This window comes from Phascolarctos cinereus, unplaced genomic scaffold, assembly GCF_003287225.1.
Source record: "Phascolarctos cinereus isolate Bilbo 61053 unplaced genomic scaffold, phaCin_HiC Scaffold_2;HRSCAF=192, whole genome shotgun sequence".
NCBI lineage: Eukaryota > Metazoa > Chordata > Mammalia > Diprotodontia > Phascolarctidae > Phascolarctos > Phascolarctos cinereus.
This window is the reverse complement of record NW_027555625.1, coordinates 82,157,377-82,300,245: the sequence shown is the minus strand read 5'-3', so window position 1 is coordinate 82,300,245 and position 142,869 is coordinate 82,157,377. Positions and strand designations below refer to the sequence as shown.

General features: G+C 38.8%; 1 protein-coding gene across 4 annotated transcripts; it reads left to right on the top strand.

Annotated features, from left to right (window-relative positions):
* Positions 1–21,825: 21,825 nt before the first annotated feature.
* ATL2 (atlastin GTPase 2) lies at positions 21,826–98,945 on the top strand. 4 transcript variants are annotated; one of them, XM_020976973.2, is made up of 14 exons: positions 21,826–22,108; positions 68,945–69,189; positions 77,738–77,872; positions 78,833–78,937; positions 83,672–83,722; positions 84,047–84,103; positions 85,740–85,832; positions 89,276–89,414; positions 90,402–90,529; positions 92,015–92,071; positions 93,333–93,404; positions 94,271–94,702; positions 96,377–96,391; positions 96,490–96,998. In XM_020976973.2, exons 1-14 carry the CDS (start codon positions 21,970–21,972, stop codon positions 96,595–96,597), a joined length of 1,776 nt encoding a protein of 591 aa, XP_020832632.1. In that variant the 5' UTR covers positions 21,826–21,969; the 3' UTR covers positions 96,598–96,998. The 4 variants fall into 4 exon arrangements, with proteins under 4 accessions (XP_020832632.1, XP_020832630.1, XP_078005602.1 ...); XM_020976971.2 differs by lacking the exons at positions 96,377–96,391; positions 96,490–96,998 and adding an exon at positions 97,006–98,945 and having other exon boundaries at positions 21,845–22,108; XM_078149476.1 differs by lacking the exons at positions 21,826–22,108; positions 96,377–96,391; positions 96,490–96,998 and adding exons at positions 36,638–36,655; positions 97,006–98,945.
* The last annotated feature ends 43,924 nt before the right edge of the window (positions 98,946–142,869 follow it).

Sequence of the window (142,869 nt, the reverse complement as noted above, 5' to 3'; positions counted from 1 at the left end):
CTAGGAGTCTGGCTAGACAACTTCAGTATGAATCAACAGGGTTATATGCCTCAATAGAGTTATGATTTCATGAATTTGAATAAACCCCCAATGATGGGATAGCAATCTATCCAGATTTGACCAGCCCATGGGAATCTCATTCCTGTCCTCCCCTGAGTTCACACAGAGACCAACTTAATGTGCTGGAGATCTTCTTTATATTTTCTTAATATAATTGATAATAATGTTGTTAACAGGGATGATGAGGAGGATGTGGCCTGCCCATTGCTTATCCCTTAATATCACTACAGGACCTTTTTTGACAACATCATTACCTTGCTTCTTCTTTTAACTCCTTGTTTGTAATGTGTTATGTCCCCGTTCCTCTTCTGATTAGCTGAAAGACTTCGGGGTGGGCAATTTGGCCTTTTCACGTTCGTTTGTATGTGCTCAGTCCAAGCTCAGCAGCCAGTTAAAAGACTTTTCTTCATCGTGCTGTAAGCAGACAGGAAAAAGGTAGAGAATACCCGATCATGTCCCGAATCAGAGACATGGCACCTCTATTACATGTCATCTCACATTTTTTAGAAACAGGCTGACTCAACCCCATCACCCCCAAAATGCATATACATACAGTCACAAGTTAATAGCTGGGAAGTCCTATTGGGCGTGCTCTAAAGATTGAGTCCTCATTGGCCAGTTTTCCCCCTTATACTTCAAAACCCTCAAAATTCTGTTGTTTCTAGAATGGACCTTCTCTGTTTCCGTGGTCTAGTCTAGCTGTTTTTCCTTTGTTTCCATCTTCAAGGCCGTTTCTATCTTTTCTTGTCAGAGTCCAAATTGAGGGCTCCACTGTCCTTGATGGTGAAAAGAATTTGTTATAAAAATCTTTATAGAAAGCTCATATTTTTTATTTACTCGCTCTTCTCTTTTCAATTCTATCCTTAAATGCCCTCGTGATGACTTTGCTTAGCTGCGTCTCTTACTAAGCTTTCCTCAGGCTTGTTTTCCCCTCCACTGCTTCTTGCTGTCTCATGAGGCGACACAGCTCATAATCTTTTACTGTCTTTTCCTCTAATGTTTTACAAACAAATTTTTATTCTGTAAAGGTATTGCCCTTGGCTGTCATTTCTCTTGGTTGTTTATTGTTGTGTTTTTTTAGTCTTTTTTTTTTTTGCTAGGCAATTGGGGTTAAGTAACTTGTCCAGGGTCACATAGCTAGTAAGTGTTGAGTGTCTTGTCTGAGACTGGATCTGAACTCAGGTCCTCCTGACTCCAGGGCCAGTGCTCTGTGCACCTCGCCACCTAGCTGCCCCTGCCATCTCTCTTGGCAAAAATTCTCTGCTAGGTGCAGAGGAAAGATTGCTGGACTGGGGGGAGGGGGTGCAGCAGGGTCATAGGACCAATTCAAAATCTGATTCTGCCAGCTACTAGTTGTGTGACCCTGGGCAAGTCTATTTCCCTGTTTGGGCCTCACTTGCCTCATCTATAAAAATGATTGGGTTGGACAAGTTGACCTCTGAATTCCCTTTCAGCTCTAAATATGTGATCTTATGGTATGATAGGTAGCTAGGTAGCATGGTGGGATAGAGTGCTGGACCTGGAGGCAGGAAGACTAAGTTCAAATTCCACCCCAGACTCTGGTCACGTCACTCAACCTCTGTCTGCCTCAATTTCCTCGTCTGTCAAATAGGGATAATAATAGTACCTATTTCCCAGGGTTGTTGTGAGGATCAAATGAGATGATATTGTAAAGTATTTAGTACAATGTCTGCTACATAGTGGGGTATATGTTTGTTCCCTTCCCTTAAATCTTAAAGTGCTATCTAGATGTTTTCACTGTAATTTTAATTACTAAATGTTTAATGACTAAGGTGATGATTAGGCTCTTTTGGTCTCTTCCTGATGGCAACTGATTGACATTTGTTAAACTTCTCCATGAAATTGTTATAATTAAGCTCAATGTCCTTCTCTTCATCTCTTTCAATAACTTTTTTCTATAAGTCAGGTTGGAGTTATGTAAATTGCACGTCTTTTCATTTTCTCATTTTAATTTTTCTAGCTTTGTATTAATTTTGATCATTGATTTAATAAGTTGGTTGTCTGATTGTACATAGATAGCCAATTCAGGAATGACTTCCATGTTAGTAATGAATTGTTTCCTCTCTCTTAACAAAAAGTTGATTCCATATTTGGGGGGCTTGGTGTTATTTGGTACACTCTTTGACTAATGCCTCCTAATTCATTTCTCAGATAAAGTATTCGTGATGTATAGGGATGTGGCTGTGTGTAGCCCACAAGTTTTTGGTCTCTCTCATTCCTTATTCCTGACCTATATTTTCTGACTTTTTTATTTTGCCCTCTTCACCTGTGTCCCCTTTGCACTGAATTCACCAAGTATCAAATTACATGTTAATTTAATTTGATTTTATTAAGTTCTTTATATACATTTCTTACTTCATGTTCTATGATAGGTGTTGATATATAAGCAGTAATTATTTTCATGGTGGTCTTTTAAGATATATTTGTCTTAAGCACTGGAATATGAGATGGTCAAATATCCCATGAAATGATGTTTCTTATTGCCTTTGGACACATGATAAAATCAACTCCATCTTTTATTTAACTTTCCAAGGAGAATGTGTGAACCATTTTTCAAATGATCTCCGACTTTCTTCTGTTTCTGGTTTTATTTATAGCAAAAAATATCAAGATGGTATAACTAGATTCTTTAGGGGTTTGCTGGTAAATGTTTAACAACTGATTCTCTGAAAACACAAAACATACTGTAAAATTTAATCTTCATTATTAACGTTTTCTCTATTACTTTCTTAAATCTAGAGACAATTAACAAAACAATAAATCAAGCCATGATTTGTAGTCTTTTGGATTTCTGAGGTATAAATACTCATACTGAAAATTTAAATAATCCCATACTAACTCCAGTGCACTCCTGGAGTTCTTTCAGTAGCAGGTTCACTTATGAAGGGTTAGTAGACAGTAGACAAAGTTAGTAGACATTTAGAGTGCTGATAGCTAAATTAGTGTTAATAGATTATCTAAAACTGTGTGATTCTTGGTACCTTCTATTGTCCTTCCTATCACCCACTGCAGATGCAGAAGAGTGTTGCAATGATTGAGGGATATTTTGTATTTTTCTTGGTTTTAACTCTTTGGCCGTGGCAGATCACTAGATTGCCAGACTATTGATCAAGAGTCTTTCCATGCTTAACTAGGCTGATCTTCAGAACACAGGCATTGTCTATTGCCAGGACCATCCATAGAGACTTTCCAGCATGGCAGAGCCTTCTAGAGCTTGCATTCTATTCCCTAGCCTTTGAACACCTAAGGTCCATTTGCCCCAGTGAAGCACCCCTGTAGGACTCTATGGAGGATGGTGAGAAAGCAATAAAAAATCTCCATTATTAGGCTGCATTAAGACAGGCACAATGTCTGGGTTCTCCTGTACTCTGCACTTGTCAGGCCACTTCTATGAGATTGTATTCTGTTCTGAGCACCACCTTTGAGGAAGGCTAGTGAGAAGTTGGAGGTCATTAAAAAGAGGACAAGCAGGGTGAAGTATCCTTGAGATTGGGCCATACTCACTTCACTTTGGTTCCTTCCAATTCAATTCAGCAATTGCTTATTAAGCACCTACCATGTACAAGGAACAGTGCTAGATACTGGGGATGCAAAAATAAAATCAAAAGTCTTCTACACTCTCAAGGAGCTCCCAACTGGAGAGAGGATGGGTTGAAGGACTTAGGGATGTTTAGCCTGAAGAAGAGATGACCTAAGTGTTTGAAGAGCTATTAATGGAAAATGAAATAGGCTTGTTTTGCTTAGCTCTAGAGGACAAGACTAGGTGCAATGGTGGAAGTTGCAAAGGGACAAATTTAGATTTTATCTAAGAAAAAACTTTGTCACACACAAAAAGTTCCAGAGACATAGCTTCTGGGTAATTAATCATTTTATTAGTCATGCCAGCAGATAATCAATAAAGGGGGTCAATGGAATTCCTGAATGCCAAAGACATGAGGGGTCTTCAGCATTTGAGAGTGCCAATGACCCCTAATAGAACCCATTCAATGCTTATGTGCCTTTGGAAGAGTGGGTGTTCCTGAGGATGGCAATTAACTCTGATTGGTTAACAATGAGAAGAATGAAATTATAATGAAAGGTAGTCTTATTCTAATGAATTCAAAAACTTTGGAGTGACCAGAAAATCCCTTTTGCCAAGTGGCATTGAGTGACCCATTAATTAACTTCATTTGAGATGGCCGGCTTGCTCCTAAGAATCAGCCTTTGCAGGCTACTGTCACTCTATGGGTTGCTTGGTCTAAGATCTTATCCAGCTTGAAGCTTGTAGTTAGAGATTCACCCAAAGAAAAACTTGATGTTTTTACTCAGAGAAGTCTCACCCTGTTTTTTCAGTTCTCCCTACCTAGGAAACATAGGCCATGTCTATTGAAAAGGGGAATGAGCTACCTCTGGAATGAGTCCTTCTTCCTTAAGGCCTTCAGCTAAAGCCTAGATGACCATCTGAATATATCATAGAGGAGATTCCTGTTTAGAACTAAATGGCCTCTGAGGCCAACTCTGGGTTCTAGGCCTCTGTGAGAGGGAAAGAGAGAGAGAAATTGTATAATTTTGAGACTTTTTCCCCCCAAGGGCTACTAAGAGGCTTTTTCTCTTACTCTGGAGAATCAGGTAAATAAACACATAAGTTGGTAAAAATCATAATAATTATCATTCAGATAAAATTTTTAAAAGATATTTAGTATCTAAAAAGCATGCCATAAGAGTCATTATTTTTGTAATGGTTTATAACACCTCAGACTAGGGTCATAATCTCTAGAAGTTTTTTTTTTTTGCTTTTTTTGGTGAGGCAATTCGGATTAAGTAACTTGCCCAGGGTCACACAGCTAGTAAGTGTCAAGTGTCTGAGGCCAGATTTGAACTCAGGTCCTCTTGACTCCAGGGCTAGAGTTCTATCCACTGAACCACCTAGCTGCCCCCAGTCTCTAGAATTTTAACCTTCCTTACTATCTTCCACCAGCTACCCTTTAACCAAGAAGGTCTTAGAAGCATAGATCTAGTACTAGAAGGGTTCTAAGAAGTCATCATTTACAGATGAGGAAACTGAGACTGAGAGAAGTCACATGAGTTCTACATGGTCACATAGGCAGTAAGTGGCAGAGTCAGAACCTCTAACTCCCAATTCAGCAATCTTTTCGCTTCTTCCTAATGCTTTCCTTCATCAACTTAAACTTGTTTATCTCAATAGTTTGTTTAAAATCTTAGGAGGTCCTAACTAGTTTCTCTTTCACTGTAAAATTAGGATGTTCAGTGATTTTCTAAGCTTAATCTTTTGAAAGGACTTAACAACAACTTTTAAAATGTTGACATCTTAAAATTTTTTATTTATTTTATTCTGATCTTAAGGAAATAAAACAAGTATTTTCATAGCATAGTACAAATGGAAAAAAAAAGATTTCACATGAAACTGAAAATCTATTATGTACAACTTACTATTTCTTTTAAATATATAATATAATTATCATGTATCATTATGTATGTATACGTAAAATCATTCCATACATACCTCTATTCATCAGTTCTTTCTGTAGCTACAGATAGCGTCTTGCTTCATAGGTCCTGTCAAGATATTAGGAGACACCCTGTTTTCCAGAGCTAAGGCCCAACGAGCAAGCTGTGCCCTGAGTTCAGTATAACAACAGTTCTTTGCTCACCCTCTGGATGTACTGATAGTTCCTAAGCTTGGGCAAGCACCAGCAGGTCCAGACGTGAAGCCCTGCTATGAATGGACTTCTTGTCACTAGACAACCTTGACATTGTGCCTCACTACTGTTTCTACACTATACTGTCTGACTCTTTGTCTGGCTACAAGTATATAAATTAAAGTTCAACCACATTAAACAGGTCCTCCTAGTAGGGGTGGGGCCCCAACAGATGTGTCTAATCTTCTTCCTTACTTGCAAGCCATCTTCCTCACTTTGAAATTAAACTTCTGTTTGATTTCTGACTCTCCTATCTCTAGCCTGCTCTGTTCAGCTCCAGCCATCCACAGTCTAGAGACTGGTTTGGTCTGGTTGACAGTTCTTTGTAGTTAATCTGAATATTTATAATAGTCAAAATGACTTAGCTGCTCAAAGTTGTTTTGGGTTTTTTTTGTTGTTGTTGAAATTTTTTTTTAAATAAGGCAATTGGGGTTAAGTGACTTGCCCAGAGTCATACAGCTAGGAAGTATTATGTGTCTGAGGCTGGATTTGAACTGACTCCAGGGCCAGTGCTCTATCTACTGTGCCACCTAGCTGCCCCTCAAAGTTGTTTTTAAAACAATATTGCTGTCACTGTATACAATGTTCTCTCTGGGGAGGCCAGAACCCTGTATATAAGGCTAAAACTTCTTGATGATAAAGGCTAGGTCTTTGCCTCTTCCAAGGGCCTTGTATATATTTTATTTCATATACTCATTCAGTAAATATTTATTGACTATGTGCTATATATGAGATACTACCCATGATACCTCTGTTAGGCATTAAGTGGAATAAAAAAGATTAATAAATCCTCTACTTATTCCTCTCCAGCCCCCCAACATACACTTATAGGAGATGGCCTAGCTTCCTGCTTCACTAACAAAACTGAGGAGGCCATTGGAGGTAAGCTCCCTTAACCTTGCCCCCTCTTTTCCTCAAAACTTCTCAGTAACATCGATCCTCTTCTTCTCCTCTGGTTACAAAAGACATATACCATTTATAAAGGCTAATCCCAGTATTAGGAACCTTCATCCTATTCCCTCCTGCCCCCTCCAGGACCTTTCTTTCATGCAATCTTCAATGTCTCTCTCACCACTGGGTTTCTTTCCATCTGCCTATAAATGCACTCAGGACTCCTCAGTCCTAACATTAGCCTTCACTTTACCCTTGTAAGCTGACTAACATTCCACTTTTTTATGATCTTCATTCTAAATGCGAAAAGGTTGAGAAGAAAGTGTTCTGAATTTGGAACTCGCAGAAGCCAGTGTTCAAATCCTACCTTTAGCCTTTCCTAGATATGTGAATATAGAATGAGTCAAAAAAACCCAAAACCTCTCTAAGCCTCAGTTTCTTTATTTGTAAAATGAAGATAATAATACCTGTGGTCAGGGATGGGCTGTAAAGGCTTAACAATTGGCCCTGGAAAGAGCTGGGGATAGTTAACGTACACATGACACACTTTTCAGTTTAACTTGCATTATTAACGTTTTCTCCATCACTTTCTTAAATCCAGACAATTATTAGAATAATGAATCAAGCTCTGATTTGTAGCATTTGCTGATTTCTGACATGCAAGTGCTCAACACTGAGAATTTAACAATTGGTTCTTGAGAATCAGGTCAAGCTGGCTCCAGCACACTCCTGCCTGTAGCATTTACTTCACGAGATTGCTGCGAAGAGCAAATGAGATAATATATTTACATATATATGTATATGAACATAAATAGAACATTAATATAGCATATTCATGGTATGTGAAGTGCTATATGCTATAAGTGGTAGCTATGAACTTTTTATATACCCTTACTAGGTCTCACTCCTACCTCTTGAGGTTAGGTTTCCCATTCAACCCTTGAAACTTCTCTAAGGTCACTAGTGACCATCACATTTAATGATTTTTTCCCCCCTACATCTCATCCTACTTGGTCCCTATAGCTTTTGATACTGTTGCCCATTTATTTATTTATTTTTATTTATTTAGTTTTAGGCAATTGGAGTTAAGTGACTTGCCCCAGGGTCACACAGCTAGTAAGTGTCAAGTGTTTGGTCTGAGGCTGGATTTGAACTCAGATCCTCCTGACTTCAGGGCCAGTGCTCTGTCCACTTTGCCACCTACCTGCCCCCTGTTGTCCATTTATCAATAGATACTTTTTCTCCTCAATCAGCTTCAGGCATCTTATTTTCCCCACTCTCTTGCTGACTCATCTCATCTTCTTTCCAAGCCCTTAATGAAATTTCCCCCAAGTGTCTGCTCTTGGTGCCATTCTCATCTCTCTCTATATACTTCCTTTGACAATCTTTTTTTTTTTAAACTTCTAAAAGGTAACTTTTATTTTAAAAATTTCAATTAACAAGCATTTATTCACCACCCTCTCTCCTCAACCGTCACCATTAAAAAGAAAAAGGAGACTCTTGTAACAAATATGCGTAATCAAGCAAAACAAATTCTCACGTTGGCCATATTTAAAAATATGTATCTCATTCTGCATCTTGCGTCTATGATCTCTCTGTCAGGAGGTAGGTGGCAGGTTTTGTCATGGGTCCTCTGCAATCATGGTTGTTTATTGCATTGATCTGAATGCGTAAGTCTTTCAGAGTTATTCATCTTTACAACACTGTTGTTGTTGCATAAAGTTTTCTCCTCAATCAGTTCACTTCACTCATATAAATTCAAATGTCATATAAGACTTCCCAGGTTTCTCTGAAATTGTCCCCTTCATCATTTCTTATGGCACAACAAAATATTCCATTACATTCATATACTATGATTTGTTTGCTATTTCCCAGTTGATAGGCACCCCTTTAGTTGTTTTTTTTTTTTGACATTACAAAAAGACCTCCTACAAATACTTTTGTATATATGGATCCTTCTCCTCTTTCTTTGATTTCTTTTGGGGGGAATGTAGGCCTGTTAGAGGTATCTTTGGATTAAAGGGCATGCACAGTTTAGTGACTTTTTTAGGCATAGTTCTGAACTACTTTCCAGAATGCTTCCTTGATAATTTCATTTATTTCTACAACGTCAACGATAACATTTATGCAGATGACTGTCAGATCTCTGTTTCTAATCCTGAACTCTCTCTCCTGTGCCCTAGGCCTACATTTCCAACTGCCATAGGATATCTCTACCTCAATTTCCCCCAGACATCTTAAATGTAACCCCTTCGACACTGAACACTTATCCCCTGACCCTGCTAAACCTGAAGTCCTTCTGTCTTTAGCTTTTGTGTCTGTGGCCTCCAGGTCTACCTCCTAGCTTTGACTCTTCCCTTTCCCTTAGCTTTAGCCAGTTACTAGGTCTTGTCAATTATGACACTATAACTTCTGTTTGTTCTGCCCCTGTTTTTTATTCCCATTGCCAACCCCTTAGTTTGGGCCCTCTTTACCACTTGGGAACCCTTGACATATCCTTCATACCTTCACTTTCTCCCCACTCCAACCCATTCTTCATGCCACCACTAGAACAATCTTCCTTATCTATAGATTTGGACATATGACCCTTTTGCTCAAAAATCTTCAATGCTTCTCTATTGTTGTTGTTTAGTTGATTAGTCATGTCTGACTCTTCGTGATCCATTTGGGGTTTTCTTGGCAAAGCCACGGCAGTGGTTTGCCATTTTCTTCTCAATGGCTCTCTTCTAAGGGCTGTAGCCAGAGAATTTATAACACTGGGAAAGATTAATGAACTTTCATAGTTGAAGCATTTGTCCCAGTAAGCAGGACTAACTCCCACTTCAGGCTTTCCAAGGGAGATTAGGTTATAAGAAAAGAAAAAAAGAAACCTGAAAGACACCTTTCCCCCCCCTGTCATTTCAGCTTTGGCTATGTTGGAATTACAGAAATAAAATCAGATAGTCAAAGTTTATAGAACCACTAAAAACATCTTAGCAGATTCTGGTGGTTTGAAGATTAATCATTAAGGAGTTTGAAGATTTATAATTTTTAAGATTGCACAGGAGAACTCCTGAGACTTTGGGTAATTCCAGGAACTCACTCCCTTCTGAAATATCTTAGTAAGTTTTGGGGTAGTACTCTGTAGAATTTGTTTTAAGGAAAAATAAGGATTAAATTTTATAAAAGTTTTAAAAGTAAATGGCAAGATCAATAGCTTTATTGTTCTAGGGAAATGAAGGAAGGCAGATGGTTTGGAAGTAATCCCAGAGTGAAGAAAGAAAAAAAAAGAGGTAAACAATTTGCACCTTATAGCAACTTCTTGTTAATCCTTCTTTGATGTTTCTGATCAGGAAAAGAGAAAAGATTGTTTAAACCAAATAAAGTCCTGTGACTCCACCAGGTCAGAGACTCTCTCTCTGTTAACCCCTCTCATTCCAGATCAGATTCTCAAACACAGGTGCTGTAAAAAAAATGCTGGAAAAATATAGGGAAACTTGAATTATGTTTTGGTTGCAGAAATTTGTTAGTTGTGTAATCTTAGGCAACTTATCTTATCTCTGTTTCCCCAGTTTCCTGATCTGTAAAGAAAGAAATAATAATGGTACCTACCTCTCTGGGTTGTTGTAAGGATCAAAATGATATAACGATTGTAAAGTGCTTAACCCAGTGACTGGCATATGCTAAGTACTACATTATTATTATTATTCCTTTAACTGAATGTAATTGTTCCATACCTGATAACTCAAAAGTGGTTTTAAAATGTCAAAGGTAATAAAATATATGATTTTAAATGCGATAATTTAGAAATGCAATTGATATCATCTGAAGTTTGTTGTGTTATTATTGTATTTCTAAATTCTCTTATATTGTGAAATTTGAGAGACCATTGTAACAGAAATGCTGTTAGACAAAACAGCTTTTTAATCTGGATGCTGTTACACATGAATTGGGCTTTTTAAAGGGTGTAAAAAAATCTATATTTGAAAACTACTAAATATTTAATGAGGTATATTTTGTTATAAAGCAGATAAGAATAATAATGTTTACTATGACAGTGAATTTTCATTTGAAATTCTTGGCTGTTATGAAAATATGTAGGGTGGTTTAAAGATGTAGCTTCAACATATTAATGATGAGTCAACTATCAGATATTTGCTGCATGTCTGAAGGCCCAGAATATGAGTAGTTTTAATTTATAAGTAAAGGATAAATGAAATGTTAACTGTTAGTAAAATATCAGAAAAGTTGTGGTTAGTCAAATTTTGCTATTTAGGGTAAAAATTCCTGGGACTGTAATTTATTATTGTTTTGAGTTTTGATTACTAGGATAGTTGTCTGAATTGTCATGAAGCCAATAGTAGAAAATGGCATGTGCTACAGTCTGAGAACTGCTAAAAGTGGATTCTGTGCCTGGGAAAAGTTTTGGGGATGACTGTAGCATGGCCGAGGTAGGATCCTCTTGACTCTGATTCCTCATTGTGCTATTTCCTTTCTGAAAAGGAAATTTCTCCACTTGGTTAATCCTGAGCCTTGCTCTTAACACTCTGTGATTACGTGATTGGATATCAGATATGACACATGCCTACAATCAAATAGAGCTAAGAGAGTTTTTCCCTCTGTGATGATACATGGCATTTCTATAATTATGTCCCTCCTTCTCCTTTTGCAGCAAATTTCTATAATGAAGAAGTTTTGTAAGTACAGTACTAAATCTATTAAATGACACATTGATACTGGAACATCTCTAAGTTACTATAATAGGATGCAAGTATGAACATCTTGCAATTTTAACCTATATTTGTGATCAAATTATAATATAGGGATGATATCCTCCTAAGAGGGAAATGATTAGACAAAGATGTAATTTAAGAAGTTTTATAAATAAATGGAATAGTAAATTTTGAGGAAGAGATGGGATTAGACTGTTTTCTCTAAGTTATACACATATCTATATGATCGGCTTCCAAATTTTTCTATCAGGGGAATTCAAGTTTTAGTAATAAGTTCTCAAAATTGGGTTAAGGATTTTGCACATAAATTGTGTTGATAATGATAAAGAAAATGAAATTATTTTCCCATTTTTAAGCTATCAGTCTGATAATCTTGAAGGGCAGAAGAATTCATTTTGCAGTTGGACCCTCATAAAGTTTTAAAAGATTCTTATATCAGGTACAAGATTTAGGTAAGATAGAAACAGCAAATGGTATATAAACTGAAATTCTCTGAGTTTCAAAATTGGAGAACCAAATTTAAGTGATTGTATTAAATTATACTAACTCAGAATTATCTAGGAACCTCTAGATCTGGAACAAGAAAGATAGAACCCCCTTTAGCATTGTCCTGAGAATAAAGCCTATTGTCCAAGAAAAGATATCTAGGGACCATATGACTACGTGAGACATCTGGGACTCAAGAAGTACTGATTAAATGGACATTGAGAATAGGTTACTAGGATACAAGGAGACTTGATGTTAACATTGGTGATAATTATTGTATTGCTTTGCATGGTTTATGTTTAAGTTTTCTTGGTTACCTTAGTGACATGTAAATCTTCCTTCTCAGACCATTCTAGTCCATTGTGATCCTTCCAAGTAGTTTGATGTGACCTGACAATGTAATTATGATAACGAATTTATGAAAAACTTTATTGCATTGTTTGAACCTAGCCCTGCATGGCTGGGAAACTGGACAATCTCTGTGTGCTATTTAGAGATCCTTAACCAAAGACTTATGTTATACTGACCAGAAACTCAGATCCAAAGACTGATACAAGGAGTTTCCTCACATTTGTACAGCTCAAGCAAGCCATACGTCTTATCCAAAAACTGGCAATGAATCACTGTTTTGAAGGGCCTCTACCAGGTCCCTCTGACTACTCCCACAGCTGTCAAACTTGTGGGTGTGTGTACTCCTGGATCATCTGAAGAAAGCCCCTGCTCCTGAGTGGACAGCAGAACCCTCCAGGGACCTCAAAGTTTGTCTGATATGGACTCAGAAGCAGCTGACATCCAGATGAGGCAGGTGTTCCAAGATTGCGGATGAGGGCTGGGTATATGCCTGTTTTTTTCTCCTCTTCTCATTTGTTATGTGCCCAACCACTAAGGCCCCAATTCAAGCTGTGTTGCCATTTTCTCCCTCTACATTCTTGACCTCCCTTTCTTTTCTGCTTGCAAGCACACAATAAACAGCAACGATACCTGAGACATACTTCCCCCATAGGTACCCTCAAGGAATTAACCCCCCCTGGACAACATCTTGTCCCAGCCCAACTGGCCTCTCCTGGCATCTTGGCTTATACTTGTCTCTCCTTTATTGGCCAGAAGGGTAGGGGTTCTTTCCCTTTGGCCAAAAGAGGGAAATGTCAAGGTATTAGGAGACAACCAGTTTTCAACAGCTAAGGCCCAGCAAACAAGCTGTGCCCTGAGCTTGGCATAACAACAATCCTTGTGCTCACCCTCTGGATGATCTCGCCCTCTGGCAAAATCATATAATTATTGTATTGCTTTGACCAGCACCAAGTGTTCTCTGAGCTTGGACAGGTACCTGCTGGATCCATGTTCTGGTCATGAAGTACTGCTATGAATCAAACCTGTCTCGTTGTTGTTGTCCCTCATTGTGAGGGTTACAGCTCACTGGGTAGCCATTGGTATTAGTATTGAGATTTCCCCACTCTGCTTTGGGTCCCCCTCAACTAGGGGCAGGGCCCTGACACCTGTGTGTAGATCCCCTCCTTGCTTGCAAGCCACTTTCCTCACTTTGAAGCTAAACTTCTGTTTGGCTCCTTACTCTCGTGTCTCTAGCCTGCTCTGTTTGGCTTCAACCATCCACAGGTTAGAGGCTGATTCAGTTCAGTTGACAGAGGGTAATGAGGGACTATACCAGAATGGTAGTGAAAGTGAAAAGGGAGGGACAGAAGTGATAGGACTTGACTATTGATTTTTTTGTGAAGACCAAAGGCAAAGGAGGAGTCAAAGATTGAGGGCCTGAGTGACTGGGAATATGGCAGTGCTATTAACAGAAATAATGAATTCAGAAAGAGGAACTCATTTAGAGAGGTTTGGTGCTAAGGACATTGAACATGAAATGCCAAAGGGATATCACAGTGGAAAAATTCAGTAGAGTTGAAAATGTAGAACTGGAGCTTGGAAGAGAAGGGGGACTTTCAGAAATGGATTGGGGAGACATCTGCATTAAGATGATAGTAGAAGACACAGAAGTAGATGAGATAGTAAAAAGAAAAAGTACATGTGAGAGACAAGGAAAGAAAGCCAAGTCAGAACTTTGGGGAACATCTATGTTTAGGGGTAAGGAGGAAGAATCCTCAAGGGAGATTGATTAGAGTGGTCAGAGAGGTAGGAGAAGAACCTCAACATTGAAATTTCATGAAATCTGAGTTTTCAAGAGGATATATTAAATGCTACAGAGAAGTGAAGGAAACTAAGGTCTGTGAAAAGACCATTGAATTTGGTGATTAGATTACTGTTGGTACCTGAGTACAGGCAACAACCCAGCTGAATTTGCCCAACATTCCCCTCTAAACAACTTTAAAATAAAGCCTCAAATCAAATTTTGGAGTGGCAGAGCTAACAAAAGGTCAGAGTGAGACATTTTTTCCAGCCTAAGACAACTTAGGAGATTGGCAGGTGGATGTCTGCTCAGACTGTACAGAGGCCTTTATAGCACTAGCAGTGGACCTTGGAGGCTGTGGTAGCAGCAGCTTCAGGAGCTCTGAGCTCATAGACAGGGAGCCAGAAAACTGGTTACAGAGGACCCTTTGTGGGCGCTGGGTGCAGCAAGCACTGAATGGCAACTTTATTTGCCTGGAAGCAATTCTGGGTTACAGTAACAGGGTCAAGCAGCATGCTTGCGGTCAGTCACAAAGGAGCTTGGGGCATTGGTGTAATTCCATGGCAGAGAGGAGTGCTAGCACTTGTAGCCAGAGTAGGGCAGGGTAAAGACCAGAGTGCAGACCAGGAGAGCAGTGACCACCTATCTCCCCAGATTATACCACCTTGGAAGCACTAAAAACTTGCCAACCCCAGAACTAGCCTTGAAAAGAGTAGCACGAAAAAGCCTGAAGCTTGGGACAGTGCCTCCGCACTCCCAGGTGAACAGAATGTAACTTTAACAAAAAGTTCAAAGACTAGAAATAAGCTGGAGAAAGAAGCAAACAGCAAAAACAAACAAACAAACAAACAAAAAAAGCCCTTGATTATAAAAAGCTACTACAGTAGCAGGAAAGACCAAGACATAAATTCAGAAGACAACAACGTGAAAACAGCTACAACAAAGCCTCAAAGAAAAATGTTAATTGGATCCAAGCCCAACAAAAATTCCTAGAAGGGCTGAAAATGACTTTAAAAATCAAATAAGAGTGATAAAGGAAAAATTGGGAAGAAAAATGAGAATAATGCAAGAAAATTATGAAAAGACGATAGTTTGGTAAAAGAGGCACAAAAAATACTGAAGACAATAACACTTTAAAAAACAGAATTGGCCTAATGAAGAGGAACAAAAATTCACTGAAGAAAAGAATTTATTAAAAGCAGAATTGGCCAAATGGAAAAAAGAAGTACAAAAACTCACTAAAGAAAATAATTCCTTAAAAATTAGGATTGGGCAACTGGAAGCTAATAATTTCATCAAGAGACATCAAGAAAAGTCAAAAGTGAAAAGAATGCAAAATTGAAGAAAATGTGAAAAATATCACCAGAAAAACAACTGGAAAATGGATGAAGGAGAAATAATTAAAGAATTACTGGACTACTTGAAAACCATGATTTAAAAAAAAAAGAGCCTAGGTATTACAATTTAACAAATTATAAAGGAAAACCACCCTGATATCTTGGATCCAGAGGGTAAGAAAAGAAATTGAAAGAATCCAGTAATCACCTCCTGAGATTCCAAATTGAAAACTCCCAGGATTATTAGAGCCAAATTCCAGAGCTCCCAGGTCAAGGAGAAAATATTGCAAGCAGCCAGAAAGAAATCATTCAAATATTGTGGAGCCACAATTAGGATCACACAAGATTTAGCAGCTTCCACATTAAAGGAGCTGAGGCCTTAGCTAGGTTTACAGCCATCCCTACCCATCAAAACAGAGCATAATCCTTCGGGGGGGGGGGGAAATGGATATTTAATGAAATAGAAGACTTTCAAGCATTCCTGGGGAAAAAGCCAGAGCTGAATAGAAAATGAGACATTCAAACACAAGACTCAAGAGAAGCATAAAAAGGGAAACATGAAAGAGTAATCAAAAAAGTTAAACTGTTTACATTCCTATATGAGAAAATGATATTTGTAACTCCTAAGAACTTTCTTATTATTTGGGCAGTTTGAAGGAATACACATAGAGAGAAAACATGGGGGTAAGTTAATTATATTGGGATCATTCCCCCACCCCAAAAATGAGAAAGGGGGATACGTTGAGAGAAGGGGGAAGGAAGAGGTAGAATAGGAAGATTATTCTCATATAAAAGAGGAATGCTAGTAAGAGCTTTTAGAGTGGAGAGGAGGATGGAGAAGTGGTGGTCAGAGCATGAACCTCGATCATCAGAATTGGTTCAAATAAGGAAGAATATATATATATATATACACACACACACACACACACACACACACACACACACACACACGCATATATGTTTACACACACACACTCAGTTGGGTATAGAAATCTGACTCAATACTGAAATAGGAGAGGAAGGAGATAAGAGATATGGGGAGGGGTGATAAAAGGGAGGGCAGATTAAGAGAGGCAATGGTAAGAAGCAAAACAGACTTTTGAGGAGGGACAGGATAAAAAGAGAGGAGGATAAATGGAAGAAAATAGGATAGAAGGAAATACACAGTTAGTAATCATAACTGTGAATGTGAATGGCATGAGCTCACCCATAAAATGGAAGCAGAAAGCAGAACGGATTAGAAACAGAATCCAGCAATATGTTGTTTACAAGAGAAACACTTGAAACAGCTAAAGTAAAAATGGCAGGGGTGGCAATCATGATCTCAGACAAAGCAAAAGCAAAGATAGGCTTAATTAAAAGAGATAATCAGGCAAACTACATTTTGGTAAAAGTTATAATAACGAAATAATATAAAATTTTTACAGTAAGTTTCTTTGATAAAGGCCTCATTTCTCAAATAGATAGGGAACTGAGTAAAATTTATAAAATTAAGAAGTATCCCCCAATGGGATGAATGGTCAAAGGATATGAATAGGCAGTTTTCAGAAGAAGAAATCAAAGCTACCAATAGTCATATGAAAAAAATGCTCTAAATCACTATTGATTAGAGAAATGCATATTAAAACAATTCTGGAGTACCACCTCACACCTATCAGAAATGACAAATATTGGAGGGGTTGAGGGAAAATAGGTACATTAATAAACTGTTGGAGGAGTTATGACCTATTCCAATCATTCTGGAGAACATTCTGAAACTGCCCAAATGCCTAAAAAACTCTGCATACCCTTTGATCCAACAATACTAATTCTAGGTCTATATCCCAAAGACATCAAAGAAAAAGGAAAAGGACCTATATGCACAGAAATATTTATAGCAGTTCTTTTTGTAGGGATAAAGAATTGGGCATTGAGGAAGTGTTTATCAATTGGGGAAATGGCTGAACAAGTTGTGGCATATGGTTGTGATGGAATACTACTATTGTGCTAGAAGAAATGATGAGGGGGAGTTTTCATAAAAACAAACGAACATATATGAACAGATATAAAGTAAAATGAGAAGAATGGGGAGATCACTATGCACAGTAACAGCAGTATTGTAATAATGATCAACTATGAAAGACTTGGCTGGCTGTTTTGATCAATACAATGATCCAAAACAGTTCCAAAGTACTTAGGTTGAAAAAGTGCTATCTACCTCCAGAGAGAGAACTGATGAACTCTGAGTACAAACTGAAATATAACTTTCTCACTTTATTTTATTTTTTTTGCTGTGTGGCTAATATGGAAATAGGTTTTGCATTATTTCACACGTATGACTGATGCCATTTTGCTTAGGGAGGGAGAGAATTTGGAGCTCAAAATTTAAAAAGAAGGCTAAAAATTAATAAATAAATCTATTAAAAAATTGTTGATGACCTTTAAGAAAACGATTCTGTTTACTAATGCTAATAGAAGTCATACTACAAGGTCTGTGAGTAAATAGAAGCATTATAAATAAATACCTAGAAGCCTTAGTTTATAGGGGTGTAAACTAAGCATAAATAATGGTGTAAGGTTAAAAGGAGAGCGAGCGAGCAAGAGAGAGCGAGCAAGAGAGAGCGAGCAAGAGCGAGCGAGCAGCTTCAAGGCAAAGAAAGTCAAGGCAATGTTTTATCCCTCTAGTAGCTCCAATGGAGCACTTTGCTGTCTCCTGCATAGTAGGGAGTCAATACATATCTGTTGAATGGCAGAATATTGAGTATTCACCATATGCTAGGCCCTGGGGGAGATACATAGACATAGAAGACATGGTTTTTGACCTCAAGAAGTCTATAATCTAATTGACTTAAACACACGGTGTTCCCACACTACTGTTGACTGATCAGCAATGAGGGTGGAGAGCCCAAATATAAATTAGTTACTGTCTTGTGGAAGTTTACTTGCCTTGATATTAATATCTCCTCAAGCCTGTAGAAGGAAGGAAGGGAAAAAAAGGAAAACAAGGAGGGACAGAAGGAAGAAGGGAAAGAAAAAGGGAGGGAGGGAAGGAAGGAAAGAAGAGAAAGAGGAAAAAAGGGAAGGGGAAAAGGGAGAGAAGGAGGGAAGGAAGGAAAAGAAGAAAGCAAGCGAAGAAGGAAAGGAGGAGGTAGAGAGGGAAAGGAAGGAAAAATGAGACAGCAAAAAAGAAATCTTGACATAAGCAGGTTGTGGTTTGGATAGCCTAACAGGGGTGAGGAAACTTTGGCCTCGAGGCCACATGTAGCCCTCTAGGTCCTCAAGTGTGGCCCTTTGAATCCAAACTTCCATTCTGTGAAGTTTAGATTCGGTCAAAGGGCCGCCCTTGAGGGCCTAGAGGGCCACATGTGGCCTGGAGGCTGCAGGTTCCCCACCCCTGGGAGGATAACTATCTTCAAAGTCTTGACCAAGGGAGAGGAATTAGACTTATCCCACTTGGCCCTTGGTGGAAATTACAAAGAGGTCAACCGAGGCTTGATGTAGGGAAACACTTAATAGCAATAATAAGAACTGTTTAAGAGTGGACTGGGCTATGGCAGTGGCCTCCCTTTCACTGGAGGTCTTGAAGCGAAGGCTGGTATCTGCTTTCCACGCATTTTGTAGACGTAATCCTTGTGCAGCTATAGGTTGGACTTTATGACCACAAGGTCCCTTCCAACTCCGAAATTCTGTGATTCTATGAAAATATATACAGGACCTCTGGAGATACAAGAGTTCACAGAGAGGAAGGTGGAAATGACAGAAAAAAAAAACCCAACCCACAATGACAACCAAAAACCAAAACCACACCAAACCAGTGCTCCCAGATTCTTTAACCAAAAGGCTATAGGACTGTTTCCTCTTCTTTAACTTAAAGTATGGATTTTTTTCTATAGAGACAGACTCCAATTCCTATAATCAATCAATCAATCAATTAGTATTTATTAAATACCTACTGTGCCAGGCACTGTGCTAAGCACTGGAGATACAAAAAGAGGCAAAAGACAGGTCCTGTCCTCAAGGGGCTTACAATCTAATAGGGGAGGCCACATGCAAACAAATATATACAAAGGAAGCTATATAAAGGAAAAACTAACATGTACATACAAATATGTAGAAAGTTATGTATTAATACAATATATTTATATACAAATATTTATATAAAAATTAATAGACACAAATGTATACAAAGGGAGCTATATACAAGAAATAATTAATAGAGGGAAGGCATTAGAATTAGGAGGGGTCAGGAAAGTCTTCCTGTAAAAGAAGGGATTTTAGTTGGTACTGAAGAAATCCAAGGAAGTCAGTAAGGCAGAGTTGAGGACAGAGAGTTTTCTAGGTATGGGGGTGGGGCAACCAGAGCCTTAACCCAGTTAAAAATTAAGGAAGAGACCAAGGGAAAGAAGGAAAGAAGAGACATGATATACCTAAGGTATATAACAACAACAGTTAACATACCTGAGAAATGTACCTCCCTGAGGCAACTTACTATGGATGAATCAGCCTTTTTGAACTTAACTAGGTTGGTCCTTCCAAGACAAATATAGAGATGGTGCATCTAGTGGAGACTGGCCTTATAACCACTTGGATTTTGAACCCATATGCAAAAAAGGACTATATGGGAACACTGGTGGTATTTTTGTTCCTAGAGGGTGGGGAACCCTGCCCTTAGAATGAGAATTCTAGTTTAATTACTGATGTGGCAAAAGCCAGAAGCATTGTAATTTAATTTCAAAAAATGAGAAAAGGACACAGAAGTCCCTCACATTAAGGTCAACAAGCATAGTCTTCCTTAAGAAAGGTCTGAATCTAGAGGAGGTTACTCCACCCAAAGACTGCTAGGATTCACAAGTAGCCCAAGTATGCCCAAGAATGGGAGCTGGTCAGTAGGAGGCGGGGGAAAGCTGGGGTAGGGGTCAGGGGAGGGAAACAGCAAGGGCAGAAAATGCCACAGGGAGATGAAAAATGCTGCTGCAAGGGAGTATAAAGGAAACAGTGTGAGTCTCATCAATGAGAGAAAAAAAAGTAAAGGAAGGAGAGAGAGGAGGAAGAATGGAAAGAAAATGGAAAAGGCAGTGAAGCAAGGAAAGAACAGAGAGAGGGAAGGTGAAGGTGAAGGTGAGAAGTGAAGAATCACCTTGAGGTGGAAGGTATGAATCAGCTGGTCAACAAGCATTTATTAAGCACCTACTATATGCAAGGTGCTGTGCTGATCTGTGAGGATACAAAGAAAGGCAAAAGACAATCTTCCTGGTCTCAAGGGGTTCACAGTTTGATGCTGAAGTCAACGTGTACATAACTAGGCAGAAAAATGCTATTTACAAGATATAGTGGAAATAATCAACAGAGGGAAAACATTAAAATCAAGAGGATTGGTTGTAAATTTAAAATTAGTAAAATTAAGAAGAATCAGGAAGCTTTCTTGTAGAAGGTGGACTTTTAGCAGACTTGAGGGAAGATGAAATGAATAAACTAGATTGAAGAAGAGATAGGTGGCACAGTGAATAGAGCATTGGACCTGGAGTCAAATCCAGCCTGAGATACTAGTTGTGTGAGCCTGGGCAAGTGACTTCGTCCCTGTTCACCTCAACTTCCCCATCTGTGAAATGGGAATAATAATAGCACTCCCGTCCCCAGGTTGTTGTGAGGATCAAATGAAATAATTATAATGCGCCCCGCACGTAGTAGGTGTTATATATATAAGCGGTAGCTATTATAATATGATGCATTTAATGAAAACTGTCACGTGCCAGGCATTGTGCTTAGCACTGAGGAAAGAAGGGTAAAAATCACGGACCTTTTTATACAGCACTGCCTTGATGCTCTTTCTCCAACCTGTTAGGGGCAGGTGATATAAGCACTATCACCCCCATTTTACAGATGCTAAAACTTAAGTGACTTGTCATGGTTTCCAAGCTAGTGTCAGAGCCAGTGCAGCTATCCCGATTCCAGGTCCTTGAATCTTTCCACTAAGAGACTCGGGTGGGGGTGGAGAGGCACAGGGCGAGAAAAGAGGCTTCTATCCAGGAGTGTGCTGGTAAATGTTTAACCACCCGCTTTCCAGGTAAAAAACGCATCCACCACGCACTTTTAAGTTTAACATGCATTATTAATGTGTTCTCCACCATTTTTAAAAATAGTCTAGACAATCGACGAAACAACAAACTAAGCCTAGATCCGTCACGTTCGCCGGATTTCCGAGGGGTAAAGGCTCCCCCGGGGATTTAACGACCGGCTCGGCACACACTCGGTCTTGCATCTCTCAGGCAGGGCACCTCCGCAACAGCAACAGCAGCGGCAGCCGCAGCAGCAGCAGCCCGAAATTTGTTTACAAAGTGCGCCCGCGTCCTTGAGCTCACGTGGCCGGGGGATCCAGCCGCCATTGGCCGGCGCCCGAACCCCGGGAGGGAAGGCGCAGGTCGCCGAGCCGCATCCCCGCGGGCCCACCCTACGCAGGGATGACCACGAGGCGGGGCGGCTGGAGGCCGGTGCGGGTGCGGACCCGCGGCGGGCGGGGGGCGGAGGCCGCGAGAGGCGGGGCGAGGCGCGGGCGGCGCTAGGACCCGCCGCCCGCCCCCTCCGGCTCCCGGGAGGTTGATAAAGCGGCAGCGGCGTTTGACGTCAGCGGGGAGTTAATTTTAAATCGGTACAAGATGGCGGAGGGGGACGCGGCAGCGCGGAGGCAGCAGCAGCAGCGCCCGCCCCAGGAGCTGCGGCGGCGGCGGCGGGGGCGGCCTCGGAGCGGAGACGCGGCGGTCCAGGACAACCACGTCTCATCCCCGTCCTCGCTAGGTAGGGGCCGGGCCGCGCCGCGCCGGGTCCTCGTCCTCTGGGGCTCCCCGCGGCCGTGCCCTCCCGCCCGCCTGCCCGTTCGCCCGCGCCTAGGCCGCTGCCGGAGCGAGGGTAACGGGCGCGCGCGCGCGTGGGTCCGGCCTGGCCTGCGCCGAGGGGGGAGGGAGGCGGGGGGGGCTGTCCTTGACCGTCCCCACCCCGGAGCGGGGCGCCGCGGGGGGCCGCCTTTCCTGCGTGGACGCGCCCCGGGGAAGGGGGCAAGCCGGGGGCACCCGGGGCCGGGCTCGGAGGCCCCTCCCTCAGAATCCCCCCTCGGGGGCTTCCAGCCCGGGGGGGGGGGGAAGTTCAAGCCTACCCGTCCGACTCCGCCCTCGCGTGCTGGCCGGGGTGGGGGGGTGGGGGGGCCGGGGGTGGGGAGGGGGCGCCGTTGGCACGAGCCCCCCGGCTCCTTTGCACGAACGTAAGCGCATCGGGTGTATGCCCACGGCCCGGCTCCTTCCTTCGCTCACCTTCCTCCTCCTCCGGAGCCCGCTGGCGGGGGCAGCCGAGTGTTAGGTGTGCCTTGGGCCACTGACACCCCTATTTTTAGGAGAACGGTGTTTGGCCTGTCGGGGTGGCGGCCAGGGCATAGACGCCGAAAACTCCCTCTGTCACCCAAAGTTACCCAGCTCCTTTGCAACAATGAGTTTCCCACTCGCTAATTGGGTTTGGACCTGACCGAAGCCGAAAATCTCTGTGAACCGACCGAGTTGACAGATAACTTTCTCCTGTTTGTCCTGCCATTTCTGTTTGAAACTTCGTTTCACTTCGTGTGGCTTCAATTTGTGTTAGAAGTTGGTGGAAGTTACTTTATATAATCCCAAGTAGCCCTGAAATTAAATTATTTTCCCCCTCATTGTAAAAACGACCCCATTTAGCCCTGTACGCGTTGCTAGAGAAATTAAACTTTTCTCCTGATTGTTTAAAAAAAAAAAGAGAATTAATTAAAATACCTACCAATAAAAATACCTAAGACAGATTGTAACTAATACTTCCAGTATTACATGCATTAGGAAAACTTTTTTTTTTTACTAAAGCATACTAGAATGCAAACATTTTTAGCTATTAGCTATTATTTTTAGCTACCAGCTATTATTAATCTCATTCCCAGTATTAGGAAACTTCTCCGTGCTGAGGTATACTAGAATGTTAAGAATTTTTAGCTATTAGCTATTATTTTGAGCAGTTAGCTATTATTACCTTGGCATCAGGAAAGCTTATACAGTATTTGCTAAGGTATACTACAGTGTAAGAATCTTTAGGAGTAATGTCTTTTACCGAGATTATTTGAGACCTTCAGAAAATGAGTCATCCTAAATATTAAAGTATTAAACTTTTATTTTTAAAATCATTCATTTAAAATAATTTCTTTATATATATTTTAAGGTGTTAGAAATCTTCCCACCTTACAGTATACTTAAGATAATTTAACTTCTGAACTACCTGCTGAAGTTAATTGCCTGAATTCCTGCTTTGATGCCTCAGTTTGGCATGAAAGTGTGTGAAAGTAGATTTTTGGAGGGTGTGCCAGCAGGCCTACCAAACCCGAAAAGTTTCCAGTTTGTGGCTTGGTTGTCATTGGAGAGCTAGGCTAGGTGAGTCTTAAGGAGTAGCTAGAAAGTTGGCTCCTAGGTAAAACCTTTTTTTTTCCCCAAGGTTTAGCAGTGCATGAAGAGTTGGCTAATTCGTAGAAGGGGTGTGATCTACATAGGAGGGAACACTCACAGAGATGAAGTCATAGATCTCTGTGGATTAGAAGTGTATGTTCATTGCCAGTTATGAAAAAAGAGAAAGAAAAATATCTGATGGTGTGCCTTCAGAGTAAGTCACCTCCTATTGCTGTGCTTTTAAAATTCTGTCTGCATTCGTTCAGTAAGCAAAGCTTACCAGTGCTAGTCACTGCATGAAATCTTAGGGAGACAAAAGTGAATCCAAGTAACATACTTTGTATTGGAAGGAGGCATCGTGAACTCAGTTAAGTAGTTAAAAAGATATAGTTATTTTGGGGGACTGGAAGAGTACTAGCAAATAGGGTTATCAGGATATGCCTCCTGTTGGAGGTGACAATTTGAGCTAAGCCTTGAAGGAAGTTGTGGATTCTAAGAGGCCCACGTGAGGAGGGAGGCGTGAAGGACACAAGGTACAGTAGAGTAAGCCAGCCATTTGGACAGGAAGGTAGTGAATAAATGAACAAGTAGCCTGAAAAGATAGACCAGAGCCGTTCTGAAGGGTTTTAAATGCGCTAGAGGGTTTGTTTTTTAAAAAATGTATCCTGGAAGTGAAAGTGAGACAATAGAGCATATTGAGCTAGGGTTTATGATTTTTTTTTTGAGGCATTTTTGGTGGTGCAGTAGATAAGAGCTCTGGCCTTGACATCAGGAAGACCTGAGTTCAGATGTGCCCTTAGACATTTACTAGTTATGGGACTGAAGACAAGTCACTTAACCTCGGTCTGCCTCAGTTTCCTCAACTTTAAAATGGAGATAACACCTACCTGGAAGGGTTGTTTAGGAGGACACAATGAAGTAATATTTGTAAAAATTATTTAGCACAGTGCTTGGCACACAGTAGGCACATAGTAGTAACTGCTTATTTCTTTATCTTTTCCTTTCTGCTTATCAGTTGTTTTCAGTATGCATAGAGCAATAGCTATCATTTTTCAGGTTTTGCTTAGTTATGGACTTGAAACCAGTTAATTGAGGTTATTGAAGTCTATATAAAGTAGTATATAAGGTAAGACTTGTTGAATTGTTTCAGGTTATGCCCAACTCTCTGTGACCCCATTTGGGGTTTTCTTGTCAGATACTGGAGTGGTTTGCCATTTCCTGCTCCAACTCATTTTACAGATGAGGAAACTGAGGCAAACAGGGTTAAGTGACTTGACCAGGGTCACACAGTTAGTAAATGTCTCAGGTGGGATTGGAACTCAGGTTCTCCTGTTTCCTGGGCTGATACTCTATCCACTGAGCCACCTAGCTGCCCCAGAACAAGACTAAATTAATAACTATTCCTCACACACCATGCTCCCATCTTTCTCCATACCTTTATATTTGTAATCTCTTGACTGGAATTAACTTCCTTCTTACCTGTACCTGTCCTTCATACCTGATCCCTATTATAATTCCTAACTTTCTTGAAGTCTTAGCTCAGACACCTGCCTTCTACATGAAATCTTTCCTGATTCCATGTTCTTCCCCACTAGTCCCTTCCCTCATTGTCTGTTTTCTGTATATTCATGTGTATTTGCCTTCTGGAATAGTTGTAAGTTCGTAGTTTTTGTATCCTCAGTACCTAGGACATTGCTTGTTGATTAATAAGACCATAGTGAAGGGGCCCAAGAGGGCTTTGTATTTGAGATTGAGTTGTAGCTGTGCCTTGTCCGAATTTTTTTTCTTAACCTCTAAAGCTTGATAGAGTTTTCTGCACTCCTATTAAATTCTCATTAGGTTTACTGAATGAATCAAGTGCATGAACTTAGGTGTATATTTTGGCTGCTTATAAGTTTTTTAAAAAGAAATTTTATGGTTTCTTGGCTGTGTTCCTCAAAGGTGAGGTGCTATGTGGAAGTTATCATTAGAAGTCTGTTTTGGTAAGTGTCAAAGAAAAACCTTAATCACCCTAGAAATATATTTTATTAAATGTACTTTTGTACTTTTAAACTTAAGTTTCAGAGTGTGACCAAAACAATATGTAATATTTAAAAATAAATTTATTGCAGAGTATATTTTTGGCCTTCTGTGGAATGCAATGTTTGGGGCTGGGGAGAAAAGGAAAGTAGAGTACTGCCTAGTAAATAGACACTACCGTTTTCAATGAAATTATATTAGTGGTGAAAACAACTCTGGTTCCAAGGTTAGAACATTTACGTCTATTTTTGGAATTCTATTTAGTTGAATTCAGTATTAAAGGGCCATGGAGAATACCTGTGTTTAAGCCCGCTTCTGAGGCTTAGTACTTGTACCACCCGTGGCATGTCAGTTAACCTCTTCGTGCCTCAGGCAATGAACTTTCTAAGTCAGAAAGCATTTTAAGGGCCTGCTGTGTGCCAGTCACATAAGATGGAGATACAGAGAAAGGCAAACATCACTACAGCTGTCAATGGACTCAGTCTAATGGTGGAGACAACCTGCAAACAACTGTGTACAGACAAGCTACATACGGATAAATTAGAAACAATCTCAGAAGGAATGCACTAAGATTAAGGAGAACTGGGAAAGTTTTCTTGCAGAAGGCAGGACTCTGGCTGAGACTGCAAATGACAGAGGCATTGTCCGTGCATCTGCATTGGTGGGGAGGGAGTTTTCACATGCAGAGATCCTACACCAGTGGAATCAAAGCCCTAGGCCAAAAAAAAAAAAATTGGACATGTATGTTGCATCCTAATGTGTAGGTGACTTTCTTCACAGCAGACCTGAGGTCATAGAAATAGGGAATAGAAGTGTTACAAATTCCAGTGTTACAGATGAGGAGACTTAAGTGTGGAGAGGAATTGATATGTTGAGGTTTACATAGCTGTCTGCATCAGTTAAGTGTTGGAACTAGGACTCAAACCCAGGGAACTTATTTTGAGGTTTTTTTTTTTAAGAGGCTGCATTATGGGTTTTTTTTTTAACATAGTTTAATACATTTTTCAAAATATTTCCATGTGTCTGATACCACTTGGGCTAAGATAGCATTTAAAAGTAACTAGAAAATGGCTAACTAGTTGAGTGCTCTTGGAATTCAAGGTCCCATTTCTTTTAAAAGCATTAGAGCAAGCAAGTAGGAATGAAAATGAATGAAAAGGCAGTTAAGCACCTGCTATGTGGCAGCCACTGTGGTAGATCTTGGAAATACAAGTACTAAAGTGATGTTACTGGCCGTCCAGAAGCTTAAATTCTAATTGGGGTTGGGAATGAAACCCATAGGGGAATAGGGACCACAAATGAGAGTTTTTTTCTGGGGAGTCACCATGATTCTTAGTGCAGCCACCTGGCAATTGATTATCTCACTTTTTCTAGTAGCAGTGGTAGCTGCATTGATCACTGTTTCCAGAGTAAGCGGGGTAGGGGAGGTAGGAGGAGAGGAGTGTTGGAATAGATCCATTAGAGATAGAACAGATGGCAGGATGACTCCTAGAAGATGGTCTGGGGCCAACCAGATATGATGGGTTAGAGTTTTCATTCACTCACCCACTAATCAGGATAGCGCTCCCTCAGGGCACAGATCCAAAGTTTAGTGGATCAACTCCATCAGAATGGGTAGGGAGCTTGGTCTCTGGAGATCTGGGTCTAGAAGGCCACCATATTTGGTGGTAAAATGGTAAAATTTAAAGAGGCAGACAATATCTTTTTGCATCTGAACCCTAATCATCTTCCAGAGGTTTTCTCTTTTCCTGTTGTCAGTTCCTGCTTAGCCTCTAAAGTTAGTTAAATTCTTTATCCGCCCGCCCCCATCGGCTTCAGACTTTGGAGTGAGTGTGAGTACATCCTCCTTGCAGTGAAACTGAGATTGATTCAAGTGGGATTAAAAAAGTACAAGAGCATAGAATTGTGGACCAGTCTTCCCTCTCTGACTCAATCAGCCTTCTATACTGGTTTCATCTCTCATCTTGTTTAGTTGTACCCTGTCAACAAGTGGAATCAGGGGTTGTGCTAATGAATTCCCAGTTTCTGAAGCCTCTTTTCCTCCTTAGGAATGCACTAGCATATAATTCTTTATGATGGCATTCTTTTTCTTCCATTTCTTTGGGTGAGAGCAATATTTAACACTCAGAAGAAAGAAAAGAAGAGAAAAGTTAGAGAAAAGGAAGGAAATGCAACGTCATTTGATCTCTGGGATCCAAAGGCCCAGATTTAGGATGTGAAAAAGAAATTTAATTGCTATAAATTTAGTTTCTTCTCTGTGTCATGGGTTGTGATATTGCATTCTTAGACTAAGCCATAGAATGAAAAAGCATTTATTAAGCACCTTTGTGCCAGGCACTGGACTAGATCCTTTCCAGTTAATGTTTTGGACTGCTAGCATATTCCTGAGGAGGAAGAGGTTTCAGAAATTAGAAAATTTCACTCTTTAGTACAACCACTTTTCCCACTAGATTGATAAGGTTTTAGTTAATCCAGAGAGAAACAATGAGATTGGATGAGGATGGAGGTGAAAGCAAGTGCTGGTAGAGATCATTGATTTATTTTTTGAATTTCTGTGAGTAGAATAATATGTCTGATTTTGCACTTTTTGGCTTTTCAAATTTAGTCTAGGGTTTCTTTTGTTGTAAAATGCAGATCCTATTTAACTTAATTTTTAAGGAAGTATGTAAAATTAGAATGTCTGCTCTGATCTCGTGTAGAAGAGGTAGACTTACATTTAATTAGTCTTCACTACCGTAGCCATGTTCATAACATCTAGGTGCTTAGAAATTGAATTTGAATTTGTGCAGGCAAATGCTAATCCTATGATAAATTTGGACCTTCACTACTACTACAGTGGAGGGCCACACCACCCTCCCAGTTCCTCAGACTCACAGACCTAGGAGTCATCCTGGACTCCTTTATCTCTTCATTCCCTCCACCCCCATTCCCTGATTTGTTGCCAAGGCCTGTAGATTTCAACTTTACAACCTCTCTCCAATATGCCTCCTTCTCTCTTCTGGCACTGCTACCATTCTAGTGTAGACTCATGTCACCTCATGCCTGGATTATTGCAGTAGCCAGCTGGTAGGTCTGCCTGCTGCAAGGCTCTTCCCCATTCCACTCCATTTTCCATTCAGCCACTAAAATGATTTTCCTAGCACATATCATGGTGTTCTCCCTTACCAAGTTCTTCCCCTCCCCCCATCCAGTGGCTCCCTGTAGCCTCCAGAAACAAAAACAAAATGCTGTGTTTGGCATTCAAAGCCCTTCCTAACCAAGCCCTCTCCTACCTTTCCAGTCTTCTCACACCTTACTCCCCAACCTGTCCTCTTCGAAGCAGTGACCGTCCTCTTTGAAGTAGTGACCGTGGCTTATTGGGCTGTTCCATGAACAAAATACTCCATCTCTCAGCTCTGGGCATTTTCTCTGGCTGTCTCATGCTTGGAATGCTTTCCCTCCTTTCCTTTGATTACTGCCCTCTCTTACTTCCTTTGAGTTCCAACTTAAATCTCACCTTCTACAGTAAGCCTTTCCTAACCCTTCTTAATTCTAATGCCTTCCTTTTGAATATTATTTCCTATTTAGCCTGTAGGTAGCTTGCTTTGTATATATTTGTTTGCATGTTGTTTCCCCTTGGAATTGTAAGTTCCTTGAGGGCAGGTACTGTCTTGCCTCTTTTTGTGTCCCCAGTGCTTAGCCCAGTGAGTAGTGTATAGTAGGCATCTAATAAATATTTATTGAATGAATGAATGAATAAATAAGTGAAACAGAAGGTGGAGAAGTTAGAAATGTAGAATAAAGAGTAAAAAATAGGAATAACAGGAGAGAACAAGGATGGAAAGGAAACAGGTCACATTGTTTAGTCCTTTGAATTTTATCATCATATTATCTTTGTTTTTTGTTTTGTATTTTTTGGCAAGGCAATGCGGTAAAGTGACTTGCCCAAGATCAACAACTAGTAAGTGTCAAGTGTCTGAGTCTCAATTTGAACTCAGGTCTTCCTGAATCTAGGGCTGGCGTTCTATCCACTGCATCATCTAGCTGCCCCCATCGTATTATCTTTAAATGACTTCTTTCTTCTCTGAAAATAGGCAGTAAGGGCAGCTTTCTTAACTCTGTATCCTGAGCAGGTAGCTGTTTGCAAGACTGACCTATAAATTAAGTGGTAGTAACATAATTTATAAAGGACAATTTATGTTCTAGTTCTCAAAATTTATACTCCCATTAAGGAGAGTTTTGAGTAAGGATTGTTTACATACGTCTAATGGATTTCAGGTTTGTTCTGAAAATACTTAGCTTACTTTGTGTACAGCTGCTTTCTAAGCACACAGAATAACATGAAATTAGTCTAGAACTCATTTCTGTGAACTGAAACAAAATTACTAGGTTTCAGAAGCAAAAATTATGTAAAGCTGTTGCATTTGAATCTAGATAGTAAAATTTCATTAATGGGTTCTGAATTTTGCCAGTAAATCTAGTTAGCTGACCTGGAATTGATGTCAGCATCCACTTAGAAATCTAGCACTTCATTTTTAATTGTATGGGTGTAGGTTTATTTGTTATCCTCATCCGACTTTTACAACAACCCTGTGAAGTAGATACTGTAAGTAATAATATTCTCATTTTACGAATGAGGAAACTGAGATTCAGAGATAGTAACCAATATTTTTATGCTCACATAGATGCTAAATGGCAGAAGAAGTATTTGAATCCCCTGTTTTCTGGCATATAAGTCCAGCACTTCATCCACTGTCCCTAGTGCTTCTCAAGGACAACTTACACTCAAGTTCTTAGAATGTACTTATTAGTGGAAGAAACGAGAATGAGTATCAGTGTTCTGAATTAGTGCCTTCTTGGGTGTGTAATACATTTCTGCTACCAAAAAAGTGTCATCTTATGTTTCTGACATGGATAGTTAGTTTGGGATTGGTAGAGTATGATCCACTTATGTGTAGAAGCAGCAGCTTGCTTTGGGCAATGGAGATAGCTCAGGATGCTGAGCTCAAGAACCTGGGCAGAGCACTGTTTCCCTCCTCTTCCCCCACAAACCACTAGACCTGCTTCTAGCCCAGTCCCACCAGCTTTTATCCGGGAAGCAAACAACAGGAGATGCAACCTGACAGCCACTTCTGAAGGGCCTGCAGGCCCTGGCTGTTCAACAGCCACAGTCACTGGAGACTGGAAAAGAAAGTTCTCATGACCAGAGCCTTTGGCATTGTCCAGTGGTTCAAAGCAGAGTTGGGTATATTTGATCCATGGAACTGACATTAAAGAAGGTGCATTACCAGCTTTTCAGCCATAGACTAAAGACCATGAGTTCTTTCCATATGACTTGGTGTTAAAACCTTCATATGTGTTGTCTCATCCATTTGAATGTGAACTCCTTGAGAGTAAGGATTATTTTTACTATTTGTATCACCAGTGTTTTGCACAATGCTTTGCACATAGTAAGTGCTTAATAAATGCCTATTTATTAATCCTTAATCTTTCCTTAAGCCTTGTAACCCTTAACCTTCTTCATCTTTATCCTGATCTGTGGTCCTTTCATATCTTAGTTCTTTTCCAAGCTGTCATGCCCACACTGGGTACACTCTTCTCCCTTCCCTATCTCGATCTCTTGGTGAACTCACTCAAGTCCGCATTATCCTATAATCTGAAATCCTTTGCTCCCTAGCAGCTTCCACAGATTTCACCTCTTATTCTCTTTCCATTCCTCTGCAGTCTGGCTGTTCACCTCATTCTGTTGAAACTGTCCCCCTTCAAAGTTAATAGTGATATTTTAATTGTAAAATCTAAAGCCTTCTTATCAGTTCTCCTTGACCTCTCTACAGCATGTAACATTGTTTATTACACTCTCCTGGATACTTGTTCTTCTCTAGGTTTTCATGACACTGCTTCCTCCAGATTCTCCTCCTACCGGTCTGACTTCTCAGTCTTCTTTTGCTGCCTCTCCATCCGTGTCACTCTCACCCTGAGGGTCCTCCAGGGCTTTATCCTACATCCTCTTCTCTTCACTTTATACTATCTCACTTTGTGATCTCAGCTCCCATGGATTCAGTTATCTTTCCATGCATATGATTCTCAGAAAGTCAGTCCCCTAGTCTTTCTTGGATATTTTGAACTGGATGATGAAAAAGTGTCTCAAAGTGAGTATGTCTAAAATGGAACTCACATTTCCCTTCAAACCTTCCCATATTCCTTAGTAATCTATTATAGTTGAAGGTATACCATCCTTGAAGTCACAGGCCAGTAACTTTAGTTTCATTTTCAATTCCGTACTCTGCCTTAACCCATTCAGTCTATTGTCTGATCTTAGTTCTATTTTCACAACATCTCTCTTGTGTACCATATCTTCCATTCACATGGCCATCATTCTAGTTCACACCCTCATTACTTCTGGTTTGGGTTGTTGCAGCAGCCTTCTAACTAGTCTTCCTGCTTCAGGTTTTTTCACTCAATCCATTTCCCGCATAAGCTGCCAAGGTGATTTTTTTTTTAAAGATTTGCTGTGACCATGTGAGCTGCAGGACTCCTTTTGATATTTAAAGCTCTTCAAAACTTGGTCCATTCCCACCTTTCCAGACTTATTAGACTTTTTTCCCTTCCTTTCACTTTGTGATCTTTTTCCACTTACTAACTTAAACTTTCTCCTCCTCCTCCTCACCCTCTCTGTCTCCTGTCTCTGTGCCTTTGCATTGACTGTCCACTAGACTGGAATACTTTGTCCCCCTTTACCACCATTTCTTGGCTTCTTTCAAGACTGAGCTCAGATTCTACGTTTTCCTTCCCTTTCTCTCTCTCTGCCTTTCTTCTTCATCTCCCAACTGCTAGTCCCTTCCCCTCTCATATTATCTTTCACATACTCTATGTATCTCTTGTATTGCATATTATTTACCTATTATCTCTCCCATTAGAATTGTGAGCTCCTTGAGAAGCTCATAGCAGAAACTTTTTGCCTTTTCTTATATCCAGTGCTTGGCACAGTGCCTAGCACATAGTAAACACTTATAAATACTTTTTGTTATTTAAATTTTTTTTTTTTAGTTTTTAGGCAATTGGGGTTAAGTGACTTGCCCAGGGTCACACAGCTAGTAAGTGTCAAGTGTTTGGTCTGAGTCTGGATTTGAACTCAAGTCCTCCTGACTTCAGGGCCAGTGCTCTATCCACTGCACCACCTAGCTGCCCCTATAAATACTTTTTGACTGACTGATTCTAGGCCTTAGTTCCATATGGGAGGTTGTACTAAAAGATTCCAGGGGACCCTTCTATCTAAAATCTTACTAAACTTTTTTTTGTTTGTTGATGATGGCTTAAACTGTGGTTAAACCTGTCTACCTTGAAGAGATAAAGCCTAAGATTTAAAAGAAACTGCGGAAACCATTTTGTTCAACTCATATTACATAAGGATTCATTTTGCAATATTGTGTGGCATGGTGGATAGAAAGCCAGCCTTAGAGCTAGGAAGACCTGCGTACCGGTCCTGCTTCTGGCACATATGCTTTATAATCCTGGTCTTAGCCTCTTGGGGCCCTGAGGACCCATTGGTAGTTGGAGTTTTTTCAGCTAGGAGTTCCCTATATCAATGAAATGTTGGTTTCATACCTATCTGTATATAGTATATGGATCAAGCTTTTGCTTGATCATTCTGGTGAAGTGGGAGTCTTCTGCCTCCTTCTGTGTAACTAGTTTTACTGGGAGGTAGCTCTATTAAGAAGTAAATTGTCTGCCTGTTTTCATTGCTCCTAGTTAAGCTCTCTGGGGCCAGCAGAACAAGGTCAATCTCTCTTTCACACAACAGTCCTTAAAATACTTGAACGTGGCCTCATGTCTCTTCATTTTCCAATGAATTCCAGCGTAGCTCATCCGCTCCCCCCGCCAGGTGCCCAAGTGATTTTCCCAAAGGGAGGGTCTGACTATGGCACTCCTAGAAGTCACAGGGAGAGATGACTTCTAGGAGCAAACATTTGGCTCAAACCTATCTTTCTAGCTGTGTCCATCACTTCCTTTCACACACCCCATAGTCTAAGGCCCATTTTGTGGCCTTGGAACTGCCTTGAGGGAATCTTAAGAGTCCCTAACCTCCTTTAAGGCTCAGGCCAAGTCTCATCTTTTATATGAAGCTTTTCTTGATGTCTTCAGTTGCTAATGCCTTCTCCACAAAAAATTTCAGGTATTTATTTTGTATATACTTAGATATACATATGTCTCTTCATCTCTCCCATCCCTACCTCCCTTTAACGGTCTTTGAGGGCAAGAATGCTTTCATTTTTCTTTGCGTCATGTTACCTGCTACATAGGCTTAACAGATATTTGTTGCCTGACAGCTGTCTTGTGCTTCCTAAGTCTACTCTTTTCTAGGCTAAATGTAGGATCATTGGTTTAAAGCTGGCATCCCCAGCTCCTTCAGTAGCTTCTCTTATGGAATGATCTTGAGGTCTTTCAGGATCCTAGTTGCTTTCTTTAGGATGCTTCCAGCTTATTAATGGCTATTTTGGACTTAAGGGGCTAATTTTAGGAGAGGTGATGTCTCTTGTCCATTTCTCACCATTGGTAGCAAATACTTTCTAAATAGGTGGCTATGTGGTGAGTTGGCCAGCCAGCCACAGAAGCAAAACGAAAGCCCAATGAGCAAGACTTAAATATACAGAAGGTTAATTGAGAAATATAGTACCACCGAGCAGATCCTGTGATGATAGAGAAGGGTGCTGGAATACAGCTTCCTTGACGTTACACTTAGGCCTGTGATAGGGCTTTGTACAGGTGAACATTGATGCTCATGTAGGGCAGGTACATGAGCTGACCTAGCTTCTAGGTTTTTATATCTCAAGCTTAAATTTTGCAGTTATCTGCTTCTTTGCTCCTCAATCTGAGTCATAATATTAAACTCTTAACATAATTGGCTAAAAGGGCATCTGGACCCAGGATTAGAAATGTTGCTCAATGGTCTTGAGTTGGGAGGCTCTACTCTTAGAGATGGTGGTTATCTATAGAGCTGTTATTCTTAGGAGGGGGAGTAAGCTTTTCCACATGGCCATTATCAATACAGTTGTTCCTCTCTTAAGAATTTGGACTGGAGACTTCAGCTCAGGAATATAGCTCAGGAAAGACAGAAGCTCTCTTAAAGCATTTTAAGAAGAAGGGTATTAAAAAAATATATGCTATTCTAATATAACATATATATATATATAATATCTATTCTAATATAAATTGTTTTGTATTTGAAATAATTTCATACAAAAGACACAGGAGTGTGTTTATACAATAACTTTTAGGGTTGTCCTTTATCTTAGTTTCTGGATGGCAAAGTTGCATATTTTTGTTCTGTACCTCCTATTGATGAAGACACATGACAGGGAGCCATTATACTACCCTTCCTAAAATGTGGTGCCTAGAACTAAATAAGGTTCTCCACATAACATGACTAGGGTAGAAGTAGGCCCTTTCCACTTAAAAAATTTAATGTCATACTTGTAAGACAAAAAAAAAAATTAAGAATATGCTGTTGCTGCTATGAATATAAATCTGTGTAATAATTTAAGAAGTAAATACATAAAAGCGTTGATTTGAAAGGCTTTAAAATATACGCTAAATAGGGACAATAATAGAATATTTGATCTAAGTGCTTAGTTTAAGTAATTGGTCATTTGATTGTAATATAAGGGAAATAGCATTCTAGAACGTCTACTTATTTGATTGGGTAAGGATTTGATAATAGTTGATTTGAGATCATAGTAGTTTACAGAAATAATTGCTTATATAATTCTTCATTGGCTTTTCAAAAATACCTTTTAGAACCTGCACATATATACTCAGTGTTGACTGGAAATGTGGTTGTTGTGTCCTTCATTTTTGAAGAGGACCAGTGACATCACAGGATGATGTCTTGACTCATGAATGTACTCTGTTTAAGTGAGGCAGAATTGCACAAAGATGTCAGCCTCACTCTTTCAGAGTCATCGAGGTCCAGTGGTAAGACAAAAGTCAGGATGACTGGTGATGGCCTGGGATATAGTGGATGACCCTGGTGTCTTCAGTGTCTGACCAAGCTCTAAGTGCTCCTCAGTGCCTGCTTCAGCTGCCTACAGGGCTGTTGAACAAATTGTTCTCATCTGACCATTCCACTGGGGGGCAGTTTTCACATGCTTGAGTAGACATCACCCTACCTCACAGATGGTTTTGTGGCCTGTTTATTATACCCCTCAATCTGCCGAGACAGTTTACTGGATGTGGCTGCTGAGCATACTGTATGGCTTTTTAGAGCCACAGGTAAGAGTTGAATGCCAGATGGACACCAAAGGTACGTGAGTAGCCCTGAAAAGGGCTCAGCAAGCCCTCACAGTAGAGGTGCCAGTCCTTCTTGAACACCCCATACACCCTCAAAACTGACTGGAAATATACTTGTAGTGAAGGGGATAAAAGGTCTTGGTCATTTAATCATCTGTAGTGTTTACTGCCATGTGATGGCTGGAATTCTAAATTGCTCAAGGCAACTAAAATCAGTCTTCAAACTTCTGAAGTTGACTTTCCATGTCTTTTTAGAGCTGAATCTCCTTTACTTTAACTCTCCTGCAGAGAAAATTGTGGAAGAGAAACTACTTACATACTATTTTGCATAACCAGGTTTATATGAGGTCTATACAGCTGATGTTTGTTTTGCTTTTTTCCTCTGAGTGAAATATGTAGTCTTGAGCCATGGAGAGAAATTACAACACCCTTGTAAAGGAAATAGTTCTTTGAAAACAGTTATTAGTCAAAGATTTTCAGAAAAATCTTTGCCTTTTATTGACATTTCTTTGATTTTTAAATAGATGTGGCAATATGAACCATGCCGTGGAAAACTTTTTATTGGAAGCTGAGAAGCTGTTAGCACAAAAAAACTGCAGTCACATCTCATAAAATGGTAGGTAGTTCAGTAGAAAAATATACAGTACAACCAGAAAATGACACCTACTTTTTATGTTTCAGTTCGTTTCATCCTACAGTCCTTGTTCATATATTCATTATTTATATTGATGTCTGTGGTCTTTGAAGGGTTAGTATAGCTTCCTGTCATGTTGTTTATTACTCTAATAACTATACATACTTGATGGTTTATAAAGTATTTTACATAAATTGTCATTTGAGCCTCCCACCAACCCTGTGAAGTAGAATCTTCATTTTAAACAAAGAAATGGAGATTCAGATGAGACTTGCTTAAAGGCGCACGAGTTGTAAGTTACAGAACCGTGGCAGGGATCCAGGTCTCTTCATTCTGTATTCCTTGGGCTTACTGTTACATCATAGCAGAACTTCTTGGGACTGTGGCTCATATCTAGACTTCATAAACTGGAGTACGTTAGGGGAAGAGTCAGAGGGTCATTGGTTGAGTTAGAATATAATTTTTTCAGTTAAAGTGTTTTATTGTTGCCTTTTGTTTTTACGTCAGTCATTTCACTGTATTTTAATACCCCCTCCTCTCTGGAGCCTTCCTTGTAACAAAGAGAAACAGTTAAGCAAAAACAAGTGATTGGGTCTGACAGTAAGCATTTTGTATCCATGGTCTTCCATTTCTTTATTAGAAGGAGGGTATGTGTTTCCTTATGTTTTCTAGGACCATTGTATAGTCTTTTCTGGATCATTTTACATGGCCTCTCAGAAGCTCAGCTTTCATTTAGTGTTGTAGTCATTAATATTTTATGTGTTTGGGCATATTCTCTTGGTCCTCCTTACTTTAAGAATTAAGTCATGTGAGCCTTATGTTTCTTTGAACTCGTCATTTCTCATCAATTGCATTCATGTACCATACCTTGTTCAGCCATTCCTCAGTAGATGGACACCCACTTGGTGTCTTAATTTTTAGCTACCTCAAAAATTTAATGCTGTAAGTATTTTGGTATGCATAGGGACCCATTTTCTTTCTTTGACCTCTTTGGGGAATAAGTCCAATTGTGGAATTGCTGAGTCAAAGGATATAAAACAGCTTATTCACTTTGGTCATGTAATTGCAAATCGATTCCTAGAATGGTTAGACTGATTTGCAACTCATCCAGTAGTTTCAGTGTGCCTGCCTTTTCCGTACAAACCCTTTTTCCTTTTTCCTTTTTTTTCTATCTTTGCCAGTTTGATGGCTATGAGGTGAAAACTTTCAGAATTATTTTAACTTTCAGTAGTGATTTGGAACTTTTCCCTTCATGTTTCTTGATAGCTTGCAATTATGTTGAAAACTGTTCATATCCATTTGCAGTTTATCTCTTTGGAATACTTTTAATATTCCCTGCAACCTCACTTCTTTCCTGAAACCTTTACTATTCTCTCTCTCTGGTCCACTATTCCCTTTCTTTGTGATCTAACTAGTGTTATCTAACTTTGTTGGACTTACTTTCATCAAGGGATATATGGGTGTCAGATTGTTGTTGTTGAGGTTGTTTTTGTAGGACAGCTGGATGGTAGCATAGAACATGATTAGAAATTGTCTTCTCCTTTCTCTTAGGAGTACTTGCAATGTACAGGGCTGTGTTAGTTGACTGTGAAAGGTATAAGACTGGTCCTCATCCTCAAGGATCTTGAACTTTGAGATACATGAGGATAACATTGTTTTAGTATTATATGCCAAATACATACTGTATTATATGCAGTAACTAGTGCAATGAGGAACCAGAGGAAGGTACCAAAGTCTTTGAGATTTGGAGAGGGGATGCAGCAACTTTAAATTGTCAGCTGTGGAGGATTCGAAGAATTGGGAAGATGTAGATGTTCTTGGGAGGGTGGGGAAGTATATGTACCCTTATTACACATATAGTACCATGCAAGGCTTTTATAAGAGACAAATAGTGATCTCTGCTTTCTGTTTTTCTCTATAGAGATTGTGCTTTGATACCTTTTTATGGTGTGGAGGTAGACATGGCTTTTTGAAATCTATATTGGCATAGTGTAAACTCTGGCTTACAAAGCTGGAAAGTATGAGCAAAATGACAAAGACTGTCTCCCCCCTTTGGAGAAACCTAGCTAAGTTGGAGAGACTCCATTCCAGAGAGGCTTCAGTGTAATGAGTGTTTTAGCTGCAAACTCTCTGAGAGAAGGCTAGAAAGGTTTCAATCTGGACTCACACAGATGAATAAATCACAGATTGAAGGTGTACTCTTTTTACTTAAACTTTTTGTCTTAAGGTCCTTGTGAAGGACTCTGCATAAAGTAGGTTTAATGAATGTTTGTTAAGTATGCTTATTATGATACAGTATAGTGATGTAATTCTCTACCCAGGGAACTGAGAAATATAATAGAGTGTTGTTTTTTAAAATGAAGTCAGGATATGTTTCTGGATAATTTAGGGAAAATTCTCATCTGAATAATCTAGAGCTCTGCCTCAATTTTCAGCTTCACTGTGATTGAAGATCTGACCTTTCTTTGTGTTACTGCCTTGGCATGTGTTAACACTTGAAAATTAGGTGCATACTCCCAAATTTCTAAGTCAGTATAGAGAAGAATGAAGGGCAGGCAGGATATATGGAAGAGCTAGCTGTTGCTTTCTTCTGCTGCTTTTCAAAACTGGAATGACTTTTTGTCTTCATCTTTGGCATTACTCCTTTCTTTTTAAAGCTTGCTACTGTCCTAGTGGGAATTTTGTCTGACGTTTTAAGCGGAGCCTGGGGGATGAGCATATGATTTCTTTAACTGCTGCTATATCAGGTTATCTGGGGGTGGGAAAATGTGGCAAAGTGGAAAATTGGCATCTTCTTCCAGAGTCTTGGCAGATACATTTTTAAGATTTGCTCTGGAAACCCTAATCTAACTTGACCTTGGGTCTTTACTTTCATTTCTGTTAATTTCATTTATGTATATTTGTTAATATGACATCGTCTATAGAGCAGACACATAAATCTGAAAGTGTTGTTATTCAACAAACATTTATTTCCTTAAAGAATACTGTACTACCCATTGAGGGGCTAGTCTTAGCCCAGCACATTGACATGACATAATAGTTATTCACATGTAAGTCTTAAGTATTGAAAGTGCTTTAGGAGTAAAGGGGAAGAAGATACTTCTTTCATATTGGGGAAAGTGAGATGACCTTAGAATAAAGGAAGATTTTGGGGTACAAGTAGCATTTGAGCCGAGATCTCTAAGAAGGATAGAATTATCTATAGGTAGAAGTGCACCAATTCCAGGAAGAGGGAAGCACAGAGGCAGACAAGAGGTAGAAGCAGGTCTGGAGTAGATGTTTTCCTATAGTTGCAAATAACTCTGGAAGTAGAGGCTGTGGAAACTATAGGCAAATATGAGAAATGAATATAGATGCAAAAATGTTGAATAAAATATTAACAAAACAGCCTCAGCAATATGTTCAAAAGAGTATTATTCATTTTGACCAGGTAGGAATTACAAACAAATGTAGAGATTGTCTGACATTAGGATATCTATAAACATAAGGTGATATCAATAACAAAAACAATATAATTATATGATTATGTCAGTGGATATGGAGGTTTTTGACAAAATATAGTATTATTCTTTGGGACAGCAGAGAATAAGCAGGTAGATTGCAGCTCTTTCAGAAGTTCCAAAGAGCAAATACTTTTCCTGTAGTCATGGTGGTTCGCAGAGGATGGCCTTTATTAGTTGTTATAATATCACCAGGGGCCGCTAGGTGGCGCAGTGGATAGAGCACCGGCCCTGACGTCAGGAGGACCCGAGTTCAAATGCGGCCTCAGACACATAACACTTACTAGCTGTGTGACCCTGGGCAAGTCATTTAACCTCATTGCCTTGCAAAAAATTAAAAAAAAATTAAATTAAATAATATCACCCCCAAAAAAAGTCATTTTAAGGTGACGAACTATTGGGACCTGTTGGGATGATCAAAGGATCTTAATAAGAGGCGTTCTAGTCAACATCTTCACTTTTTAGTGGACAGAAACTGAGGCCCAAAGAAGTTAAATTACTTCTTCAGGGTTACACAAGTAGTAAAGTAGAGCCAGGATTGAAACCCAGCCTCTGATGCCACATCCAGTGTTATTACACATCTTATCATTAGCTTGTGGCCAAAAAACGATGGGATTTCTTCTCTGTCACTCCTCACGTTGCCCAGAAAAACCTTTGGTTTCCTTGAATTCTTATTACAACAAGTTTCTTGGAATTATTTTTAAACATTTGCAACTTTAACTAATCCTGATTGCACATGTAGTATTTTTTGCTTGGTCTGTTTTGAGCATGAGTAGGTAAAGGCATAATGGAAGGTAAAGTACAGAAGTCCTTTCTTCATTTGGGGATTCTCTCTTCTAGGTTTCACATATTCAGGCTTTCTCATTACCAATCCATATTTGTTTTTTTCTGAATTCCTTGGGGTTCAAGCCCTTTCCAGAGGGTGGGTGGTATAGTATAGCATGCTCGTAGTTAACAGTGCTTCTTATCTTGCATGATTACTTGGAAGAGAACTAATAGTGTGGGTAAGGTAGGCAAAGTGTCCCTATTTAAAACTATATATCTCCAAAAATGTTTAACAGTTTGATTTTCTTTGGGTTAATGATCTCTTTTTGGGTACTGCAGGTAGTCATTGGGAACGTTAAACCTATGGGTCAATTCACACCTCAGTCAAGAAGTCTTTATTACAAAGACAAAAGTGACAGACCCTACTTTTAAGGAGCTTACATTCCAGTTAGAGGGAGAATATATAAATATAAACATGTACAGAACGTAGTAAAATAGAGTGGTTTAGGGAGGATGCTTCGTAGAAGGAGGAGTTAGGAAAGGCTTCATGAAGAGGGTAGGGCTTGAACTGAGTCTTGAAGAAAACCACTACATCTTGGCTGAGGAAGAAATGTGTTCAAGTATAAGAAACAGCCATTGCAAAGACACAGAGACAGGTGATAGGGTATTGTGTGAGAATAGTAAGTAGGTATAGAGTACTTTGGGAGTGGGGATGGAGGGAAGGCTTAAGTTAAAAGATTAGAAAGCTTGAAGGGGCTAGGTTGTGAGGAGGTTTCCTGGCCAAAGAAATTTACACTTGACCCTAGAGGTAATAAGGAAGCACTGGGGTTTGAGTTGGGAGGAGGGGGCATGCTTTAAAGTGCTCAAACTTGTGCTTTAAGAAACTCAGTTCGGTTGATGTGTAAAGAATGATGTGTAAAGAATGCATTGGAATGGAGAGGGACATGAAGCAGGAAGAGTAATTTGGAGGCTATTGCAATAGTTTAGGTAAGAGGTATTAAAAGCTTGAACCATAGTGTTGTCCATGTCAATGCAGAAAAAAAGAGTCATATTCAAGAGATGTTTTGGAGACAGACAAGACAAGATTTGGCAACTAATTGGATGCTGTGAGGTGAGAGAGAGAGACATTGAGTGTAACATGGAAGTTGAGAACTAGTATGAATAGAAGGGTGGTGGTGCTCTTGAGAGTAATAGGGAAGTTTGTGGGGAGAAGGTTTAGAGGAAAGGATGAGTTATGTTTTGGACATGTGGATTTTGAACTCTGGTAGCTGTTGATGTTGGATTGGCACTCATGAGAGAGATGAAATGGATATATAGATCTGGAAGTAATCTGCATAGAGATATTTGAACCTTTAGGAGCTAATGGCATAACCAAAAGGGAAACTGTAGAGAGAAATAAAAAATACAGATTAGGATAAGATCCCTGGGGTACACCCATTGTGGGGGATGATTACGGATGATGATTCAGTAAAGGGAATTGAGAAGGAGTGATCGGGTAGGTCAGAGGAGATCCAGGAGAGAGTAATGTTAGGATGTTAGAATAATGTTAGTAATGTTAGGATAGCCCAAAGAGGAAATCTTTGTCACATGCTTCATAGCACTCAAGAAGAATGAGCATTGACATGATGCCACCACCAGATTTAGCAATTAAGAAAGAGATGGTTGGTAACTTTGGAGAGAGCAGTTTGTGGTTAGTTGTGAGGTTGGTTGCCAGATTGCAGAGAGTTCTGAGGAGAGGAAGTGGAAGCACCAAGAATTCATTCCCTCTTCTTTCTGTCTTTATTGTGAGTAACAGTGGATCCTTATACTTACGGGATTTCTCCTTTCTTCCTGACAGCCTTCTTAGGTATGGCCTACTGATTATGCTTCTTAATACTATTGTCCTTTTATATGCTAATGGTTTTTTCCTGCTTTTCAGTCATAATCTCTCCTGAGTCTTTTCTCCTAATAGAATAGCTACTTCAGCCTACTGGGAAGGAAATTTTCTTTGGGTTAAAAAAGCTATGGTTAGTGTGAGGGAAATTCCTTAGGTGTTTGAGAAAAAGCCATTAGATTTGGCCTTAAATTAAAAGATGGTTGGTATCTTTGGAGACAGTGATTTCAATTGATTGACAAGGTCAGAAAGCAGGTTGCAGAGGGTTTAAAAGAGAGGAAAGGAAATGGAGGCATTGATTGTAGATGTCTCCTTAAGGAGTTTAGCCACACAAGGGGGAAAATAATAAGACCATAGCTAGTAGAGATGGTTGGATCTAGGAAGTGGTTTTTTTTTTTTTTTTTAGGGTGAGAAGACATGGGCATATTAGCAGGAAGCAGCATAGATTGTAGGGATTAAGGAGAGATTGGAAATTAGTGAGAGAATGGAAGGTGGAGGGGGGAGAGGAGAAGACTCCTTCCAAGGCTGATAACTCCCGGTGAAGGGGCACTTGACTCCAGGATAAAGAGATACAAAAGGGAACTGCTGGGGAGAAGCAGACTATTTGACAGCTTCCTGTCTTAACTAATTATCCTAGTTAACCAGGTACTAGTTTCCTAGAGGTGGCCTGACATATGAGCTTGAGAGCCTGCCCAGAAGCCAGAAAGACGCAGGGTCAAGGTCCCACTTGTGATGTACTGGCTCTGTGACCTTGGCAAGTCATCTAACATCTAAGACTATAAAGGGCAGATGCGTGCTGACCTGTGTTGATAGAGAGAGTTTCCTCACCCGGGAGTTTTCTGTGTCTATAAATTACCGATCCAGTCTGTCCTTATTCCTAACTAGATGCTTAAAGTCGTTTTTTGTTTCACAGTTGGCAACTGGGGAGCCGGGGCAAAGTAGCATTGACTCCTGTGACAAAGAGAGCTTTTGGGAAGTGTTTGAAGAAGGACTTGAGTCCATAATATTTCCACCCTCCAAAAAATAAGCAATAACCCTCAAACGTAGGTCTGGGATACAAAGAAAGGCAAAAACATATCTCCTGCTCTCAAGGATCTTATATTCTCATGGGACCAGGGGGAGGAGAAAACACATAAGCAGTTAGGTATATAGGACACATATGCAGAGTTAATGGATAACTGATAACTGAGGAAGACATCCTGGACCAGTAGGATTTTAGCTGAGTCTTGAAGGAAGGCTGGGATCCCCAGATGTAGGTGAAGGGGGGGAGAGGAAGGGGGGGGGGAACCTGTGGCCTTGAGGCCACATGTGGCCCTCTACATCAAGTGCAGCCCTTTGACTGAATCCAAACTTCACGGAACAGATCCCCTTAATAAAAGGATCTGTTCTGTAAAACTTGTACTCAGTCAAAAGGCCGCATCCTAGGAAGGACTTAGAAGGCCACTTGGTTACAGGTTTCCTACCCCTGAGCATTCCAGGAATAGGGGATAGCTAGTGGAAAGGCATGGAAATGGAGACTTGCTCAGTGTCAGCTTCATTCAGCTTGTACTGAAGCTCAGGCTAAGCTGGAGGGGAGTCCTGTGGAATATGAATCTCAGAAGTACAGAGGCTGTGGGAAGGGGCCCTTCAATTTAAGTGTCAGAGAAGGGGCTGGAACCCAGTTCTCCAAATCTCAGGGTTTTCATCTAAGTTTGTTAAAATTTGACATTCTGAGACAGGGTCAAGGCTTACTCCCTTGTACAACACTAGGTCCTCTGGCCTTGTGATTTCTGATAAGCAACTGAGGGAGAGGGCTGACAGTGAGATGTTTGTATTCTTTATACTTTGTAGTCAGGTACGTGATTTGCTGGGGCACATAACTTGTAAAAAGTGTGTTTGGCCACTTGTGATATCCCCTTCAAAGATACCTTGACAAGGATATTTGCACAAATTATTTCTTTTTCTTTCTTTCTTTCTTTCTTTTTTTTTTTAGATTATTTCTTTTTCTTTTTTCTTTTCTTTTTTTTTTTTGGGGGGGGATGAGGCAGTTGAGGTTAAGGGACTTGCCTAGGGTCACACACCTAATGTCAAGTGTCTGAGGCCATATTTGAACTCAGGTCCTCCTGATTCCGGGCTGGAGCTCTTTCTACTGCACCACCTAGCTGCCCCTAGATTATTTCTTTTAAAAAAACCCAACACATGTTTTTAAAAATTTTATTTGTGCTTTTTCAATTAAAATTTCAAATTAACAAAAATATATTTTCCCGTTCTGTCCTTCCCATTTAAAAAAAAGAAGAAATAACAAATATTCATAAATGTTATAATGTAAATGATACAAATTAGTAACATGAAACCAATTCCCACAGTGGCCGTGTCCAAAAATACATGTCTCATTTTACACCTTGAGTCTGTCACCTCTGTGTCAGAAGTGAGGTAGTGTGCTTTGTCATCGATATTTTGGAATCATGGCTGATTTTTATGCTGATCAGAATTCTTAAGTTTTTTCAAAGTTATTTTTTATGGTGTTGTTAATTGTATGAATTACGCTCCTGGTTCTGCTTATGTTTCCCTCAAATGAATGAATAAATGAATGTCTTTCATTTTTACATCAGCAATTTCAACCCTCCTCCCCAAAAGTTGTCACAAGGGAAAAACAACAAAAACATATGATACAATGGCCATATCTGGTAGTGTAGACCAGGGTGGGAAACGTTCAGGCTTGAGGCCCCATGTGGGCCTTTTAGGTCCTCAGGTGCAGCATTTTGACTGAGTCCAAGTTTTACAGAACAAATCCTTAAACAAAATTAAGGGGATTTGTTCTGTGGAGTTTGGATTCATAGGGCTTCACCTGAGGACCTAGAGGACCACATGTGGTCTCAAGACTTCGGGTTCCCTGCCCTGGTGTAGACAATATTTTGACTTCATAGTTGTTATTCTGTCTGCTGTGAGGGGAGAGATGTATTTCATTATCTCTTCTCTATCTTGGACCTGCATTGGTTTTTTTTTAGTTACTCAGTTTTATTTCTTTTGACTGAACTTTGACTTTGCATTGTCGACTGTGTATATGGTTTTGGGTCTGCTTGTTTTGTTTTGCATTAGTTGTTGATTATTATAAAAAATTTGTTATAGATGGAAAAAGGCATATGGCTTGATAGGTTTGATATTCTTCCAGTTGCCCTTTTTTCATTGGCAATGATGTATGTGTTCCCTTCCTCTCCCCAATGTCTTTTGATATTCTCCTTTTTGGATATTTTGAGAATGAATCTTCTGATGCCCTCATGGTTGTCTTACCCTCTAGCATGTATAATTGGTCCAATCCAGTCGCTTTTCTCATCTTTGTTTTCTTTAGTGCTGTTTCCAGTTTCTCTCGCAGTACATCCAGGATGTTGATGTTATATAGTGGCTTGTTCTTGATGGTCAAAAAAGTTTGCTTTAAAATTGTTTGCAGATATTTTTCTCATTTTTCTTTTGTTTGTTGTTCCAATTTCATCCTTACCTGTTTTCAGTTTAATACAACAGGCATTTATTAGGTGCCTACTCAGAGTATACCAAAACCCTCACAAATTAAGCCCTGAAAAAGCTTACATTCTACTAGGTAGAACAGCAAGTATACAGAGAGGTATGTGCAATGCATTTTGGTGGGGTTTGGAATTGGGATCAGCCTCTTGGAAGAGGTGCTTAAGTTGAGCTTTGATGGGTAGTAGGAATTTGAAGAGGACAGGAAGAACATTTCATGCAGAGTTACAGTGAGTGAGAGGCAGTAGGTAAGGGGGTTGTTTTTAGCGAATAGTAAGTTGAGCCATTTGGCCTGGAATCTAGAACATACAAAAGGGAGTAATGTGAAATCAGTCTGGATGGCTCATTTTTGAAGGGCGTTGAATGCCAAACAAGAGTTAGTATTATGTGCTAGGTGCAGTAGGGAGCCACTGCAGCTTTTTGAGCTGAGAGATGACAGACCTGTACTTTAGGAAAATCAGTTTGGCAGCTACTGGGAGGGTCTGGAAGAAAGGACATCACCTAAGAGGCCATTAAGGTACATCATGGTGACATGTGGTACGGACCTGAATTAGTATGGTGTCTGATGCTAGAGATAGATGTAGAAATAGAATTGATACAAATTGGCAATTAACATTATGGAGATGGGAAGAGAGTGAAGAATTGGGAATGACTTCAAGGTTGCAAACCTGAGTATTTGGAACAATGATGGGATGACTTTACTTAAATTGGGTTCCTTGTGTCAACCGGACCAAACTGACCTCTAACCTGTGGATGGCTGGAGCCAAACAGAGCAGACTGCAGACAGAAGAGTCAGTAATCAAACAGAAGTTTAATTTCAAAGTGAGGGAAACAGCTTGCAAGCAAGAAGGGAATCCAGGCAGGTGTGCCAGGCTCCTGATCCTAGACCTGAGGCAGTGTGAGGAGATGGCAGTACTTATACCAATGGTTGCACAGTAAGCTGTAGCCCTGACTATGAGGGGTAACAGCAACAATGTGGCAAGTTTGATTCATAGCAGGGCTTCATGACCAGAACTTGTCTGAGCTCAGAGAATACCTAGTGCTGGTTAAAGCAATACAATAACTAGGTGATTTTTTTTGCCAGAGGGAGAGATCATCCAGAGGGTGAGTGCAAAGGATTGTTGTTATGCCAAACTCAGGGTGCAGCTTGCTTGCTGGGCCTTAGCTCTAGAAAATAGGGTATCTCCTAACATCTTGACACTTGCCAAGCTTTTTTAAAATTTATTTTTCCCTCTTCTTTTACTCACTGTTTTATGAGGCTGTATATAGTTCATAATCTTCTTTCCTTATATATGAGATTTTACAATTTATTTTATATTCTATGCAGGTATTGCCCTTAGCTGCTGTATCTTAGCAGTTGGCAAGGGGATCGAATGTTTGCTGACTATACTGATTTGTAGCCTTTTTGGTGTCTGTTATGGCCACTGATGTACATGGACTGAATTTCTCTAGGAACAATTGTAGTTGTTTTTCTCATTCTTTCTCATTCTATCCTTTTCTCATCCATTTGCCATTTTTCATTGTTAATGATTTAAGTCAGATTAGGGCGCTTGCTTGACAGATCATTTTCATTTTCTTTTTTTTTACTCAATTTTGGCATTGATTCTATGTCAAGTGATGTTTGACCGAACTCATCTGATTCATAAATGACTTCTACATTAGTAATCAAGCATTTTTTGTCAATATAGATTGTTTTTTTCTTCTTTCTTTTCTTCTCCTTTATTATTTATTTATTTTTGGTAATGGTATCTAGTGCTCACTATATCTAGTGTTTCCCAGATTTTTCCTTGAAATATTTGTGAATTGTGAGAAATGTCTATGGAATCTACAGACTGTCAGCATCTTATTTTGTACTCCTGAATGGCATTTTCCAGCAGTTTCTGCTGTCTTCTTTTATGCTCACTTTTGCATGGAAATCACCAAGTATCAGATTAAGTACCTACTGTATGCCTGTCACCGTAGTGAGTACTGATGATAGAAAGAAAGGCAAAAAAACCCAGTCTCTGTTCTTAAGGAGTGCACAGTGTAATGGGGGTGGGGGGGTGGGGAGGAAGATATCATGCAGGCAACTACATTTTAAAGAAGGGATATACAGGACACATTGGAACTAATCAACAGAGGAAAGGCATTAGCATTAATGGGGATATGGAAAAGCTTCTTGCAGAAGGTTGGATTTGAGCTGGGACCTGAAGGAAGCTAAGGAAATCAGGAGATGGAGATGAGGAAGGAGAAAATTCCAGGCATGGAATTCACCTCCAGTGAAAATACTCAATCAGGAGATGGAGTAGCATGTTCCAGGAAGGGTGAGAAGACCTGGATCACTGAGTGATAGAATATGTGGAAGAGAGTGAGGTGCAAGAAGACTGGAAAGGTAGGAAGGGGCCAGATTATGAAGGATTTTAAAAGCTAAACAGGTTTATATTTGATTCTGAAGGTAATTAGAAGCCTCTGGAGTTAATTGAATTGATGGGTGGGGAGGGTCTTGCACTTTAGGAGGATCAGTGACAGCTGTGAGAGGAGGATAGATTTCAGAGGCTTGGGCCATAAAAAACCAACTAGAAGGCTTCTTCAGTAGTCCAGGAGTGAGGTGATGGAGGGTCCACACCAATGTGATGGCAGCGTCGGGAGAGAAGGGGGCATGTATGAGAGAGATTAGCAGCACTGAAATGACAGAACTTGGCAGGTGATTAGATACTAGGGTGAGAAAGTGAAGACATGTGGGTTGAAAGCCTGGGTGACTGGGAGGATGGTGTGGTGTCCTTGACTGAAATAATAGGAAAGTTAGGAAAGACGAGGGGAGGGTTTGGGGAAAGATGAGTTTAGTTTTAGACATGTTGGACTTAAAATGTATCTGTCGGTTTATTAATTTAATTGAGAGAAGTTCTTATTAAGTTTGTAGTTTTTTTTTTTTACTCCCACCTTTTCTACAGCTGATGTCATGTAAAGGTATTTAAAAAAAATGCTTATCTTAAGCCCTGCGGTATAAGATGAGCATTGTGTGAAATGTTTGTCATTGACTTTTGATGCAGAACTATAGGATGACAGTAGATTTAAAGCTGGAAAGGATCTTAGAGGTCATCTAGTCCAGTCCTCTTATTTTACAGGTGAAGAAACAGGCCCAGATAAAGGATAACTTTCTTAAGGTCACACAGGTAACTAATGACTGGATCTGGATTTGAAAAAAGGTCCTTTGACTCCAAGCCCTGCGGCCTTTCCATTGTATCACTCTGCTCTCTGATAAAACCAACTTAGCCAACTCCTTTAAATGCCTTTCTTGAGGAGAAGCTTGTGAATCATTCTCTTACTGATTTGAAACTTCTTTTTGTCTTCTGGTTTAAGTTTTAAAGCAAAGATATCCACATGGATTTTTATCTTGTTGAATTTCTTCAATTTCTTCTAGTATTTGTTAGTCACCATACGAGGATCTTGTGTTTAAAATATCAGTAGTCAGTGTTTTGAGAATGTCTAAAAACTCATGGTTTTTACCCTCCTTTGTCCCTCTTTTTTTGCTATTGAAGGCCTTCACGTAGAACATTAGACTTGTTTTGATGAACTATCTGTTTTCATTACTTCTTGCTCCCTGGTTAGCCCACCTTCTTTTCTAGGTGTATATCTCATAGATAACTCTTAGGGTTCCCTGTATAATTGTTTGTTGGTATCACATTCTAGCTTTTCCACCTGTACTATACCTGTCTATGTTGCTCTTTGGGTCATCTCCTTTCATTTCTTAGGATTCTCTTATCCACAGGTTGTGATTTTTGGAACTTTTTTTTCCCCAGGTGAGAAAAATATGATCACTACTTTTAAAGCCTCATTTGTATTTGATGACAAACCAAAGATTTTATTGGTTATAGTTAATGTTTGGGTTTTTTTTATTCCCTAAACTTTATAAACATAATTTTTGTTCCTCATTATTTTGTAAGTCAGAACAGCCAAATTCACTTCTGTGACATCAAGGCCAGTTACTATGGTAACAAAATTGACTTCAAATGGGAAGAAGCAGAATAGTATAGTAGGAGTCTTCCACTCTTCCACTCCTCCCTGTCCCCCAAAAAAGACTTTTGGGGAAAAATTTCATGACTCCATACTTAGGAAGGATGAAGAGTATTCAAGTTACATAGTGTTTAAATAAGACATTTTCAGAATCCTTAATGACACGTGGCGTGCTTCTGTGCATGGGGCAAGATTGTAATGAACATTTTACAGTTCATTTATTACTATTCTGCCCCATGCTAAGTTCTGTTTGGGACAAAAAGCCTTAAAAATTCATATGGTGTTTTCACACTAAAACCAGATATTGTCTGCTTACTAATCTCTCCATTTTTTTTTTCAAACTTACTGATATGTTGCCACCAAGGCCAAAAATTGGTAGGATTTATTGATTGATTGTATATTACATACAGAGTGCTTTGAGCTAAGTCTTAGAAAAAAACAACCTACCTTCGAAAGTTTAACTTGCTGCCGGTAGCTAGAATCCTTTACCCACCTTCTTTCTTTCCTTTTTGTTTTTTCTCGGCATTTAACCAAAGATATCTAGAAAACCCCCAGGTCTAGCACTTTGCCATGGGGAAAAGTAGAAAAATGGTCCAGAACATTTTGAAATGCTATTGTCTATGAGGAGGTAGCTAGGTGGCTTAGTGGATAGAGCACTGGGCCAGAGGCACGAAGGCCTGAATCCAAATATGGCCTCATCCACTTATTGGTTGTGTGACCCTAGGCAAATTGATTGACCCCTTTTGGCCTTAATCCCCTGGGTAAGGAAATGGCAAATCACTCCACTCTCCTTGCCAAGAAGACCACATGAACTGTATTAGGATGCTATGGTTCATGGGATTATGAAGAGTTGGACATGACCAAACAATAGCAACATTTTCTATAAACTCTGCCTGTGGGATCACATTCTAGAGTAAATTAAAAATAAGAAATCTGAGTCAGGAATTATCAGATGTTGAGAGTTTTTAAGCTGTTGCATATTCAGTGTTAAAATTCTTTTAAATTGGGGCAGCTAGGTGGCACAGTGGATAGAGCACTGGCCCTGACGTCTGGAGGACCTGAGTTCAAATGTGATCTCAGAACAAACACTTCACACTTAACTAGCTATGTGACCCAGGGCAAGTCACTTAACTCCAACTGCCTAACCAAGGAAAAAAAATTCTTTTAAATTGTTATTCTGGGGTACCTTAAGGTTTTTATTTGTTTGTTGTTTTTGCTATTTCTGTAGTTTTAAATTCTGCCACTTGTGGAAATTGCTAAAAACTTGTTTAGCTATGACATTCATGTTAGCAGTTGTATGGACACTGGGCAAGTCCCTAAAGTTTGGTATAGAATCTTAGAATCATAGAATTTGGATTTAGGAGGGGCCTCATCTAGGTCAAACCACACATAGCTATTGTTCAGTCATTTTCAGTCATGTTTGACTCTTCCTGACCCCATTTAGGGTTTTCTTGGCAAAGATAGTGGAGTAGTTTGCCATTTCCTTTTCCAGCTCATTTTCCAGATTAGGAAACTGAGATAAACAGGGTTAAATAGAATTGCCTAGGATCACACAGCTAGTAAGTCAGATTTGGACTGTCCACTGAGCCACATAGCTGCCCTACCTGTAATAAATAACATATTTGACAGGCTTTTATTTATTCTACCTTTATTTGAAGACCTCTTAGGAGGAGGAGCTCACTACTTCTTAAGACAAGCAGCTTTTGGCCAACTTAATTGTTGCAAGTTTTTTCTTGCATTAAGCTTAAAATTTGCCTCTTTGCAACGTTTTTCTACCACTTCTGATTCTTTCCTTTGGGGTCAAGTGAGCAAGTCTTACTCATCCCCATGATAGCCCTTTAAATATGAACACAGCTCACCTGTCCCCTCAGAGTCTTCTTTTCTCAAGACTATCCATGTCCAGTTCCTCCTGTTTTAGGAGCTAATGATGAAGGCCCTTTGCTATTCTGGTTGCTTCCTTCTGGACACCCTCCAGCCTACACTGTCCTTCTTGGTAGACCAGAACTAAAAATGCATCTTTGCATGTGAGATCTAACAAGGGCAAAGTATAGTGGTCTATCACTTCCCTCCTGGATGTTGTGTCCTTCTTAATGTAGTCCAAGACAACATTAACTCCTTGTTTGCCACATCACACCATGGACTCATTTTGCACTTGCAGTTCACTAAAATCCCCGAATCTGTTTCAGAACTGCTTACTATCTGTGCTTCCTCCATCTTCATGTTAGTCATTTCTATTTTATCATTTTCAATGTAACAGTTATTCTCCTTTATAGAGAAAACAGAAACAAAATAAAAATTGAAAAGGTCTGCCTTTATTTTATTTATTTTGAAGCTAATTTATTTTTGAAGCTGTTTTATTTATTTTGAATCTAATTTAAGTGTAAGACTTTGCATTTATCTCTGTTTAATTTCATCTTACTGGATTCAGCCCAGTGCTTTACATTATCAGGGTCCTTTTGGATCCTGAGTGCCATATACTGTGTTAGCTATTATACCCAGCAGTGTGTCATCTGCAAATTTGGTGAGCATATCTTTTGTGCCTTTTGGATGTCCAGGTCATCAATAGCCAAATATAGGTTCTTCTGCTGCAGACCCCCTGCCATATTGCCATTGAATCGTTAACAGCTACTTTTTTGAGTCTGGCTTGTCCAGCTGGTTTTGAGTTGATCTGGTTACATTATTATCTAGTCCCTGTTAGTCATTTCTATTTTATCATTTTCAGTGTAACAGTTATTCTCATTTACAGAGAAAACAGAAACAAAATAAAAATTGAAAAGCTCTGTCTTCTTTATTTTGCCAGTTATCATTGTCCCATTCACCCCCTGAGCAAAGGTCCTGTCCCTTTATGGGTCCTTCCTTTTTTCCCAGCATAACTAAAAAAAGGCCCTGTTGTTGACTTTAGCTTTTCTCACCAGACTCAGCTCATTCTGACCTTTAGCATTCCTAACACTTTTTAATAGGGCTGAGCCATGTTCTTAATGTTCATCTTCTGTTACTTGGCCTTGCTTCTGTTTTCTGTACATTTATTTGAGAACATCTAAGGTGATCTAGGAGTTCTCTCTGTTAATTTACATTGGTTTCTTCAAATCATTTTTTCTTCCTTCTCGCAATTGTTTTCTTTTTGCATCCTCTGAATTTCATTCTTAAGCATCTCATGTTCCTTTTGGGCTAACTAGTCCTGAAGCATTTTAATCCATAGGGTCATAACAAACTTTCCTCAATTCATTGAAATTTATTTTCCCAAAATTTAAGGTGAATGTTAAACTATGCCTAATTTTCCTATTAGTGGATAGAGGCTTAGACTTCAAACAGGTAAATCACTTAATTTCTCTCAGTCTCAGTTTTCTCATCTGTCAGATTGGGATAATCACAGCCCGAATCTCACAGGGTTACCATGAGGATCAGATGAGGCAATAAATGTAATGTGCTTCGCCAGCCTTAATGTGTTAGGAGGCAGTTGTTCGTTTTTATTGTAAAATGTAGGGTAGAGTGATCAATTCACAGTGGCCAGATCTTCCTTATTAGTAAGAATCAGATCCACTATATTGCTTTCTTATTGCTTTTCCCTTCTTTTGAAGGATGAAATTATCATTAAGGTGAGTTATAATAGCAACAATAATGGTAGTAGTATTAGTAATAACAATAGTCATAGCTAACATTTCAACAGCGCTTACTGCTTGCCTTGCCTTGTGTTAAGCGCTTAACAGTTATCTGATCCTCACAACAGCTGTTATTATCCTCATTTTACAGATGAGAAAACTGTGGCAAACAGAGGTTGAAGTCACTTGCCCAGTGTCACACAATTAGTAAGAGTCTGAGGTTGGATTTGCACTTGGATCTTCCTGGCTCAGTACTATATCCATTGGGCCCGCTAGCTGCCTCTAGGAAAGTCAGGAGATTATTATCCATTCTGTTTTTGGCAGAACAAGAGTTTCAGCAGATGTGGGGCTAATAGAAGTTTTCATAGTACTACTTCATACCTCTGTGCCAGGCTTGTGATTTCTTTCCCAAGCTCATCTCTTTCTCTGTCCGGGGGTTCTGTATTATACTACAATGATAAGATAATTTCTTTTTGACCTTCCTTTGACTTTTACCCAAATATTCCATCATCCTTCCTCCCTTGTTCCTGGATTTCCTCTCATGAATGTATTTCTTAAGGTCCATTGCTATCCTGCTCCTCTTTTTACCTGTTCTGTTTCTTTTCAGTAAACAAGATATACCCATCCAGAGCCATGGTCCAGTCATGGTTTGTCATGGTTTTCATACCACCAAATCTCATACCTATGAGATCAATTTCCCCGTCCTTGCATTAGAATCTCGAGTTCCTTTTGTTAGTTATCTAAACCTTGGGCTCTGTGTTTAGAGATACTTGAGGTTACAGGTTCCTTTCTTGGGTTTTGGCTTCTGTGAATTTCTGGATATCTCAGCTGCTCTTTTCCCTAGTTTGAGATTTTTTCCTGTAGTATCTAATATTGGAGATTTTACAAAGGCAGTCTTCTACCTCCTCATCTTTTAAAATTTATACCTCTTTTGACTATATTTACAAATACATTGCTACCAACCTTTGTTGGTTGTAATCTTTCTCTGGCCAGAAATGTGTTAACCCTGAATTATAACTCTTAAAATTAAAAAACAATTTAAAATCCCATTCTCATACCACCTTGTTAGCAGATATTCATTTGTTAATTTTTTCTTCTTCATTTCTTGCTTGGTCTTCTTGACTTTCTTGCCCAACATCTCATAAAGTATTTTTTAGATTGGGAAGTTTGGCGTTTTGTCTTATAAATATGCCTCGGAATGACTAAAGACCTCTATTATTATATCAGGTCTACAAATAGCTTAATATCCCTTAGTGGATCATCTCTCACCTGATAACTTATGTGGCTCACTTATAGGAAGACAACCAACTTAACTTCTTCAGAGCATCCAGTTTTCTTCTCTTAGGCTCTATGTAGGTCAGGGACAGCCTATATTAAGTCTGCAAAGTCTTGTGTCAGCTGCTAAGGTAAATTTTATTTTTTGGTAGTGACATTTTTTTCTTTGCTTACCTACTCTGTATTATCTATATAAACTAGATATTTTGTTAGCCATGTATAGGATTCATGTATATCAGCTTTTCAGAGATAGGCTTGTAATATTATTAGAAAATTTGGCCCATGTGGGTCAAAGCATCCACATATACACGCTGTATATATGGTATTTAAGAATTGATCTCGGCCATATCTTTTCAATACGTCACACACATTTCATATTTTTAGAATCTTTTCTATAAATTTATATTCATTTTTAGCCTGCTACAGTTAATTTTAAAATGACTAATTGACCATTATTTAAGAAGACCAAGCTCTCTTGGTATAACTTTTCATACTGTGTCCAGGCATTTGTGCTTAACTCTGATTCTGTGCTTCGTACTCAATTAATAGAAATTGAGAAGGATGATAATGCAGTAAAAATTTTGCCCAGTTTGGAGACAAAAGGCCTGATTTTGATCTTGGCTTTTTCACTTTTTACTAGGGTGATAATAGCCAAATAAATCACTTGATCTTTCTGTGCCTTAATTCCCTCTGTAAAATGAAGGAGTGTTTGTGTGTGGACTAGATGATCTGTAAAGTCCCTTTCAGCATAAAATCTATGAACCTGTGATCTATACCAATATAACACTTAACAGAAATAAATAATAAAGACAGCTAGGTGGTGTAATGGATAAGAGCACTGGGCTCAGATGCCTCAGACACTTAGGGACCCTGGGCAGGTCCCTTATCTCTCTTTGCCTCAGTATCTTCACTTGTAAAAAAAGGAGATAATATAATAGCACCTACCTAGTCAGGGTTGTTGTGAGTATGAAATGAGATGATATTTGTAAAGCACTTACCATGGTGTCTGGCACCTAGCAGATGCTATAAAAATGCTTCTTCCCTTCCTTTCTCTTAGCTACACACAAAAATAGGGATATCACGAGGTACTATATCACTAATTACTAAAGACTATGTAGATAGTGATAGAAAGTCAGAGAAAGGAACACTAATTACTAAAGACTATGTAGATAGTGATAGAAAGTCAGAGAAAGGAACAATCATTGTCAGCTAGAATAGTCTAGGAAGATTTCATAGAGGAATAGGGAGACTCTAGAGATGCTGACCTTGTACAGGTAGGATTTTAATAGAGAAGGAGATGGATTTCCTTACAGGGAAGGGGGAAAAAGTATAAAGAAATGTTAGAAGGAGGAGAAAGTCGGTGTGTAGGCATATGTGTCTGTTTGGAGAAAGGGAAGTTTGAATCTACCAATTTGAATACAGTCAAAGGAAAGTAGTGTGAGAGAATGTTGAAAAGTGGATTTGGGAAGAGGAGGGTCATGAGATAGTGGGAGCCACTGAATTTTTTACAACAAGGAAATGATAATTAGTAGCATTGTGTAGGGGTGACTGGAATCTAGGGATCTGCTTGTTGAGCATTTGTAGAGGAGTCATCTATCTAGCCTTTGCTTGAGGAGTTTAAGTAGGGAGAAAATTGGCTTTCTAAGATAACCTATTTTACTTGTGGGTATGCAGTGATTTTGGAAGCTTTTCCTTACATAGATCCTAAATTGTCATTTCTGCACACTATCTTATCAACATGTTTTCAAAAATGTGTTGTTCAGAACTGAACGCAATACTCCCTTTGAGATGCAGTTAGGGCAGAATGTAGCTGGACTACCACCTGCCTTTTCTGGATGCTCTGCCTCTCGCAATGTAGCCTAAGATTGCATTAGCTTTTTTGCTTACCATGTTATAAAATAAATTCATTGAGTTCGCATTTTATCTAAACTCTTGAGATTTTTGCCATATGACCTGCCATTTAGCCACACTTCTTTTTTTCTTATACTTGTAAAATCCAAATGTAGTACTTTACATTTATTCCTATTCTATTTCATCTTATTAGATTGCAGTCAAGTGTTTGTCTCTTACTCTTTTTAGCTTTTAAGTCATTGATCCAGTGTGTGTAGCTGCTGTCCCTGATCACAGATTTGATGAGCATATGAAGATAATGCCTTTAGCCAGATAATTAAAAAAAAACAAAAAGAAGTTAAATAGCACAGAGCCAAACATCCGATCTTTGGAACGTACCATTAGATATCAACCTATAAATGACCACTCCTTTTGGCCTAGCTATTTGAGTAGTTCCAAATCCACCTTTATGGTTTCAGTCTTTCTCACAAAAATAATGTGGGACTTTACCATATGCTTTGCAGAAATCTAGGTAAATTGTATCTATAAGCATTCTCCTGATCTTCCAGTCTAGTAACCCTGTCAAAAACAGTAAAGGAGATTGGTAGTCTTGATCTGTTCTTTATAAAGCCATGTTGGTTTTGTCATTACTCTTTCCTTTTCTAGGAATTTACTCATATGTTTTAGGATTTTGCCTGCGGTCAGGGTTAAGCTCACTTGCTTGTGCTTTGCTAGCTCCATTTTCTTCCTATTTTTGAAAGTCAGGACAGTATTTTTCCTTCTCCAGTCTGCTTCACCTCTCTCATTCTTCATAGTCTTTCATAGATCACTGACAGGAGCCCACTAATCACATCCATCATGTCTTAGTGTACTCTAGGGTATAGTTCATCAGGGCCTGGTGAATTAAATTCATTGAACTCAATGAAGGCAGCTATGAGCTCTTCTTATCTCCTTACTTATCTTGAATTTCAACTCCCTGTTAGTTATTTTTGTTCTGTCCTTTTCTGTCCAGAGGTCATTTTTTCTTGGCAGATAAAACAAGCTAAATAAGCATTGGGCGCCGCTTTCTCTCTGTCGTCTCTTATCCTTATCTAACAACCCTGGGCAGCAGGCCTGCCCCTTGAGTCTACTCTTTTCTTTAATATGACTTTAGAAACATCTTTGTGTTATACTGAGCTTATCTCCCCCTCAACTACTTATTGTGAACTTTGGCATCACTATGTAGTGAAATTGCTATGGTTTGGTATTTGTCCTCTGTTACTTGTCCCTGAATTCTCCTACTGCATCCAGAGCCATCTCTGGTTGTCCTTATCTGGCTACTGGACCTAGATGGCTCCGGAGGAGAAAGTGAGGCTGATGACTTTGCACAGCCCTCCCTCACTTAAATCTAGTTCACTTGCAAGTCATGGCATCGTCTTCCTGATGTCGTAGTCCTCTTTGAGAATGAAGGACAAACAATAATCCTCTGTATATGCCTTTTATAAACCAAAGCTGGTTGGAGGATTCTCTGTGTCATCCACATCAGTGTCTTCAAGTAACTGCTATCTTTCCTCCTCATTATACTTGTTTTTCTTTGTGTCTTTAGAATCTCTCTGCACCATACCTGACTTTCCTGTAGAATTTTAACCTGTGGGATCTTTCCTTTCCCTGGACCTCTGGAGACATCTTTCTATCAAGGTTCCCTTCTACTTGGGGGGTATAAAGAACTACCTGATGACTTTTTCAGAAAAAAAAAAGTGAGGTGGCACCATCTTGAGTAGATAGATGGAATTCAGGCTTACTTTAAGTGGATGAATCTCTTCATAATACAGATTGTCCCAAAAGACTTAGTGCTGTTTTAAGTGATTGAAGCTTATTATAAAGATGATGATTTTTATTGTTTAAAGTGTAACCACTCTTGTGTTTAGTAGTATTTTTACAACCCTAGGGCCTCTTAAACACAAAGGCTTGTCTCTAAAGAGATCTCTTAAAATGCCAGAGCTTACAAATGAGTATTGTCTTTCACAGTAATCACCTTGAGAATGTATATATTGATTCTCAAAACAGATTTGGAATGTTTTTGTTTAGAATTGTCCTGAAGTCTCTTTCAAATTTAGCTCTTCTGAGAGAACCCATTTTGTTACTTCCCCCTCCCCCCCTTTACCATTACTCCTTGATCATTAGTCTTATTCCGTGAACTTCTCTTTGGCTTTTAACTGCTTCCAAAGCATGATCTCCATTAAAAGAGCAAATTTTTTTACCGAGAGACTGCTGAGAGAATGAAATTCAATAAATATTGAAGTACCTGTAGGAGGTACCATGCTTGGTATTGGAGATACAAAGGTGAAAAAATTGTATTCCTTGCTTTGAAAGAACTTAGAGTTTAATGGAAATAAGAACATGAACATAAGCATAATGTAAAATACAATGTACAAAGGGAAAAAATAAATTTAGACAAAGCTAGATAAGAAAATTTCTTTTACTTGGAGTTACTATAAGAAGACTTCTTAGAAGAGGTGGTACGTTAACTGGGTCTTGAAGGGAAGAAGGCAGTATTTTGATGTGATAAGTACAGAGTATGTTCCCATCCAAGTGCGTACACATAGGCTATGACCCCATGCCTGTAGAGCACAGAAGGAGATTGGAGAACAGTTAATCATCCAGCTTGAATAATGAAGAATTAATGCTAGTTGTGCATTAGAATAATTTTCCTTAGAGCTCACAGGACTCTTGAGGAGAATATATGGTGATAGGTGAAAGATCACTGGCTCTGGAGTTAGAGAACATAAGTTCAGGTATTGATTCTGTTGGCTATTGGTTTGAACTTTTCAAAATCACCTCACCTCCCTAAAATTTTGTTTTCTTGTTTCTATTTTAGATGTGGATTGAGCTCCATGTGGTCATTGAGGTCCCTTCTTACTTGAACCTTGTGTTGTTCTATGACTGGATGGCCTCTTAAATCCTAGTTCTAGAGCTATGATCCTAGGCATTTAGTCCAGCCTCTCTCATTGTGTAACTATGAGGAAACTTAGGATAAGAGAGCTTATATGGCTTACCCAGGTAGAGCACAGATAGGCTACCAGAGTTGAAATTTTAGCCCAAATTCTCAGATTACAAATCCTATACTCTTTCCATAGAAACTCTGTCATGCACCTTTTCCACCCTTGGGAAAAAGAGAAGTTTTGGATTCTGACCCAGTCAAGTGTTGGAGTTTCTGGAGTAGAAGTATTCAAGGGACCACATTTTCATGGTAACCATCTGTGGTAGTTTCTTAAGGTATATCGTCTCTAGGGAAGAGCTAAGGTCTGTGGGAAACATGGTATAAAGGGAAGAAAGTACTAGAATTGGATGCTAGCCCTAGCTTCATCACTCATTAGTCATTTGCTCTTGAGCAAACTGTTGGACATTTTTGTGCCTTATCTTTTATCTTTGAAATGAGTTGTTGCTAAGATATTTGTTAATTTTAACATGGCAACCTATTACTATTAGTATTTTTTTTAAAGCAATCGGGGTTATGTGACTTGCCTAGGGTCACACAGCTAGAGTCAAGTGTTTGGTCTGAGGCCGGATTTGAACGCAAGTCCTCCCGACTTCCGGGCCGATGCTCTGCCCCATGACCTATTATTTTCTACAGTCATTTATTTGGCTCAGAACCTCAGTTAATATTGACCCCTTTACCTCACCCTTCAAGTTTAATCAGCTGCCATTTCCCATTGATTCTGTTTATATCACGTTGCTCACTTCCATCTTTCTTTTCATTCCTACCACCTTTGGCTAAATTAGAGGAGTATGGTGTGATATTCCTTATTTCTCACCTGACTGCACTACTTTGGGACTCTGTGACTGACTTCTCTACCATGCCCCCGTTTGGGTACTTTTTTCTTCTCCTCCCCCACCCCCTTTCCTTTTTGTAAGTGCCTTTAAGGCAAGGACTGTGGTTTTTTTTTTCCATATTGTATCCCTAGAGCTTAGCATGGTACCTGTCACAAAATAGGCACTTAATAAATGTTTATTGATTGATTGATAATGCAGACCTCTGTCTGTGGTGTTCCATACCACAAACACACAGCCTATGTGCAAAACAAAATACTTACCAAAATTTGGTATTTAAAATATTCAAAAATAAGGAACATATTTGATATTTAAAACTTAACAAAGTAAAAATAAAATAAAACATAGATAATGTTAATATGTTGTTTTCTGAGGGATCCTTATTTATGGTTAAGTGGCCCCATTTCTACTTGAGTTTGACGTTATTGGTGTAGTAGACAGAACACCAGATCTGAATTCAGGAAAACCTGGGTTTCAAAAATCTACTCAGACACTTAATAGCTGAGTGACACTGGGCAAGTCACGTAATCTTTCACAAGGTGAGTTGTCCCACTTGTAAAATGTAGACAATAGCACCTACCTCTCAGGATTGTTCTGAGGATCAAATAAAAAGAGTGAAGTGCTTTGTAAATATTAAAGGGTGATATAAATGTGAACTGCTGTTAATAATATCAATAATAGTAATGATGATGATGATAAAGAGTCTTAATTACTGTTTGCCTAGTATTAATAATAATAATAATAATAATAATAATAATAATAATAGATTTCCTTTCTAGACCACCATGTCATGTATACTGTCATGCCCCTTCCAAAGGAATCTTCTTAACGTATATATCTGATCACCCCTCTTGGCTCAAAACCTTCATGTAGGTCCCCGTTGCCTATGAAATAACAACCTCCATGGTCTGGTCCATCTCCCAAACTAACATTTCAGCCCAGTTTTATGGTATTTTTCTTTATGTGTTTGGCATTCCAGCCAAACTGGATTGCTAATTGTTCCCCAGTTTTGTTCTATCCTCATTCATTTTGTGCATTTTCTTCTTAATATCATTTTGTTTCTGCTTGCTGGAACCCTTCTTTTAAAACTTAACTCAGGTGCTGCCTTTTACCAGAATACTTTTCCCAATCTCCCTTAATTAGGAGTGTTACATATGTTCTTGAGTTTTTAGGTATTCTGATCTCATTTATATACTTATTTCTAAATCACTTCTTTACTTCCTAATTATGGCATGGAAATGACTCTTAATTCTCAATGTCTTGGCCAGTGGATACAAGCTGTACTAGATTTTACCATGGTAGAAAGGCCTAAGCCTAGAGTATGTTTCCGTTGATAGACCACTTAGCTAAATACAGAGAGATTCATCTCCAATAGGGTGACCCCTAAGTGAGGAAATCTTGGGCTGTGTCAAGCCATGAAACAAACGAAAATAGAAAAATTGCCCTCAATCCTGTACAGAAATTAGGTGGGCTGCAGTGATAACAGCAAGAATAGAAGGCAGAGGGTACTAGAAATTATGGTTTTTCATCTATACGCATTAATTTAATGGTTGGTACTTTAATATGAAATTCTAATCCAGTAACCCACATTGACATAGTACTTGAGGAACGGAATGAAATCAATCCTGTTTTATAGATGTGAAATCAGAAAATATAAAGAATTTGCAATTAAATGGGAAGAGTGACTCATGGATCCTCCCTGGAGAGGGAAAAAAGAAGAGTTAAATTTTATCATGTCTTCAAAGATGATAACCATCTTATTTTGTGCTACCCATGAGCCGAAGTAAAAAAGACTTTCATGGAAAGCATTGCAGCCAATGTGCCAATCTGCTGCAAACGTGATGCAGAAAAATGGGACACGGATAAAAGAACAGACTTATTATTCCTATAGAAATTTAACCCAATTTAAAGCACTCACTACAACAAGGAGACCAAAAGAGCCTAGAAACTATCGCAGTCAGCAAATGTCTTTATCTCCTTGCCAATAAGAGAGAAATGGTAGCCCAAGGGTAACAAACTTTGTAAAAAATTTATAAAGACATATGAAAGAAGATAACTATCAGCAATATAAGCCCATCAAATAGAAATTTAAAATATTAGCTCATAATCTGAAATGGAACAACCAGTTTCTGTCAGTTCTTTGTTGTTGTTATTCACTCGTTTTCAGTCAAGTCATACTCCTTTTGACCCTATTTGGGGTTTTCTTGACAAAGATACTGCCATTTCCTTCTCCAGTTCATTTTACAGTTGAGGAAACAGGCAAACAGGGTCACACAGCTAGTAAGTTTCTGAGGCCAGATTTGAATTTGGGAAAATGAATCTTCCAGACACTAGGCTCAGCACTCTTATCTACTCTGGCATTCCTATAGTGCTTTAAAGTTTGCAAAGCACTTCTCTCAGTAATCTTGGGAGTTAGGTAATGCAAATTTTATATCCATTTTATAGGTGATAAAAGTTAGGCTTGGAGCTAAGGAAGTGACTTCTCAACAATCAACAGTCTCAACTTTAGGAAACAGATTTGGAACTGGATCTCTTGGTTATCAAGTTTATAGCTCTTTGTGCTAGAGAATCACACACCATTTGGACTTTACAATCTCAGTATCTGATGTGCTATATTTAAGAAGTAGAAACAGCTTTCAGAAGAGTAAATCTGATTACAAGTGGCTGAACATGACCAAATCGATAGAGATAAAATCTGTGCTGTATTTGACAAAATTTAAAGGCACTCAGGGATTGCTTTTCAAGACCATTCGGAGAGGAAGATGCTAAAACACTGTAAAGATCCAGTAGGTCTTTCTTTTAGTTTAAATTGTTAAAAAAATCTTCTATAGATATTGTGGAACTAAGTCGGTTAGTGACCATTCCTTTTCTTTCTTTCCCCTAAATACAACTTTTCTTCTCTCCTCTCTCCTTCCCTCTTACCCTTCAAGTCTAAATATGAAGCCACATTTTCCTCTTTGTAATTTCTACCCATTGTTCCTTATTCCTTCCTTTCTGGACCAAGCGAATAAATCTAATCCTTGCTTTTAAGATATTTTTAAAAACCCCTATCATGTTTTCCAAGCTAAATATCCCAGCTCCTTCAACAGTTCTATGACTTTTTGTAAGCGCTTCATCATTCTGGCTGCTCTCTTCTGGAGTAGTGGTATCAAAAGAAGGAACTGAGGATCTACAGTGGGCAAGGGCCTTCACTCTGAGTAAGGGCCAACAAATCAGAAGATAGAGAAATCGCTTGTATCCTCTCCTCCCCGAGTAGCCATTCATGGGACTTGTCTCCAACACAACAACCTATTGTTCAGTACCTGCCAAATCCTGGATTTGCAGCCAGGCATCATCTCTTTAGGGAAGAGAGAGTTCTTAAGCTCTTTATCTTGACGATATGGTTGTCATATACATTTACTCCTGAATCAGTTTACTTCACTCAGCATCAGTTTCATTTTTTCTCAGGTTTCTATGACACTGTTCTTTTCACCATTTCTTTTAGCAAAAAAGGAGTCCATTCCCATAATATTTCATAATTTGTTTATACCATCCCAGTGGATGGGCCCTTACTCAATTTCCAGTTCTTGGCCACCACCAGATACAGTGATAGGTATCTGCACACTTAAACCTGGAAACAGAATTTTCTAACCATTTAAAAAATATTCCAAATGGAGAGTTTCAGTGGATTTGAACCCATTTGCTAAAAATATAAAAATGCAAAGACTTCTGATTAGATTGCAAGAACAATTGATGTGATATCAGTGAAGGCAGAAATTTACTGGCTAAATTTCAAACGCAAGTGTGGTTTACTAAGTTGTAGCCAGTGATGTACTGCTTCCATTTTGATCTACTTATCTTTATGAGGAGACTTTTCCAGTTAAGAGAGCTATTGAAATCAAGTATCTAAATAAAATGAATGTAGAACTAGACCATCAGATCACTGTATCACACTGTTAAACCATGATTTTTTAAAAAAAAGAGACATATATAGTTGTGGTTTTTTCTAAAAATATTAATATTTTGTACTGTTAAACTAAAGCATAATTCTAAAATATTTTCCATCTTTTCATATATTTTTATGTATTTTATTGTATAATATATTAGAATATCTTCATATTTTATAAAAAATATGCCTTTATATTGAGAAAATGTGCTTAAATTTTTTCATGTATACTTTCATAAAGATTTGTATTATTGTGTGTATGTTTCATATGTATGTTTGGAGCCACACTGCTGTAGAAGGTCCCCAGCTTATCAATACCTCCCTCCTCTGTGTGATTATCATTGATAGAGTAGCAGTGAAGAGATCTAGGATGCTTAATTTAAAAAAAGTCTTATTTTTATGATAGCTTCTGTTACTTTCCCTCCTTAGGGGATCCCTCCTTTTAACAGACTAAAAAAGAGTAGTTCTCGAAACCCAATCAAAACATCTATCTGTTTCTCTCCTACAGTATGTACAATACTTGATTACTTCTTGTTTCTCACCTCTGTAAATGTTCTTTTTCTTTTCTGGGTCTGAGGTTGTTCTTTTTGAGAAATGGGTACAAAGCCTGGTGTACAAATCTTGATTTCTGCATGTAAAATTTACTATGGGAGTAATATTTTACATATTCATATATTTACACATATGTAGAATTACTTTTAATCTACTTTCTCATGATTTAAGTCATTTATTTTACCACTTTTGCCTTGGCAATTTTTATGGAGTAAGTTCCCTTTTAACCTGTATGGGGGGCTATTCTGTCTCATAGGTGTTTCTAGCTTACTGATTTAGAAATTCAGATAAAGCAAAAGGACTAATTCTGTAAAGATTTGTTATAAAATATAGCCTGTGAGTTAACTTAAGTCAGGTTAAGAAATAGAACTCCAAGTTTAGCAAATATTGAGTATTTGATTTTGCTGAATCAGTATCAGGACATGGATCAGGTAACAGTTTTCTGACAGCTATTTATATATTTATTTATTCACATATTCATTTATCCATCCATCCATTTACTTATTTTTGTGCTTGAGCAGGTTACCATTTTTGCCTGTTCTTTAAAAGTAAGTAAATAAAAATTAAAATTAGAAATGTCCGTGAAAAAAAATCAAGTGTTTATAAAATTAAATTTGAAGCAGATGGTACTAGAAACACAGGTACTAAATCTGAGAGCTCCTGGCAGGAATGCTAGTGGTGTCCCAGTTTTACAAAGAAGATACCTGGATTGAGGTGTGATTGACTATAGTCAAGAAGTATAGTTGATCTGCGTTGTGTATTTAAGTTCTTTCCTTCAGTAAGTCTTTAAAATAAGTTAAATAGCCTTAGTCATTACCATCCCTTTACTCTCCATTATGTTTTATCTATTTTTCTAAGTGAATCCTTATAATATTTTGCAATCTGTAAAATATTCTTTTCACAAACCATAACATAACCTCTTTCAGGATATTCTTATTTTTTCCAAGTTCGTTTTGCTGAAATCTAAAAATTAATTTTTTTTATGTTCACTAAAGAGAAAAACATCTGGCTGCTGTATTCACATAGTGTTCCTTATACTTCTTGTTTTTAGTCTCATTTTTGAAGGAAGGTATTTTTTGCTTGGCTCAGGTTTAAATTCAGTTCATATCTCTAAATATTAACTTCCATTTAAAAAAATCTGTGATTTTTAAATTTTAGTTTAGAAATTCATTCAGGTCTATTGCAGTACTTTCAGAAGCTGGCTCCTTTAGTTGAATGTGCTGTTCTGTTATTACTAACCTTAAATTTCCCTGATCATTTTTGATGGTTGGAACTGGCCCAGCAGATTTACGCACCTTGGATTTATAAAAGATAACAATAGAAAAATAAAACACCAGACCTCTTCTGTTTAATCACATAGCTCTGTAGCTACAAGTTTTCATGGTGCCTGTATACCTTAACTGTGTACCTCTCTGAGTAGTCCTGTCTCCTCTTCCTTTTGTGCTGATATTTGACTTGTTGTGGAAAGCCTCAGAGTCATGAAAACTTAACATTATTTTTGTAAGAATATTATATGCTGCATATATTGTGTTTTATAAATATAGTCTGATGATGCTTTTAAAATATCAATAGTAATTAAATTATTTATTATCTCATCTTACTCATGATGAAATAAAATTGGGCCTCACTTTCCTCTTTTGTAAAATTTTGAGGTCATTATTAGTTACTGTTATTATAGTGTTGAAATCTTTCCTGTTGTTTTCTTTTACATGACCAAGATCATCGTGGCAATTTTTTCACTGGTCCTATTACCTTTCTTCTGCTTTAGCTTCAACAAGCCATCCCTGGCTCCTCTAAATCTCTCTCCCTCTCACAATTTCGCACAGTGTGATATTACTCTCTTATGTTTACGTCACATGTCTTGAATGCATGTCTTCCTTATTTTCATCTCAGTCTTCTTCCTTTAATATGAAACCCATAGGCCACTGATAAAAGCCTTTTCCTGTTTTATCAGCCGTTATTAACACTTTCTCTCTCACACTACTTGCGTTGCTTTGTGCTTATTAAGTCTAAACATATATTGTATTTGTTTCCCAATAGAATATAAGCTTATTGTGAGCAGGGATTCTTCATTTTACTTGTTTCCTGGGACAGAGTAAGCACTTTGTGAGCACTTGCTGAGTTATGTTCCATAATTTGTCCAGAACTTAGCACACTGTCTGGCACATAATAAGCGCTTAGCAAATGTTTATTGGTTGATTGTTTAACTCTGCTTTGTGCACTTACTTTGTATATGGTTCTTTTCTTATAACAAAAAGTGTTGCTGTAAATATGTTTTACATATGGGGCATGTGTCGTAGTGGTTTGGGATGATATGAGTTATATTAGATTTTGAAACACTTCGTTATAAGTATAGTTCAGTGTTTCCCTATGTAGAGATCTAATTATTAAATATTAATAAAAATTTAAATGTATTTTTATTAAACCTCTACATTATTCTCTTAATGCCAGTACTTACTCACATTTTCAATAAATGAAATTACTTATTTATTCTGTCTTCTGAATGTGGTAGGAAACCGTGATGATAGATCAACTGAGTTGATCTCAGGTAATACTATCCTTATAAGCTCTGTCATGGCCTTGAAACCTACACCCCCCTCAGGTTTAATCTGTTAGTTGACTTGTGATTTTACCCCCACAGCATTTCTCACATCTTTATGCTTCTCTATATGGGCACAGTCACCACTCTTTTTCAAGCCTTGACCATCTTTTGTCTGGGCCATTTAAATAGTCTCCTAGTTGGTATCCCTGCCTTAAGTGAGTCTTTCTCTCTCCAGCCCATATTCCACACAGCTGCCAAAGCAGTACTTCTAAAACACAGTCTGATCATGTTACTCTTGCTCAAGAAGCTTTAAGGATTCTCTTTTGTCCCTAGAATAAAAATGTATGTTCTTCATCTTTGTTATGGATCCGCTTTGGTTGTTTTATGAAGACTGTGGAACGTTTTGCAGAATATTTTTAAGTTATTGAAGGAAATGCTAAATTTCATTTAGAGATTAATGAAAATAAAGAAGTAAATTTTTTTTCCCCATCCAAGTTCACAGATGCCCTGAAATCTGTATCTGTGGATTCTTCTCTTGGCAGTAAGAACCTCTGTTCTAGAATAGAAATGTCTTCTGGCTATAATTTGTCTTTTGTATAGATTTTAGATTATTGTACATTACTCTTCCTTATGCATTCTGTATTTTAGTCAAATAGTAAATTTCAGCTAGATTGCTCTATTTGTTTTTCTTTGTTAATGACATTTTATCTCTTGATCTCTGCCTGTCTGCAGGGGAATTGCCATGCCAGGAATCATCCCACCTTAGCTTTGAATCCCCAGCTTTCCTTTAGTGTTCAGTATCATTTCCTTCCTGGTTCTCTTTTGACCATTCTGCTTTGTATTAACTATGTATATATTTGCTCATTTGTGTGTGTTAGTGCCCCCGGTAGAAAAAAGCTCTTTGAGGGCAGGGATTACTCCATTTTTGTTCCTCTAGCTCCAGCTCTTATGGTGTGATGCCTTCCATAGGACAGTGCAAGATACTGTGTTACTTAATTGTTTCAAGGAATTAATTATAGCCTGAATAGTCTGTACTTCAATAGTGAGACTTCAGGTGGTTTATTAATTAATGGAGGAGTGTAAAAAAGTGTCATCTTTTCTCTTTCTCTTAGGTGAAGATTATGAAGACGATGAGCTGGTAAACTCAGATGAGGCTATGAAGAAACCCTGTCCAGTACAGATTGTTCTTGCTCATGAAGATGATCACAACTTTGAGCTCGATGAAGAGGCGTTGGAGCAGATTTTGTTACAAGAGCATATACGTGATCTTAATATCGTAGTGGTGTCTGTGGCAGGAGCTTTTCGTAAAGGGAAATCATTCTTATTGGACTTCATGCTGAGATACATGTATAACAAGGTGAATAGTGTCTTCTTGCCTTTTTTTTTCCCTTAAGGCAGTTGGGGTTAAGTGACTTTCCCAGGATCACACAGGTCGTAAGTGTCAAGTGTTTGGTCTGAGGCTGGATTTGAACTCAGGTCCTCCCGACTTCAAGGCCAGTGCTCTATCCACTGCGCCACCTAGCTGCCCCGTCTCCTTGGTTTTAAAAAAAATTTTCCCCTCACTTTATAAATTGGTATATGGAAATAATGATTTTTGCAGGCTTTTAGGTTATAACTAGTTTGTGTTCTGCTTATTTCTCCCTTTGTTCTTTCTTTCCTTAATTTTATCAATTATTTTCTTCTTAAGCACCCAATATCTATATGCCCTGAAAAAGCAGGACATTATTTTTCACTGGCACTGGGAAACTTTCAAATTAGGAGTGGGAGGCCTGGGTTTGTTTTTTGTATAATCAGAGTTGAACTAGGTCAATGTTTCTGAACATACAGTCCATAGAAAATTTTTTACTGGACTAGAAAGTTTATTAACAAAAGTTTTTACTTCTAAAAAATAATATTTACATTTAAATAACTCCCTTCCCTATAAGTCTAGTTCCTTCTAGACCGCTATAGTTTTACAGTAGGTAGTCCATGGCGTAAGAGTAACATGTAAATATTTTATTGGTCTGTAGTATAGTTTTGGGTTGGGGAGCACTGGACTGAATCTCTAAGATTTGTTTCTCACCTCAAAAATTTTATGATTCTAAATTTTGAGCTTAATCATTACTTTATGTTAAAGGCAAACTGGTAAGCAGTTGAAGTAATAGATTATAATTAGTGTTGCTTTTATATAGCTAAACTAAATATTTTTGTGGTTAATGCTGGAGGCTAAGAGAACTAAGTAAATCTGAAATTTACTACAAATAGTGTGCTGTGAATAATTTTGTACATTGGTCTTTTCTTGCTCTGTCATTCACTTTCTTGGAGTAGAAATTATATTGTGTGGTGCAATCACTAGGTCAGGGGATCTGAACAATTTCATACTTCTTGCCTGACTCCAAATAGTTTTCTGAAAGAGTTGGACCAAATCTCCCAGCAGTGATTTAGCTGGTCTTGAGGTTATTGTGCCATGTGTTTGCCATGCATTTACACAGATTAATAGACTCCCCTTTCCCCCCCACTCCTCCACTCCCTCTTCCCATCCTTCTGAATGATTAAGGATGTTTGATGTAGAATCTGTCACACATATAAAGAGAGTATAGTCATCAAAACTGGTCCTGTTTTGAAGAGTACTAGAAGTCAGAATGTATTATCTGATGTAACTGTAATAGTAATTTGAGGTAATTGTACTGCACTGACAAGATGCTGACTTTTTAAAAAAAATCAGCTCTACTGAATAGGCAGCTAGGTGGCTCGATGGGTAGAGCACTGGGCCAGGAATCAGGAAGGCTTGAGTTAAGATATGACCTAAGACAATTTACCAGCCTTGTGACCCTGGGCAAGTCACTTAACTTCTGTCTCAGTTTCCTCATCTGTGCAAAAGGATGATAAGCACCTACCTTGCAGGGTTATTGTGAGGATCAAATGAGATCATATTTGTCATGCACTTAGCACAGTGCCTGGCATATGGTAGGCAATCTTAAAAAAATATTTGCCTTAAGTAAGCTTAATACATACTTACTTCCCCTTTCCCCTGAATAACATCATAGGATGGATCTGTGCTTTTCATTGGAAACTAGTCTTTATTATAAAGAGCTGCTTTTTCCCTAATGAAACCCTTAGGTAAAGGTAAGCATTTCAGTTACTATAATGTTATTTAACATTTATGTAAATGCTTTAAGTTTTGCAAAGCACTTTAGAAATATCTCATTTTATTCTAACAACAGCCATGGGAGATGGGGTTGTTAATACTCCAGTTTTGCAGGTGGGAAACTGAGTATCACACAGCTAGTAAGTGTCTGAAGCTGGATTTGAATTTGGGTCTTCCTGATGTCAGGCCTTGTAAGCCTGAGGGTAGCTAATACTGAATAAATCTATTGGCCTTGGGTGATAGATAAATACAAAATAGCCCAATCCTCAGTGACCCTCAGCTTCTATAGTAGTGAGGGAAGGCTGTCTCCAGTAGTCCTGATCTGTATCTTGCCACTGGACCCAGATGGCTGTGGAGGAAAAAGTGAGGCTGGTAACTTTGCATAGCCCTCCCTCACTTAAGTCCAATTCACTTGCATGTCCTGACATCACCTTCCTGATGTCATGGTCCTCTTCGAGAAAGAAGGACAAAGAACAACAACAAGAAGTGTAATCTTGTTCCACCAGCCTATATTGATATGCTACTGGAAACACTGAACTACAACCATGTTGATATTCTCCCTGTGAATGAAATTGGAAGGCATAGGTTACCAGTTCATAGTACCTAGCTACTGAAAACAATTCAGTGGAAGAACTGTTGACAGGCTTTACTTGGAGCGATGAAAAAAGCAGTAGGTAGGGTAGGTTTTGTTGTACATCTAGAAGTTAAGAAAAATTCTGGGATGAACAGCTATTCATGTCATAAGAAGAAACACCACATTTGGACTCTACCCTTCTCAATGTCTTATGTAAGTGCTGTGGGAGGAAACTACAATGGCTTGTTATGAAGATGAAATCCAGAAGGATAGCTACAGATAGGTGCAGAAAAAAAAAGTAGTTATGACATAATTTTACTGGCTTTTGAATTCAGTTTCTCCAGACAATATGAAGGAAAAGATTACTGGTAAACCCTTTGAAGCCTATCCTTTTTTTCCATCCCCCCCCCAAAAAAAAAAAAAAGACAGTTGGAAAGACATCAGTAATTACTGACAGACTTGCTTTTCTTTTTTTCTGTAGAACTGGTAATGTAGACATTTTCCTTGAAAAGGAAAGAAGCAGCCAAAGAACAAGATATGATGACCTTAAAAACTTTTCTCAAACTTAGTGCAGATGTTAAAATCAAAATTCTCCATTTGCACTCACCTGAGGTGTAAGCCAGTATTCTTGGTAAAATTCAGGTAGAAGAATAAGCCCCTGTCCAGTTTTGAGGATATTGTACTGATTTATTTCCAGTGCCAAGTTACCGTATGGCCTTAGGGATATCTACTTTGACTTCTTAGCTTAAAAAATTCTTCTTTGACACACAAAATCACTAATATTGCTCCCTTTTTAATTATTAGTTTAAAGTTGAAAAATGCAGTTTTGAATATTTAAGGATTAATTTTAATTTTACTGAAATTGGCATGAGTATTTCACTGAAGTACTTTGTTCTCTCTCTTGATTTAGCAGTTACCCCAGTTCCTTACAACAACAGCAATATTATTTAGCATTTGTATAGCACTTTAAAGTTTGTAATATGCTTTACATGTCCTCTCATTTGTTTCTCACAACAGTTCTGAAGTAAGGGCTATCATTAGTGCTATTTTACAGATGAGGAAATGAGGCGCAGAGATGAAGTCACAGCCAGGAGGTATCTGAGGCATTATTTGAATTTGTGTCTTCCAAGTCCGGTGCTCTTCCCATTGCATCACTTAGTTCTTGATGGACAAGCAGTTCAGGATGTCTTTTGCTGTCCAGCCTGTCAATACTTGGAGACTATTTCTTCAGTGGGTAACATCAGTGTGGGATCTTCATCCCAAAGGTTGTGTTAGACACAGGGCCTGCCTGCTGTGGCACAAGGAGTCCTGTTCCCAATGTGTGGAGCTTGAATACTTTATTTTTTGGTAGGAGGGCAGCAAAACAACTCCCTTTACAGAGTGACCAAGTAGCTTTTTATTTACACAGGAAATTGAACCTTGGAAGAACATGCTGTTACGAGGGGTCTGAGACTGACATCTTTGAATACTGAAATCTCTAACCCTGAACTTGTCCTCAAGCAGGGTTTTGGGTCTGACTTGTTTTACCATCAGTGCATGGAAGTGAAGAAACTCTTCTTAATAACACATGGAGCTGTTGTGAAGCCTAGACTGGCCGTGGCAGTTGAGTGGTTTAAGTGATTTGCTCAGATGTCGTCACAGCCATTAGAGGTCACAAACAGAACTTGAACCCAGGTCTTCCTAATTCCCAGGCCAACTGTTATGCCACATTGCTTCTGTCCATACTTTAAAAATAACTTTTCTATAAGGTGCTCAAGTTTATAAAAAAAGCAACATAGCAATGTTTTGTTAACTCTAAGATAGGGTTGTTGCCTATGAGTCATAAAATAAGCGTTACTCTGAGGGGAAGTGATTAGGGAGCCTTGTCTTGGGAAGACCTAATTTCAAGGCCTGCTTCTGGCACAAAGCTGTGTGGCATAGCTACAAGCAAATCCCTTAATCTCCTGGTGCCCCCAGGCATGTAACCTAAGACCTAGGTTACATAACAGGCTGTCAGCTCCATTGGGAGTGCCCCCAACCAGCGAGTCATAGATCTGCACTTCCACCCACCAAAATTATATATGTCTTTGCATATAGACTGGACTTGAACCCAGGACTTCTGAGGCCCACCCTATACCTACTATACTACTGGGGAGGTACACGTGATGTAAAATATATGCATGTAAATATATGTACACATACATAACATGAGTCAAAGCAGATAGTACAAAGAATATTATATGTGGATAATATAACAGGTATATGTGCATATGTATGTGTATGTATCTATATCTATATGTGATATTTTCCACTGTGACTCTGGGAAAGTCACTTAACCAACTTTTCAGTGCTCCAGGCACCTCAGTCTATAAGTTGCAGAAGATTAGTTCATCTGCAATGGTAGAGGAATTGTCTATAAGAAAGAAATCACAAATCCTGAAGTGTACTCTTTCCTTTTCAGCTCTTGAATATTTGAGTTCTGATTAAGCACGGCTGGTTCCTCAAGGTGCACCCCCCCCCCCCCTTTTTCAGATATACCAGTATTGACTTAGATTAAATGGGAGGCAAGTGTGATAGGGAAGAAATACTAGAGTGTTTTTACAGGTTCAGTGTTTTGGGGATGGGCTTGTGCTAGGCTAGAGGCCCCTGCTATGAAAATGAATGATTTTTTTGTATCTTGCTTTTAATTTGAAATGGTGAATTTAAAGTTGGGGTTATCATATTGTTGAAGAGTTTACACGGCTGATTCTGTGTGATATGTGGAATTCCACACTAAATAGAGTTAATCCATGAGAGAGCCTGGGCAAAATTCTATTTAGGATCTAATGTCTCTTGTAAAATATCAGCCAATTTGCAGAAGCAAATATGTGAATGGTACTATTATTATTTTGAATTAAATGAAGGTGAGAGGTGGACTAGAATAAATGTGGTTATGTCTTAGAAAATTCTTTATCATTTATTTCTGAATTTCAGTGCATACCTAAACTTCTATTATAGAAACTTAAATTCTTATAAATGACTTGGGTAATGGTTAATTGAAATGATATTGACTCTTCATTATCCAGGGGACTATCCCTTATATGGATTGTACTGTTTGCTTTCTTTCTCTGATTAGGAGGAAATGTTAACTATATTTGTGGTAAGGGACTATAAGGGAAGGAAACATTCTTGAGCAATTTCAGCTTAAAAGACACCTTTAGTATACTTGTTACTTAGCAGGGCCTCTCTTAGTTTGGTGTTTTTAAATACGCTGGAATGAATACAATAATAAAAGTTGTTTTCTATTATTATTATCAATATAAATGGAGATGCCTTTGATTGCGTTGGTCTTTAGACTATCCAGACTATTACCCACATTCAAATAAGGAACATTAAAATACATTCAAAAGTCTTTGGATTATATTCATTTGAATTTTGTGTCTGCCACTGCGGCTGTAACATTGCTGTGACTTTGAGAGACAAATCATCTAATGCCGCTTTACTCAAAAGAAGAGGCCTTGAAAAGGTGAATTCACATCTGTTTTCATTTAAAACTGTCTGTAGCTTTTGAGTTATGTGGGGCAGGTAGGTAGCTCAGTAGGTAGGTTCCTGGGCCTGGAGTCAGAAAACCTGAGTTCCAATCCAGCCTCAGATACTTACTGGCTGTATGACCTTGGGCAAGTCACTTAACCTCTGTCTAGGAGGCAGCTAGGTAGCACAGTGGATAGAGCACTGGGTCTGGAGTCAGGAAGACCTGAGGTAAAATCTGGCCTCAGACATTTCCTAGCAGTGTGACCCTGGTTAAATCACTTAACCCCTGTTTGCCTTAATCCCCTGAAGAAGGAAATGGCAAACTATTTCAATATTCTTTCCAAGAAAACCCCATAGATAGTGGTCCAGAGGATCATGAAGAGTCAGACATGACAATGACAACAAATAGCTTTTGAGGGTTAGGGAGAGAGTACTGAATTATCTCTCAATTCATTTAGATCAGTAAACCATGAGGAGTAAGTTGTAGTTCATGAACTTTCAGTCCAAAGTGGAGGACAGCTCTTCTTAGGATGAGGAGAAGGAAAAGTTTATTAACTGCCACATCCATAGTTACTTCCACTGTCCTTTTTTCTGTCTACCTGCCAACTGTTGATGGAAGAGCACCAAGGTTATTTATAGCTTTAAAAGTCACAAAAGGCTGGTCTTAGTAGGTGCTGCTCATCTGGCATGTGCTTTTAGCTCCAGGCCTATACTGATGATCCCAGCCAACTTGAGACCCCCTTTTTGGTGCTAAAGAGAATTCAGTTGTTTTTTGAGGCAGCCAGGATATTTTATCTTTTCTTGAAGATCAATAATATTTCCTGCTTGACATAAGTATCTTTGGTTTTATACTGATCTTTTGGGCCTGTATTTATCTTGTGGGCCTACATGTAGGGCTTGTATTCTATTTTCATAGATATTGCAGTGGAGATTGGTTTCAGGGTGATTTAGCTGAATTTCAGAAATTATCGGACAGTTTTGTGATTTCTAAGGTTATGATCGCAACCAAAAAACATGTTAATTTAAACAGAATTAGATTATGTGGGATGTCTGACAGTGATATTTATACATGTTAGAGGAGGGAAGGAGAACTATTCTTGGAGCTACCTTTCGCTCTTGATAGTTTTGTATGACCATCTAGTTGGTTTCCTTTGCCTGCTTTTTAGGGTCTCCACCAGAGACTCACATTGAAATAGTGTTCATTACATATTTTCATATTGGAACTCTTTTTGAAAGTTCTTTTGGTGCAGAAAGCTGAAAACCTCTTAGTCTATGAATTCATTTCTTCTTACTAACTCTGTTGTTGGGCAAGTTATGTGGCTGCTCTAGGCCTCAGTTTCCTCATCCATAAAATGAGGGAGTTGCATCTGATCCTGTTTGAGAGCCTCTTCCACCTCTGATTCTCAATTTCTGTTCATTTTTAAAACAGTCTGGTCCTTGCAATTAAATTGGTTGTATCTCAAAACAACTCTCTTCCCATCTCCCCCCTCCTCTTTTAAAGGAAGAATACTTATGTTTATGATAACCTTATTAATCAATAACATGACCTTATGCGTTGGGCATTTTGTACTAAATGGGTATGTCATGGACTCATAGATTCAGAGCTAGAAGGGCCCTCAGAGGCCAGTTAGTCTGACCCATCATTTACAGATGAAGAACTGAGGATGAGAGATGAAGTGTCTTGCCAAGATCACACAGGTAGCCCACTTCAGGTAGAGGCATTGGAGCCCAGTTCCTCTGACTGTAAAGCTAGTATGCTTTTCACTGCATCTCTCCATCTGTGTGTTTGGTCCTTAAAATTCTTACTCTTGTTTTGATGTTTATTCAACAAAAAATTTTTGAAATTGTGTCTAGAAGCCAGTGAATTAAGCAGACAGATACAAAGATGACTACAAAGCTGTCCATGTCCTTAGTGACTTTAAAGCCCAGTAGGAGAGACAGCATTAGTTTACTTGGGGAGGTCAGAGGAGGTGAAATGTCCAGATAACTGATGCTCATCCATTGAAATGACAATTGGAAAACATTATGTGAATCGTTTTAAAAATATGTTTATAGGCTCTTTTTTGTAATGAGGATACTAAACAGAGTTGAGCCTTCTTGATCATTCATTTCTCATCATGAACGTCACTTGTACTTTGTAATAGGGTAATGATGACTGTGTATAGTTGAGGCGTGTAGGGTTGCTGATCTACAGTGTATAGTATTAGGCTTCTCTGCTTTGAATTTGTCAGCGTTTTTTCCTAGTTTTTCTGTCACTTGCTTTGCTGTGTATGCTTGTCTATAGCAACCCTTCCCCCTTCCTTTTTCCTTAAGACCTCTATGCATTAGGAGACCAGATAGATAACCAGATAGAATTTTTTCTAAAGTGAGAATAAATAAGCTTTGGATGAGTACTGAAGACATTTTTGTATGACTGCCTCTGTGCATAAACTTGGACATCTAAGGGCTAGCAGGAGGGAGAATAACATGAGAGGATTGGTCCCCCCCCCCCCATTTTGGATTTCATTTTAGCTGAAGATCTGGATAAATGAAGCATTACTTCTGTATTCTTGTTTGATTTCTAGACCTTTGAATAGCCCAGCAATTGTTTTGTTAAATGGACCATATTTGAAAGAAAATTATGACTGAGGCTATTCTAGAATAGGATTTTCCTGAAAAACAGTGGTGTTTGCAATGCTTTGTTTTAATATATAAACTTCTGTTTGACTTCAACAGAATTCCTCTACCTGGATTGGTGGAAACAACGAACCATTGACTGGCTTTACATGGAGAGGTGGTTGTGAGAGAGAAACAACAGGCATACAGGTCTGGAATGAGGTGTTTGTAATTGATAGGCCAGATGGGACAAAGGTAAATTTTTATAACATATCTACCTTTCTCTTTTCTTTCCTTCTATCTCCCCCCTGCCCCCCATCCCCTTCCCTAAGTTTTTTAAAAAACTCATCTTTTATTTGAGGTTTAACTATAAATGGAGTTTACTTTGTGGTATCTAATTTGATCTCTCTGATACCTTGTCTGAAGCATAAAGTTCAGGTATGTGAGATTAACTAGTCTAGACTATCTCTCTGTCCTTTGTAATCTCTCTGCTTTTTCAGACAAGATTGTAACTGGAGAACATTTTATCCCATAACAAGAGGCATTTCTTCTTCCTTTTTCTTTTTTCTGTCACTTCTTTTTCTTACTTCTGATTCTCTTATCCCTTGAAGATCACCTACCAAACCCTCATAGTAAAGATAAAGGAAAACTTCTTGCAATCAGGAGGGAAGGGGGTTGTGTAGAGTCGCAGCAGTCACAAGCTGTGGAAGGGAGAGGGGAAGTTGGGGCTACCCATGCTAAGTCAAGAAGGCTTTCTTTTTTGTTAGTAATGAAATGTGCAGAGAACCCTGCCATTATTGGGAAGAAGTGTTCTCTGGCATGCCTCTCCTCTTCCCTAGTAACCTAGGTCATACTGTTATTTTGCTTTGCCAGACAAGTAGGAGAATTATTGGCTGAAGCATACATTTGGGGGTGGTCACACTGAACGGTGGATGTTCTGAGTTATGGCAGGTAGCCCATGAATCTCACAGTGCCCATGAGAGGCTGTTAACTATTATGCAGTAACTTCAGAAACTTGGCTTCTTGTCTTAGACTCATTGCTGCTTTGTAATTCCTTTCTTGTTTTAAGTGCAAAAAAATATTGGGCTAGTGAATTGACAAACAAAATAGTTAAGAAGGACCCTAAATATAATTCTGTTAGCATATAGTTATGTGAGTCTGTATCATAGAGTCCTCTGCGTTTGCTTAAGAAACTAATTTTTTTTTAATTCCTAGGTTGCTGTATTGTTGATGGACACCCAGGGTGCCTTTGATAGCCAATCAACTATCAAAGACTGTGCAACTGTATTTGCTTTGAGCACTATGACAAGTTCTGTTCAGGTGAGACATGGAAATTATGTAGGGTGCTCAAACTAGACAACCCTAACACATTTTAATTATTTTCTACATACATTTTCCTTTAAAAACTGAGAGATTAGAGAAATCTTAAGGCTTATGTTTCTCTGTCTCTCTCTTTCATTTCTTCTGTTTTCTGTTGTTCTAAAGTCATACCATACTTTAATTACTTTCAAAGAAGAGGCAGTAAGCCATTCATCCTAAATTCCCAGTCTTTTCCCATAGTACCTGTTTTTATAAAAGGGAAATAGAGTTTGTAATAAGTGCTAGTCTTAATCTAACCCAACTGTGAACTTACCAGAATTATAAGGTGTAAAATACAGAGAGAGAGAGAGAGAGAGAGAGAGAGAGAGAGAGAGAGAGAGTGTGTGTGTGTGTGTGTGTGTGTGTGTGTGTGTGTGTGTGTGTGTGTGTTGAGCTAATCAGGGATAAGAACTTTTAGCATTGGGAACTTTTTAACTTTTTTTTTTGGTAAAGCTAGGGCTTGGTCATTGTCTGAGCTAATGATAAAAATACAGATAAGTAAAAACCTAGAAAATTCCAAATTTTGCTCTGGTTATTTTTGCCTTCCTCGTTTATCTCATTGTAGAATTTAAACCTCTGACTCCTTTATTAAAAAAAGACATAATAACTCTTGATATTACCAATTTTGTTGATAAATAAACATAATTGTTATTCTATATCACACGTTCATAAGCAAGACAATCTGTCTTTCCCCCAGCTTTGCAGTTAGCACAGACCCATCAAATGTCCTGCATTTATCTTCTCATTTTCCTTGTGGCGAAGTGGGTACTAATCCAAGCAGATAAATGGTTGAAAGATGGACACCGAGGGGAAAGGGAATCTCCAGGATACTTCATCCTGTGATACTTTGGAAGCATATTATACTAACAGCTTTTTAAGAAAAGAAAATATCATGCTCGAAAGATAAAAATTAGTCCTTGGCAGCTGTTGCAGTTGGTGTTACTCATATTCTGGAGGTTGTACAAAAAGTCTTTTTGTTCAGGTGTCAGAAATGTACATGCCCTTGATGTGGGAGACACCTTAGTATTTTACCAAATTGGGAAGGATCCTTCCTATGCCTCAGTGCTCTTGGTTTCCTTTCTACTCCCCTTTCCATTAGCCTGTATTAGACATTTCCTGATTAAATGTGAATGAAGTTAAGTACATAGGGCAAGGATGGGGAATTCTTAACCCGGGGTCATTGAACTTGTTTTTAAAAAATATTTTGATAAGTACATTTCATTAGTAATCCTGTGTATTTTATGTATTTAAAAACATTCTGAGGATGTGTCCATGGGCTCACCAGACAGCCAAGGAGGGAGTCTATGACATATAAAAACGTCAAAATCCCTGCCTCAAACTTCTCTCCCTCGTTCCAGAGCAGCCTGAGCTCCGTATCCTAAAGTGGGGAGAAGGGGGAGGTAGCAGGGATAAGAGGATGAAGACGAGACCTTGATCTTCCTTACTTTAGCTAAGTTTTGGAATAGAACCTACCACCACCACTGCTTTGGTTCTGTTATTCCTTTTCTCTTTATCTGGATTTTTTTTGGGGGGAGTGGTTAGGCAGTGGGTTAAGTCACTTGCCCAGGGTCACACAGCTAGTAAGTGTCAGATGTCTGAGGCTGGATTTGAACTCAGGTCTTCGTGACTTCAGGGCCAGTGTTCTATCCACTGCATCACCTAGCAGCCCCATTGGAATTTGTGCCTATGACCATGCCTTTACATTGTTCCTTTGTAATTTTGGCTTATTGGCTAGCAGTGTAGGCAGCATGGTATAGTAAACTCAGTGTTGGACCAAGTTATGCCCTGTCCAAGTAGGGATTTGCTAGGTTGTCTTGGTGCCTGGCACATAGTAGATGCTTAATAAATGTTTATTGATTGATTGATTGATTGATTCCCTTGTCTGAATCTCTAGTTGCCTGGTTGGTCTGCCCTCCATCCTTCCCTTAGAGAAAGTTAACTAAGAATATAAGAACTGAATTACCAAGACGTGTCATAAAGCTGGAGGTGATTACTGTATTTACCAAATCGAATGAATGGCATAGACAACGAATTCAGCTTCTTTAGCTTGTCGTTTGATGCCCTCCACAGTATCTAGGCGCCACCATACCTTTCCAGTTTTATTTACTGTTCTCTCATGTACTTTTTACACTCTAGAGAAATTAAACTACTCAACATTTCTGGAAATGAGAGAGCGCGCAGCAGAAATGAGGTGCATATTGGAAGTCAGCCTCTCTGGCCAGGACATATCAGTGGGTGGGGAAGTAGTGCATGGCATTTCTACCATAAATGGTGTCACATTTATAAAGCAGCTGAAGATTTACAAAGTGCTTTCCCCCAAAAGACATTGTAAAGTAGGTAGTATCATTATTCCTACATGTAATCAATGTTTGTAGAATTTAAAATATAATTTGATATCAAAGGGTTTTTAAATCATACCTGCCCTTCTAGGCCCTACTCTTTCTACTGAGGCTTCTCTGACTTACACAGCAGTCTTGGCAGTAATTTCTCTCTCTCCTCTTTATGGCATTTTGCCTGTCCATGACGATCATAGCACCTGTTATGTTTTAATCTGTGCTCTCGTTAATTTGTGTGTATGTCTCAAATTGGATGTCTCAGGCACCTCAAACTCAGCATATCCAGTTCTCCTCACTTTACTGTTGGTGGCACGTCATCGTCCTTGTCACTCAGACTCCCAGCTTTGATATTGTCCATGACTTCTCATTTGGACTCACTTCCCCTATCTGACCTCTTCACAATGTCTCTCACATATATCGTCTTCTCTTCATTCCTAGCATTAGCCTAGTTCAGGCCTTCATCACCTTTTTCTGGACTACTGCAGTTACCTATTTGGTCTTTCTGCTCCATTCCATACTCTCCTCAGGGAATTCCAGCCTCCAAAGGGAATGTCATAAAGCTCAGACCTCACTCCCTCACAGAGACCTCAGTAACCTCCAGTGTCTCCTTGTTACTTCTAGTATTAAATAAAAATTCTTCTGTTTATCACTTAAAACTTTTTACACTTTACTCCTCTCCACACGCTGTAATACAGCTGCTCTGGCCTATTCACTCTTCTTTGTATCTGATGTGGCATCCTACTGTGCCTTTCGCCTGTCTGTCTCCCATATCTGGAGTGCTGTTCCTTTTTATTCCATCTCTTGGAATGGAATCCCTGGCTTCTTTTAAGGCTTAGCTTAAAGACATCTTGTACAGGAAGCCTTTCCTCATCCTGTAACTGCTAGACTGGGGGTGGGGAAACTGCGGCCTTGAAGCCACATATGGCCCTCTAGATCCTCAAGTGCAGCCCTTTGAATGAATTCAAACTTTGTAGAACAAATCCCTGTTGTAAAAGGATTTGTTCTATAAAACTTGGATTCAGTCAAAAGGCTGCACCTAGAAGGCCATATGTGGCCTTGAGGCTGCAGGTTTCCCACTCCTGTGCTAGAGCATTCTGCTTTAAGATATTTTGCCTTTTTTGTAACCCCCATGCTTAATCTAGGTCCTGGCACATAGTAAGTACTTAATAAATAAATGCCTTTTGACTGACCTCTCAAATCATAATTAAATTCTACAAATGTTTATTACATGTAGGAATAATGATACTACCTACTTTGCTTACTTTATTTTGCCAGTCCATGCCTATCATGGTCGTTTGGGGAAAGCACTTTATAAATCTTAAACTGCTTTATGAATGTGAGGCTGTTTATGATATCACATAAACACCTCTGGCCATTGATATGCCTTGGTTTAGAGCTGCTAGCTTCTATTTGGACCTCATTTCTGCTGTGCTCTTTTTCAGTCTTTCTGCCTAGTTCTGGGTAACCACATAGTCACCTGTTGCATCCACTGCTGGGATACGTTCTCTATTAAAACTTCAGTTACTGTTAAACTAGATTTTATGAAACAGGTTCTTCTTGCCATTGTTTAGATTCCCTCTGAATAAATAAAGAAGCATTTATTAAGCTCTTAAAATGTGTAAAGCGCTGGGAATGCAAATAGAAAGTGGGAAAGAGTCTCTGCCCTTAAGAAGGTCACATTCTCATGGGAGACAGCACTTCCACGTGGAAAGGCCCAGTGACACCCAAGCAGCTGGTGATGCAACTTCTTTTAAGGTCGTTTCCATCAATAATACCATAAACCCTTTGATTTCTTACTGGCTAATTAGTGCTAATGTAGATTACTGCTAATGTTATAACAACATGTTGCTTCACCTACCTAAGGAAACTGGAGAAATCACCCACCTGGGTGCTTAGCCCTTCCCACATCGTAATGTTCTCCAGATGTTCTGCTAACAGAAAGCTTTTCAAACCACTGTGAGAGGGATACAAGCTCATGAACTACTGCAGCTGGTTACTAAAGAGTCAGGAAAACGAGGTTCTTGATGTCGGGGAGGCAAAGTATGCTATAACCAATCCAGATTGATGAGCTCAGTTGATAGGAGGGACAAAAGCAGAGCTTCTGCTGATAAGACTAGGAGTTGCTGTGCTTCAAATTTTAAGTTTTTATCATGGAAATATTTGACTTTTGAAATCATAAAATGAAGATTATTGTAGAAAAGACCTTTGATATCTTTATTTTGTTGATTATAACAGTAGATGAAAGCTTCATTTATGCTGTGGTATAAAAATTGTAGCTGGTATTCCATTTAAAGTGATAAACTTGTACCCCTTGTAAATCTTATAGTGCTATGTCAAGATTAATTGTTTTTCTTAACAGGTATATAATTTATCTCAGAATATTCAAGAAGATGATCTTCAGCATTTACAAGTATGTATATTAGGAAATTCATACTAAATGGTTTTTGGTAAAATATTTCATCTTCATATCTACTTGGAAAATCTTAATACTCCCCCCCCATCCAATATAACAATATTGTGTTTTATGAAGTTATAAATCAGTTTGTTTGTTTATGAGGATAATCTTTGTTATATAAACACTGTTAGAGTCTGGAACTTAGTGTTTGCTTTCTTTTAATGTTCTGTTTGAGCTATAATTAATTTCTAATAAAAAAAAAAGACCATTTAATCAGTGTCACATCACACCCTCTTCCTATCTTCCTGTGTCATTAATTTTAATAGCCTGATTTAATAGTTGTTTACAGAGTATGGAAGGCTTGCAATGGAAGAAATCTACCAGAAGCCGTTTCAGGTAAACTTTTAAGTTATTTTACCTCAGCATGAAAAAGTTTTCAAGTTAGCTTCTGTCTTCTGGAGAAACAGTAGATTTTAGTAAGTATATCCTATGGAACTGATGGTTGAATCTTTGGCAAATACCACTTAGGTTGGTCATAAATTTGCCAGGAAGATAGATAAGGAATGAGTGAATCTGGTCTGTTTGTTATCGGTAATTTTTTCGAGTTTTCCAAAAGTTCTGCTACATTTCTTTCAGTGTAGTTGATACGATTTTCATGTAGGGCTATGGTTCTGTTTTACCCTTATATTACCACCTCCTCTCCTTGCTTGACCCTTATGTGAGAAAGCCCCCACTTATTTCAACTCTGAACTCATTTTATTGGGTACAACTTAGGTGGCTATAATAAGACTGTAGCTTTGTGGTTTGGGTCAATTTAATCACTTCTTGTCTTGGTTAATACTTATCCTTGTAGCAGGATTCTAGGATTTGTGAGGCTAAAATTAGATTTAAGTGGTTTTTAATGTATTTTATTTCCTGTGGAGGAAACCTTTGTAATGAAGGGAATGAAAATGCTATAATTTCAGTTATGGTTTCTTTTTCATACGTTCTGCATGTAAGAGCCGACTGAATATTTTGAAATCATAGAGTATTAAATCTGATACTACTGGAGATCATCTAGTCCACCTTCTTTTTAGATAAGGAAAAAGATTCATTTGATTGACTTGCCAGTTTAATTTAATCTTGGCTTGGGGACAGTTGTAGACAATAAGATTGTTCTTTTCATTTCACCAAATTTTGTTTGTTTATTGATGTTATCCATGTTTGATGATGGTAATGATCCTGTTAATATAGTGTTTTACTGGATTTTTGCTGACTACATTTTGGAAGCAACTGGCTAGGGTGAAGGTTACAGTCTCCTGTGTGTATGGGTAGAGGTAATGTTATTGAATTGACCTAATGTCAAATATGTTATTTTGGCCTCTATTTATACCAGGTAGGGTAAAAGTACACTGGGCTTGAATTTTTTAAAATCCTGGTCCCAGCAATGCGGTGTACTGATTGCATAACCTTGAGTACAAACCACTTTACTTCTCTAATTTCTCATCTATAAAATGAATGAGTTGGACTAAATAATCTTCCAAAATAGCTTTCAGCTCCAAAAGTCAGTAGTTTTACTAACCACCGAGTTAATGTAGTTGGTTTATCTTATTCTTCTGGAATGAAGACTCAGCTAATGTACTTTATTATGATCAAATTGTGTGTTTAATCCCATTGTGGTTTTAAAAAATTAAGTTGCCAATATACTTTTAAATGGCGGTAAGGCCCAATTTACTCTATTTGATAACATTAAACTTTCAGTTAGATAATGGCTGTGCGTGATGGGAGTAGGAGGCTGGTATTACTGGATCGTATGCATATATGCATACACATGCACATACCACACGTGTGTATATTATAGTGGGGGGGGTTGTGTGTCTCTGTGTGTGAGTGAGTAATATGGAGAGAACAAACGAGAGAGAGTCAGAAGCAGATTATACCATTGTTTCTGGTAAAGATTGTTTAGAGGATTAAGGGAAACTTGGGTGGTAATAGCAGTAAATGCAGTCATCTTTGTGTGCTGGTAAGATGATCACTTTTTCTTTTTGTGTAGACATTAATGTTCTTGATTCGAGATTGGAGTTATCCATATGAGCATTCATATGGCTTGGAAGGAGGAAGACAGTTCCTTGAAAAAAGATTACAGGTAAGCCAAAGTGAGAGAATGAAGAATGAACATGTAAGTGGTATTTAATAATTTGTATTAACCAGAAACAACAAAATAACCATGGTAATAAAATGCAGTAGGTACTTAGAAAAAGGGTAGTCCTATTCAAAATAACTACAAAATGCATAAAATACTTGAGAGTCATTCTTCCAAAGCACACTCAATATTATATAGATTAAATTACTGAATGCTTCTTACAGAAATAAAGAACAACTTAAATAGCTGGGGGAGTAATATATTAAGTGTTCATGGTAGAGCTATACCAATAAAATTAAAATGGTAGTACTACAAAAATTAATTTGTGGATTTAATTCTTTATCAATCAGACTATCCAAAGGATTCTTGCTAGAGCTACATAAAGCAATAAAATTCATTGAGAGGAGCCAAAGATTTAGAATATCAAGGAAAATAATGGAAAAAAACATAGGCATGAAGGAGAAATAGCACGTCCAGACCTCAGACTATATTTAAAAGGTAGCAATCAGAGCCATTTGGAACTAGTTAAAAAACACAGAAGTAGATCCATAGACTAGACTAGGGAGAAGCAGAAATAATGGAACTCATTAACTCAGTGTTGGCTGTACCCCAAAATATAGATTACCCAGGAAAGAACTCCCTATTTGATAAGCACTGCTGGGACAACTGGAAAACAGTCTGGCGGAAATAAGACTGAGATTAACTTGTACTATGTATTCCATAATAAAATAAAAATGGAAAACCTTTACTACAACATAATTAGAAGAGAAACAGATCATTTGCCATTTTCTGCTATGGGTAAGGGGTGAATTCTTAATCAAAGGATGAGGTTAAATTTTGATTGCATGACATTGAAAAGTACAAAGAAAATCAATGTGCAGGATAAGAAGGGAAACATTTAACTGGGGAAAAATATTTTTTATCAAATGTCTCTGATATTGGACAGTTAATAGAAACATAAGATGTTTCCAAAGTCTTAGTGCAGCTTTAAGCTATCAGAACTCTTTAAACTTCAATTTAAGCTACTAAAACATAAAACAGTATTAAGACTTTTGGAACATGCTGTGTGCCCAAGACAGAAAGCCATATTCTAGCATATAGGTGGTTGAAGGACATGATGCACAATTCTCAAAAGAAGCATTCTCAACTGTTAACCAGTTTATGAAAATGTATGCCACTTCACTGATAATAGGAGAGATGCAAATCAAAACAACCATGATGTTTTTTCCTCTCACACCCAGCAAATTGTCAAAGGTGACAGAGGATTGGAATAATCATGTCCAAGTGATAGAGAGATGAGCACTGTCTAAGGTATTGTTGGTTTAGTTGTAGATTGACATAATCATTCTGGAAAAATTTGGAATTGTGATTCAGATGTCCTGATCCTCTGAGCCAAAGGTTGTACTGAAAGGTGCATACCGCAGGAGAAGTCATTGACCACCGTGTACAAGGGCTTCATACACACTAAAATATTTATAGCAGTACTTTTGTGGTAACGAAAACTGAAAACAAAGTAGATGCCCATTGATTTAGGGAATGGCTAAACAAGTTTTGGTACATGAATGTAATGAACTAGTACTGTGCTGTGAAAAAAAGTATGAATGTGTGACGCATACAGAGAAACCTGGAAAGACTTATATGAATAAATCCAAGATGAAGTGACTAGAACCAGGAAAAAATGCATGATGCTACAACAACATAAACAGAACAACCATGACAAAACAATCAGAACTGAAAGTTGTGAAATCACAGACTATATTTGTTCCCAAAGAAGAGACAGGAGAAAATACCCTACCCCTCCTTTATTCCTTGTACAGGTTGGTGTCTGTTGCTTTGTCAAGTTGCATCAAATCTTTTTGTTGTGTTTATTGGTTCTGCTACCCATCCCCCCCTTTTTTTCTCTCAACAGTCTTTATCTGGCAGTGAGTGGGGAAGGGGGAGGGATATGGGTGAAAACTAAGTGAAAGAAAAAGAGAAAAAGAACAACAAAAATCTATCTTAAAAAGTAACTATAGGATTTTATTTTCAAAAATAGAGAAAAGAACACAGTGGTATTTTACCAGGAAAACCATTTATTTTACACTCATTGAATCTTAAAGCTAGAAGAGGGCTTCAAAGATGATCTGATCAGTCCTCTCATTTTACACATGAAGAAACTGAGGACCAATTGAGAGGTGATTCACTTGTCCACAGTGTTAGTTTTTCAGTTAGAACTAACAGAATAATGTTGTACCAGAAGTCAGGAGACCAGAATTCTAGTTCACTGAAACATGGAATTTTAATCTTGAGTCCGTGTCGCATGAAAATTGATTTAAGAACTGAACTTGTTTAGCTGGGAAAGGGGAAGACTAAGGGGGAGGTGACGGCTGTCTTCAAGTATTTGAAGGGCTCTCATGTAGCTGTCTACAGAAATGGACTCTCCTTCTTTGAAGTCTTCAAACAGAAGCCATGAATATGAGTAGATGGCTGGAGAGGTTCCTTCCAACTCTCAAATTCTTTGATTCTGTGAACTAGAGTTCAGATCTCTTGATTCCTGGTGTGATGCTTTTTTCATTGCACAGTGTACAGACCTTCTCCAGTTCCCCATTAAAACTTAAAACTAAATTAAAACATAAATGTCTCTGCAGTACAAATTTTTTCAGAATCTACCCTGAGGTACTCCTGAGATGCCTACAGACCTCCCACCTGAGAGGGATGTAGGGAACTTAGTACCAGAGTGATAAAGTAGTAGGACTGGAGAAGAAGGTGGCAGCCTCCTCAGGGGTAGAGGGAGGTTAGCATCTGAGAGCTGGAAGCAAGAAGTGGTAAGAGGTGTATACCTGCCAGATGCCATCTCTGAGTGGGAGAGGCACTACAGTGATGCCCAGTGGATGGTGTTGAGTCTCCACATGTGGTAGCACAGCTAGTTATGGGGGGGGGCAGGGGGACGGAGGAGACATCAGCCCCTGGGTTGTAGAGCCTGGGAGCAGGAAAGACCTGTAGCTATCACTTTTGCAGCTGGAGAAAAGAGGCCAGTGTGGGGGAAAGGCGTAGAGACTTTTCCTAATTGGTGTGCCTTATGAGGAACCCCAAGTCAGAGGGTCACTGGATGGAACTTGTCATAGAATAAACTTGGAGTTAAAAGGGACCTGAGAGGTTTAGTCCAACCCTCTCTTTTTACCTGTGTGCAAGCATTAATGTGATACAGGTCACCCCAGTAGTAAGTTGCCAAGCTGGAATTGACCTTCACGTCTCGTATTCTTTTCTTCCTTCTCTCTCACCCTTTGGATTTGGGTGCTCATCCTTAAGAAACACTTAGTTTAAAAAAAGGAATGACTGTATTGAGTGAAATCTGAAAAGTGCCTTTGCTGATTTTCTTATGTTTCCTTAATGTTCATTGTTGCCATTTAATCATGTTTGTTTAAAAACCAAAATCTTTATCTTGTTTTCTTTTTACCTCATTACAGGTAAAGCAAAACCAACATGAAGAGCTGCAGAATGTAAGGAAGCATATTCACAGTTGTTTCTCTAATCTTGGTTGTTTCCTGTTGCCACATCCTGGTCTTAAAGTTGCAACCAATCCAAGTTTTGATGGGAGATTGACTGGTAGGAATTTCTCATTCTCATTCATGTGAAAATACTGGTTATTACCACTTTTTAAAGCAAGTATTAGTTGGCTTTGTTTCATATGGGAGTTTGGATTTATGAGGCCATTGGGATATAAATGCTTTGCTGCTCATTTTTCTGTTTTGAAGCATTTTTAAAAAGTGGTTACCATCCTCGTTGTTTCAAGGTTTTTAAAATTGAATTTTATCGCAGCTATCTAAACATTAACTTTTACATGTCAGCTTTTTGCTAGTGGCAACATTTTAAAAGGTTGGTCTTGAAGACTGTGTACACTTATTTCCAAGATATATAGCAGTCTACTAAGGAACTCTAATATACTAACATGTAGATTTGGATCTTCTTCTTTTGTTTGAGAAGATAGGGCAATTTCTTGTTAATGTAATTTTGTGGAAATAAATGGAGGAGGATTGAGGATTGAAGAAACTATTCAGGAGGACTGAGGAAGAAACAAAACATAAACATTTAAATAAAATCAAAACAAAATACCAAGAATTTCTTAACCTATGAGCCACTGACTGAAATGAGACTTTTGATTCATGGGTTATTCTTGTTCCGTTCATTCAGTACTCATTTATTAAGCCCCTTCTGTTTGTCAAACATGATTCTAGAGACAAGGCTTCATACATAAAACATTTCCTTGTCTTCAATGAGTTTACGTTGTATTTAGCCATCATTTTCGACAAGGGTTTAGGGAAACTTTATAATGTTGGATCAGGTACCTGCTATTACTAGCTGTATCAGTTTACATGCTGTGTATAATTAGCTCAGTAAAAGTGATGTAAATTTTTTTAATTATGTGATATAAAAAAGAAAAATAATAATTAACAGCTTCTCCATGAAGCTGTATAAATGAGGGATGGTTTCTGTGCTGCTTTTCTATAATAGAAACCTGTTTTATGCCACTGAGGACTGAATCTCTATTTCTTTTGTGACTAATTTAGTGTTGACTAATTCCATCTCTACTAGATATTGATGAAGACTTTAAAAAAGAGCTTCGCAATCTGGTTCCGTTACTGCTTGCCCCTGAAAATTTGGTAGAAAAAGAGATAAGTGGATCCAAAGTGACTTGTAGAGATCTTGTAGAATACTTTAAGGTAGGCAAACTCTGTTATATTTAAAACTACTAAAATGTAATTTCCTAAATTAGAAGTGATAGCTAGCTCATGGGGTGTGACATTATTACATGGAGATGTGTTGAGAGAACCGGTTCTTAAAGCAATGACGAGGAAAATTTTAAGTCTGTTCTCCTTTGCTTTTGATGAATAGAACTTGTAATTGTGATGAATTTGCTTCATTTCCCGCAAGATTATATTTACTTTCCTAATTTTCTTGCGTTTATCCGAAGGTTTGAAATGGGGTTGGTGGGTCTGGGAGATGACGACAAGAGCAATGACATTCATGATGCTGTAACTAGCATTTATGAAACCTGATGGGATTGAAAATCATTGACTCCCTATCTGTGGTGATCAAGAAAAGTCTCTTTTGGCATTGTGACTGTTTGCCAGGAGCAGTTGAAGTACAATTAATGGCAAAGTACCTCTATGGCTAGCACTTAGAGCACACTTCATTCCTCTTCAGTTTTGATAGTCATTTACATGGATGTGTGTGTGTGTGTGTGTAGGTGGAAGGAAGGTGGAGTGCCCCAAACTTGGTGATCCTTCTCTCTTTCTAGCAAAAAATTGGAGATTGACTTTCCCTTGACAATGGAATATGATGAAAGATGCTGGCCATAATATAACCTTGAATTATAAAACTTTTGTATTGTCTGTATTCTGCATAGAATTGTGGGGGTCTGAGTTACCTTATAGTTGAAAGTGTATAGAATTTAAAATATTTATTGATATCTTTTTTTCCCAGCATCATCTGTATTTCCTTTTCTTCCCCTACCCTGTCTCTGAGAGCTATCTCTTTTTTTTTTTTTTTGGTTGGGCAGTGGGGGTTAAGTGACTTGCCCAGGGTCACACAGCTAGTAAGTATTTTGTGTCTGCGGCCGGACTTGAACTCATGTTCTTCTGAATCCAAGGCCGGTGCTCTATCCACTGCGCCACCTAGCTGCCCCACTGAGCTCTCTCTTTTAATAAACAATTTTTGAAAGCTCAGTAAAATTAACGTAACATATTGAAAAAGCTGCCATATGCTGCAGTATTCTGCACCCTAAAGTGTGGTACCTTCTCATATTTCTCCTTTGGGGCAAGGCTTAATTTCAAAGCATTCCATTTTGAAGGCTTTTTTTTCCCCATTTATGTTGCAGTTATTCTTTATGTTGTTTTCCAGGTTCTAGAAAGCAGATCTAATTTAAGACAGGTGGAAATGTTTCAGTTCAAATATATTCTATAGTTTTTTAGGTTTAATTTACCTTTTATTTAATAACTTTTTAAAAAGGGGGCAGGTTGGTAGTGTTGTGAAACCACCATATGATATGTCTTTGTGACAATCAACATACTTTACTTGGTGATGAAAACAATTTTTCTGAATGATCGTGTGTATGAACACCTCCCCTCATTATTTAAAATTTTGTTCTGGTATTTTTGATGCAGATCTTAAGAATGACCAATTAATGAAGATTTGTTTGTTTTTAGGCTTATATTAAAATCTATCAAGGAGAGGAGCTTCCGCATCCTAAATCTATGCTTCAGGTATTTTATCATATTTTGTATATCTGAGGGGGGAAATGGGCTTAACATGGGAAGTTATACTGGGGTTATAAACAAATTTGACATGATTTTTAAACTATGTTAATGCTATTTTGAAGATAATCTAAAGTCATACCTTGGATTGGGGAATTTGACAAGTGTTTTGAGCAGCTGATTTGTCTTGGCATAAATTAGAATAATTAGAAAGGCTGAGTTCATTCTTTATCATATTCTGGTGCATATGGGTAAAGCACTGTACTGGAAGCTATGTCTCATGTTATATGGGGGGAAAAGACCTTCCTTTTAGGTACCTGAGTTAGAAAGTTTTCTCATACATTTGTGGTTGATGATGGCTTAATATAGATACCTGAACTAAACTTTCTTTTTCTTGAGGCAAAATAATAATAATAATATTACTTTTTAGTTCCTTTCGTTTGTCAGTAATTTATCTTTTGGAAAGAAATTTGTTTTTTGAAAATGTATTGATTTGAGACTTTGTTAGAGTAAGAATGTGCTATATTATTTTCTTAGGAAAGTTTTGATTAACTGAGAACTCTTAGGATTTGCTGCTTTGAACAGCCTATCAGTTTTACAGTATAGCAGGCACATTTCCCCCCAAATTAGGAAATTTATCTTTATGGATTGGAGCATGTCTTTACTTTTACGTGGATTGTGGAACCTTGTTTTTACTTTTGAGTGGACTATGTGAGAGGAAAATTTGAATTATTCATTGGATGGAGATGTTACGTTTTTAACCTTATTCTGACCATCTGACTTGTTTTTGGATGATTTGTAGCTATAATTATTTGGTGAATGTCATAGGGTTTAGATGTGGAAAAAAAGTCTGTCTTCGAGTCCAGCCCTCTCATTTTACAAAGAAATTTGAGGTCCAGAAAGTGATTGTTCAAGAATTCATAGTTAGGAAAAAAAAATTCACAGGTAGCAAGTAACAGAGTTGGGCTTTGGGCCCAGATTTTCCATGCTTTCTTTTACATTATTCCATGCTTTTACCTTAACGTGAGGGAAATGTAATTAGGAAAGAATATAGTCACTGTCTTCCCATCCCACCAATCATCCTCCAAAAAAATATTTGCATAAAGCAAATAGAACTAATCTTTGAATTAGGATGAATCTTTGGACTTGTTGTTATTGTTTCTCTTCTTGGAAAATATGTATGTAATTTTTCGTAGCTTATGTTTGAAGACTAAAATTAGACATCAAAAGTATTCTTATTTAATAGAAGGTTTTTGTTTTTTTTAAACAGGCAACAGCTGAAGCTAACAATCTTGCTGCAGTAGCAGGAGCAAAGGACAGTTATAGCAAAAACATGGAGCAGGTTGGTAATTTTGTAACTTTGCAGTTTTTGGTATGTCAGTTATTGTAAATAGTCTTTTTGAGTTCATTGTCATCGTCACAAGCACATCCTAGTCCCCTTCCTCATTCTCATTCTTGGAAATAAGTTGTTTTTATAAAGATTATATACTGTATAAGAAGGAAAAGAGGCCTGGTAGCAGGCCATAAGCCATATGGGTAGAATTTTTTTGTTAAGTAATTTAGAATGCTGTTAATAGTAGCCTCTGATATCAGAATGCTGATAATAGTAGCCTTAAGCAAGCTTAAGGCACGTAGTAGTTTTTAAAATTAACTCTAAATTGAAGATAATTTTGTAGTGTATTTGTTACATTTTCACCATGCATCTATCTTCCTAGCAATTTTCACTGTATCTTCCATTCAGGTATGTCAGTCGATCTTTATTAAGTGCCTACTACATTACAGGCACTGGGAATTCAAAGACAAAAATGAAACTGTCACTGCCTCCCAGGATAATGACATTTTATCAGGGAAAATGCATGTGGGCGAAGGCAGAATGAAGGTGACCCAGAATAATGGAAGTAATTTGCCTTCCATGCTTTAGTTCTGTTGTTTTGTATAAGGATGACATGACACTGTAATACTTGGATGTTTTGGGTTTTAAATTATCTCTTTGCACTTCTGTTTAGAAGGGAGATGACTTCACGTGCCTATGTGGCTTAAACCTTTTTGGTGAAGCATATCATTCAACGTACTTGATTTCAACTCTGAGCTATTAAGATCTTGGGCCTTGTGTAGTTCTGTCACTGTAAGAATTAAAGTTAGGCAGTGTTTTTTAAAAAATGTTATTTGTAGAAGGTAGCTCATCGTACTCCCGTTTTATTTAAATAGGTATGTGGTGGAGATAAGCCTTACATTGCACCTTCGGATTTAGAAAAAAAACATATGGATTTCAAGGAGGTAGCTGTCAAACAGTTTTGTTCTGTGAAAAAAATGGGAGGAGATGAGTTCTGCCGTCGTTATCAGGACCAGCTTGAAGCTGAGATCGAAGAAACCTATGCAAATTTTGTAAAGCACAATGATGGCAAAAACATCTTCTATGCTGCTCGTACCCCTGCCACACTGTTCGCAGTCATGTTTGCTATGTATATAATCTCAGGACTGACTGGCTTCATCGGCCTGAACTCGATAGCTGTCTTGTGTAACCTGATAATGGGTTTAGCACTGACATCCCTTTGTACTTGGGCATATGTTAAATACTCTGGGGAGTTCAGAGAAATTGGAACAATGATTGATCAAATTGCTGAAACACTATGGGAACAGGTTGGTATATATCTTTTAGTTTTTTATTGACTATTCTGTCTCCCACCATCTTGATGTTTTCTTCTCCACTGTTTGAATAGTTAATTCTCTCCTGTACCAGATCTCATTCTCTTTGGGTCTTCGTTTCCTTGTTTGTAAAATGAGGGCGTTGAACTAGATGATGTCTGCGGTTTCTTCCACCTTTAAATCCCATGAACTGATGCTTGTATTGATGTGCTGTCTATTGAGTGGATTTATAATCAAGATGTCAATATATCATATGGGTTGAAAGATTCATTTTCAGAATCAAAATGATTATGCAAGCTTGGCTATACCAGAATTGACATCTTTGGGATAGATACCTAATGCCTTTTCTTAGGCTTGCTTGTCATAGGGATAGTCAGTTCAACAAAAAATGTTGAGTTCAGTTTAAACGAATGATAGTGTTTTTTAACTGTGGGATTTTTCGTGAGTTTTCTTTGGAATATGAGGAAGTCCTCAATAGTAATATAATCAGTGAAGACTTAAAGAGGGAAGCCAAATAAGTTTGATAATCATAACTAATATTTTTGAAAAGTGCTGCTCACCAATACGAGTGAGCAAGAAGCAATGCATGGCCATGTTCCATAATAAATGTAGTGGACGTATCTGCAGCCCAAGTGACAAAGTTGCTTACCAGGAAGATAAGGTTGACAGACTGAAGCACTGTGAAGAAAAAAATCTAGAAGTCATTGTGTATCGGAACTGAGAAGCTGTTAACTTATTGACCTATGACATGGGAAAACAAATACACTGGAAGTCAGGAGAACTTGTTTCTGGATTTTGCTTTTTGGTGCTATTAGTATGGTTAAAGTCAAGCTTCACTAACACTAAACAGTTACTCAGTTGGAGCGGCTATGTCTGAACCTGGCATTTATATGCTGGTTTTGCATGTAGTACACAGATATGAAAAATGATCATCTTGGAATATTTGAACATTATGTCAGATGAAAAAATAAAGCTGCTGTCATTCGTGAACAGTATAGTAGTTATTTTCAGTTTTCATTTCTGTAGCCTAGTGAGATTTGATCAAGAAGCTATAATTCATGGTTCTTCTGCTTTAAAAAAAAAGTTTTTAAAGTAAATCATGTTTGGGGAAAGTTATATCTTAATTTTTTCCCTCTCCAGTTTATCTCACAAAAATGCTTCTTTCCTTCTACCCACTGTAATCCACCCATAAGAATGCTGACTTACAAACAATATTACTTATTCATAGTTGATAAGAATTTGTGGATGTATGGACTTAAATCCTGCCCTATCCTGAAAATTCTCTAATTATTTATAGCACTTTTGGTATCTTACTAAAGGATTGGTTGAAAGACAATACCTTCAATTTGTTCCTTGATTGTTTTTGTAATGAGTTTATAATCCCCTCCCCCCCCACCTCTGTCCTAGTTGACTTTTATTGTTTTAAATTATGAGTATATTTTAATTATCCAGGTTTTTGCTTTAAAATAACCTACCTCCTGTGCAGCATTAATTCTAGAATTTTAAGTGTCATTAAAATGGAGTCAGCCTGTTGAAAACAGTCTATAGCATGTAAAATTATTTTCACATTAGTTTGAATTGCATTCATTACTATTCAGAGGACAAAAGCTCTCTGTTGTTATTGCCTTTGTCTAAATTTCTTTGCCTTTCTCTTTTCTTTTGCCTCAGAGGAGTCCCAGGAAGGTGAGAAACCTACCAAGTCTCAAATTTCTTAGTCTTGTACTCTGTCAACTTCAAGTCAATCTGACGTCATTTTCCTAACCAATCACTCCATGTTTTAGGTGTTTTCCAAACTGTTTGAAGTTATTAGACGCCGAATGGTTCATCGTGCTCTTTCATCAGCACAGCGACAGAGACTGTCATCCAACAATAACAAGAAGAAAAATTAGACAGTATTTTTAACTTTTCTGTATATGAAGTGTTCACACTTACACATGTAGGACACTAAGCAGGACCGTCTGGGCCCGGTCGGTCTGCATAAAATGCTGTAAACATACCAGATTGATGCTGCATAGAGGGTATGGAATTGCACATAAGTCTCATAGGAACTATAAAATGGTTTGAATTCAGTGACATACCATATAGGAAGAAAATAATTTCTATTTTTCTTTGTAAAGTGACTAAATACATTATTTCCAACAGTATTGCTTATTCTTTTGAAACTTTTTAGTTTAGTTTTCCATATTCTTGGTTACTTTGCTCATTACTTTGAATTGAATTTTGAAATATTTTTATATGTAATTTTTTTTTTTACCTTATGGCTTTTTGTTTTGTTTTGCACATTTCTCAAACCACAGGTATTGAAGCCCCTGGGTGATAAATTGATGGAGGAAAACATAAGGCAGTCTGTAACAAACTCTATCAAAGCAGGCCTGACTGACCAGGTGTCTCATCATGCCCGATTAAAGACAGACTGACAGTTCATCTCCTCTTCAACTCTGCTCTCCCGTCCTTTATCATGCTTGCTGTACAATGAGAACTCAAAATAAACCAAAGTTTACAATCCACTATAGAAGTAGTTTAGTATAACTGGCTCCACAGATTGTTGCCACAGAGTGTGAAAAATTGGTTGTTGGTTTTAAGCATTCTCTTCTTCACTTGCTTCCGAGACACAAGTTAGTGCCATGGAGACTGAGAGAAGAGCATTCTCTTATCACGCACATTTGTGCCATGTTTAATTCTTAATTTAATCTACAGTCTCTGACTTGTTAGAAAAAGTCGTCGTCTGAAAAGGAATGTATCAGGGAAATATTTTGAGAAATCTATTAAAGTGAAATCTTTTAACAGAATGTAAACATACGATGTCCCATTGAGATTTTAATTTCTGGAGTAGCTGTGAATCAGTCAGTTTGAGATGGTAGTGACGACTGGCACCAGGGATGTCTTTATTGAGCCACGACATTACATATATAGATTGCTTTACTGCTGTCAGTACCAGTGTTACACAAAGTGCACATATCATGAGATCTTCACAGAAATGACAGGGCTTCACCTTGTCCCTAAGGAAGTGATTATGGAGTGTACATTTGTCTTGCCTTCTTAAATTCCATAGACCTGCCCTAAAACAAGATGCATTACTGGGAAATGGAACAGTCTCTTCTGCAGTTTAGCCTTTGTGTACATAAAATATGCCATTTTATTGGGGGAGAAATTCCAGCCAAAAATGTTGCCTACAGCTATGAGTTGGGATTGTCTGTACAGTGTGTAGCTTTTATTTTCTAAAATCACAGATAGGGCATGTACATGAATTATAAATATATAAATACGATTTTGTATTAAAAGTTTTGTAGTTTATGGCAAAATCTGGTTCTGTAGTAGGCTAAGTACGGTTTATGTAAAGGAATGTTTGTGGCTCATGTAAATGTGTGAATGCATAAACAATTTGAAGTTTTTGATATATTTGTGATATTTACCTGCCTTGAGCACTGCATTTTCACCCCACCCCCACCCCCCCTACCGCTACCCCTGGGAATTCAGTGGGAATGTTTGTTGTGAAACTTTGTCTTCCTTTGCATTTTAAAGTTATTTCCTGTAATTTATTTTCAGTACATAATTAAAAGATTGGTTTTGTGCGTGTATATTTCATATGTATATATATATATATATATTTCATATATATATGTATATATGAAATGAAACTTGTGATTCTTTTTTAAGGAACTCTTCAAATATGTATTCCACAACACAAACCATGTTTGTTCATACTAAAATGAGCATGAGCAGGAAATGCCCAAATGACAGCTCCTAAGGTACTCTGCCTTAGTAATGAAGCTAAATTTGTGAAAGCATACAGTTACTCTTCCATGTCTGTCTCTGTTAGAAGAAGAAAAATAATTGTCCGAGTCTTGGTGTATTGTGGGGTTTTGTTTTTGGTTGATGTTTGTTTTCATTTGGAGGTGTTAGGGCTGTTATTCTACAGTGACCTGCGCTTGTGAAAACACACAGCTTGTTCTCTGAGTGAAAAAGAAGTCAGATGTCATGCTCCATGTTGAGAGTTTGGAAACACACTTTGATTTTATATCTTTTATTTTCCCTTCTTGGAATTTCATTTTTATTATGGATTGTATTTATTTCTGTCCACGTTAAATTGATACCAGCTCACCTATTTTCAAGCAAAAAGGATCCACCTGAATTTTGTATGTTTTCTTTTATCACCCTGTTTAATGATGCTGTGGATTGTTTATGAATAGAAAAATAAAAAGTTGGCTGTGTCATAGCAAAGCTTTTTGAAATTGAAGACTGCATTCACATGTTTCTAACTAAGAGGATGATGAAGCCCAGACCACTTCAGTTTTTTTTTTGTTTGTTTGTTTTAAAGTAGTTCATGCTTTTAGTATTTTGTGATTGGAAGCATGGTATCGTGGAAAGAGTGTTTAACTTGGGATCAGAGAGACCTTGGTTCAAGTCCTGCCTCGCACACTTTATACCTGTGTGACCATGGGCAGGAATACATATCCGGTCTGAGCTTTGGATTCCTCATCTGTAAAATTAGAAGAACTACCACCGCCTACCTCTGAAGGTTTACAAGGATCAAATGTATGTAAACTGCTTTATAAACTTCAGGTCTGGTATGAGCCAGAATCTCTTACTGAATTGAATTTAGAGTAATTTGATTCTATAAAAGACATCTAAAGAAATCTTTTCCTTTGACGAGCAAGATTCTGACCGTTATTGAGTAAGTAAATGGTAAGAACTCAAAGCATAACAAAACTGTTGGATCAGATAAGTTTACTGTCAAAATTCTTTATGCTTAGCATCCATAAATTTTTTAATGCTTTTATTTACAAAGAAGTTTGTTTAAGGAATTAAACAGTTTTCACTATCAGTAGACTGTTTTTTTTTCCCCCCTCTTAGTCACTAAGGATATATTTGGCCCACCTTAATTAGGTTGCAGATGAAAGGATTTTAGGTAATCTAACTTGTTTGCAGCTGATACTTGTCTCTAGTCCTGGGTCTCAAAAGGAAGTGACTTTCTTCCTCTCTTCCTAGAGAAGGGAATAAAGGAGTGAAAAAAACGTACATTAAGCACTAGGCACGTTAAAAAGGGAGATTTTCCCTGCTCTCAAGGAGAGACCTCTGTAGTTGAGGGAAACAGCATATAAGAGGATTCGGCTATTGGATAGACAGAAGAGCCTGATTGCCCTGTACAGTGAATAGCCAAGAGTCTGTAGGGTATATGGGCAAATCAGAAGGCAGTGACTGGGGGACTGGGCACATGGTAAGGTTCAGGGGGCTTCCATCTCAGAGGAGAAGAGCCTTGGACTGAAAAATAAATCTGGGTTGTAGCTCTCCCACTAAACTAGTTGCATATCATTCATCAACCCTTTTGAGGTTTACAAAGTGCTTTGCACTCGTTTATTTGCTGTGAACTTTTGAGGTAGGTAATATAAATACCTCCATTTTGTAGATGAGGAAATAGGCTCAGAATTTCTGACTCATACATCTTAGAAGTGGCAGAGTTGGAATTAGAGCCTGGGTTTTCTAGTACTCTTTCTGTACCACTGTGCACCTAATCTCAAAGGTCTCTCTCAACTGAAAAAAAGTGGGTGAGTTTAGATGGGCTAGCCTCCCAAGGCTAGTAATGACTAAGTATTTTTAAAATGATAATGATTGTTCCCAGGCAAATGTGTGGTCCTTTCACACAACATCAAAATCTGCTTTGGGACACTGTCACATAGCTTAAAGATTTGGAGCAAAACAAAGTAGAGTTCATCAGCTCTTTTATATTGAATAATTTTACTCTTTATTTTCTGTGGCAAATTAGATGGGGAGAGTCGATAAGCTGCTTAGTAACAGTTCTCTGAGAGGTTGAAACCCCAATCCCTACAGAGTACTTGGCTGTACCTTAGACTTGATCCAATATTCAGATGTGAGATTGTTCAGGCCTTGAAATCTTTTATAAAAAGGTGGACCAGAACCTTACTTTGGATTGTCTCCTGAATGTGTGATGACAGTGTTTACTTTGTTATAATACCTTTCAGATAAAGGTATTCACAAATCTATTGTTTTTGTTTCCTTTTTGATAAAATTATCCAGAAATGTTTCAAGAATAAAATAAGCTTACCTAGAATATCTTTTACTGATACATTCTGTATGATACGTTCTGTATCTTTTTCTCTCCTTCCCCCCTCCCCCCTTTTAATATTTCTCTGGAATAAGTTGATTATCCTTTTCTCTTTGGGGGTGGGGAAGAATGCTGCTTCTGATGCTCTCTGTTGCCTGTTCACAGGACTCATGGAACTCTTGGCGAATAGAAGACTCTCAAGTGTGTGTGATTTTCTTGCAGTGGTACAATTAAGACCTATACATTTCTAGATGAAGATCCTCCCAGTTAGTCCTATTCCACTGAAAATAGACTTGAAAAACATTTTCTAGCTTAGCCCCAAATTTATTCTAAAGGGTAATACTTTATGACTAGAGTGCCACCTATTAGAGCTTTCTCTTACATGTTTTCAGAGATTTTATACATATACACAGAGAGATTAGGAATTATAGGAAAATATGTATATACACACACACACACACACACACACACACACACACACACTTTTTTTTTTTAAGGCAATTGGGGTTAAGTGACTTGCCCAGCATTACATAGCTAGTAAGTGTCAAGTGTTTGGTCTGAGACCGTATTTGAACTCGGGTCCTCCTGACTTCAGGGCCAGTGCTCTATCCACTGTGCCACCTAGCTGCCCCCTTAGGAAAATATATTTTTAGTGACTGTTCTATAATATTGAACCATGCCATGGAATTCATACTGTCCTTGGCTGTTTAATTTATGAGTAGTTTTTATTTGCAGTATGTTCATACCATACATTAATCAAAGAGGATTTCTCTGGAATGAGGTCTAGCAGCAAGTGGATCCCTCTGCTGGGGTCTCAAACTTGTCAGGTATATGATTTCTCTTTCAAATTGTGGACTTTGGGTACTGCTGGTAACTGAAAGAACAACTGGAAGGGAGAGCCTCACCCCCACCCCCTTCAAAAGGGAATTATCCACTTAGATTTAAGTTTATAATTTTAAGGGAAAATGGATCAGCTTGGCATGCCATGTTTTCAGCAGAAAACCATTGCCCTTGGAACTGCTTGTGTCTTTGAGACATTCTGGATGTTCTGTTTAGAAAACAATGGAATCATTTGAAAAAAATTTTGATGTCTCAGTGGACTTAGGTCAACAAGCATTTATTGTTTATTATATGCCAAATACTGTGTTAAGCACTGGCAATACTTGGATAAAAGGAAAAGTCCACCCTCAAGGCTTACATTTTAACTGGGAAACGAAACATAGCTTTATAGACATACACAAATTAATTCAAGTTAGCCTTGGTGAAGGCACAAGTAGCTGGTCCTGGAAAGGCCTCCTGCAGTAGGTGGTGCTTGGTCTGAGTTGAAGGAAACTAGATGTTTTAGGAGGCAGGTATGTAGGGAGTCCATTCTGGAAATGGGGAACTGCTAGGACAAAGGCCGAGAGATCAGAGATGGAGTGTTGAGTGTGGAGAACAGCAGGGCAGCATAGCTGGACCATCATATGGAGGGTGAGTGATGTGCAAGTAAACTGGAAAGGTAGGAAAAGACTTAGAAATTTAAAATTTACAGGAGAACCTTTAGGTAATGGGGAGTCTCTAGGCTTTAAGTTGGGGTTGTGACATGGGACAATGCTTTAGGAAAGTCAGTTTGGAAGCTACATAGAATATAGATTGGAATAGAGAGAAATGAGGTAGGGAGACCAAATGAGTTGTAATACTGCAGGCTAAAGGTGATCAGAGTGGAACTAGGGTGGTGACTACGTTAAGCGGAGAGAAGGGGACATTTGAGAACAGTTTTTGGCAAATAATTGGATATGTGGCGTGAGTGAGATAAGGTTGGCCCTAAGGTTATGAACCTGAATGACCAGGAAGATGATGGTATTCATTGTTTAGAAGGGGAACAGGTTTTGGACATACCAAGTTTTGTTTTAGATAACGTTGAACTAGAGAGGGCTATAAAACATCCAGTTAAAATTTCTGACTAGGAAATTCATGTTGTGAGATGGAGCACAAGAAAGATCTATAGGTCTTTTGCACAAAAATGAACTCATGGGAGGTATAGAAAGAAAAGAGCCTAGAACAGAGAGTGAGCCTTGTGGTCAACCCATAGCAGACATAACATCCAGTAATGGAGACTGAAGAGCAATCAGGAGGAGGACCAAGAAAGTAATGTCAGAAAAATCCAGGGAGAAAAATGTGGTCAGTAGTGTTATACTGAAGAGGTGTCTAGAAGGATGTTGATCTTGGAGGGAGCAGTTTCTGTTAAATGGTGAGGTTGGAAGCCAGATTGCAGAGGGTTAGGTTAAGAGTCAGAGGAGAGGCACTGAGGATAGATTCTTTCTGATTGACAAGTGCAGTAAGTCTGCAGTTTAATGTGGCAGTCAAATCACATTAAGGTGATCTTAATGCTACATCAAAGCAAGTATAATGTCTAGGACTAGGGAGGTGACAATGTTATACTCTGCCTTGGTCCCCCTGCACTTGGAATATTGTGTTCAGTTTTGAGCACCACATTTTAGGAAAAACATCAATAAAATGGAGAATGTTGAGAGGAGGGGAGCTGGTGTGATCAAGTTTATGTCACAGAATTGTTCAGAGCAACTGGGGAGGTCTGGGAAAGGAAAGAGTCAGGGTGTGGCATGATAATTGTCTAAAGTATTTAAGACATTAAGACATTCCATCTGTTAGATGGAAGAAGCATTACCCTGGTCGCATTTGGCCCTAGAGGGCAAAAGAAAATAAGGTAGAAATTACAGAGGAGAAAACACAGGCTTGATATAGGGAAAACTATCCTAACAATCTGTATTATTTATAAGCGGTATTGTCTTCTTTGAATGGATTCCTCTTTCCTTCAGGTCTTCCTTGCAGAGGCCACATGACCTCTTGCTGAATATGTTGTAAAAGATTGTTCATGGACAGAGTAAACTCTTGAGTTTCTGGGATTTTGCTTCTGTAACCACTAGAAAGCCCCAGTGCTCCACTTTTAGAGTGGAGTTGTCTTCTACTAGTCTGATTCAGTGATTATTTCTCCCAAACAGATCTGCAACTTCTCTTTGCCTATTCTCCCTAATAAATTTTTTTTTTTACTTATTTCTTGAGTGTCTATAAATGTTGACCACATTGTGTCATCAGATCAGTAAACATAGTGTCAACTATGTGCCAGGCCCTGTGATAAGTGTTGAGAATACAAATAAAAGAATTCCCTGCTCCAAGGAGCTTATAATCTAATGGGGGGAAGATAACATACCAAAGGAGAGCTGAAAAGCAGGAGGTGGGGTGCCATCGCGGTACCTGGCTCATGGACATAGTGTTAATTGAGTTAAAACTGAGTCAAGCTACTGATGGAGAATGGAGCTACTAGAAAGGTTTTGAACCCTCTAGTAAAGGAAGGCTTTGGGAGGAGTTTAATGCTCCTCCATTTAAGAGGTGAGAGGTATCGGAGAGCTGAAGAAGTGTAGAATGTCAAAGCCTGAGTCAGTCTTTGTGGTGATGAAATTTCAGATGATCAGTATATGGGGAGGGGTTTGGGGAAGGTGAGAGATGTTGTTCCATCGAGTTGAAGCCAAGCGGAGCTTGTCTAAGAGATGTGAAACCTTTTGGAGGAATGGTAATGACCTGTTTTATGTAACTCATGAGAAAAATGATAGTCTAAAGAAAGCATGTCTCTTAAGGTGCTGGTAACGATGCAATAAGGATAGTCTGCAGACCTTGATGTTGCATTGATGACCCATGACAATGAAATGGCAAATCCTTTAAGTACATTTAAGTAAACAAATTAATAAATTAAAGTGAATTGATCCAAAGAAAGCCATACAGCTGTTTCCAGAAACTTGCATCTATAAGCTTGATTTTGGGAACCAGTCAATTGGAAAGGCAGCCAATCTTGCACCTATCACCTTTCAATGTCTCTTTTCAAGCTTCTTATTTTGGTCCTACTGGAAGTATCCCCTGTATCACGGCCTCAAATGATCAATGTTTTATTTTTAACCAACTCAAAGCTAAGGAAATGAAAAAAGGAGAGACCTGGTTTAAGTTGAATTTTGAATTCGAGAGGGAAAATAGAAGATGAAAGTCCTTTTGGAAGATGGGTCAGATGGTCTTTCAGGGTTATAAATAGTTTGAAAATCTAGGCTAACTCAGAATTGGATCCATTAATAGAGTTAAGGACTGTAATTGGTTAAACCTTAAAAGATTATTTTTAAACAATCTAATAATTCAGTTAGTTCTTCCAGTTGATGTATGCCGTAATTAGAATGTAGACTATTTCGGTTTTTTAATATTCCTGTTTGCCTCATGATTTTACTATGAGTATTCATAATAAACTGTGCAACAGTGGAAAGAACATTGGGTTTACAATCAAACCATCTAGGTTCAAATGTTAGCTGTCACTTACCTGTGGGAACTTGAACACTTAACCTCTCTGGACCTCAGTTTCCTCATCCATGATGGTTGATTGCCTCTAAGTTAATGTTAAGGTAATTGTCACCTCTAAATTTATCATTCAATGATCCAATGATAAATCATTCTCTGAAATCTGTCAGGTTAAGAAAGTGCCTGAGAGGCTCTTGTTCTCTTAAGATTTATGCCTTGTAGTATGAGCAAGGCATTCTTTCTCTGGATAATAAGTTATTGAACTGTTAAAGACCATTTCAATTACTACAGCAATCTCTGTAGAAAATTTGTTGGAAGTTGTAGCATTGGGGTGGGGAAGAGTAGAAGCAAGATGGTGGAGTAGGGGAAGCACTGCAGCCAAACTATCCCAGCATTCCCCTCCAAAAAACTTTAAAATAGCACCTCAAGTTGAATTATGGAACAGCAGAGCCAAGAAAAGATTAGTGTAAGACATTTTTCCAGTCCAAAACAACTTAGGAGGTGGGAAGGAGAGACCTATGACACTGGGTTGGAGACTGGCCTGGAGCCCCCATGGTAGTAATATCAACTGTGGGCCTTGACACAGCAGCAGCAGCAGTTTCAGAAGCTTTCAAGCCAGAAACAGTAAGGAGATTGGGCATCTGGTTAGAAAGAGATGACAGCACTGGGTGTTGTTTGGCAACTTCGTTGTCAATACCAACTTGTGGGTCACCGTTTCAGGGCGGAGAGATGCTTTTGGTCACAACGTATCAGGGACCCTAAAGAGCAGTATCACTTTTTTTTTTCCTTCTGTGTAACAAATTGCTGAAATGTCAAAGACTGTCAATTACCACAATAATCTGTATAGAAAACTCGATAGTTGCAGCAGTGGGATGGAGGAGATAGGAGCCAAGGTGGTGATTCCCCTCCAAAAACTCTAAAATAATGCCTCAAGTTGAATTCTGGAACAGCAGAACCAAGAAAAAGTTGGGGTGAAACCTTTTTTCAGCCCAAGACAACTTAGGAGGATGGAAGAACAAAGGAGCCCTTCCTGGGTAAGACCAGAGAACGCACCATGACAGCAGTGACTACACCTCTTACATAGATCACTATGCCCTGGAAGCACTGAAAGCATTCGAAACTTGAGAAGAAGCTCTGAAAATAGCAGTACAAAAAAGCCTGGTGCTTGGGACAGTGCCCCCACCCCACCCCTGGTTCTGGGTAGAGAGCCCAACTTTAAGAAAATTTAAAGTCAAGAAATAGACTAAAAAATGAGCAAACAACAAAGAACCTGAACAGAAAGAGCTACTATGGTGACAGGGAAGATCAAGACACAAATTCAGAAGGAGACAATGATGCCAAAATAGCCACAAACAAAATCTTAAAGAAAAAAAGAATTCCTGAAAGAGCTAAAAATGACTACAAAAATTGGGAAAAGTGAGAGTGATGCAAGAAAATTATGAAAAGAGAATTAAAAGCCTGGTACATAAAAATGCTAGAGGTACATAAAATACTAGGGAAAATAATACCTTAAAAAAAACTGGCCAAATGGAAAAAGAGCTATAAAACTTCACTGATAAGAATTCCTTAAAAATTAGAATCGGGCAAATCGAAGTTAATGACTCCATAAGACATCTAAAACAATAAAGTCAAAAGAATATAAAATGAATAAAGAAAATAGAAGAAACTCTGAAATATCTCATTGGGAAAACCAATGACCTGGAAAATAGATAAAAAAGAGATAATTTAAGAATTATTGGACTGCCTGAAAGCCATGATCAGAGAAAGAACCTAGACATCATATTTCAAGGATTTATAAAGGAAAATTGCTCTGATATCCTTAGGACCAGATGGTAACCTAGAAATTGAAGGAATCTACTATCACCTCCTGAAAGAGATCCCAAAATAAAAACTTCCAGGAATATCATAGCCAAATTCCAGAATTCCTAGGCCAGAGAAAATACTTCAAGCACTCAGAAAGAAACCATTCAAACATTGTGGAATCACAGAATTATGAAAGATTTAGCAGCTACTATGTTAAAGAAGCAGAGGACTTGGAATAAAATATTCTGGAAGGCAAAAGAGCTACAATTACAACCAAGAGTAACCTACCCAGCAAGAGTGAACATACACACACACACACACACACACACACACACACACACACACACACACACACACAATATATATTCATTCAGAGGAAAAGTATGTATTTAATGAAATAGAGGACTTTCAAGTACCCCTGATGAACAGATCCAGAGTTGAATAGAAAATCTGTCAAACATAACATTCAAGAGAAGTATAAAAAGGTTAACATGAAAGAGAAATCATAAGTTACTCAATAAGATTAAACTTTTACATTCCTGTGTGGGAAGGTGATACATGTAATTTGTAAGAACTTTATCATTGTTAGGGCAGTTAGAAAAACAGACAGAGGTCATGAAAGTGAGTCAATAATGTTGGGATGGTCTAAAAAAAATGGACGAGAAACAAGGATGCACTGAGAAGAGGAAAGGGAAAGAATGAGGAAAATTGTTTCACATAAAAGAGGTATTCAAGCAAGAGCTTTTACAGTGGAGGGAAAAATGATGGGGTTGGGAATAGGCAGTGCTTGAAGTTCACTCATTTCTGAATTGGTTTAAAGAGGGAAGAATATGTATACACATTCAATTGGGTATAGGAATCTATTTTGCCCAACAGGGAAATAAAGAAAGGGGTAGGGAAGTGATAAAATGTAGGGCAGATTAAGGGAAGCAGTGGTCAGAAGCAAAACAGACTGTTGAAATAGGACAGGGTAAAAAGAGAGAAGGATAAATAAAAGAAAATAGGATGGAAGGAAATGCACAATTAGTAATAACTGAATATAAATGAGATGAATTCACCCATAAAACAGCAGAAAGAATAAATTAGAGACCAGAATCCAACAATATGTTGTTTGCAAGAAACATACTCAACACACACACACACACACACACACACACACACACACAGTTAAAATGAGGAGGTAGAATAGAATCTATTATGCTTCCTTAGAAGTAAAAAAGACAGGGTTAGCAAACATTATCTCCGACCAAGCAAAAGCAAAAACAGACCTAATTAAAAAAAAAGAAGCAGGGAAACTATATTTTGCTAAAAAGGTACCATAGACAATAAGAAAGGAAGTTAACTAGATCAATGGAACTTTAGAATAGACCTTTGGAGAAAATGAGATGGACATAGAAAGGAGTATACCTTTTCCTTAGCTGTACATTCAGTTTTACAAAAACTGACCATGTATTAGGCCACAAAAACCTCACAAACAAACGTGGAGATATTAAATGAACCCTTTCTAGATCACAATGTAATAAAAATTATATCCAATAAAGGGCTGTGGAAGCAAAAATTAAAAGTTATTTGGAAACTAAATAATCTTATCCTAAAGAATGAATGGATCAAGGAACAAATCATAAAAACAATTATTTCATTAAAGATAATGACAACAATGAGACAACATACCCAAATTTGTGGCATGCAGCCAAAGCAGTACTTAGGGGAAAACTTATATATCTCTAAACATGTACATTAATAAAAAAGAAAGAGTAGATCAATACATTGGGCTAAAAAAAAAAAAGCTAAACTAAAAAAAAAAAAGCAGACCTAGAAAAAGAATAAAAATCCCTAATTAAATACCAAAATGGAAATCCTGAAAATCAAAGGTGAGATTAACAAAATTTAAAGTAGAAAAAGAACATTGAACTAATAAATAAAGCTAGAAACTAGTTTTATGAAAAAAAAACCCAATAAAATAGAAAAACCCTTGGTTGTTTTGATTTAAAAAAAAGAAAGGAAACCAAATTACTAGTATCAAAAAGGAAAAGATTGAATGCACCACCAATGATGATGAAACTAAAGCAATTGTTAGGAATTATTTTGACCTATTACAAGTCAATAAAACTGACAATCTAAGTGAAATGGATGAATATTTACAAAAATACAAATTGGCCAGATTAACAGAAGAGAAAATAGAATACTTAACTCTTAGAAGAAGAAATTGAACAAGCCATAAATAATCTCCTTAAGAAAAAAAATCTCCAAGACCAGACAGATTTACAAGTGAATTCTACGAAACATTTAATTCCAATACTATATAAATTATAAAAAAAAAATAGGTAAAGAAAGAGCCTACTAAACTGCTTTAATGACACCAATATGGTACTGATGCCTAAACCAGAGAGAGAAAAAAACAAGAGAAATAAAACTACAGGATAATTCCCCTAATGAATATTGATGTAATTTTTAAAAATAAAACACTAGCAAAGAGATTATAGTAATATATCACAAAGGTCATACATCATGACCAGGTGGGATTTTTACCAAAAATGCCAGACTGGTTCAATATTAGGAAAATTATAAGCATAATTAACCAGATCAATAATAAAACTCAAAATCATATGATTATCTCAATAGATGCAGAAAAAGCTTTTTGACAAAATATAACACCCATTCCTATTAAAAACACTAGAAAACATAGGAATAAAATACAGCCTTTCTTAAAATTATAAGAACAAGAATTATCTGTAATGGAGATAAATTAGAAGCCTCCCCAATCAGCTCAAGGGAGAAGCAAGAATGTCCATTATCACCACTTTTATTCAATATTGCCTTAGAAAAATTACCTATAGCAAAAAACAAGAAAAAGAAATTGAAGGAATAATATTAGGCAATGAGGAAAGGAAACTTTCACTCTTTGCAAATGAGATGATGGTATATTTAAAGAACCCTAGAGAATCAACTGAAAAACTAGTTGAAACAGCCAACAACTTTAGCAAAGTTGCAGGATAGAAAAAAAATTCATACAAATCATCAGCATTTTTATATATTACCAACAAAACTCAGCAGGAAAAGATAGAGAAATTCTATTTCAAAAGAGTGCAGACAGTATAAAATACCTGGGGGTCTGCCAACAAATCCAGGGACCATATAAATATAATTTGAAAACATTTTTCACACCAAGACAGATCTAAACAATTGCTCATGGGTGGGCTGAGCCAATATAGACAATTCTACTTAAATGAATTTACTTATTCAGTACCATACCAGTCAGACTACCAAAAATTATTTTGTAGGGCTAGGATAAATAATAACAAAATTCATCTGGAAAAACAAAAGGTCCAGAATATCAAGGGAATTTAATGAAAAGAAATGCAAGGGAAGATGGCCTAGCCATACCAGATCTTAAATTGTATTATAAAGCAGCAATCATCAAAACTGCTTGGTACTGGCTAAGAAATGGAGTGGTGGATCAGTGGAGTAGGTTAGGTATGCAAGACACAACAATCAATGAGTACAGTAATCTACTATTTGATAAACCCAAAGACTCCAGCTTCTGAGATAAAAACTCACTACTTGACAAAAACTACTCGGAAAACTGGAAAATAGTATGGCAGAAACTAGGTAGAGACCAACATCTTACAGCACCTACCAAGATAAAGTCAAAATGGGTACACGATTTAGATACAAAGGCTGATGCTATAAGCAAACTGGGAGAGCAAAGAATATGTGTCAGATTTATGGAGAACAGAAGAATTTACGACCAAACAAGAGAGAGAGAACATTATGAAATGCAAAATGTATCATTTTGATTACATTAAATTGAAAAGGTTTTGCACAAACAAAGCCAATGAATCTAAGATTAGGAGGGAAGCAGAAAAGTGGGAAAGAATTTTTACAACCAGTGTCTCCGATAAAGGCCTCATTTCTAAAATATATAGAGAACTGAGTCAAATTTATAAGAGTACAAGTCATTCCCCGATTGCTAAATGGTTAAAGGATATGAACAGGCAGTTTTCAGATGGAGAAATTAAAGCTATCTATAGTCATATGAAAAAATGCTCTAAATCGCTATTGATTAGAGAAATGCAAATCAAAACAACTCTGAGGTACCATATCACACCTATTAGATTGTTTAACATGACAAAACAGGAAAATGATAAATGTTGGAGAAGATGTGGGAAAATTGGAACACTAATGCATTGTTGGTGGAGTTGTGAACTAATCCAACCATTCTGGAGAGCAATTTGGAACTATGCCCAGAGGGCTATAAAACCATGCATACCCTTTGAGCCAGCAATACCACTTCTAGGTCTGTATCCCAAAGAGATCATACAAATGGGAAAAGGACCCACATGTACAAAAATATTTATAGCAGCTCTTTTTGTAGTGGCAAAGAATTGGAAATTGAGGGGATGCCCATCAGTTTGGCTGAACTGAGTTGTGGTATATGAATGTGATGGAATACTATTGTGCTGTAAGAAATGATGAGCAGGAGGACTTCAGAAAAATCTGGAATGACTTATATGAACTGATGCCGAGTGAAGTGAGCAGAACCGGGAGAACATTGTACATAGTAACAGCCACATTATGTGATGACTGACTTTGATGGACTTATCTCTTTTTACCAATGGAAGCTTCTAAGACATCTCCTAAAGGCTCATGATGGAAAATGCCATCCATATTCAGGAAAAGAAGTGTGGAGTCTGAATGCAGACCGAAGCATATTATTTGCTCTCTCTCTCTTTTTGTTTCTTCTTTCTTGCGGTTCCTCCTATTGGTTCTAATTCTTCTTTACAACATGACTAATGTGAAAATGGGTTTAATACGAATATATATGTAGAGCCTATATTAAATTGCACACTATCTTGGGGGAGGGGGAGTGAAGAGATGGGGAGAAAATTTGGAACTCAAAGTCCTATGGAAGTGAATGTCGAAAACTAAAAATAAATAAGTAAACTTAATTAAAAAAGAAAAATAGTAACAAAATTAATCTGGAAGAACGAAGGTCAAGAATATCAAGAGAATCAGGGCAGCTAGATGGTGTGGTGGATAGAGCACCAGCCCTGGAGTCAGAAAGACCTGAGTTTAAATCCAGCCTCAGACACTCGACACTAGCTGTGTGACCGTAGGCAAGTCACTTAACCCCAGTTGCCTCACTGAAAAAAAAAAAAAGGAATATCAAGGGAATCAATAGAAAAAAAAATGGAAGGCAGCCTAGCAGTACCAGATTTCAATCAAACATATTACAAAACAGTCATTATTAAAACAATCCGGTCTTGGCTAAGAAATAGAGTGGTAGATCAGTGAAATAGATAAGGTACACAATACATGGTAGTAAATGACCATAGTAATCTAGTGTTTGATAAGCCCAAAGATCCAAGGTTTTGAGGCAAAAACTCATCACTTAACAAAATTGCTAGGAAAACTAGAAAACTGTTTGGCAGAAACTAGGCATAGAGCAACATCTCATACCAAAATAAGGTCAAAATGGGTAAATGATTTAGGTGATAAGTAAAAGGTGATTTAGACATAAAATGTGATTAGGGGAGTATGGAAAATTTTACTTGTCAGATCTATAAGTAAGGGAAGAGTTTATGATTGAAGAGAGGTAGGATCATGGGAAGTAAAAATGCATAATTTTGATCATCTGTAATTAAAAAAAGTTTTGCATAAATAAAAATCAATGCAGCCAAAATTAGAAGGAAAACAGGAAACTGGGGGAAAATGTTTACAGAAAGTTTCTTGGACAAAGGCCTCATTTTTCAAATATATAGGGAACTGAGACAAATTTATAAAAACATAAGCTATTCCCCAATTGATAAATGGTCAAAGGATATGAACAGGCAGTCTTCAGAAGAAGGAAGCAAAGCTGTCTGTAATAATATAAAAAAATGCTCTAATTACTATTGATAGTTGTTCAATAATGTCTAACTCTATGTGTCCCATGAACCATAGTACATTAATGCTGTCCATGGGGTTTTCTTGGCAAAGATCCTAGAGTGATTTGCCATTTCCTTCTTCAATGGATTAAGGGAAACAGAGGTTAAGTGATTTGGCCAGGGTCACACAATCAGTAAGTGTCTGAGGTCAGATTTGAACTCAGGTCTTCCTAACTCCAGGCCCAGTGCTCTATCCACTGAGCCACCCAACTGCATACTATTGACTAGAGAAATATAGATTAAAACAACCTTGAGATACCACCTCACACTTATCATATTGGCTAACATGACAAAAGGAAAATGATAAATACTGAAGGGGATGTGGGAAAATAGTGACACTAATTCATTGTTGGTGGATTGTGAATTGGTCCAACCATTCTGGAGAACAAATTGGACCTATGCCTAAAGGGCTATAAAACTCTGCATACTCTTTGACCCAGAAATACCACTGCTAGGTCTGTATCTCAAAGAGATCAAAGAAAAAGGAAAGAGACCTATTGTACAAACATATTTGTACAGTATTATGACCTGTCCATCTTGGATAACCCTTCATGGCATAGCTGATAGTTTCGTTGAGCTATACAAGCCCTTCTGCCATGCCAAGACAGTGATCCTGGGGTAGATAAATCTGGTAGATAAATCTGGTAGATTATATCTGGTAGATAGAATGCCTGAAGAACTCTGGACAAAGATTCATAATATTGTACAGGAGGCAGCAACAAAAACATTTCAAAGAAAAAGAAGAACAAGAAAGCAAAATGGCTGTTTGATAAGGCTTTAAAAATTTAGCTGTGGAAAGAAGGAAAGCAAAAGGAAAAGAGAAAGGGAAAGATATACCCAACTGAATGCAGAATTCCTGAAAATAGCAAGGAGAGATCATAAGGTTTTCTTCAATGAGTAATGCAAAGATGTAGAAGAAAACAATAGAATAGAAAAGACGAGATTTCTTCAAGAAAATCAATGATGTAAAGGGAGTGCAAAAGTGGGCATGATAAAAGACAAAAGTGATAGAGTCTTAACAGAAGCAGAAGAGATTAAGAGGTGGCAAGAATACACAAAAGAATAATACAAGATCTTGACATCACAGATAACCAGATAACCATGACTGTGTGGTTTGATCTAGAGCCAAGCATCCTGGAGAAAGAAGTCAGGAGGACCTTAGGAAGCATTGCTAACAATAAAGTTATAGGTGATAAAATTCATGGTGACCTATTCAAAAATCCTAAAAGAGGATGCTGTGAAAGTGCTGCACTCAATATGCCAGCAAATTTGGAAAACTCAACAGTGGCCACTGGATTGGAGAAGATCAACTTATGTTCCAATCCTAAAGACAGACAAGGACATGCCAGCAAGGTTATGCTTGAGACTCTGCAAGCTAGGATTCAGTAATATGGGAGCCAAGAATTACCAGAAGGTTAGGCTGGTTTCTGAAGAGGTAGAGGAATTAGAGACCAAATTGCCAACATATGCTGGATTATGGAGAAAGCAAGGGAGTTCCAAGAAGACATCTACTTCTGCCTCATTGATTACACTAAAGCCTTTGTATGGATCACAACAAAATATGGCAAGTCTTCAAAGAGATGGGAGTACCCGATCATCTTACTTTTCCCCTAAAGAACCTATATGTGGGTCAGCAAGTAATAAAATTGAATGTGGAACAACTGATTGGTTTAGGAAAGGACTAGGACAAGGCTGTATATTGTCACCTTATTTAACTTATATGCAGAATGCACCATGTGAAATATCAGGCTGGATGAATCAACGGCTAGAATTAAGGTTTCTGGGAGAAATATAAACAATCACAGATATGCGGATGATACTACTCTGATGGCTGAAAGTGAAGAGGAATTAAGAAGCTTCTTGATGAGAGTGAAAGAGAAGTGTGTAAAAGCTGGCTTGAAGCCTAACATTAAAAAGCTAAGATCTTGGCAACTGGTCTCATCACTTCTTGGCAAAGAGGGAGAAGAAATAGAAACAGTGTCAGATTTTATGTTTTTAGACTCAAAGATCACTGCACATGGTGACTGCAGCCATAAAATTAAAAGATGCTTAAAAAAAAAAACCTATGGCAAATCTGGACAAGACACTAAAAAGAAGAAACCTCACCTTGCCAACAGAGGTCCATATCATCAAAGAGAGGGTTTTTCCAGTAGCAATGTATGGCTGTGAGAGTTGGAAAGCTGAATAAGGAAAACTGTGAGATAAGAACAGTTGAGCACTGCAGAATTGATGCTTTTGAATTGTGGTTCTGGAGAAGACTTTTGAGAGTCTCTTGGACAGCAAGGAGATCAAGTCAATCAATAGTTAAAGAATTAATTCAGGCTATTCACTGGAAGATCAAATGCTGAAGTTGAAACTTAAATATTTTGGCCACATAATGAGAAGATGGGACTCATTGAAAAGACCCTGATACTGGAAAAGATTGAAGGCAAAAGGACAAGGGGACAACAAAGGATGAGATGGACAGATAGTGCTATGGGAAAAAAAATGAATATGAACTTAGACAGACTTTGAGACAGAGTGAAGGATAGAAGGCCCTAGTGTGCTATGGTCTGTGGGTCATGAAGAGTCAGACACGACAGAACAACTGAACAACAACATTTATAGCAGCTCTTTCTGTGGTGGCAAAAAATTGGAAATTGAAGGGACGTCCATCAATGAAGGAATGGCTGAATAAGTTGTGGTCTATGACAGTGATGGAATACTACTGTGGTATAAGAATAACAACCAGGATGGCTTCAGAAAAACCTGGGAAGACTTATATAAAGTGATGCAAAATGAAGTGAGCAGAACCAGGAGAGCATTGTACACAGTAACAGCAATGTTGTTAATGGTGCTTAACTGTGAAAGACTTAGTTACTCTGATCAAGGCAATGAGCCAAGATAATTCCAAAGCATGCATGATGAAAAATGCTGTCTGCCTCCAGGGAGAGAACTGAACTCTGAATGCAGAGGTAAGCATACTCTGCTCACTTTTTTATTTTTCTTGCTTTTTTTTTTAAAAAAAAAAACATGGCTAATATAGACATATATTTTGCATGACTTCATATGTATAATGGGCTTGTATATTGCTTGTCTTCTCAGTGGGTGGGGGAGGGAAGGGAGGGAGGGAGAGAATATGGAACTCAAAGTTTTATTTATTTATTTATTTCCAAGTGGTGAGGCAATTGGGGTTAAGTGACTTGCCCAGAGTCACACAGCTAGTAAATGTTATGTGTCTGAGTCTGGATTTGAACTCAGGTCCTCCTGACTCCAAGGCCAGAGCTCTATCCACTGCACCACCCAGCTGCCCCTTGGAACTCAAAGTTTTAAAGATGAATGTTAGGTATAAATAAAAAAAAAAGAGAGAGTTGCAATAATCCTCAAGTGGAATGAGCTGCCTCAGGAGCAGTAGATTTTTCTTCTTTAGGGATCATTGAGCTAAGGCTTTATGACCACTGGTGAAGCATGTTGTAGGGTGGATTGTTTCTCCAGGCATGGAGGAGATAGATAATATCTGAGATCCCCTCCAACTCTGAAATCCTGTAATTCTCTAGTCCCCTTACCACTCTGGCCCTTCAAAGAAAAGAGACCAAATAGGTAGCCAGGTATGTCCATTGCTAATAATGCAATAGGCTTTTGATGTAAGCTTTATTGAGCATATAGGGTAATTTAGGGCATCTAGGTGGCACAATAGATAGAGTGCTGGGCTTGGAATCAGGAAGGCTCATTTTCCTGAGTTCAGATCTGGCCTCTGACATTTCCTTAGCTGTGTGACCTTGGGTAAGTCACTTAACCCTGTTTGCCTTAGTTTCCTCATCTGTAAAATGAGCTGGAAAAGGAAATGCCGAATCACTCCAGTATCTTTACCCAAAAAAACCCGAATGGGTTTAAATGTCTATGCAAAAAATGCGCAAATTATGGATAACAAGGAAGATGGATTAAATTTTCATTCAAAGGAGGAAAATTTGACTACATAGGTGTCACTAAGACAGGGCAAGATGAGACTCATCCATACCATGATGACTTCGGAAGGACATATATTATTCAATAGAAAAAGGGCAGGTAAGAGAGAGAGAGACAGAGAGAGACAGAGACAGAGACAGAGAGAAGAATGAGAGGAAGCATGGTATATTAGGAAGGTATGCTTTTTTCAGGAAATTCAGGAACCAGTATGGGGAGCCCAGTGTGGATCAGAAGTGTCAAACATGCAACAACAGCCTTGAGTGTTGCCTAATCAGATTAAAATGTGATTGGGAAATTAACTGACAAAATAAGTAAAAATACAATTGAACATAGATCACATAATATTTGTTCTCCTAAGTAAATATGTAGCCAGCAGGGATCCTTATGTATGGTTTAGTAGTTCCCCTCAGGCTCCCTCCCCCTTTCTCTTTGGGTCTGAGTTTGATACCATTGGTGTCAAGCATTTGTGTGAAGATTAACAGAAGCAAAAACAAGAGACGTTTCCATCGGAGGGTATAGGCCACTTCGATGAAAAGAAAAAAGAAGAGTCTATTGGGGAGAGAGATCATATGCCTGGGACAGAATGATTAATTACCTGAACATCTGCTAGAGTAAACTCCTGTAAGCAGAACAGCTAATACTTTCCTCACTTGCCTTAATGACAACTTTGCCATTCAAGAGGCAGAAAAGCAACCAGGGAAATTCTGTTCTGAATTGGATTCTTGCCGATGAGGAGATTTCAGATGGTTTAGAATAGATGAAGAACTGATTGAACCTGTGGTAACTGATCCCCTTGATCTCACAAATAAGGTTCTAAAAACGCAAAGCAAACAATTTTTATGACAGGGAAAAGGCAGGTGTGGATACAAAGGAACTTCTCTACCAACTTGAGATTTTTGAAAGCTGGATTCAGAAGATGTAAATAAGGACAGCTAATGAAGTATGAATTTATAAATATGGCACATCCTGTAATAATAAGTGCTAGCTAGACGTGCTAAATACTAGCTTTGGCTGAGGCTAGTGAGGAAAACCAAGGATCATACATTTTTTTCCCATGCTGTATTAAGGAAAATTGGAGAATCAAAGAAGGGAAGGGGCTGCCATTTGGGATTATGGCATCTTATGACATGGATAAAACAGAACTGTTCAATTCATATTTTTGCATTCTCCACTTAAGAGAATGATCTTTAGAACAAAAATGGCTAAGGAGATAGTGAGAAAAAGCCCTAATTTCCCTCCATGAGTACAAGCCATCTGGCTCAGGTGAATCACATCCTAGGGCAATGAAGGCTATCATCGACAACTTTGGAGAGAGCAGTTTCAGTTGAAGTCAGAAGTCGAGTGGTTTAGGAAAAAAGTCAGAGAAGGCGTGCAGGCATCAAGTGTTTTTGTTTGTTTGTTTGTTTGTTTTGTTTTTGATTTTCCAGGCAGTTTAATTGAGAAGAGGAGGAAAGATATATGTTGAAAGTTATGTTGACTCAGTTACACATTGTTCCCAGCTCTCCTTATTAATCAGTGTTGGGAGAGGCTCTGGTGGGGAAGGAGGCATCAAGTCTGCAGCTTTTTGTATTATCTGCTCTTTGTCATGTATCCCTACCTGCAAATTGTCATGTTCTTGCTATGTTGGGGATGAACTGAGATGCAAGGGCCCAACCTCTTCTGCTGAGGTGGACCTATCTGAATTGTCTTGAAGTTACCCATTTAAGTGTAAGTAAGATGAATTTTAATGTGTGTAAAGTGGATTTTTTTTATTCTTTCTTACAGTTTTCTTCCCAGGATCCATAGCCATAACAATTTCTACTAGATATGAGTTCTCACGATCATGGTTCAAAATAGTTTCTACCATACTTGCGCGGTAGATATAGGGATGAGGTGATGTAAAGTTGTGAGGCTACTGCTCGCAGTATGCCTTCTTTGTCTGTTGCCCTATAAAGGAAGTGGGAGCTGGTCGGTGACTGGAGACCCCCACAGGGGTGAATGTGCAGGCTGAGTGCTGTGCATGTCTTGATCAGTCCCCATCAAGGCTTGGGAGGGGGAATCTGTGTGTTTGCCTCAACCGGCCCCCATTGAGGCTTGAGGGGATTTAGGGGAGAGCACAAGTTGTGCTGGTCTTGACTGACCCCATTGAGACAAAGGGTAGTTGCCTCCCCTTCACACCAGCCCCTGAAAATAGGATTGTTAGGGAATGCTGTAGGAGTTGGTGCTCCCATTATCAGCAAACTCCCTTTGAGAAGATTACAATAGAATGAAGTAAGCTTATTTAATCCTTTATTATGACTCCATTCCTGTCCTCCTATCTGACTGGATCAAAACGAACCTGTTAGTGAGAGAGGTGCTAGAAGCCCTCTTGTGTCTCTTTCCTAAGAAATGATGTTGTTGGTGTGTTTATTTGTCCAACAATAAGCTGTCTCCACCTCTTCAGTGATCCAGATTGTCAACATGTTGCTACCTTGATAAATAATAATAAATATAATAACTATATTATCATAAAATTCTTTTAATTCTTTTTGTCCTGAGTTTTGTCTCATTAATCAGAATGAAAGCCCAAATGAAGATTTTCTTTTCAACATATAGGACAATAGCTATCAGAGAAGGTTGGATTGACTGAGGATTTTTTTTTTCTTTCTTTGTAAAGATGAGTATGGGCACATTTGAAAGTAGCAGGGAAGGAGCCAGTAGATAGGGATGGGGAGAGGGGAAGAGAATAGCATCTTTTCAGTACTTTCTGTTGTTCTAAGTGCATTACAAATATTTCATTTGATAGGAGTTTGATCATTTGATAGGGAGAGATTAAATATGATAGGGAGAGTGTGGGTAATGGTGGGGTCTATCTGTTGCAGAAGCAGAAAAGTTTGAGATCAAGTTCGCATGCTAGCTTTGGTAAGGAGAAAGGCTGTTTCATCAGTGACTGGAGTGGAGGAGGAGGTGGAAGGTTGCTGTTATAAATGTGAAATAAGGGGAAAGAAGGACAAGAGGGAGCTCTCACCAGATGGCTTATTTTTTTTTTCTGTGAAACATGAGATGAGGTCCTGAGCAGAGAGGATGGGGGGAAGGGGATACCATGGGAGCCTTGAGGGAAGACAAGAGTTTGAAACAACTGCTATGATGAATGGAATAGAGAATCAGTTAGAGACTAGAGGGATTGCCTTAATGGAACTAAGAAGGAACTCTGAAAGGATAAGAGTAAAGGATGTTCTCAAAGAATTATATGACAGGAAAGAAAGGTGAACCGCTCATGTGGCAAGAGTGAGGGATAATGGATGAACAGCCAGTGTGCTCGCTGGTACCTTTACAATGTTGGTAGAAATCACAGAAGGCCTCCAGCATGTTGGGTAAACTCCTTGTATTGGTTGATTGGGAGAATGTGGAAGATGGCATAGGATGAGCAGGCAATGATGGGTTGTGGGTTGTATCATTTTAAGGAGCTCCAAAATGACTGAGAGCATAGACCCATTGAGTATTCAAGATGAAGCAGAAAGAGAAGAAGAGAGTGAGAGGAGAGGCAGTAGAGGGATTAAGGCATTCAAAGCTAAACCAAAGTTGATGGGGCTGCTTCAGGATGTAGTGATTTGTCTTCTTACTGGAAATCTTCAAGCAAAGTGTGAGAGGGGATTGTGTTTCAGGTATGGATTGAACTAGCTGGTCATTAAAGTCCCTTCCAACTTTGACATGACATGGTTCTTTGGATGACAGTCCAGATTCAAAAATGTATTGTCTAGGATGTTGGACTCGGGGCTAAATGTTGAGTCTTCTACTTAGATTTTGAAGGTTAATTTCACAAGTATAAAATAGATACATGAATAGATTAGCAGTTTGTCCAATGTAGGAGTCCACAGTGTGATGTGGTGGGCAAAGAAAACAAAACAAAACAAAATAAAACTAGTGCAATCCCACTCAAATACTCATTGATTTGTGATCACATTGATTTGGGAATTGCCACTAATGAGCAGATTGATCCTCATTCACCCCTACCCATTCTACACAACTCATATCCTCTGTAAGTTCACTCCTAGGAGTCTACCCAATGTGGTGGAGGCTTTCCTTGATTTTCTCAACATCATCAGGGACCAGTGAAGCAGCCAAGCTACCCACCTGTTGTCCCTTGTTTCTCCAACATATACCAACCCATATTCTTTCTGTTATCCAATTTTTGGATGATATTTTTTTTATTCCTGTTCTTCTTTGGAGTTCTTCCTTGGTTATACACTGCAGGCTGCTCACATGCTCTATGTGACACCTATGTGACACTCTTTAGTTTTTCAGAGGTAATGGTTTTCCAAGAGTCTATGCTATACAGCACAACTGGTAAGATATTAGTTATTAAAAAGGATAGGCTTTTACTTTCATAGGAAACTTGGGGCTAGTAAAAGAACTTTGCATTTCCTCAAAAGCGCTTAAGTCTACTCTCCTCCTTCTTAGCAATTCAGGGCCCCCAGCACATTGTCCATCCTGTATCGTCTGTCCCAGATACATATATCATTAGAAAATTGTGCAGTGTGTCCATTCAAATGCATGTTGAAATCTGGGTAATATCCTTTACCTATTTCATCTTTTTGATGTGGATGGACAAGTCAAATTGCTCTGAGTGATTACAGATCTTTTCCAGGAGATTCTGAAATGCCTTGGGGCTAGATGCAATCAATATAATGTCATCTGCAAACAGAGGCATTGGGAAGACCTAACCATCCTTGGGAATCCCTTCTTGTCCTAGACTCTGTGCTGGATATCCTCTGTCATGGAGGGGAATACCTTCGTTGAACACTATCTCCATGTTTTGCGACTTGGCTCATGTGTATTATCAGAATGTCACTGAACAAGTTTATTCCTGTTTTTGCTTCTTCCAAGGAATCCTAAATAACCTTTATATATAGATGACAGACATTTTGTTGTAAAAAGTTTGTTTGTTCTAGAGCTAAATGCTGATTTTGAGACCCTCAGATCTATATATTCAGTCCTAATTCTCTCCTGATCAAGTCCTATGTTGCAGGTAAGTACAATGAGGTCTTCTATTCTCTGTATCTTTCAGTCAATTATGAGATGGGGAGGATGTGGTTCATTGTTGAATTTCAAAAAGTCTGCTTATTCTTTAATGAAGATGCCCTCAATTCATGTATACATGTCCTTCATAAAGGTTTTATATAGGAGAGAGTAGGCAAGTATATAGGTCAGTAGTTATTGATGCTTTCTTAGTCACCTTTTTTGGGAATCAATGAAGTCCAAGATTTTTTTCCCTTTGTCTTTGATGTCTTTGTCTCCTTTAGACACCCTGTAGATTAGTCCCTTAATAACTGTGCTCTCATGATTGTGTCACTCCAGCACCAATCTTCTCTGTATATGCTTGATCTGATCCTGCTACTTTTCTCATTGTTATTCTCATTAGAATCATTTCTGCTTCCTCTTAGTGACTGTGGTGTTAGGGTCCACATGTGGTGATTCCCACTGTCCTTGAGGGAGATAAAGCTTGTTGTAATAATCCTGTTCACCAATGCTGCCCATGTTTCTTTTGCTTATAGTCTTCTTTGTTGTCATTCTTGAATGTTCTTGGAATAACTTTACTTAGTCTTATCAAGCTTGACTAATTTTGCTCTCCACTGCTGTTCTCTGCTTTATGAGATGCTATGGCTCATAACTGTCCCTCATCCTCCTTTGGAAGATGTTATAGGTGAGTTTATCCTCTAATCTCATGTTGCCTTTGGCAGCCGTCTCTCTTGCTTGGCCAATAAACCAAAAGTTTGCTGACTCAGGCATTTTTTGAGTCCTTTTGGTCTCCATGTTGTAATAATTCATTTACATTGCTTTAGCTTCTGTATGAAATTCTTATAGTTAATGTTGATGTAATTTCTAGTGTCCATTTCCCACTTTTGACTTTTATTAGATTATTTAAATAATTTAAGGTTAAATCCTCTTAGGTGTCCAGCATTTCTCTCCCCTGCCCATTACTAATTTTTCTTCTTGCTTGTAATAAATCCTCATCTTAGGTCAGATGAATCAATAGTCTGACCATGCACAAACAGCTGAATCAAATCTGCAATAGGTCTTCTTGTCTATTAAAAATACATAGGCAATTTCATTCTTGGTGATACTGTTTGGAGCTTACTATATCTAGAACCTACCAATGCAATCTTAGCTTGCATTAATAGAAGCATATTGTCTAGAAACAGGACCATGATAGCTTGGTTATAGGCTGTCCTGGTTAGTCCAAATTTGGAATTGTATTTAATTTTAAAAATTAAATTAATGTTAATATATTAAACACAATAATAATTATTATTGTTTTTCACTCCAGAAGCGAAGGGGAAGCAACCAGGATGGTGAAAGGCCTTGAGTTCATGCCATATATATTGGTTGAAGGAACTGGGGCTGTTTAGCTTGGGGAAGAGAAAACTAAGAGGAATCATGGTAGATATGTTCAAGTACCTGAAGGCTATCCTGTGAAAAACAGATTGAACATTTTATGCTTGGCCCCAGAGGGTAGACCTAGGAACAATGGGTAGAAGTTTCAATGAGGCAAATTTCAGAAAAATCTCGTTAAGATATGCAATGGAAAGGGTACTGGGTTTGGAGATAGAGGACCTGGGTTCAAATCCCACTTATGCCACTTATCGAGGTGACCTTTAACTAGTCACTTAATCACTCCAGGCCTGAGCTGCCTCATCTGTGAAATGAAAGGTTTCAGCTTGATGCCTTCTAAGGTCCCAGCCAGACCGGAGAGCCATTCAGAGGCAGAATGGGCCACTTTAAGTAAGCAAGCAACAAAATTCCTGTCATTGGAGACCTTTACACACAGGTAGAAGACCTAGCAAGGATATTAGACAGGGGGTCCTTTATTCCCCCCAGACTAAGTGATCTCTGACATCTTGTGATTCTGTGGTTCCCTGACAGTCATTCCTAATCCCTTACCTGAACTTAAGTCGTATTTATAGCTAGCATTTACACTCAGTGTTTTTAAGGTTTGCAAAGCACTTTTTATGTTATCCCATTTGATCCTCCCAACAGTCCTGTGAGGTAGGTGCTACTATGATTACCCCCATTTTACCGATGGGGAAACTGAGGCGGGTAGAGGTTAAATGATTTGACCAGGATCATTTTGCTAGGAAGTGTGTGAGGCAGGATTTGAATTCTGGTCTTCCTGACCTCAAGTCTAGCAGTCTATCCACTGTTCTGCCTAGTTGCCTGAATTACCAGCTATCTCTGTGTGTTCAGTTCAGCGACTAAACAAAGGCAGAAAGAATAAATGACTCTATAGAAGGATTTTTACTTATTAGTAACCAGTCATTGCTTGCTCTTTCCTTTTTCCCTCCCTTCCTCCCTCCCTTCCTCCCTCCCTCCCTCCCTCCCTTCCTCCCTCCCTCCCTTCCTCCCTCCCTCCCTTCCTCCCTTCCTTCCTCCCTCCCTTCCTCCCTCCCTCTCTCCCTTCCTCCCTCCCTTCCTCCCTCCCTCCCTCCTCTCTCCCTTCCTCCCTCCCTCCCTCCCTCCCTCCCTTCCTTCCTCCTCCCTTCCTTCCTTCCTTCCTTCCTTCCTTCCTTCCTTCCTCCTCTTTTTTTCTTTCTTTCTTTCTTTCTTTCTTTCTTTCTTTCTTTCTTTCTTTCTTTCTTTCTTTCTTTTTTCTTTCTTTCTTTCTTTCTTTCTTTCTTTTCTTTCTTTCTTTCTTTCTTTCTTTCTTTTTTTTTTCTTTCTTTTTTCTTCTTCTTCTTTCTTTTCTTTCTTTCTTCTACTGCCTTCTGACTCTCTGGGAAGAAAGTATTCATGACATACAGGTGGCATATTTCTGAGTACTCTCTAGTTATTTTCTGCTCTTACTCATTTGCATTGGAATCTCAATGGAAGAAGTTGCAGAGCCATGTCAAGTGGGACCCACTACAAATTTGTCAACTAATCTCACCTGAGCCCTTATTGCTATGTAGCAATGAATACTTTTATTTTTTCCTTGATACAGAATCATACTGTCTACAGTAGCTATTTCAAACCTTCTCTCCTCAAGTCCCCTATATGACGTCCCTCCCACCCTCACCTCCACTACTCAGATGTTGCCTCCTACTTTATTAATCGCTATGAACTCTCTCTTTCCCCTACTGCACCCTTTAAAAAACCTTCTATGCAATCTTCCTTTCTTTCCTCTTTCACTTTAGACTGTGACAAAGAAGTAGGCCGTCTCACCAGAGCCAACCACTCAGCATTTATGCTTGTCCCCCTCCCCTTATGCCTCTTCCAAGAACTGCTCCCTTTCATCATATCCTGCTCCTTGTTTTCCATCTGTAATCTCTCCTCATCTCCTGGCTCCTTCTCTGATGCCTACAAAGTATCTAAGTATCTAAGTATCCCACATCCTAAGAAAACTTTCCCTTTGCCCTCCTGTCTTTCCAAGCCATTGTCCTATCACTACAGAGTGCGGTGGATGGAGCACAGGACTTAGAGTCAGGAAGACCTGAGTTCAAATTTAATTTCAGAAACTTACTAGCTGAGTGACCCTGGACAAGTCACTTAACTTTTGTCTGCCTAAGTTTCCTCAACAGTAAAATGGGGATAATAATAGGACCTACCTCTCAGGGTTGTTGTGAGAATCAAATGAGATAATTTTTGTAAAGTACTTACCACAGTGCCTGGCACACAGTAGGCACTTCACGAATGCTTGTTACTTGCTCCTCCTTTCAGAGCCTAACTAGAAAGAATCAGCTATACTCATTACCTCCACTTTCTCACCTTACACTCACTGCTCAGCTCCAATCTGGACCCCAGCTTTGACCCCATGGTTTGATTGAAGCTGCTTTCTCTGAGGTTACCAGCAAACTTCCTCTGCAGACCATTTTCAGAGCTTGCTGGTTGTTAGTGCCCTCTCCTCCCTAAGTTTATCTTGTATTTGCTTAGCTCTGTGCCTTTGGTATCCCTCAGTGGAATGTAAGCTTCATAACGACAGAGCATGCTTTTTATTTTCTGACTCTACAATCCCAATGCCTAATACAATGTTTAGCCCATAACAGATGCTTAATCAATGTTGGTTGGATTGTGACTTGGAGGTGATCTTAGGTTCTTGGGAGCTATACCAGTGGAGCCCAAATTTTGGCTAGTTCTGTCATGCCAGAAAGGGTTTGGGGACTATTCCAGGAATGGATTGTGCGGGATCAGCTTAGCTCCAAGTACAGAAAGACTCATCACAGATGCATTGGCCAATGAGTGTACAATTTTTTGACCATGCTAAAACATAAAACAAAGGAATGCAAAATGCCCCCTAGTCCTGTGCATGGATGGTATCAAAGTAATAGAAAAGAGGGCAGAGGTTTTAAAACCCATTAGGCTTTTAGTCCAACTATAAATATAAATTTACCTTTTCGTGATAACTCAGTGTGAGATCCTTTTCTAGTAACCACGATGTGTGTGTGTGTGTGTGTGTGTGTGTGTGTGTGTGTGTGTGTGTGTGTGTAGTATAGTTTTCAAGATGAATGAAATCCTAAGATTTAAAGCAGCTGCAGCTAAATGAGAGGATGGTCTATAGGTTCTTCTTGGAAATAGAAATAAAAAGAGTTTATGGGTTTGGTTTCATTATATTCTTCAAAGTAGCAAGAGCATTATTTCATGGAATTATTTGTCATCTCTCTTTGCAGATTTCATGATGAACACAAGTAGCGAGCGGACTACCTTGCAGCTTCTTTGTTAATACCTATTGTAGAGGATGAAGGGAAAGAAGTTCTGTGAAGTTTTGGGAACATATAACTCATAACATATAAATCATACTTATGTTAAAAATGGTTCTATGGATATAACATAAATAAGCTCTGGACTTATTCTCCCAACCCATATTTACACTAGCAGGGTGGGTCCCCCAGAGCAAGGCTCCTGTTCCCCTCAAAGTTGTAAGGATAACCCTGAGAGTTTGGGGTTATTTTTCTCCTGTACTCATGAAATCCTATTCAGTGTATTCTCTCCAACATCAATTAACTAGTTAATATCTCCCTCATAGCCTAGATACTAGTAATTAGTGTTCCAGTATCAATTTACTGTTTAATATCTATTAGCTTTTACAAAAGGATATTTACTGAGAAGACAGAAAGATCCAAAGTACTAAAACCTCCATGACCAGGAGCTCACTCCCTTCTGCTACTTCTATCCCAGAGGAGAGGAAGCTCAGACATAAAGAGGTTGATACCAATGTTCTTTCCACCAAGTTCACTTCTGGGTGCGCAGTAGTTTATAGATGCTGTCAGGACGTGAGGACTTGGCTTCCAGGTTGATTTACTGGTGGGCTGGATCAAACAGAGTGCTTCTCAGGGGACTTCTGATGCTTCTTCTGAACTTTGGAAGCTCAAACGGTGGTGTTCTAGTCAGTTCCATCTCTGATACGTATCCATCCAGGATCAAGAAAGAAGAAACACAACAGAGGTAGAAGTAGAGTTGCCATGTGGTCATGGCCACATGGCGGCTTAGGGGAGGAGATGAGGCAGTTGTGTGTTGTTACCTCGCCCCCCGCCTGGAGTCTTAATATCAGTTCTTCTTCCTTCTAACTTTAAAGCCACTGGGAAAGAGACCTTTCAGCTGTTCATGCCTTTTGTATTCAGACTCAATTCTAGCTCAGGAACCAGTTAAGAGGGTTTTCATTACCAGCAATAAGCCAACAGGAAACAATGGGCATTTGTACATATTCTGAACTGGGGGGCAGAGCCTATCCCCTCATGCATTTCTAGAGGCTCAGAAGCCTCCATATGGATATATAGTAGGCAGAGAACACTGGACATGTTCCAAGGACTGGCTACCCATTGGCTAGACTCCCCATTATATGGCTATAAAATCAAAATGCTTTTATAAGGAGGGTTATGGGGCAGGGGAGAATATTATTAACTGCAGAGATCTAAGCGTGCCCCAGGGATCTTTTCTTGACCCTATGCCATTATTTTGTCAGTGACTTGGATAAAGGCATACATGGAACGTGTAGCAAATTTGCAGATAATACAAGCTGGGAAGTACATCTAACATACTAGATAACATTTTGGATCCAAAAAAGATTTTGACAGACTAGAACATTGTTCTGCATCTAATAAAATGAAATTTAATCAGGATAAATTTAAAGTTATACTCTGATTTTGAAAACTCAGCTTAACAAGTACAAGCTGGGGGAAGATATAACAAGTCAGCAGTTCATCGGAAAATGATCCAGAGGTTTTTATGGACTGCAAACCCACTATGAGTCAACAGGGTGACGTGGCAACCAAAAAATCTAAATTGATCAGGCACATAGAATTGCAGGGAATTCTTGTTCAGATATGAGTTGGATTAGAATGTCTCTTAAGTCCCTTTCAGCTCCTGAGAGTTTGTGATTCATGGATGATTTCAAAACCTACCTTAGCAAAATAAATTATAAGAAAGAGCCCCTCAACTTCTATGTGATCAGGAGACTTGGGTACTCTCCTAAGGGATACCACAATATCAGTAAGGTAGAGGATTTGTGTAGAGAATAGGTGTGGCTTCAGACTTGAGAGGATAGGGTACTTACTCAGGGACCTCTTAGGGGAGAAGGCACACACAGAGATCATGTGTGTGTGGCCAGAGAACATATTTGTCTAGCAGAGTCAGCCAGTAGACAACTGTTTATTAAGTGCTTACCACTCTACATCTGGGGCAGCTACGTGGCTTGGCTAGAGTACTGGGCTTGGAGTCAGGAAGATTCATCTAGAGCTCAAATCCAGCCTCGGACACTTACTAGCTTGGCGACCTGGGTAAATCACTTAACCCTATTTGCCTCAGTTTCCTCATCTGTAAAATGAATTGGAGAAGGAAATGGTAAACCTCTCTGGTATCTCTGCCTAGAAAATCCTGCACAAAGAGTCATGACTGAAAAATGACTAAACAATAACTAAAACTTTACACCAAGCATTGTATTAACCCAATCAGTCGACAGACAATTATCAAGCACCTCTTAGGTATACTAGGGACTGTAGGGGTGGGTATTGGGGTTGGGGGTGGTGGAAGGGTATGGGAAGGAAAAATGGGAAAAAAAATCCCTGCTCTCAAGCAGTGTACTTTTTAATGGGAAGCACAATTTACAAATAACTAGCTATATGTAACAAGATAAATACGGGGCACATGGAAAGTAATTTGAGAGAAGGGTCTAGCAGCTGGAGGGATTGGGACAGACTGCTTGCTGAGACCTGAGCTGGGTTTTGAAGGAGGTCAGGGTTACCACGAGGCTTAAGTAATGGAGATAGCGGGTTTAAAAGCCCCAAAGTCTCTGGGCTGCCTGGGTCATGTCCATTGGTGGGCTGTGATTTATGGGTCCTCTGCTGACACCTTCTGGCCTTCTGTTGAGTTTCAGCCACTATATTGCCTCTTCCCCAGAGAAATTAATCCAATGACTATAAATCATATTCCCTAATGCTATTTTGGCTCTGCTGTGATTAAGACCCGGGCAGCCAGAGAAACCGATAAGCATTGGTGGTCTTTGGATCGCTTTCATTTCTGCCTGAATTGCCACCCTCTGAACTGTGTCTACCCTTGACTTTTTTCAGGCTTTATCCTGTCCCTTGGTGGTTCACGCAGTCCAAGCTTCCTTTAGTAAGACCAGAAAGGGCTGAGTGTGCCTGGCAATCTTTGTCCTACTTTCCTGTTAGCAATGAAGTCACCAAGCTTTCTAGAAGGCGATAGAGCTCTGAACATCCCTTGCCTGAAATACAGTTGTGATGTTTAAAAAGTTCAACAGTCGTTGTTTCTGGGTAATTAATCATTTTATTGATAAGTCTAGCATTTTATTTATCAAAGGGTCAGGGTCACTCTCAAATGCTAAAGACCAATATGGTGGTGAGCTCACAATTTATAAGCCCTTGGAAGAGTGGGTGTTCCTGAGGGTGGCAAGGAATTCTGACTGGTTAACAATTAATGAGAGAGAATGAATATTACAAGAGAGGTGGGCCTATTCTAATAAAGGGCTGGGGGATGTAACTCTGACTATGCCATTTACTTCTAAATTGCTTGACCTTGGGCAATCTAATCAAAGAATTTATCTCCATCCACACCTATGCAGAGCACAATGGCCTTGCCCACCTTGGTCTAGGAGAATCAATTCAATCTCATTATCAGCAATGTCTTTCAGTGACTGAATAACCTACTGGCTTCTGAAAAAATCCTGGTCCTAATTCAATACTTGATATGAGGGAGAAATAATCATTTCCCTCACAGTTTGGGGACATTAGAGCTCATCAATTCCAATTCTGCTCATTTTACATATTAGGAAACAGTCACCAAGCGGTTTTGTCAAAGTTTGCCCCATGGCAAGGTTGGGATTTGAACTTGACTCTAAGTCCAATATTATTTTACTGTCCCAAGCGATGACTCTATTTTGTACATTTTTTAATGTTGATATTTATTCAAATTATTTTTAAAAAGACAACAATCCTTTGTGCTTCCTTATTACAGTCAAATATTGGAAAAGATCTTTAGTGGAGATGATCAGGCCTACTGAGAAAAAAATCAAAATGGCAGGATTAACTGGGCCTCCTTTATCTTTCTCTTTCCTGGGAGAAAGAACTGACTGAAACCAGGAAAGAGAGAAGACCCTGAGCAGAACTAACCTAGAGTCAGGCTTCTTTGTTTATCGCAAAATACCCGATCTCCCCCATGAGGTTTCCCTTTGGTGAATGTTTCAAAAATGAAAGATGAGGGAGTAATCTCATCCTGTCCTCTGGGACACAGAAGACTGACAACAACAAAGAACACTCAGCTTCTAATGGGAAGCCTGGGAAAAGCAGGCATCTCCAGAACAGCTGTACTCCTCTCTGTCCCGGGACTGGCTTGTCCTAGTCATAGGCAGAGGGCAGGTGGGCTTTCTAGGAAGGAATTCAACAGAGCAAAGCAGAGAGGGAAGATTTGGGGGATAAAGAACAAAAGCACACGCGTAGAGGTAGGAAGTTGTCTGTTTGGGCTGGACAATAGTGTATATGGAAAAGGGTAATGCATTATAAAGTTGTGCCAGATTGTGGAGGTCCTGGAATATAGGGCTAAGTAGTTTGACCTCTAGGGGCAGCTACACCATAGTGCATAGAGTGCTGGGACTGGAGTCAGGAAGATTCATCTTCCTAAGTTCAAATCTGGCCTCAGACACTTACTACCTGTGTGTGACTCTGGGCAAGTCACTTCACCCTGTTTGCTCCAATTCCCTCATCTGTAAAATGTATTAGAGAAGGAATGGCAAACCACTCCTGTATCTTTGCCAAGAAAACCCCAAATGGGGTCACGAAGAGTTGGACAGGACTGAAAAATAACTGAACAGAAACAGCAATATAATAGTAAAGACAAGTGATGGCAAATTATGCTTGTAATAAGCTCCAAGCTTGTTCACCATGAAAAGTTCTTAATAGATATCATGGCTGGTAATAAATACTGAGGGTATTGCTTGAGAAAAAATTGTAGGTCCATAGTTTGTTGAACACTTGACCTCGAGGAGCTTACAGTCTAATGGAGGAGACATTGTGCAAATACACATATACAAATTGAGGAATGTATTGGATAAATAGGAAATCATTAACATAGGGAAGGTACCAGAATTAAGAGGGGTTAGAGAAGGCTTCCAGCAAAAGATGAGATTTTAGTTGAGACCTAAAGGAATCCAGGAAAGTCAGCAGGAAGAGGGAAGGGGTGGGGTGGGGTGAGGGGGAGAGAATTTCAGGCATGGGAGACAATCAGTGAAAACAACTAGAACAAAAAATGTAGTGTCTTGTTTGTGGAACAGCCAGGAGGTCAGTACCATTGGATCTCAGAATATGTGTTACGGAGCAAGGTATAAGAAGACTGGAAGGTAGGAGGGGGCTAGGTTGTGAAAGACTTTGAACATCAAACAGAACATTATGTGTTTGATTCTGGAGGGGATAGGAAGCCACTGGAATTTATTGATTAGGGGTTAATGGATGATATGATCAGATCTGTGCTTTAGAAAAATCACTTCAGGATGGAGGGAGTGAGTTTTATGTATTTGTGATCACACCTTCTGAAGTAAATATTCTATGTAAAAGCTAATTTGATTGTTAATGGCTTTTGGAACTGGGGTGCAAGGGATCCCCCCTACACTGGGGGGGAACAATACTGGTAGGAGCTGGAGTTGTAGGCAGAGAGCCTAGACACTTCTCCATCCCTTTAAGGGTAGTAGAGAGCCCTGGGGGAAGGGTTAAATTGAACACAGCTGGCCTTCTGGCAGTGAGGGCCACAACAGTCTGTGTTACATATGAGGCATTGTCAGGTATGAATTGTGCCCTTTGCTTTTGTGGGGACCTGTGAAGAAATTCTCTGCCCAGGACTTTTAATTTTTATTAAATCCTAGAGAAATTTGGCAAAAAAAAAATTTAGGCCATAAATGTATGGTTGTTTTTTTTTTCCTTCTGGTGAATTTTCATTTACAAATCAGTTCCATTGGCATAATTTTGTGAACATTTCATTTTTTGATTGCTTGACTGTGAAGTACTGACACTTTTTTATATTGTTGAGTTCTATGTAAGATTGGATAGACTGATATGCTTTTTATTACTGAGTCCTGCATAAGTATTGACATTAAATTTAGTGGGAGAAATCTGGAGCCTCTAGATTGCTACTGTCTAGTAGAAATGTTCATATTGTTGGTTTTTGTTTTTTTTTGCATTTAAGCAGACCTAGACTGCTTACATTTTGTGAAAATACTCTATACCTATGTATGGTGAAAATGCCTGGGCCTCAAATCTATAGGTGGTTAACATTCTTGGCTAAATGACCCTTCTTGTCTCATTGTCCCGATGGGTGAGTTTGAAATTCCATTTGATTTGCCCTGGCTGTAGCAAGGATCCATGGAGGAATTTCATGTGCCCTTTGGGATAAGGGACCCAGAAGAAATTGCCTGGAATTCTATGGGGATCACTTATGCTAGAAGAACCCCTAAAGAATTTTAGTGGGCCTTGTGTGGAAACAGACATTTCTTATGTAGTGCCCAGTTATATGGCTGATTTAGTGGTGGCATCATTGGAAACGTTTTTACCCAGGCTGGTTTTCTATTTGAGAAAGGGTCAAGGCCCAGGTCCCAGGATCCTGTAGGGGGAGCTCCTTGTGACTTGAGAAGCTCAATGTGGGATCAGGTTGAAGTTAAAAGCCAAGTTTTCTTTGTCTTAGCCCTTTCTTTTGCTTGTAGATTGAGAAAGGCCATAAAAGGCCAAGGCTAAGCAAACGGAGATATTGGGTAAACTTTATCAAATGCTTCTTATTTTGCTGCCTTATTTTGGGGAACTTCGTGAAATGTTCCTTGTTCTGTGAATTTGCATAATTTGTATTTGGAGATAATTGTAATTTTCATCTGTACATGTGGGATTACATATCTTAAAGTAACCTTGGCTGTTTGGAGACTTTATTGTATGGCACTGGGGAAGCAAATGAAAGGACTTTACTTATACCTCCTCAGAGACCATAAAGAACTATTCTAAATTTGGGGTGAGGACTGAGTTTAAATATAAACAAACAAACAAACACATGAATAAATGAATAAATAAACAAATGAATAAACATACACATATATACATATACATACATACATACATATATACACATGTTATAATATGTGATATATACAATACACAATATATTAGTGTAGAATTACTATATTAATGTTAATAATATATTAATAGGATATTATATATACATATATTACATATACATATATATGTGTGTGTATATATATACATATATATATACATATGTATGTGTGTATGTGTATATATATATATATATATATATACATATTTGCTGGGGATGGCAAATTTGAAACAAAGGGAAAGGTGTAACCTGGGCTTCTCTGGACAAGCTCAACTCTCTTAATATGGAGATGCCCTTGAGGGACCTTTTGAGCATGACTAGCTTGTTTAACATGGAGCACCTCGTGTCCCCTACCTAGTGGTGGAAGTAGCTTGTTTTGATGGACTACCTGCCTTTAAAACTGGTGAGACTGAGCTGTAGCTAATGAACCTAGGATGCAAGAGCACATCCCTTATAACTGAGGGAACGCCATTGGGCTGGGGCAGCTGGAGCTGTTTGCAGATACCCCCAACCCCCTTAAGTGGAGAACCTGGAGGGAGAGGTGAAATTTAACATGGCCTTCAAGCAGTGAGGGACACAAGTTAGTCTGTGCTACTTTATTGTTAGCCAGGATAAACAGTTCAAAGCAAAATGCTGAAGTGAACATGTAGTAGTGAAATAATATGGACCTTTCTCTCCCTGGTCAGTTTGTGGCCCTTTACCTCCATTCACCCTCAATCGATTTCAAGAGGTGACATTCCAAAGTCCAATGGCTTCCAATGGCTGGGCGATATGCATTTATTAAGTGCTTACTTCATGTCCCATACAGTGCTGACAGCTGGAGGTACAAATACAAAGTGAAAGGCAGTCCCTTTCCTCAGACAGCTCGGATTCTAACGGGGGGGGGGAGGTGACACACAAAAAGGAACTCAAAGGTTGCAGGAAGGCACCAGCCTAATGCTAGTAACAATAAATAACATTTATATAATACTTTAAGGTTTGCAAAATGCCTTGCAAATATTATCTCATTATATCCTCACAACAACCCTGGGAGGTAGGGGCTAACAACAATCCTTATTTTACAGATGAGGGAACTGATGCAGACAGAGGTTAAGTGACTTACTTAGGATCACAGGCTAACAACAACAATAATAATAGCTAAAATTTATGTAACACTTACTGTGTGCCAGACACTGGGCTAAGCTCTTTATAATTATCTCATTTGATCCTCACTACAACCCTGGGAGGTAGGGGCTAATATGATCTCCAGTTTACAGATCAGAAAACTGAGGCAAACAGGGGTTAAGTGACTTTCACAGGGTCGCACAGCTGCTAAGTGTTAGAAACTACATTTGAGCTCAGGCCTTTGTGCAGGACTGGTCCTCTCTCCACTGGGCCCACTAGCTGCTACCCTCAAATTTGGGTGTATATGGTTATACACTTTTTTTCTGAGAATGTAGTGTGGAGTGTGGTTGTGATGATCATACTTCCTGGATCTTCCATTACAGTTTCAAGAAAAGAGTGTGCTTGAAATGAGACTGGAGATAACCTTTGGCAGAACACTGTAGTTGTGGGAGAACTAGCAAAATATTTGGATGAGTGATATAAAATGTCCTTTTCTTTAGGGTGTTGTTTGTTTAATAGATCAAAATATTACAATTGGCTTCAAGAGAGAGTAAATGACATTGAATTGCAGAGTCCATAGAGACATACTTCTGCCTATAGTCAATTCAGAGTGAAGCTACAGCAACTGCGTACGATCTACCTTCAGAACTGGGAGAACAATTGTTTAAAATAATTTTTTTTTAAAGATGATCTCTGAGGTCCTTTCTAGCACTCACTATGTCTGTGATCCTCTGACAATCACACTGGTTATTTTTTGCTGAAAATTCACATCTGAGCTTTACAATTCTCTAGATGACCCAATTTCTTTATTTAAGAACTGCTGGTTAGTCATGCCTCACCCTTCCTCTGACTGTAACATTTTAAAAAAAAACTCAAATGTAAGCCTTGACATGTTCTCTTACCAAATTTCACCTCAGTAGTTTCAGCTGTTCACTTTAGTTGGTTTAGTTCTTTGGGGATTCCAACTTGTTTAATCAGTGTTGGACATTTCTCCTACCTTGTGTGATGTGCCATTTTGATAAACATTTCATCTTTGCCTTCCTCTAAGTCAGGGGAGCTGGATAGCCCTTAAGCTAAGAATGGTTTTTACATTTTAAAATACAATGCAACTTTATTTAGTTTGCAGGCCATACCCAAAAGTTCAGTGGGCTGGATTTGGCCCATGGGCAATAGTCTGCTGAACCCTGATCTAAATCACTGATACAATGTGGAACAACAAAAGGTCAAGGACAGATTTCTCAAGCACCGAACTAGAAACCTCACTCCAGGTTTGTATGGACTCATTCAACACTATACCCTTTGGATCTGGTCACTCAATCAGTTCAGAAGCCCCTTAGTGGAAAATAGCCCCCTCCATCTCATCGGGAAGGAGACTCTGGGGTGCCTTGGAAAGAAATGTAAGGTTTGGAACAAAAGGGCCTAAGTTTGAATCTTAGTCATATCATTTACTAACTGTGCGACTTTGGGCCAAACACTTAACTTTGGTGGGACTCAGTTTCCTCATCTGTGTGATGGAGTTGGACTGAATGACCTCTAGGGCCTCTAAATATGTGATTCATCCAATTCGTATTTCTCTCTATTATGTCTTTCCTTGTGTTGTTTTACTACTTTTTCTCATGACTGATGGAGAGATTGACCAATGAGGACCTAGCCCTTAGGGCATGTTCAGATTTGCCCTTCCTTCATGGGTTATACAGAGACAGCACAAATATACCCTGCCTGTTTCCAATTCAACACGAGGAATTTTGTGAGCTTATTTTGAGCCATATGTGGTGGAGGGGCTGGTACACTCGATGATGAAAAATCTTCTAACTGGCTGTGGAGCTAGAAGAATCGATGACTCAAGAGATACAGAGCCAGAATTGAGTGGGAGTACAAAAAGGAAGATCTGCCTGTCTTGGCTTCTTTTTGTTCTAGGGGGCAAGTGAGACAAGGAACAATGTAAACTATGGGTTGGGTGAGTGGCAGCTGACTATATGCCTCCACTTGGCTGCCATGTGTCTGTGAGCATATGGTGCCTCAGTTTACTTTATGTTTATTCTTTTCTGATCTTAGGTGAATGAATATTCTGAGAGGGGAGTGCCCAAAGAAACCATAGGAGTATGGGAGATCCAGAGGCTTATTTAGAATCCCTCCTAGCAACTAAAGGTAATGGCAATGACCAACCCAGTATTGGCAGCTGATGACAAAGGCATGCATGTTGAAAGACAGCCAAGGATGGCAGTAGCTTCAGGGATCATGAGCCCTTGTGACAGACAGAAGTGTTATCTATGGACTCTAGAAAGGTACTAATTGTCAGAGCTCAGAAGAGAGCTGAACCTAAGGGGAACCTAAGGGGTCTCTACAAAGGGAGAGGAGGACTTCCAGCGGTTGGTTATTGTCCTTTGTTCTCAAAGAGGACATTACTTTGTGAGGTTGAGGTACAGTGTGTCTGACTGTGGCTGATCAAACCAATACAAGCTTGGAAAGCTCTACCACAAGTGGGGCACAAATAGTCCTTATGGACATTTGGAGTAGAGATATCTTTAAATTTGCTCATCTTACATTTCTTTTGAGCTACTACAATTCTGTTTTACTCGTAGAGCAAGTGCCTTCTTTGATATGGGCACATTGTGCCTGGCAGTCCTTTGCCAATATCTCCCACATCTCACAATCAATTCCAACGTTTTTCAGTGAGACCTTGAGAGTGGCCTTGTATAGCTTCTTCTGACCTCCATGTGAGCACTTGCCTTGTATGAGTTTTCTGTAAAATAGTCTTTTAGGCAAATGTATGTTTGGCATTCAAACAGTATGGCCAGCCCATTGAAGTTGTTCTCTCTGCAGTAGAGTTTGAAAGCTTGGCAGTTTAGTCCAAGAAAGGACCTCAGTATCTGGTATCTTATCCTGCCAGGTGATCTTCAGAATCTTCCTAAGACAGTTCAAATGGAAGCGATTCAGTTTCCTGGTATGGCGCTGGTATACTGTCCAGGTTTCACTCAGCACAATGTCTCTGTAGACCTTCAGTTTGGTTGTCAGTCTAATATTTCTTTTCTTTTACACTTTCTTTTGGAGCCTCTCAAACACTGAGCTAGCTCTGGCAATGCGTGCATCAACCTCATCATCTACGTGTACATCCCTAGAAAGTATACTACCAAAGTAAGTGAACTTATCCATAGCATTAAAAATTTCTCCATTTACTTTGATGGTGCCATCTGTGGATGGTTTGGTGCTGGCTGGTGGAGAACCTTTGTATTTTTGATGTTAATTTTTAGGCTGAAATTAGCACAAGCCTCAGAGAATAAACCCATAATCTGTTGTATTGCAGCTTCAGGAGGCTGCACCGAATGCACAGTCATCTATAAGCAAAAAATCATGCACCAACTCTCCCTCCACTTTAGTCTTGGCTTGTAGCCTTTTCAAATTAAATAATTTACCATCAGTGCAGTAGATGACCTTGATGTTGTTTTCATCCTCATTGAAGACATCTGACAGCATCACAGAAAACATCATGCTAAAAAGCATGGGAGCAAGCATACAGCCTTGCTTCACTCCACTGGTGACTGGGAAAGTGTGAGAGAATCTTTCATCTAGAACCCTTGCAAGCATGCCATCATGAAATTGGTGTATAATACTGATAAACTTCTCTGGGCAACCAAGTTTTACATAATTTTGTATATGCCCTCATGACTGACAGTATCAAAGTCTTTGGCAAGATCTACAAACATTGTACGCAGACCTCTGTTCTGCTCCTGGCATTTCTCCTGGAGTTGTCGGGCAGCAAACATCACATTGATCGTTCCTTGGACATTTCAGAAGCCACATTGGCTCTCAGGCAGATCACCATCTTCCAGGTGAAGTTTCAGCCTATTAAGGAGGACTCTGTCAAGAGTCTTGATAGCAATGACTGAAAAAGAGACCACCTCTCCTTCCACCTCCCATGATTGTCACAGGACAATCTCTTTTCCTTTTTCTTTAAGGAGATAGACACTAGAGGCATTCTTGAACTCCTGGGGGATAACCTTCTCTTCATATAACCTGGAAAATTTCAGTCAGCTTTTATATGAGCAGTGGATCCCCTATCTTATAAATCTCAGCTGGAATAGAATCAGCACCATGTGCTTTGCCACAGGAGAGGAGCCTAATGGCGTTCAACACCTCTTCTTTAGTTGTAAGTTCAGCTAGGGAGGGATTGACTTCAACCTGATGTATGGTCAACAGCTTCAGCATTGGTTGATGGCAGTCTGTTGAGAGTGCTTATGGAAGTGATCAGCCCATCTTTCCAGGATCACATCCTTATCACTAATCAATGTGGTTCCATCAGCACCGAGTAGCTGAGAGGCACATAGGTCTTTGGCCCATAAAAGTGCTGTGGATTGTTACTATCAGCATTAAGTCTGAATTTCATCTACCTTAATACTGGGCCAAGAATCCTGCATCTTTCTAAATTTAATTTGCACTTTGCTTTCTATCCATGAAATATCTGCTGGTAAACTGTGAAGTTCTTGTTTTTTGTTTAGTAGCTCTGAATTTCCCCATCATTTTCGTCAAACTAATCTTGATGTTTGCGAGTGTTTTGGCCCAGGTGAGTAAATGCAATGCCATACACCAAATATCTGAAAGCTGCCCACTTCTTTTGTTTTCTTTTTAAAATTTTTAACATGTTTATTCAAAGTTTTAAATTCCAAATTCTATCCTTCTCTTCCTCCCTTCCCCCTCCCTGAGCCAGTAAGCAATAAGACATAGCTTATATATGTGCAATTATGTAAAGCATTTCCATATTAGGCATTTTGTACAAGAAGGCTCAAATAAAAAAAAGAAAGAAAGTGAAAAATAGCATGCTTCAGTCTGTATTCAATCAATATCAGTCCTTTCTCTGGAGGCAGATAGGATGCTTCATCATTAGTCCTTTGGGATTGTCTTGGATCATTGTATTGCTAAGTCATTCACCGTTCTTCATTGAACAATATTGCTATTACCGTGTACAACATGCTCCTGGTTCTGTTCACTTCACTATGCATCAATTCATGTAAGTTTTTCCAGGTTTTTCTGAAATCATCCTGCTTGTCATTTCTTACAGCACAATAATATTCCACCACAATCACATACCACATCTTGTTTAGCCATTCCCCAATTGATGGGTATCCTTTTGATTTCCAATTCTTAGCCTCCACAAAAAGAGCTGCTATAAATATTTTTGTACAAATAGATCCTTTCCCCTCCCTTTTTTGGATGTCTTTGGGATATAGAGGTAACAGGCCCACACCTTTTCTACTCCACTGTTGCCAACCATATTTTGGTTTAGCTTTTCCTCCAAGTTAGCAATGAACTGTTCCTGCTCAGAGAAGCACTCTAATCTGTTGACATTGATTCTTCTGGTAGTTGGAAGATTCTTCTCGTGGCCCTGGGGCCATCACTTTTGTTGAATGTGAATATTTAGCTTGGAGAGGATAAATTTAGCACTCTGTGTCACACATTGCCTTCATCACACTGACACATGGCTTCTTCTCTTCACAATGACGTAGTCTATTAAATACCGATGTTTGCTGGGAGGGTGCATCCATGAAGTTTTACTGCATTTGGGTAAGCAGAAGGCAGCATTGATGATGAAAAGTCATGAGATGCACAAATCTTCGGTAGTGAGTGACCACTGTTGTTGCTGTTTCTGCCTCCATTTGTCCCAAGCACTCCCTGCCATGTCTGATAGCCTGTGCCTGCCCTGGTGTTAAAGACACCCAGAATTACAAGCTTGCCCTTTTTCAGCACATTGATGATGAGGGTCTCCAGGTGTGGTGCTTTCCTGCAAGTAGTAATCACATTGTCATGAGCCTGCCATTCGCTCCTTTTGGGAGGCATACAAGCTTGTTGTTTAGATTAGTTTTGATTGCAAAACCTAGGCCAGCTTCATGGTGCTCCTCATTGCTATGGCCACTCCAGAAAAACGCATATCCAGCTCCAACACTGGTAAGCTGGCCTTCATTTGCCAGTCTTGTTTTGCTCAGGTCTACTCTTTGGAAGTGATACCTGCTGAATTCTCTCACAAAAAATCTGTTTGTCTTTCAGGTCTAATGGACTTCCTGTTGTCCATAAGTGTGCATACGTTCCATGTGCTGGTAGTGAGTGGAATCATCTTTGCAAAAGTTTTTGCATTTTTTTTTTTTTAGTTTTGAGCACAGGGTGGGATCTCTACCTGCCACAGTAAACAGGCTAAGGTTGGGTGAAACAGACAATTTTCTGGGCACCTCTTCCAGCCCCTTCCTCACACCAGGAGATAAGCAGTACAATTCTTAAAAAAGATTGCTCTGACACCAGGGGGCTGATGAGTTCTTACTTCCAGTGGGAAGACAACCCTGTGGCCTGGGCTGCCTATGTGCAGGGTTGTGGCTATAGGTCCCAGTGTATCCACATCTGCTCTGTCACTTGTCTGTCGCTGCAGGATTTTGAGGGAGGTAAAAATGGTAAAATGGTATGGGTGATGTCTTTTGACTGGTGTATAAGTTGGATTTAAGTGAGGCAAAGTTGTGCTTTTGGCCTCACTCTCTCTTAGAGTCATTGATGTCCAGTGGCAAGACAAAAGTCAAGATGACTGGAGATGGCTTGGGCTGCAGCAGGTGACCTTGGAATCTTTAATGTCTAACCATGCTCTGAGGGCTCCACATGCCTGCTTCAGCCACCTTTGTGGCCATTGGAACACATTGTTCTCATGTGCCCATTCTGCGGAGGGCGGGGTGGGTGGGGAAGTTTTCACATTTTGGGGTTGACACTTTCTTAATTCACATGGAATTGAGACCCCTTGGTTACTTTCAACCCATTTAGCCCATCTGTCCAAACATTTACTGGGGTATGGCCACTACACATGCTATAACCTCTTGAAGCCAAAGGTAAGAGTTGGATGTGGATCAGATGGACACCAATGGTGGATGAGCATCTCGCACCAGAGATGCTAGTCCTCCCCAAACACCACTACTGCCCACGAGCTTTGGCCAAGAACTTTGTTCAGACATAAATATGTTAGGTGTGCCTCTTTTGGTTTATTTTCTAGCATGTGGATCCAGTTTGATTTCTTTGTGGTCCTTATTAGAGATGTTTCAACTAGCTCTAACCAATTTTTACTTGAGAGTGGGCCAGGTCACCTTGACCTGTTGTAACCTATGTCTGTCCTGCTTCCTCTGGGTTATCCCCAGAACTCTACAAAGAATAGTAGTTTTTCCAGTCAATGCAAGTGGAATTTAGGGAAGTGGTCAAGGAGGGGAAGAGGAACACTGCATGTGGAAAGATGCTGTTATCTGATCATTGACAATGTAAGCTCACTGAGAGTAGGCACTATACTTTCTATCTCTTTTAGCAATTAGCCCGGTCCTGGGTACCTAAAAGAAAAATGCTTATTGAAATGAAATGGATCTATGCTAGTATGGAGTATATCAAATAGGATTTGCATCAAATAATATCTTTCCAATAGTGGAGAGGGTGGGGTGTGAAGTTTGTTTTTCATAGGAAAAGCTTAAAAAGGTTAATGTTGATGATGAATTTTAGATCCAAAAAGCCTCTTAATCTTGGGGAAGAAGTACAGGATTGGGTATTGGGAGAACTTAGCTCTCTCTAGTGTCAGCTTTGCTAGACAAATCACTTCACCAGTCTGGATCTCAGTTTCCTCTAAAATAAAATGAAGTGATGGTACCAGCACACCCCTGGACACACCCCGTCGATTATGTGCATCTTGCCCCCATGTCTTTGGACAGGCCTGTTAAGTTTGCATCTCTTCTTCCACAGTTTCCCCAGTAAGGCAGCAGGGGGCAGACGAAGACCATCTTTCAATGGTCCCATTCGTTGGCCTCAGACATGAGAATGTGAATGATCACTTAGCTTACATGACTGGGTTCAGCTCAGTCCAGGGTGCAGGTTCGGGGGCGGGACCTGGATGTTGGTTTTGTGTGTGCTCAGAGCAGTTTGGGCTTGAGGATTTCTGGGATCAGGTCAAACCAGGCTGCAGGTGTATTTCACCTTCTAGGAATGATGTTTTCCTGAAAAGTTGCTAATTAAGCTGCCATGCTTTAAATCACATGGGGAGCTTAGGATGTGAAGGACTTCTATCTGAATCCTCTTAGAATCTGAAAGTTGCTTTGATTAATCAAATAATCACTTCCTTAATTTGTCTTTTCAGCAAATCTAGATAAGGATTTTTCATGTTTGCTTAAACTGAAGTACATTTCCGTGGAAAAGATGGCCCTTCATCTGGGCCTTGAAGGGTGGGTAGAATTTGAAAATGTGGCGAGAAAGTGAGAGTTCTTCCTAAGCAGAGGAGCACTGGGAAGGTGAATGGAAGCAGGAGTGGGCACACGTTAGGCATGGAAAAGTGAATCAGCTGTACACTGGGATGAACAAAGCACCCGCCTTGGCTGCTGGGTAGGATTTGGATAAGGGAAGGGAAACAAGGACAACGTTCTAGGCAGGGGGAAGATTGACCAAAGCACAGAGGCAGCTAG

Coding starts and splice junctions, on each gene's coding strand:
- ATL2 (XM_020976973.2), top strand. CDS start 21,970: ATGGCGGAGGGGGACGCGGCAGCGCGGAGGCAGCAGCAGCAGCGCCCG. Junction 83,723..84,046: donor ATGATCTTCAGCATTTACAA/GTATGTATATTA, acceptor CTGATTTAATAG/TTGTTTACAGAGTATGGAAG. Junction 90,530..92,014: donor ATCTTGTAGAATACTTTAAG/GTAGGCAAACTC, acceptor GTTTGTTTTTAG/GCTTATATTAAAATCTATCA.